The sequence below is a fragment of the Marmota monax genome, unplaced genomic scaffold (assembly GCF_021218885.2).
Source record: "Marmota monax isolate L192 unplaced genomic scaffold, Marmota_monax_Labrador192_F-V1.1 WCK01_AAM20220418_F8-fsc00013, whole genome shotgun sequence".
NCBI lineage: Eukaryota > Metazoa > Chordata > Mammalia > Rodentia > Sciuridae > Marmota > Marmota monax.
In genome coordinates, this window is record NW_026692202.1 from 2,388,364 (window position 1) to 2,510,259 (window position 121,896).

General features: G+C 43.1%; 1 protein-coding gene across 8 annotated transcripts; it reads left to right on the top strand.

Annotated features, from left to right (window-relative positions):
- The first annotated feature begins 16,581 nt into the window (after positions 1-16,581).
- On the top strand, positions 16,582-119,775 carry Scml4 (Scm polycomb group protein like 4). 8 transcript variants are annotated; one of them, XM_058575242.1, is made up of 11 exons: positions 16,590-16,967; positions 35,170-35,239; positions 59,112-59,179; positions 63,050-63,264; positions 77,415-77,544; positions 80,335-80,535; positions 84,982-85,176; positions 90,050-90,085; positions 103,119-103,409; positions 113,460-113,605; positions 115,975-119,775. In XM_058575242.1, the coding sequence occupies exons 4-11, from the start codon at positions 63,109-63,111 to the stop codon at positions 116,098-116,100; spliced, it is 1,281 nt and encodes a 426-aa protein (XP_058431225.1). In that variant the 5' UTR covers positions 16,590-16,967; positions 35,170-35,239; positions 59,112-59,179; positions 63,050-63,108; the 3' UTR covers positions 116,101-119,775. The 8 variants fall into 8 exon arrangements, with proteins under 8 accessions (XP_046286415.1, XP_046286411.1, XP_058431225.1 ...); XM_058575238.1 differs by lacking the exon at positions 35,170-35,239 and having other exon boundaries at positions 16,590-17,122; XM_046430452.2 differs by lacking the exon at positions 35,170-35,239.
- Positions 119,776-121,896: the final 2,121 nt, after the last annotated feature.

Genomic DNA, 121,896 nt, shown 5'->3' on the forward strand with positions numbered 1-121,896 from the left:
GAAATCAGAATTTGACTGGATGTCTTTTTTCTTTCTTTTTCTTTCTTTCTTTTTTTTTTTCTGGAAGCTTAGCCAGCAATGAATTTAGGTGGAGGGAGGAGGGGAAGGTTGTGGGGACAAAAAGAGAATGTATGAAGATCTCCTACAGTTTTTTGTTTTGTTTCAGGCAAATTCAAGTACAACCTTGTCTGTCACACTTTTCTCCCAAATCATCAACTTCCTTAACAGGTTCAAAAAATTTTTTTTTTAAATTTGTTTTAATTAGTTATACATGACAGTAGAATGCATTTTGATACATCATATATAATACAGTATAATTTCTCATTCTTCTGATTGTACATGATGAAGACCTTAACAGGTTTTTAAAAGAAGCAAGCTGAATGCCTTTTATGTCTGTGAAGCCTTTCCTTTTGAGGAGCTTAATATTCTTATATTAATTTTTATGGGTAAACTTGTATTTTGCTATTTGAGAGGAGATTAACTTTCTGACTGGATCCAAGCTGAATAGGGAAAATATGGGATTTTTTTTTAACCACCCTGAATGAAGAAACTTCTAGGGACCTCATGACTGGGTATTTCATGTACAGTGGGTTTCTGTGCATGTGGGTTCTATTTCCATTATAATTGGAATTTGGGCCAAAGATTCACTTCTTATATGGACCAAGTCTCTTCTAATATTCCGAATAACACTGGCCTTTGTGGAGCTCATTTCCCTCACCTTATTTTGGAATAGGACACGCTTGGAAGTGGACATGTTCCTCCTTGGTCCTGACCTGCCTGGGTTTTAGAGAAGAGGAGGCCAAGAGTATGAGTACGCCAGAACTGCTATAACAAAGATCACAAACTGTGGTCTTTGTTATAGCAGTTCTGGCATATTCAAAATAAAGTGAGGGAAATGAGCAGGAATTATTGTCTCAGTTCTGGAAGTCCAAAATCAAGGTGCTGTTAGGGTTGGTTCCTTTTGAGGGCCACGAAGGAAGAATCTGTTCCAGGCCACCTTCCTCGTGTCTCTTTGCATTGTCTTCTGTGTGTTGTGTCCAAATTTCTTTCCATAAGGACACCAGTCACATGGAATTAGAGTCCAATCTAATGATTGCACTTTAACTTGCTTAGCTCAGTAAAGACCCTATCTCCAAACAGGTCACATTCTGAAGTACTGGGGGTTAGAATTCCAACATGAGGAGACCTCATGAATGAAAAGAGCAATTCATTGATGCCTGAGATATGACTTTTGTGGAGTTCCCTCAGCCCCTCAATAGACAGGGCTTTGGCTGCCAGGCTGGGGCTTTGGTCAGGAAGCTCCTAGAACCTTTTAAGTTAAGTTCATGGGAGAGCTGAGTGTCCCTGTAGGACACTTGAGCTGGGTCTGAAGCCTGCAGTTGAGGTCCACTGAGCTCCTGGCAGCAGAGGGGTTTTCTCCTCCACAGTGGGCCTTTCTGTGAGGTGCTGGTCTTCGGGGTTCCTCCTGCTCAGAGCAGAAGCTCTCTTGTCTCCTCTCACTGCTGGTGTGTATAAGACCTTATGTAGAATTTTCTCCGCAGGTTTGCCCAATATCTGCAGCACTTGAGTTCAATGGGGAGCTAGGCTTTGGTCCAGAAAAGAAAAACAGGGGCCAGGCGTTTGGAGGATCTGAGATAAAAATTTAATGGCACACGTAGTAAATGTTCATAGTAATTTGGGTCTCACAAAACCCTGCCTCCCCACACTGTATCCCTTACTCAGACAATAAAGCTAATGCAATTTCGTGTTCTGTCACACACAGTTGAAAGCTGAGAACTCAAAAGAATACCCTTGCCTATTTCTTTCTAAGGGAGCATAGTCCCTGAAGAGTTTCAAATGCAACTTATCATCCGCATAAGATTTTAATATTCTAATTAGTAACAGGAAATTATGCAAGTAAGTGAGAAAATTCCCTGTTCCTCTATTGGTTCACAGAGAAAAAAGAATCCTGTCAATTATTCTGCAGTTTCCAGAGAACCATCACTTTTCCAGTAGCAGCCAAGGCCAGGGTGCCACATTACAAAGACAACAGCACTTACCGTCTTCTTGCATTTCTGATGCTTGGGAGTGTCTGCAGGCTCCAGTGATGCTAATTTGGTAGTCAGGGCCACCATCTTCTGCTACATTACTACATATATTTTTACCCTTAAAGCTAATTTGAGATGGTCCCTTTGACTTAATGTGAGATCCCTATGTCATTCTGTGAGAATATGATTTTCTTAGCATCCCTAAAATATATAGAGAGTGTTAGAGATGCATAATTTGGCATATGAACCAGTGAGATGGAGAATTGATGGTAGTGAAGAACTTCCTCCTACCACCACACACACTGTGACTGTCAGTGCAATTTGGGGCTCCAGAGATGGATGCTTGGGAAAAAATGGATACTGTCTTTCAAAATAAAGTCATTTGACAACATAAGGAAGCCTTGATCTAGCTGGAGCCACTGGAGCAGCTGGGGCTTATCACCTATCTGTGTGGCATACCTTTTAGTGTGTCCAAGGCTGATGGCTGCTCAAGGGTACCTATAACTCATTCCTCCTCTTCCTTCTCTTCTTTTTCCTTCCTTCCTTTCTTTCTTTCTTTCTTTCTTTCTTTCTTTCTTTCTTTCTTTCTTTCTTTCTTTCTTTCTTTCTTTCTTTCTTTCTTTCTTTCTTATTCTGGTGCTGGGGATGGAACCCAAGGGCACTCTATACTGAGTAATATCTCCAGCCCTACTAATTTTAAATTTTGAGACAGAGTCTTGCTAATTTGCTGGGGCTACCCTTGAACTTGAAATCTTCCTGGCTCAGCCTCCCAAGTCATTGGGATTACAGGTATGCACCACCAATAGCTTCTTGATATATTGAGAGTACATAATTTTTTCTCAATATGTTGAAGGTAAAAAGATTTCACATAGAAGATTATTTAATGTAATGGCCTCTGTCCATGGCCAGCGACATTCTTTCTCCTATCTCTCTTCCTATTGATGCCTTTCTACCACATAGGCCCATCTATCCATTGTGCTTTCTATGTTGGTCTCTTCATTTTCTTTACTCCTCCTTTCACACATTTGTGTCTGTTTCCCAACACCTAATTGCTTTGCATCACGGTTAACATTATATTTTTAAATTCTTTTCTGTCTTCCATCTTCCATCTAGCTCTTCTTTAGCAAATACATACTCACAGCTATTTCCCCTATTCCATGTACCATCATTACATTTTTCTTTGACTTTAAAAAATTTTTCTTGTTGTTTTATTTTCTTTCACTTCAAAGGGAGAAGAAATGGAGGGTACAGATGTCGAGGCTAGCCCACAGGACATTTCCAGCAGCCCTGATCCTGAATCTTTCACTTTCTTGATTGGTGATTGCCCTAACTCTTGTGAACCCTGTTGTGTGCAAAGCTCCTTTCCCATCCCCTCTGGTCAGCATTTGGGAGTTTGGGCAGATTATTCCCACCTGGAAACATGTTTGTTCTCGTGTCCCAGTGCCAAATGTGCTTCTGGGATACTGCTCTTCTTCAGTCCTCCTCTGTAGGTGACCACATCACAGAAGTCACCAGCAGGTCAGTGGCACAGCAGGCAGTGGATAAAGGTGTTGGCAAGTGACAGCGTGTATGGGGGAGTTGTTTTCCTGGGTTATTTTGAACAAGGCACTTGGGAAATGCACTTCTCTGTACTTTGGAATATCTGGTGGTCAAGGGCACTTTACAGAGAGTTTTAAGATGGCAAAAGAGTTTTAGAGCAAAATAGGTCTCTCTAAGTTTGACGAAGCCAATTCTAGATTTGTTTTAAATTTTGGAGTGAAGACCTTCTAAAGGGGCATTGGGATGCTTTTTCTGACCACTCCCAGGAGGGTCCTTAATCTCTGAATAAATCATCAGATACAAGTGGGGATGTGTGGAGCAGGAACTCTTCTCCAATTGCACAGGTCAGGTTTGTGGGTGTGAGCTCTCTCCATCCAGGATCTCTGTGAAAACTAAGTGTAATAAATGTTTTTAAAATTTTATATACTATTTATATCATTTTTCAAGCTGACATTTATGGAGTGCCTTTGACATGCCAGGTCTTGTCTCAGCATTTTGAATGTATTCATTCGTGTATTACGTACAGCTGATCTATTCGTAGTTTTCTTTTGCAGATGTGGAACCTGAAGCCTACACAGGCTGGGTACTCTGCCAAACGCTATTCACCCAACACATGTCAGAGTCAGAATTTGAATCCAGGCAGCTCAGATGGGAAGCAGTGTTTTTGCTGCTGTCTGCGACCATGAGCTCTACGGTACCAAAGGCTGCTCTGGTTTCCCCTGTGCCAGCAAAGTGTCTGGCATGCAATAGCTCTGGGCAGGTGTTTGCCTGCTGATTTATAACAGGAGACCATTTTAGAATAAAAAGAGAAAGAATCTTTACCTATTAGAAAGGTGATAACTGTAACTCTACCTTTTTAACTATTTGTCAATTAGTGCTGTGGCTCAGTGCTGAGGAGCCTTCACTTCACACCCTATGATGCAATCTAATGGGCGGCAGGAGGGAGATGGTGTTTGGGGATTGAGCAGATATGTGAGCTGTGATGCTTCTCTGATGACATCGCAAAAGTCATTGAGGAAAGTAAAGAATTTAGTCTCTCAAATCTTCATATCTTTTATGAGTTAATATCACTCTCACTCTGAAGGGCCCAGGAAGAGGTCAGGAAACCTGCCCAAGGTCACCAGGCCAAAATGTGGTGTGGCGGGTGAGGGGTCCACGTGAGCAGGCTGGCACCATGCAGCTGAGCAGCTGGGGCTTGGAGAGCTCCCTCCCACCTCACCACCTCTAATTCCAAACTCCTTTACTTCCCCATCCCCAAGGCTTTCTGGAAAACCCGAATATTAATTACAACCTTCTCACCTTCATAGCATTATTGACCCTCCCTATCCCCCTTCCCCTCTTACTTTTCCTTCTTAATACTCATCACCAGTTAACACATCCACATTTTACTTATTTATCTTTCTTATTATCTGTCTCCCTGCGGTGGAAAGTAAGCTCCTGCGAGGGTAGAGATTTTGGTCTATTTGATAAACTAAGCCTGAAACAGTGCCTGGCACTCAGAGGGCATTCGTTACCTGTTAGTTGAATAAACAAACTCAGATTCCCTGTAGTTTCTGCCAGCGTCAGTTAGAAGGATACGTGGTGCTCAGGGATCTGAGCACAATGCTAGATAGGGCAAAAGTGCCTAGTGACCAGAGAATCCCAACCATGACAGGTGGGCCCTGGTCACATTTATCCCAGACCAGGGCCTGATAGTAAAGAAGGCACAGGCTGGAATTTCAAGGAACTCTTCCCTGGATTCAGAGTTCTCTGAACCTAGATGCTCAGAAGTGTTTAATGAATTGCTATATCTTATTCATTCACTTATCATTTCACAAACACTTGTCGAGTGCCTAAGATGTGGCAGGCACTGTTCTGGGCTCTACACAGTTCCCTGGACCTCTATTTATAGTAGAAATGCTTCAAGAAAAGAAAAATTCCGGGCTGGGGATGTGGCTCAAGCGGTAGCGTGCTCGCCTGGCATGCGTGCGGCCCAGGTTCGATCCTCAGCACCACATACAAACAAAGATGTTGTGTCCGCCGAAAACTAAAATATAAATATTGAAATATTCTCTCTCTCTAAAAAAAAAAATGAAAAACTCCAATGTCCATCTGAAGAACAAAGACTAAGTATTTTCATAAGGAATGTTTAATAACATGAAAAATGGTTTATTTTAACAAAAAAAAAGTCATATTAGTTTTAAATTTTTAGATTAGATTTATAATTTTTACTTCATTTTTAATTGAATTTTATCTTTTTTTAAATTATAGCTTTTCTTAAGTTAAAGCAAAGTCATGTTCATATTGTTTGTGAGCTCCTCCACCCTCAGAGGTGGAAGATCAATGGCTTACTTTGTCTCAAAGTAAGATCAATGGCTTACTTTGTGTCTTCTGAAGTTTTAAAGAACATGCTTAACATTTTAATTTAATACTTTAAAAATAGGCATACAGTATACATTATGTGACATCTATCAAGAAGGATATTAAGAGGGCAAATAATTCTATAAGATTGATATAAAAATAGCATTTCTCTGTTTCCCCATTCCTTCTTTTTAATGGCAGTTACCTTTTTTAGCAGGTTCTTGTGGTATTTACTGCTCAATTTTTAATTAATCTCCATATGCTGACATTTCCTGATTCTTTGCTGTTTTAGACATAGTCTATTAACTGCCTACTTTGCAAGATGAGAGGTTTAGCTCCTGAATTCCTCATTTCACCTCTCTTTCCCCACTTTCCCAATAAAGTTATATCATAATTTTTAGTAAAAGCAATACTTAGTGATTATATTGTTTTGTGTATATATTATTTGGAACTGAGTCATGTAGTGTTTTATGGCTATATTTAACTTCACTTTCTTTTTCTTTCTCCCTCACTTCCTTCCTTCATTCTTTCCTTCCTTCCCTTCATGAGTTAATAATTATTTCTCTGTGTCTCTCTCTTTTGCTTGTTTGCTTGGTTTTCCAAGTATCCATCTCAAACGTTTGCCCAAACTACCCACCGCGTTCTCTCACCCCTTCTCGCCACCTTACTTCCCAGTTTTACATTTTCCTTTAGGGACCTGGCCCCAGGATGGGCATCTGTCTAGGTCTATTTGGCACCTATCATTCTAGAATGTCCTTCCCTGTTATTCTGGAATAAATCACTCCTACTTGCTGCCCTGTGATAGTGAGTATGAAGTTGTTCATCTTCAGACATTTGAACTAGAGGACATGGGGCGAGATTGATGCAGTCACTGGGGTGGACAATGCACCGGCAGAGCTGGCTGCAGCTGCTGTTGTGTTCCAAAGCACACTCTGATAATCCACGAGGAGTGACAGCGTGCTCCCAATTCCACTTACTGGATGTGTGTATCATCCCTAAAGAAAACGGCAACGGTGAAACACCATGTCTCTGAGTGCCCCCTTTGTGTTCCCCAAAACCCAGCCAAGTTAAGGCAATAATCAGATGCTCGTCAAACAAGCAGAGTCAGCAAGCTAATGCCGATGATGTCATCACTTCTGCAGCTGATCATACAAAACTCCTCTTTCAGTGGTGACTGTCACAGAACTGAAGGTGCCATGGAAAGGGCACATGCTTCTTGTCCAACAAATTGCCACTGGACCAAACACTGTGAGGGAGAGAAAGTGCCACTTGGCAAAATATCTTGAGAGATGGAGGTGCTCTCTGTTCAGCCTGTCACCACTGAACTCTTCTTGGAGGAGTTACTGATCTCTTGTAAGCTTGCCACCAATAAATCATATGTCTCCCAAGCGGTCTCTGGGCACTTTCTTTGGCCTTTCTGAAACCTACCCCACTGCCTGGCTCAACTGGGCTGTAGATATGATAATCTGTGAGTCATGATGGATATCTGAGAGATAGGGCCTTGAGGGTGGAGTTAAGACTGGGAGTCAAAAACTCCCAGAATAAGAACAGCATGCATATAATTTCCAATGTATGAAAGGGTAAATGTCACACGAGAGATTGGAAATACATCACTGAAAGAATAACGGCTTTGAGAAATGTAGTAATCCAAAACTTCACCGCCTTAGGCCATGTCCCAGCTGAACAAGGACATTATTAGGGACATGTGGCATTTCTAGCCTGGACAAACTCCCAATTACACAGGGTTTAACAAGACACATCCATGGGAAATAGCTAAATTTAGACAGATTCTAAGTGAGCTCTGGAGCATGTTGTCCTGATTCTCCTAATTTCTTTTGAGAAAATGGGAAATTATATTAATAAAATATGTATTTGTTTTGTTTTGCATGAATTGAAATGTTGATTAATAGATGTCATCATCTGTTTGAGGAGTCACCACACCTGTCTGGGAAGTCAGTTTTCAGAGGGTGAGCTACTCCCATCCCAAAGAAGGAGGCAGATAATTTCTTATGCAGAGGCCAAGGTACTTCTTGGGGAGTCTAGGGAGGGTACTCCCTCATTGTGGGTAGCCCTGAGTTGGAAAGTCTTGTCATGTAGTGAGAGATTCAGTTCTGGAAATTGGACGCCGAGCCTGGATGATATGGTACCTACAGTGCAGTTTTGTTAGTTAACATGTTCCTGACGTGGCCTCTGGGGGTCAAGGGATAAAGGTTCTACAGTAAAGAGACTTAGTGCCTCTCTGACCTTCAGGACACATCCTGTGCTGGCACCTATGTCCATTGGTATGTCTTCAGAGTGCTTTCCTGCCCAAGTATTTTCAAAGGAGAGAGCAACAGAATCCCAATTAACATAGTTTTGCAAAGAAGCATGGTTTCTTAACGCTGCAACTGAAATTCACTTTAGATTATTCATGTCAGCAAAATGCCATACTAGAGTGTCCAAGCCCATTGTTCCTCCAAGGAGATATTAAAATGCAACCAAAAAACTGGCTAACATAAACTTGTGGGAGGGGGAATTAGAGGCTCACTTATGTGAACCCCTTCCCCGGCCCTGGTCCACCATCTCTCTCCTGTACCCATCTCTCTGTATCTTCTATTTTACCTCTTTAGCTTTTTTCTCTGCTACCCTGAAAGTTTCTGATCCTTCTAGTAAATTTTCCATTTCTGCTCTCATATTTTTAATTCTCTTACCTTTTAATGTCTTTATGAAATATAGCAACCCATTCTCGGGTTATGGATGTAATATACTTTGTCTTCCAGGGTGTTATTGATATAATATGCTATATTTTTGTCTTCCAGGATATTAGGTTATAATTTAATTTTTTCCCCCTTCTTGAATTTTGTCTGTTTTCTCCAGATTCTTTTTCTGCCTGTTTTTGGTTTTGGTCTTTTTCATGTCAGAGGCTCACACTGAAGTGCAGCCTTTAAACTGTGATCAGAATCTCTTTGCATGTTGTCACCAGTGGGCTTCACTGGAGGAGCATCTGCTAGGTTGGAGTCTTGCATAGGAATCCCAACTGTCAGTGTAGGGCTTCTCTTGTGGCTGGTCAGTTTCTCTCAAGGAAGCCTCGGATGTCAATATCGCTCCAGGTATTAGCCTCCCTGTGCACAGTCTAGCCAGTGAGAAGGTGGGGGCTGTGGGTCTCACTTCTCAGAATGGGAACTTTTCTCAGTTTTGTTTTTGGTGCAGCACCTCTCCCTGGGACTATCCTGGCCCTAGAGATCAGAGTAAACCTGCATTCTGTCAGGGTTGGGGGACAGCCACCAGCAGTACAGGACTGTGGAGAAGATCCTGCCTTGTTCTTAGTTCCCTCCCTTCAGCATTTGGAGATCTCTGGGGCTTCCGGTTTCAGAGACTTTCTGGGCCCCATGATGTAAACAGTACACTTATCTGGTTGCCCCACTTTAGAATAAATGGTCATATTTCTCAGGTCTCTCAGGCCAGTTCCGTTGCCAATCTGCCTCCCAGCTTCTACAATTCTGTTGCTTTTACCCGATTCCCTTCTGCTCACCGCAGCGTATTTGTGCTGCTTAAATTCCCCTTTCCTTTTTACAGCATCTAATGTGTATGTGCCAATTATTTATACAATCTCTGTCCCAACTTTGAATCCCTCTTGAGTGCCTGAGAAGCTAAATCACACAGGATAGGGCTTGAGCTTCTTGGCCAGGGTCATAGACATGGTCAAGCCAGAATCCCTGCACTCAGCCACTCGAGCTTCCCATAAAACTGGGACATCCCTGTTAAACTTGCTTTTTATCTTCAGGTTTGGTTGTTCGCATCTCTTTCAGGGTTCACAGGGAGGTAACTGCCCTGCACTCTTCTTTCAAAAAAGGGAGGAAGCCTGGCATCCCTCCCTAGAGTCCTCCTAATTTTGTGGGTTTCCTACTTGGTCCAAAGAGGCCATGGCTGGTCACTGGATGGTCAGTCAGAGGACACAGTCCCAGATGTGGCCATGTCCTGTCACTGCCCTCAGCAGGCAGTTCACGCCCTTCATGGCATCCCGTCAGCCCCCAAGCTGGAGGGAGTTTGCTAACCAGCTCCTGGGCTCCCGCTGTGGGCTTCCAAGGCATGTAGGGGTTTCCACCAGGTTCAAGTGGACAGAACCCGGCTTCAGCAAGTCCCTTCAGGTCGCGCCTGCTCTGAGCTGCACTGAGAAACACACTGGCCAGGCATCCCGCAGCCACGTCAGCCCTCCTCTCCCAAAGGCCAGGCCCTGTCGGTTAAAAGACTGTTTCAGGCCCTGCATGGCGGCACTAGCCTGTAATCCCAGCTCAGGAGGATGAGGCAGGAAGATCGGGAGTTCAAAGCCAGCCTCAGCGATTTAGCAAAGCCCTAAGCAACTCAGTGAGACCCTGTCTCTAAATAAAATACAAAATAGGGCTGGGGATGTGGCTCAGGGGTTGAGTGCCCCTGAATACCGACCCCCATCCCCTCTCCACCCCCCCAAAAAAGACTAGTTCAGGGCTGGGAATGTGGTGCAGTGGTATTAATCAGCTGAAATTGCATGCGATCTTACTTTATTTGAACTCTTTTCTTTCTGGCTCTTTGGTGTACACATAGAGATTTGTCTGAGGCTTTCATTTTCCCATTCCAGCATGTTCAGACTGGGTTCAATTCCCAGCACCGGAAAAAACAAAACTGCAGTTCAACTAAATGAACACCCACAATTTGAGGGCTGTGGTTTCTTTGGCAGTGGCTGCCCCTCTGCCCCATAAATTCTGGGTTTTCACATCCAGGAAAGTCAGGGTCCTCCCTGCAGGGCAACCTGCTTCCCCAGGCTGACACTGTCACAATCCCAGGCTGGCCCCGGATTCTCAGTTATCTTGGTTTCGCCTGCGGTAACCCAGGATGCAAAACTCAGAGTCTTCATCAGTTTCTACCAGGAAATTCAACCACATCAAGCATTTCATAATTTCTGTGGTCTTTCCTGAAGATCGGTGTCTAAGAGGGCGGCAGAACTTGGGTTCACGGGTGCAGCGCAGGACACCGGGAACATTGTCCCCCGCGGGTGCTCCTCTCCTCCCAGGTGGCTCCCACTCCACCTTCTTGCTGATTTTGGCCCCTGATTGCTCTTCCCTTTTGTTCAGAAGAGCAACACAGTTCTCATTCACGTTCCCACCCCTCCCCAGGAAGCTTCAGTGGGGGTGGGCGGGAAACAGAGCACCCCATCCCCCACTCTCGGCTTTAAAGGTAGTTTGGAGCCAATCAGCATATTCTGGGGGCAGTCTTTAGTTCAGGGATGGGGCGGGAACCAAATCCAGACAATGAAATGAGACGGGTGTCACCAGTAGGTTCTTGGAAAGAAGGTTGTTTGCTCATGTGTGGAAACTACCTGGAGAGGCTTTTTGTGCCAGACCGGAGGGAATGGGGAAGTATGGGGCCTGGAAACTTCTGGCAACCCTTTTGTGACCATGAGGGTAACCAGACATAAGATAATTTGGACCAGATCTTTGCGACATCATTGAGAGCTTTTCTTTTTTAAAAATTATTTTTTTTTTAAATTTTGGTACCAGGGATTGAACCCCTGGGTGCCTAACCACTGAGCAACATCCCAGCCCTTTTTATTTTGAGACAAGGTCTCCCTAAGTTGCTGAGGCTGGCCTTGAACTTGTGATCCTCCTGCCTTAGCCTCCCAATCACTGAGCTCTTGAATCAGCTTCACCCCAAACTCTCTGGACCCCCTGCTGGTTAGTGCATTATGTTTTTAAAGCCAGTTTGAGTTGTTTTTGTTATTTACTTGCATCCTTATTTCCCTCTTAGATGTTTCTTTTCTCTGGACCTCATCTCTGCAGTCACATTATACCTCATGTGGGTTTATTAGAGACATGGTCCACTCTGAAGCTGGTTGTCTGTAAGGGATTTATTAATCAGCTGCTTTTCATTCAGCAACCAGCTGCTTTTTATTAGAGAATAAAATTTTCAGACTGCTAGTCTGCATTCAAGTTCAAACTTTGTTCCAAGGACAAGGGTGTGTTTGGTAACAGAGGGGCCCATCTTGGAGATGTTCCTCAAATAGAGAGGGAGCCTCAGGTGATCCATGACTTTATTTTAGAAACTACAGGAAACCCGAAAAGGCTGTTTTCTAAAAGAAAAATCTAAAAATGTAGAGTCTTGCTGTGTCTCTCCCTCCCTCCCTACACACACACACACACACACACACACACACACACACACACACGCTCAGCCGTCACCTTTCTTAGAAACTGAGCTCCGAAGCAGTAATTTTTATCAGCTGAGATTACATGCGCCTTTGCTTTATTTGAAATCCTTCTTTCTGAGTCTACACATAGAGATTCGTCTAAGGCTTTCCTTCTCCTGTTCCAGAAGTTTCTCAGCACTCTACAGTTTGTGCTGTCTAACATGGGGGGAAATATCTTGGGAGGAAAATGAAAATCGAGCTAATAGTCAAAAAGTGCTTAGAGGAGTGGGGATGCAGCTCAGCAGTAGAGCTTTGCCTGGTAGGCACAGGCCCTGGATGGCACTGAGCATGTTCACCGGCGAGCACGTGCTTGTAAATAACCTGTATGCCTCTTGAAGAGAAGCTCGTTTGTTTCAAAGAAACACAACTCAAAGCAGAAGGTATCACAAGGAGATTAAATTTTAATAGCTAATGGGGGGGGGAGAGAGAGAGAGAGAGAGAGAGAGAAAGAAATTCTTCCTATCAGGCAAGCACTGTACCACTGAGCCACATTCCCAGTCCAGAAGCCTTTCTTCCTTTCTCTCTCTTTCTTTTCTTTTTTCTTTCTTTCTTTTATTTGTTGTTGTAGATGGATACAGTACCTTTATTTTATTTATTTATTTTTATGTGCTGTTGAGGATGGAACCCAGTGCCTTACATGTGCTAGGCAAGTGCTCTACCACTGAGCTACAACCCCAGCTCAGAAGCCTTTCTTTCAATCGTAACAAATGACAATTTTTTTTTTTTTGATGACTGACATCCAAAATCAATTACTGTGTGTGTGTGTGTGTGTGTGTGTGTGTTGGGGGGAAGAATTTGGCCTGAAAACCTGGATAACATTGATTAAGATTATCACCACTTTAACTCTTAGTTTCTTTCATTCATTCAGTAATAATTACTTGTTGATTTTCTAACACAGAACAGGCACTGCCTTGCATGCTGGGGATACAGTGGAGAACAAGATCCATTCCCTGCCATCTTGGAATTTAGAGCCTTGCAAGGGAGGAAAAGTGATGATGTTGGTATGCCCTCTCCATACTAGTCCAGTTACCAGACAGTGGCCTGGAATGAGGATCTTTGGGCTATGCTCCCACCAAACCACCAGACCTTGAGACAAAAATTTCCATATTTTGCAAATCATTGTTTTTTTCAAAGTAAGATTCCATTCTGCATATTATTTTGTAAACTACAATTGTTTTTTAGCCATCATATACTGAAAACATTGTTTTTCACATCATTCCATGTTCTTCTGTGACCTCCTTTCTAGAGCTTACATCGTGTACTCTGTAGTGTGGACATATGATATATTTACTTAGGTAACCCACTTTTTATCAAACGCTCAGTTGCTGCTTACTACAAAGACCAGTTTTGCCTTTAATTTTGAAATGTCTCTGCTTGAGTAGTTCAAACCCCACGGATGTCAGGGCTTTATGTGACAGTCTGAGGAACCAAGAAATCTGAAGGCCACTCTTACCTGGACTAACCAAGTTAACATTTGCTCCTTCTGTTTCCCCTTTGGCAAAGTAATAATCATAAGCCTCACACTTTCCATAGCCCTAAGGGGGGGTTCCTAAGTTTTCAGGGACTCTTAAGGCAAAGTGTGTTGAATAATGTAGAAGTGAAGATGTGGGGCTCCTTACCTGGGAGGCTGGGTCTCCCTTTCCTGCTTCAGGAACAGAATCTTGGCTTTTCTTCCTTCTTTCTCTACGTTCTCTCCTCTTTACTCCTGCCCCAAATTGACAGTCCAAAGCACTAGTTGCCCAAGTCTTATCCTATTGAGAAAGTGTTCTTGGCTTCTTAGTAATTGTGGCTGTAGCCTCAGCCACAAGGAAGCACTCCTCCAACCCAAAATGTGGGTCTGTTCCAGCCTTCCACCCTGGCAAAGAAAGCCAAAGGGCTGGAGAATATCAGACCCTGAGGGACCACAGAGATGCTCTGGTCTCCTATTACCTTTCCCCCTCCATTTTAAAGAAAGACAGTGATTCACCTGACATCATTGGGCTAATGGCAGAGATGGAATAAGAGGCTGTGCCAGGAGGCCAGGTGGTAGGATGATTAAGCACATGACTTTGGGGACAGATTGCCTGAGGAAATCCTATCTCTACCATTTCTGAGCAATGTGACCTTCTGTAATTTTTTTTAACATGCTCAGGTCTCAGTTTCTTTATCCGTAATATTGAAATGATATATAACACCAACAGCTGTAAATGGGATACTGTATAAAACTGTAATTCTTCAGTAAATCTTAGCCATTATCATGGTAACCAAGGTTTTTCTGCAACAGAATTGACCCTAGTTCAAGGCAGAGTCCTGTCAACCTGATGCTCCAGTTGGAAAACACACCTTTTGAGAACAAAGGATGGTTTTGATGTGAATGGTGGCTTTGCCAGCAACCCACAGAAAGATTAGTCTTCCACTGTGGACAACTGTTAAGTAGATTTGCATTGGAGACACCTCGCAAATTAATCTGCTTTCTGGTCACCTCTTGCTAAGCACCACTCAGGTGACATTTGTGGGGGAAGAGTGGAGCAAGCTTCATTGGTCTGAGGGAGAATTGTAACCACAGTGCCAAAGAAAATTAACATGGCACGACCTAAGCAACCTGATTGTCATCAGAATGTAGACGATTTAGAGATTTTAGGTCTGAGGAGTCCCCTTTTCTTAGTTTATCCCTGACATCCTATCAATTTTTTTTCTCTTACATGTTCAACTTAAAATTTTCTTGGAATTAAGAATATTTAGGATTGTTTTTAAAACATAGGTTTAATTTTTTAATTAAACCTATGTCTTAAAAACAAACATGTCCTGGTTGCAGAAAGGAAGAAATCCCAATGAGATGGATTGATCTATCAATTAGTCAATCTATCATCTCTCTCTCTCTCTCTCTCTCTCTCTCTCACACACACACACACACACACACACACACACATTTTTAAAGGTAACCAGCTTAATTTAGCTTCAGTTGTAGGCATCACTGCCAAGTTGCCAAGTTGACCTATCAGATGGCAAAACTACATCCCAGGCACAGCTCACTTAAGGACAAGCATGATGACAGGACATCTGGGAGGGGACAAGGAAGTCTGGACTCCAAAGATGGAGACCAGAAACTCCCTCAAAGCTGGGCAGGAAAATGAGAAACTCCTTTTTGGGGGACAGATTCGTCAAGCCCCCACCCCCTGCTTTTTAAATAAGAATGGGGAATAGTTTGGGTTCTTTCAGAAAGATTTGTTTTATTTATCAGAAGAAAATTTTTAAAATGAAGCCTGGCCTAGTGTCTCAGCTCACTGAAGGGGCTTCACAGCTGGTGTGGTGTAGGATTGTGTATGAGTCACAGGCAGAACCACAACAGGGTTCACAAATGCAGGCCAAAGTTAAATCATCCAGCGGGTTCTACTTTCTTTTCTCCTCTTCCTTCCCACCCTTTCCTCTTCCTTTTTTTCATGAAATCAACTTATATGAAGTGACTCAAATGAAAAACTACCAGACCTGCCTTTTCCCACATAAAACAAAATTGGATGATTGGTTGATTGCTTTTTAACAAGTGCAATGCTTTGACTTCAAAAAAATTAATTTCCCCTATCTTCGTAATTAGAGGAGAGAAATGTATTTTTTTTCTAGCGTGACTTTGCATGTGTATTCAGGAAAACCTCAAGTTGTATTGCATTTTTTAATATTCTCAGTAGCTAACCAAGTTGTGGCCTAAGCCCAAGCCTTAATTAGTGCTGGTTGATATTTAGTCCTGGCTGAACGTGCTCGCAGCTCATCCTCAGGAATAAGCCTGTGTGGGTTGCTTTTCATCTTGTAGGAAATACTTGTGAATACCCCAGTACCCTGAGAGAATGAAATGAGCAATGGGGGAGCCTTGCTATATTCTGCAAAAGGAAACAAGAACAAGTCCCTTCACCAGTATAAACTGATTTGTCCCAGAGAAGGCAGCAAGGCTATCTTCTAAGCCCTTTTTGTTGTAGAAGGGGCATCCACCCTACACAGGCTGCAAACATATTTGGGAGTGTAGAAACACTTATGCACTTACACACACAGTTCTGGAGCCAAAGTCAAGGCTCAGTATTAATGACCTGTACACAGGTGTTATGGGCAGCTGCAGAGTTAATATGTACAGCCATGGTGTGTTCACCTGCACAGGCTCACTTCTGTGGTGAACACACAGGCTCCCCTGAAAGATGATGTCGTTGGAACATTTCCCTTTTTATTTTATTTTTTTGTCTGAAGTCAAATATTCACTCTGTCAGATCACCACTATCTTATAAGCCCAGTGTTGGCCCTCACTGCTGCAGGACTGGGACAAAGAGATGATGTTACAGTCTGGTTTCTATGGCAACAGAGGAGGGGTAATGAAAACTGAAATGTTGGAAACACCCATTCTGACAATTGTGACATAATTCAGGTTATTACAAGGACGTAACTACCAAAGAAGCAGAAGTGTCATTACCTTGCAGCTCGTGTCGACAAAAAGCTACATTGCACATTTCTCTTAGTTGGGCTGCTAAGAGGAAGGAAACATGAAACACACACACGCACACACACAGGCCTCATTTTCTGCATGTAAAATGTGTGTGTTCTTTAAAAGCCAGTGGTTGGCTGGTTTTCCGGACATGATGTGGTTGAAGCTGTCATCGTAATGGAAATTCATTGCTGTAGCTATGGTAAATCGAGTGTTCTGCCTGTGCTGAATGCATTAGTCTAATGAGATGTTTGCAGCCGGAGAGCAGGGCTGCTGGAGACTTACTGTGAGCTACTAGCACACGGGTGGAAGACAGCTTTTGCAATACTCGGTTCCCATGTGCCGAAAGTCATCTGTCTTCTGAGTCAACACTCCCGGCCTGGTCAACACCCTGATCAGGGCTCTGGTGAACAAGCTGTAGGTAAGGGAGATGCACAATTGGAGGGTGTGTCGTTGACACGGGATCCTTCTCTTCTAGCTGTCAGCACGACAGAAGACCTATTCTAGTTTTTCTGGGTTGCAAGCCTGCCTATGGCAATGCACGGTGTCCTGCACTAAAACCACTGAGTCCAGCAGGTAAACTTCAGTTCCTCCTATTCAAAATACAATGTTTGCTTTCTTAACCAGGACCCAGGAAGAAAGATGTGGCATAGAACTATACAGTTTATAAATTTTGGATATATACACATTCACTACGTTTTAACTCTGCATTTAAATACATAGAAAGTTATTTTTATTCCAAATGTGAACTCAAATTAACTGGCTAGCTTTTTTGTCCGCAATAATTTTTCTTTGCTCTGCTTTTTTAATTAAAAAAAATTATAGTGTGTCCTGAGATTAAAATATCTACCTAAAATTTGATTATTAAAATTGGTGTACTACGAACAGTCAAAGTGTTGTTTTTAAATTGATTTTTATCTTGAACATCCCGGATGGAATATTCCGCGTTGTCTTTGTGTTGGTTTTTCCTAATCTACCAGTCACAGATGAGAATAGTGTTTATTGCTGGTTGCTGGTTTTAATCCAGATGACCGTGGAGTGTTAGAGATAGTTTCCCAAGTTCAAGTACAAAGTCATCTCCTTCCCAGGTGGAGCACTATGTGATCTGAACTGGTCTCCATATGTTCCCTCTGGAGCCTGAGATGTCCTCTCTGTGTCTCTTGCTGGCAGGACAGGACCTGCCGGGGAGTGTAAGGTGCGGCTGCAGAGTAAATCATTTTACCAGAAACTGATGTGTTTGATCAAAGTTTTCTCCACTATCTGTGACAGTAAATGAGAGTGGTTGGTCGTGTTACTTCTGGATTCTATGACAGTTCTCAAAAGGATTAGAAAATCAGCTTTCTGAGAAAGAGGCTTTTTAGTTGTCTCAGGCACTGTGGTTCTTGAGAAAGTCATCCAAGCGCTTCAGAATTGAGGTGTTTGTTGTGCACTGTTTTTTCTTCCTTTCCTACCACAGAAACAATTTTTGAAGAGTTAGGGACATAAGTTGCTTTCTTTTCTTGAGACTGTTTTTTGAAGATAGAATATATGGAATAAAATCATAAAAGTATAAAAAATATAAAGGCACTCAGAGCAGTATTTGCGTGGGACTCATTTTGTGTTGCTTGATAGAACTATCTTGAAAACAGGGATTGTTTGAATAGTACCGAGTGATTGTCAAAACTCAAAATGTTAATATAGAACCCCTGTTTTAGAGAAGTTGTTTGGTGGCTTCAAAATCTACCTTTTAAACACATTTGTGACATATTTTTAAAAAATATAAATGCATTTTCTTTAACTCTTTAAATTGTGTATGTGGAGGAACTCTGTGTTCGGTTTGATAAATTGATCAGTCTGTTTGATTTATGGGATTATTTTAAAAAGTGCAGATCCCACAAAAACTCCGTTCTTTTATGTGTGACATGTTTAAATTTCTCTCCTGTGGCACCCAGATTACTTTTTATTTTGTTGCAAAAGAGAGAAAGCCAAAGAACAGTAATAACAAGACAAAAAAAAACAATAAAAGAAACAAAAGTGCATTGCTTCTGTAGGGTGTTTGCTTTTGGTGGTGTGTTTTCGCCCAGCGAAACCAGCTAAGCAGTTTCACTTTCTGGTGCTGGGTCCCCGGGTGGGGGTCGCTGCTCGCCTCTAGCAGCAGGTAAGCTGAGCTGATCAGCTGCTGGGAAATGAGCCAGATACAGTGACCCTGCCCTCAGAACTTATGGCATGAAAATTCAAAAAAGTGATGACTATTAAAATGTTCAATAAGATTTGCTAATGACCAAAAAAAAAAAAAATCAGGCAATACTCCGAAAGGATAAGGACAGAAATTTTAAATTTTTAAAAACTCTTAAGAATGGGAAAAATCACAAACAGATTGCTTCAAACCTCTTCTAATGTGGTGGCTTTTATTTAGTCTCATTTCTAGATCTCAATTACTTCAGTAAGTTTAAGGAAACATAACTGAAGTTCTCTGAAATCATAATAAGAAATGCTCAGACAGGAATAACCTTTACATTGTAAATCTGGGGAGTTAAAGTTTAGAACATTTCATAGGTCTGTTGACAATTTTGCAAGACTCCAGGGCACATGACACACACCTAGGTGCATCCCTTGTGACTTTTGGACGGAGGTGGTGGGTAAAGCTCAGAGCTTCAGAATTCCAAGTACCTCCAGTTTACTTCTCCCACTGATCCCTGAGATTTTATTTGGGGATGGAGGGAGAAAGGAAATGAAGAAGGACCCTCTTGCAATCTGATCATCAAGAAACGTAAATTCTAGCCTAATGTTTTTGGGGATGGTGTTTGTGAAAGCAGTCTCCTTGGTTGTGAGCACACAAGCTTCTTTCTATTGGTGGGCAAATTTGACATTTCTAAGAAGGAGCTTTTAAAAAATGCATCCTCAGACATCTTATTTCTTAACTCTGCCATCTCCTGAAAGGCTAGTTTGAGATTTACACGTTTTTTATTTTTTTTTCCTTCTAAGACAGATGACAGGTAAGGAGGGGCCAGGGGGATTTGAAACACTCTTGGGAGAAAAATCAAATACTTTGGTACAAATATAATGTAACAGAAGCCACCAGGGTGTCTAGTAAATTACCCTAAATTTTAATTAATGAGTCACAAAAGCTACACCACAAGCTTTAAAAATTACCCCTTTATCAATAAGGTGATAATTAACTTTCTCTGGAATTAGCAATTCTCTGAGCCTCGGGCAGTATGCAGCCTGGCAAGTTTTCTGGAATGCTGCCAATTTTTAACAATTGGTCCTTTGGCAAACCCACTGGATTTTAATTCAAACATCTATTCTGACATTTCCCAATGTGGTTCAAAGACCATTGAAATCACCCAAATCACGGTAAAATTTCTGAGCTCAAAAGAGTAGCTCAGAATATTTGATTTGCATTTGAATCTGTCACTTTCTTTCTTCATTTTTCCTCTTCTACCTTTTCTCTGAAAACCTCTGCATCTGCAGGAGCGCAGCACTCTGGTCCCTGCTATAAATCTCAGCTGTAAATCGCTGTGGTGAATCCTGTGTTTGTTGGTGCGCCCACACCAGGTCCGGTGCCCTGGCTGCCAGCCCACGGGGTGCTAAGTGTTTTCCATTGTTGCTGCATTCATCTCATTTTCAGCTCTGGCAAGGACTTGTTCCCTCATATTTCTGCAAACGCTCACTCGTGGTTTGTCAGATGCCGAGATTTAGATTGAGAGTTGGAGAAGAGGAGCTGTGGGCGGGAGGGCCATTTTAGATGTGTCCAGTCGGTTTGGAATTGAGTTTACCCTGATTTACACCAAGTAATGTCTGAAGAGGCATTTCAGAGCAGTCTGTGCCATACGGACCTTTTAGACAGACAGACAGATACACACACACAGCTTTCCAGTGCTGCTGGTCACTGGTGGGCAGCCCTGAGGGGCAGCCCCATGGCCCCAGTGGCTGGCAGACAAGTGGTAAGGGATGCAAATCACCCTTCCAGAAGTCACTGGATTCTTCAAGCGTTAGTCTTGCGGGGCTCCCGCTTCTCTCAGCCAAGACAGGACGGGATACTAGTGACAAGGCTTCCTGCTGGGTTAGGCGGGCAGTTCTGACATAGGTATGAACCAAGAATGTTCCTGCCTTCAGGCCGGTGGGGTAGAGACCAGCAGCAAGCAGCACTCCTGCATTCTGGAATAAATCAGTGCTTGCAATCAGGAGGGTCCCTTTGCCATCACTGAGGAGATAAAACACCTCTATTGCTTCTTGGGATGATTGCTTCTTGGGCTACTGTTTGAAAGCAGAAAGGAATCTATCACCCTGTGGCAGTCCTCACTTTATATTAAGCTGAAAAGTCATTCCACTGAGTCTGTGTGACACCCTGGAGTCATGGGAGTATATTCTCAGATCCACATGGCAGACTGCCCTGAGATTACTATGGTTTGTACCAGTTACATCAATTAAGTTTTATGTAGAATCCAGGGATGTGAAACTATATATACTCCTCTTTCCTCCCCCAGCTCAGGCACACTCTACCTAAATTTTTGTTTGTGGAGGGGCAGGTGTGCTTTTTTTTCTTTCTGGCAGCTGCAGTTATTGATCAGAACTTGGTCCCACCCTTATTGATTTCCGAGAATGATTGCACCTTCCTGCAGCCAGGTGCCATCTGCCTTTGAGGAAGGCTGAGGAGTGAGCGGTCTTGCTTTTTCCAGAATGCACACAACACAGAAGCAGAGGAATGGAGTTGGCTGTCATGAGAACATTAATGTGCCAGGGAAAAATAGTGTCAGTGCTGTATTTTGAAAGACGGTGATGTTGTCTGCTTGGCTCTGTGATGGTGACTCAACTTTTGAGAGCTGAATATTTGGTAACAAAAACCTTTGCCCCTTTTCTCTTCCTGTGCTGATTATTATAGACCCCAAAGCCCTCATTCTTCCCAGTCAGAAACAGATGGCTTGGAAGTAATATTAAAGAAATGGGCAGCCTTTTGTTAAGGTAGGTAGTAAACTTGGGGACAAATGCTGAGCTGGGCAAAGCAAAGAATTGGACTTAGACCCTCCAATTGAGTCTAAGTCCAGGAGGGAAAATGGCACCAAACAAAGAGGTACTGTAATAAAACCCAGCAGAGGGACCTAGTCCTTCTCCTTTTCAATGAGGATTTGACAGTTCCTCTCCTTCGCATATCTGCAGGTGCGCTTTAGAAAAGATTCAATAATAGCTAACAAGAGCACATGGCTCTCAGCTTCTAGATCTATGGATCCTTTTCTTTGGGCATTGAAGGAAATATTTCCTCCTTTTCCTTCATCTTTTATCCATAGGTTATTCTGGGACATTATTGCTATGATGAGAAAACCAGGGTTGAATACCAGGAGTGTGTTTTTCCTTGGTGGCCAGAGCCAGGCCCTGAGCCCTCTCACCAGCCCAGTGTGTTCTCTGAGGGCTATGTCTGAGGTTCTGCCTTGGATACAGCTTCCAAGCCAGCCTGGGGCTGGCCTCAGGATCTGCATCCTGTTTTGACAGGCAGCCCTTGTCTTGGCGAATGAGGAAAGGAAGAACTGAAGAGAAAAACACAAGGTGTAAGCCAGTTCTGGGGCATTCATACTTCTGGTTTAGGAGCCAGAATTTGGAGGTCATGTGACTCAAACAATTTCTTTGGGTCAAACCATTTCTGAGCTTCTATAAGATTCTAAGCATCCTTCTCTTTCCTCGTGGCCTTTCAAAAAAGAGGCTGACCTCTTTTCCCCACAATTCTTTAGGCTCTAGTATCCTCATTATTGGGAAATGATGATGATATGAAAATTTTTATCAATCAGCTATTGATACATGCTATTTATTCCAAAGAGACTGTTGGATGAGGTGCTGGCTATATTGATCAGAGCTGTGGGAACAGATGTCTGTCATGTTTTAATTGTGAGCAGTCTGTGGTCACTGGTTATAATTGAGCAAGTTTGGTTCATGCTATTGCCACTGTTGCATGTACCAGGGGAGTTTGCCTTGAGATTCAGGGGTCAGTCCAACAGTCTTTTGTGTGTTGCCCCTTGTGCTGGGAGTTCTCCCTTTCAGATGCCAAAATGTGCTTGAGCATATTTGAATGTATCACTTTTTTTTTTAATTTTTTATTGTTGGCTGTTCAAAACATTACATAGTTCTTGATATATCATATTTCACACTTTGATTCAAGTGGGTTATGAGCTCCCATTTTTACCCCATATAGAGATTGCAGAATCACATCAGTTACACATCCATTGATTTACATATTGCCATACTAGTGTCTATTGTGTTTTGCTGCCTTTCCTATCCTCTACTATCCCCCCTCCCCTCCCCTCCCCTCCCCTCTTCTCTCTCTGCCCCCTCTACTGACATTCATTTGTCCCCCTTGTATTATTTTTCCCTTTCCCCTCACTTCCTCTTGTATGTACTTTTGTATAACTCTGAGGGTCTCCTTCCATTTCCATGCAATTTCCCTTCTCTCTCCCTTTCCCTCCCACCTCTCATCCCTGTTTAATGTTAATCTTCTTCTCATGCTCTTCGACCCTACTCTGTTCTTAGTTACTCTCCTTATATCAAAGAAGACATTTGGCATTTGTTTTTTAGGGATTGGCTAGCTTCACTTAGCATAATCTGCTCTAATGCCATCCATTTCCCTGTAAATTCTATGATTTTGTCATTTTTTAATGCAGAGTAATACTCCATTGTGTATAAATTGAATGTATCACTTTTTTAAAAAAATATATATTTTGCTGGGATTGTGGCTCAGCGGTAGAGCGCTCGCCTAGCGCAGGCGGGACCCGTGTTTAATCCTCAGCACCACATAAAAATAAAGGCATTGTGTTGTGTCTATTTATACTTAAAAAACAAATAAGAAATATATATATTAGTTATAGATAGACACAAAATCTTGGTTTTATTTCTTTATTTCTTTATGTAGTGCTGAGAGTTAAACCCAGTGCCTCACATGTGCCAGGCAAGCGCTCTACCACTGAGTCACAACCCCAGCCCTGAATGTATCACTTTTAAGACATCATTTTCATAAAAGCTTCAAGTGGATATATATTCATATATATGTATGTGTATGTATGTATACACATATGTATGTATGCATGTGTATGTGGGTGTGTGTATATATACACACACACACACACATAACTTTGGTGTGCACATTACAAACAAAGCTTAGAAATAGTGGGGGGAAACTGGTTCTAATGCCTCAAATCACCACCCACAGTGTGAAAATATAGCCCTTGTTAAAAGTATTTGTAACATAATGAATATTAAATATTATAAATAAAGAAGGCAAATGGTATAGTGGGGGCTATGTTAGCATCTGATGTAGAAATGGTTAATTGGTCCCAGAGTGAAAGGCTGTATGAGTGTGTGTTGCTTTAAATGAGACCAGGTGAGTATAAACTCTCCCCAGGGATGTGAAGTCAGAAACTCAATTTGGGGTGTGATGTGTGTAGGAATGTGTGGGGGCCAATGACATGTGATAGCATAGAGGACTGTTGCCCTCCCTTTTAGTCATTTGGCATGAACTCAGTGAAGAATAAGCAACTTCAAGTGTCCTGATAGCAGACTGAGGATAAAGTACCTTAAAAAGGTTTGTTTGACATACACTTCTATGGAAACAGCCCAAATCTTTTTTTAGATCAAGTGCTAAGTTGAGTTTTTACTATATATATATATATATATATATATATATATATATATATATATATATATATATATATATATATTTCTGAAATTGGTCAGGTTACTTCTTAAGACTATATTTGACATTTTCATGCCTGAAGAGAAAAAAATTTTAGTAGGACCAAGGACCTCATAGATTTTTATCAGAGGACATTGTGAGGTTTTGTGGCTTCGTGGACAAAGCTAAGGAAATCCCTTTGGTGCAGATTTCCTGTATTCTGCTCATGTGTTTTGTGTACTGACTACCAGTTTCCAGAGGTTCTCTTTCTCATCCCCGAGAACACAGATTTAGGGCAGGGTAAGGAGAATTTATATGGGGCCCATGGATCCACATAAGCCCCAGACAGATTACCTCTCTGTAGAAGTTGAAAGGTTAAAATAATGACCTAAATGATGACCTTGAGGGTAAAGTATCTGATAACTGAATAAAGACATGAAAGCAAAAGCCTACACTCTGAGCAGGGTCTACAAGTGATTCCCAGATTCCCAGGTGAGATGGGTTTGAAGGCATCCCTCCCAGGACAAGGTCAGGCCCCCACCTTTCCATTGTTAGGATGCTCCAGTTGTCAGCAAGAGTAGCTTTTCACTTCTGTACTTCCCCCAACGTCCTTCTCTGGCAACTACATCTTCTAAGGACCCACTTTATCCTCAGAACTGCACAGAATACATCTCCATTTGGAGCCACATAGATTCCAATTCCAAAAGCCAGCTAATTGGCTACCAGTGTGGTCAGAGCCAGTACTGGAACATCCCCGAAATTCCTGGAACCTCTCTTCCTTCCTGGGGATGGATCTCCATGGCAGCCCCCATTGCCCAGGTTCTAAAAAGAAACAATATTGAGAAAGGCTTAGTAAACCTGAAGTGCTATACAAGTGGTAATAAATCCATGCTTGCATTTATTGAGTGCCATATACTCAAGGAGGCTGGGGGAAGCTAAATATACCTGTTTGATGGACACAGGAAGTCAACATAGGAAGGCTTGTTTTTATCTCCATCACATAGATGGGGAAACTGAGGCTTCTGCTACATAGCTTGTTGAGAACCACATGACCATATAAAGTTTGCCAAGTCTTTTCTAGTTTGGGAAATGGACTGGGGATTTCACCTGCAAGGGCTGAGGAGAAAGAGCTCATTCATACCTCAGAGCCAGCTGCTCCTGCTCAGCCAGACTGGGCAGTTCCAAGACCAGGAGGTTCCAGAAAGGAAATGATTCCCTGGTGTTTCCACTTGAAAAGGCATTTTTGGGTTTACAGCAAACTTTTCTTTTTTAAAGCAGTGGGCTCTCCATCCTGTCAGACTCAACCTCCCTTTTTTATTACTAACATTTTTAACACCCTGTTTACAACCCTGAGGTGAAATTCCCAGATAACATAACCTGCCCCTACCTGTCATTTAAGAAAACATTAGGGCTGCAGGTGTAGCTCAGTAGTGAAATGCTTGCCTAGCTTACAAGAAGCTCTTGGTTCTATGCCCAGTATAAAAAGAAAAGAAAAATTAATATGATGTCTAATTGAAATATAAATGGGAATGAAAGCAAAGTAATTCCTAAACTCCTTCTGGTGCAGGTGACCCACTCCCTACTCCACATAATGTCCAGAGTAACCTACTCCCCACCCCCACGCTGAAGGATATACAGTTGTTACCATCAGAAAGTATGCATTTTCAGGGAGAACTATTATTTTAATAAATATGAGTTTAATTTTATGCGATCAGGTGCTGATAGTTGCTCCCAAGAATGGAGCTGTACCTTCTAGTGCAGTCTAAAACAGGTAGCAGGAGCTACCTGTGACACGGTTTTCCAAAATGATAACTCTTGGAATTCTGCACAAAATAAAGAAGAGTGTTCTCTCATTGTATACACTAATTGCATTTCTGAAAACACAAAGTCTATTGTTGAGTAGAAATACATTGCTATGGTTTAACTATGGTTCCAGTGTGTCCCCTAAGTTTCATGTACTGGGAGCTTGTCCTGCGCAGGGGGGGGGGGGTGTTGTGGTACTGGGACCTTTAAGAAGTGGGCCTCGGGCAAGACAATTAGGTCATTGGGATGCTGCCCTTGGAAGGGATTAGAGTAGTTCTTTTGGGACCCTAGTAAATTGCCAGTAGAGAAAGTTCTTATAAAAATGGTGAACCTGGTAAAAAGAGGAAGCCTGGTACAAATATGTAACAATGAATCCCACCATTATGCACAATTATAATGCACCAGTAAAAAAAATATGGGGAAAAAAAACAAAAGCAAAGAGCAAGTATGGATCCCTGAATCTCTCAGACTTCCTGTCTTGCCATGTGATCAGTCCCTCTCACACATGGTCCTGCCATGATGCAACTGTCACAATGTGTTGTAGCCAAGGAGCCCCTCACTAGAGGGCCTGCCTGCACAGATGGGGCTACCCAATCTTGGACTTTTGGGCCTCAAAATTATAAGCTAATTAAACTTCTTTAGAAATTATTCAGCTTCAAGTGTTTTGTTATAGTAATAGAAAACAGATGAAGACATATACTATGTTCATACACAAAATAAAGTTATTCCTAGGGTTAGGAAAATGAAGTCTTTCTATATGGCCAGATGATGGTTTATCATGCCATACTGCTCCATAGTGGAAAAGTGTGGAGAAGGAAAGTGACTCAGAACATAGCAACCAGGGAACAGAGAGAGTGTTCAGTTCACTGAGGACTAAACATATACCCCAAAGTACACCCTCAGTTCCCTATCTTCACCAACTATACCTACCTGCCTACGGTTACCGTCTAGTTAATCCATTCAAGTGGATTAATGCACTGATTAGGTCAAGGTTCTCATAATGCAATCATTTCACCTCTGAACTTTCTTACATTTTCTCACACATGAGCTTTTGCCCCCAAAAGCTCATCTCATATCTAAACCATAACAACTATCAATGGTAAATCTGTCTCATAGTGGTCTCTTATCTCTTATCAAATTACCAACAATTCTTAGAATTTTAGGCCAGTCACACTCCTGTACCTTCACTCTAGACAGCCAAGAGATTCACAAAGCTTCCAACTGTCCCCCAGAGCAGAGAAGTAGTCTTGATGTCCCCAAATCCCTTTTAAAAGGCAGCTGGAATTTCTCTATATCCCCCTCTCCACTTCTGCCCCTCCCCTCCCTGCACAGTACAGGTTCACAAAGCCCTAAAATTGATGAACCCCAACAAAAGGGGTTGTACTGATGGTGTTAGTCTGGCACCTCAGATCTTCCGATAGCTGAGTCAGGTCTCTTTGTGTGTCTTACCTCGCTCAGGGGTCAGGATACAGCCTAAGATACTTGGTGCACCAACTGGAAGGGGGATTCTTGATGATATGGGTTCTTTAAGTGAAAATTATTAATCCAACTTTGATTAGGTTTTCTTTTTCCTCCAGTTCTTAAGAGATTAACTTGCTGAAATGGGCAATAATTATTAGGGCCCAAATTTTAAATCTCTAATGTTTTAAAATTGGATTACCTCCCCATAAGCTGGTTAACAAGCTTCATTTCCTGGAGCCTGAGATACCCTGAGTTAAATATCTCGCTGCGTCAGTGACAGTGCAAGGGTTAGGACAAAAGTCCTGCATTCCTGAATCCCATTGTCAATAAGAACCTGAGTATGTGAAGACACCTTAACTTGAGGAGAGGACAAGATGTGCTGATTGAGCATGGAGAGGTGTGAAAATGTGTTTCTTATATGACTCAAACCCACACACTTGTTGGTGTGAATTGAATTTGACCCTGGCCTATCACTATTATGGGTGACATCTCACACACTGGCAGAAGCCTTGGGAGAGCCACCTTACCTCTAGACCAGTGATCCTGGGGGTTTAGAAGGTGAATTTCTTATCCACATGTCACTCAGTGATACCCACAACTGAGGATTTCCAGTAGATTCTTGGCCCCACCTGGTGGGGCAGGCCGTATGCAGTGGTCCACGGTGAGAAGAGTGAGAATAAGCACCCTGGGCTTTGGGTTCTTACCAATAGTGACAGCCTCACACCTCCCAGCTGGGAAGTATCAAGACTGAGCTTCTAGGACTGAGCTAGTGCCAACAGTGGCTAGCACCAGGGCTCTGCCCTATTAGCCCAGGAACAGCCTCTGCTTGTTAACTACCCCTTTGCCACTGACCATGTTCAGGGTGCCTGGTGTACAGAGGTGCTCCCATGATTTCTGGGTGCATCAATGGAGGTATGGACAGGAGGGGAGATGGATTATGAACCTGAGGGCTTTCTTGGCTAGCCCTATTGAGCTCCAGTTTGGAATTTCAACTGTTTTAATGGTCATCCCTGCTTACATCTTCCACAGGCACCCTAAACTCAACAGATCCCAAACCAGACTCATCATTTACCCCCTTCTCATTGGAATATTCTGTCTTTTTAAAATGTATCACTGTTCTTCAGTTATCCAAGATATGTTTTAGAATCCCATACTCTTCCATGCCTTCAAGTTGGAAAACAAGTCTAATAGATGCTACTTTCAGGAGAGTTTCCTGTATCCCCTTTCTCCCCATTTCCTCTGTTGCCCTTGCTCAGATCCTCATAGCACCCTTCACGGGGACCACAGCCATGCCACTTTTGCTCTGCCTCTTTGCTTCTAATTTCTCCTCCCTGCCACCCACCTTATTATTGCTCCAAGGATATCTGTGAGACACAGATCTGATTACTTTGGTCTGTTTGTGCTGCTCTGACAAAACTCCTTAGACTGGGTAATTTTTAAACATGAAAAAATTAATGTCTTATGGTTCTGGAGACTGGGAAGTCCAAGATCAAGATGCTGGCAGACTGGTACCTGGTGAGGTCTGTTCTCAGCTTCTCAGATAGTGCTTTGATGGTGCATCCTCCAGGGGAGATAAATGCAGTGGCCTCACATGGCAGAGGGGATAGAAGAGCAAGAGAGCGCTCCCTTCAACCCGAGTCCTTTTATAAGGAAGCAAATTCGTGTGGACAGGACTGCCATAACTTAATCACTTCCTGAAGGTCACTCTTCTTAAAACTGTTGCATCAGGGGTTAAGTTTCAACATGAAGTTTGGAGGGGATACCATCATGCAAACCAGAGCCCTGATTTGGTCATTCAGTTGCTTACCTGAGAGTCCATTGCTTACATTGGTGGTTGTCAATTTTTTTGCCCATGTTCTCCATTAAATCATCACAATATTTGTATTACTATAATATGCATTCTTGAGTATGCATCTCCGTTCCATGTATATTCAGATTGCATACATACATGTTAATATTTTACACATATTCTAAAACATACTCGAAAATAGAAAAGAAAAGGCCACCTGAGCCTTCTGCCTTCTCCACACATTCTCAAGCCTCTGTATTTTTTCATCTTTTCTTTCTGTGTCCTGGAATTCTCTCTGTGTCCTGGAATTCTCTTCTCTCTCGCTTCTTCATGTGATGAAATTTGATGTGTCCTTCAAGACCATATACGGTAGCCAGACTCTTTAAAAAAAAAAAAAAAAAAATATATATATATATATATATATATATATATATATATATATTAGTTATAGTTGGACACAATACATTTATTTATTTTTATGGGTGCTGAGGATCGACCCAGGACCTCACATGTACCCACTAAGCCACAATCCCAGCCCCAGTAGCCAGACTCTTAATCTTCTCTTGCTGCAGGATCTGAGAGTGTGTTTCTGGTGGCAGGGAGGAATGTGTTGGGGTGTACGTCCCTTTGCCAAGAACAAATTGTAATAGTAACGTATCTTTCCTTCCTTGTCAAACATTCCAAGGAGGATTTCCTCCTCTGTTTTCCTGTTCCTCTGGGTAACATATGCCTCCTCCAGACCAGCGAGGAAGCAGGCATTCAGACCTGAGGAGGGTGGGAGTAATTTAGCAAGAGGTGCAAAAGTAAACTTAATTCTGAACATCACGCAATTAGGCTAATGTGATTTAGATCAATGTGATCAGTGAGGTTTGTTTATTTTCCCCTCAGACTATAATTAATTCAAGGAAGTGCTGTAGATTGTAAATTTTAGTAAACGAATAATAGAACTGTTCTTTGAAATAAAAGCAGTGGCAGCAACCTAGTCATTTTACAGTAGCATGAATGGAAGATAATTACAGTTGGAAAGAGCTAGTCCCCAACCAGTGCAAGAAGCCGAGCGGTGTCTCCAGCCTGCAGTCTCTGTGAACACAAATTGCAAACCAAGTTTCTGTGGGCCGCAGGGAGGTGGTGAAGCACTTTCCCCATATAGCCGAGGAGAATGCTTAACTCACTTTTCAGATCTTCCTACCAGTGACCTACAGGGAATCACGCTAATAAATATGACAATAACATTGTAATGGGGCAAGAAAGGCTGATGCAGCGTTTTGTTAATTTGAGTTCAGCATTAGCGGGAGCCTTGTAACCCCTGAGCAATGAAATGGGAGCGCAGAGGTTCGGCTGCAGGCATTTTAATTAGAGGTCCTGGGAATATCTCTAGGCCATGGCAGCTGAGTGAGACCTGTCCCCACCAAATGTACCCAAGGCAGGCCTTCCTCCTGGCCCTCAGCAGTCATTAAGAGGCCTTGCCAAAGGCAGGGTCCTGGGGGAGGGGAGCAGAGTTTCCAGGAGGGGAGGAGGCTGGTGGGCCAGAGTCCAACAGTAATTAGCTGCCCAGCTGTCAGCACCCCGAGCCCTTGTTTTAACGAAGTGGAGGCAGAGATTGACAGAAATGGCTTGACCCATGATGGATTCCCAAAGCATTTTTTTTTTTTAAAGGCTTCTTTTACTCTTGCTACCTTTCATAAATTGACTTAAATTCGATGTGAAAATAAAGACATCATAAATCAAAAGCTGTTAGCATACCTGGTCCCTGAAATTTATGGGTATTAAGCAGAAAAGGCTTAGGAACATTTCACCAAATATTCTCCAGTCCCTGAAGACTCATTTCGTTTTCCTTCCTCTCCCTCCCCCAGGGCTGATGTGGGCTCTCTGGCTGCCAGCTAGCACCTGAGCCCAGGGGGAGGGAGCCAGTGCTCCCATCAGGCAGGCTGCTTGGTTCTCACAGGTAGGGCTGGAAGGTGTAGACACCACATGGGGAAAGAGCAGAGAACTGAGAGAAACAACTGTCTGTTGCCCTTGGATTCTGGCAGTGTGTAGCCTCAAAAAAGGTCAGATTCATCAGACCTAGTGGTCTCTGTCCCCATCTCTTTCACTTTTAGTTCTGGGGCTGGGAGATGGGATTAAATGGAGGTAAGAGGTCCTCAGACCAGGATGGGAGACTTAATATTCAAAGCCATCTATTTCTGTGATGGTTCAGGAACATGAATGCTGGCTTTGGAGGCCCACTCAATAGTAAGTACTAGAAGACTTCCAGTAAAGAGTACTGGGTCCCTCCAGAGACTAGTATGAAGGAACCGAGCCACTGTTATGCTCTGTCTGATGGTCACTGCATCTCAGGAAGTCAGAGGAGAAGTAGAAAGAGTTGGTGGTGTTCCTAATATCTGTTAGTGCATCAGTGGACTCAATGAATAATTATGGAGCACCTGTGGTAGGTGAGGCACATGGAATAACTTACATGGCCCCTGCAGAGGGCTGAGGGCAGGTGAGGGTCCACTAGAGCAATAAAGGGTCTCTAGTCCTTCAATGGGGAAAGAGAAGAAAAGAAGGGTTCTCTGCTTAGACATTCTTCTGAGGTTGATAGGAATATTCAGGCCCAAAACTCAGCCATGGCCTCATGCTCTCTGATTTCCACTTGTCCTGGTTTTCCCCAGAGATAATGTCTGTCGCATTCCAAAGCCATTGTCCTTATGGTCATCAGGAGTATGATATTTCAGAGCCAGGCTGACTTTTCATCAGGTCTCCCTGCCAATGTTATGACAGCTGTGTGTTCTCAGATCCGAGGGCCCATAAAAGAGCTCACCATATATGTGAAATTTGACATCGATCTTTGCTGAGCTAATGTTAACATTTTATGTCTCAGAAAGAACATAGAATCAGGTTGAAAATGTGGCTTTGGCTGGGTCTGAGCATAATCAGGGTTTTCAGGTGTAGGTGGACAGCTTTCATCTAACAGAAGCATCAGGGCCTGTAAAATCAGCCCGGTTTTAGAGTTTCAGGATGTTGTACTAAGTGGTCCTGCAGTGGCTGCCATCCCTCACCTTTATTTAATCAGGGATATTAAAATGGCAGAACATTGTGGGAGACCAACGTCGCCCTTGATTGAGTTAACTCCCCTGCTGGGTGATGTGGTGTCAGGCACCCATGCTGCTAGACTGCCCCGCTCTTCTAGGGTTCCATTGACTGTGTCTTCTTGCCTGGGCGTGGCTTCCTACAGCCCCATAAGTGAAGCTAAGCTCACCTGATCCTTTGTAATATAACCCCTTGCCCTGTTTAGGACAGATCTTCCATGGAAGTGCCTGTGTGTGTCCCCTTCTCCTACTGTGTCCTTGGGTGTGGCCTACCTAGATGTCAGTCAACCTGCTGACAGTGGACATCAGGAAGATAGACTCAGCCCCGTGAAACCTGACCCCTTGCCTCACATGAATAGCTTCTCTTCAATCAAAGGGGTCAACGCGTACTCTCTCTCTCTCTCTCTCTTCCTGCGGACCCTTAAGGTCCGAGGAGCCGTCACAGCGACCCCAAATAAAAAGGTATTTGTGTCTCTTGTGTGGTTATTTTGTGCAGCCCAGTCAGCCCAGTTTACCTGGAGTGACCCCTGAGCCTTTTAGTTGCGAACAGGACATGCTACCTTAAAAGACAGGATCTCAATCCTCCTCACAATTAGTGAGAATGAGCATGCTGTTGAAAAGCTTTTCTCATTTATTCATATTTCCTTTATGTCTATTGACATGTATTTTAGGTGCTGTCCTAGAATAAAGGCGAAGAAGGATGTAATACTTGCCTTCATGGAGCTGATGGTCCATGTTTTAGTCAGTTTTTTTTTTTTTTTTTCCTGCTGTGACTAAAGGATCTGACTAGAAAAGAGGAAAAGTTTATTTGAGGGCTCACGATTTCAGAGGTCTTAGTCCATAAACAGCTGGCTGCTCCATTCCTCGGGGCTTGAGGTGAGGCTGAACATCATGGCGGAAGAGTACTGCAGAGGGAAGCAGCTCACATCATGGTGATCAGAAAGCAGAAACAGAGACTCTACTGGCCAGACACAAATATATACCCCAAAGCCGCTCCCCAATTTCCATCTTCTCCAGCCACACCCTAGCACTTCAGTTAACCCCATCAGGGATTAATTCACTGATTAGGCTATAACACAAGCATTTCTCCTCCAAACCTTCTTGCGTTGTCTCCCACATGACCTTTTGGGGGACACCTCACATCCAAACCATAACATTTCAGTGGAGAGGTTGGCAAAGATTTTGACTACACCAGATGGTTTTGGCTACATCACCCTTGATTCTGATTCCATGTCTCCTGCCCCTGCTTCAATTCCCCAGAATTCTCCAGTCCTCCCCTCGTCCTCAGACTCTTGCTCTCACTTTTCTCTCCCTGTAACATGGCAGCAGTGCCTACAGCACAGCTGATGGTGAGGAGTCGTTGAGCTGATATATAAGCCCCAACTCAGACTCCAGGTGCCATTTAATAAATCTGAGGCTGCCTCCCTCTTTTCCTTTCCAGAAAAAGTAAAACCTTTCCCCTCTTTCTGGCTACCCTGTCTGCCTCTGAGATTCATTCCAACTCAAACACCTTCCCCAAGACATTCTTTCAATCTGCTCTTTCTCTTGAACATGTTTTTAGTTTTTTTTTTTTTTTTTTTGGTACTGGGGTTTGAACCCAGAGGTGGTCAACCACTGAGCCACATCCTCAAACCATTTTTCTTTTCTTTAAAAATATTTTTTAAGTTGTTGATGGACCTTTATCTTATTTATTTATTTATATGCCATGCTGAGAATCCAACCCAGTATCTCACAGATACTAGGCAAGCACTCTACCACTGAACTATAATTCAAACTCTCTTTTAGATGCCCTGCATCTGAAAGGCTGAAATTAAAATGCATTGGCAGAGCCCTGGAGCTTAGTTTGCCTTGGGGTCTGACCTTAGGCAACTGTTGGCATTCTGCCAGGTCTTAACTTTGTAGCAGACTTTTTAATTTTTTAATTATAGTTTTGAGTTATACGAGTTGAGCACACATACACATTCGGATTTAAAATGAAATTAATAAGTTAGTACAGAACCCTTACAATTTTTGACTTTGTTGATACTTCTCTATTGTGTTTTTTAGTCCATTGTTTTTTGTTCCTAATTTAATTTGCTTCCTTCCTTATAGTTACTATGACTTTAATTTTCTCTTCTTTTTCTATTTTATTAAGGTAGAAACCTAAATAATTTATTTTAGATCTTTCTTCTTTTCTCATATGCATATTTAAAACCCTAAATTCTACTATGTTGGGTTTTTCTTTCCATTTTCCATCAGTTTCAAAATATGTTCTGATTTCTCTGATGATTTCTTCCTTAACCTAAAGCTTATTTGGTAGAATATTTTAAAATTCCCATATTTGGTGTCTTCCTGATTTGTTTTTGTTATTAACTTCTAAGAGCCCTTTCTGATCTGTACTGAGAAATTTATTGAGACTCATTTCATGGCCCAGATTTTGGTTGATCTTGGTTAATTTTCTGTGTGTATTTGAAAAGAAAGAATATTCTGTAGTTGAAGGTTTAGTGTTCTATAAATATTACTTAATTTGGTTGATAGTGCTGATCATCTGTATCTTCATAAACTGTTGTCTACTTGTTCTATCAATTACTGAAAGCACAGGGTTAAAATTTGTAACTGTAATTGCAAAGTTGTCTGTCCCCTTAATTGGGTAAGCTTTTGCTACAAGTATTTTGAAACTCAGTTATTGTGATGCACATTTAAGATTTTTATGTCTTTTGATGATTTGACTCTCTTTATTATCTCTATTTCTGAAAAAAATTTCTTTCTTGTGATTAGTGTTTGTACAGTGTCTTTTATTGGTCTTTTACTTGCAACCTATGTGCAATTTTATTTTATTTTTTAAAGAGAGAGTGAGAGAGAATCTTTTTTTATATTTATTTTTTAGTTTTCGGTGGACACAACATCTTTGTTTGTATGTGGTGCTGAGGATCGAACCCGGGCCGCATGCATGCCAGGTGAGCACGCTACCGCTTGAGCCACATCCCCAGCCCAACGTGCAATTTTAAATAAGTGTGTCTTGTAGCTATTTGGGTCTTCTTTTTGTTATTCTGTGTAAAAGAAACAATTGGAAAATAAAATAAAAGTGCCATCCACAATAACATCAAAACCCCCCAAATATTTCATAATATATTTAACAAAATATGTGTAAGATATCTACACCAAAGACTACTAAAACACTTCTGAGACAAACTCAAGGTATCTGAAGTAAATGGAGAGAAATACCACAGTATGGATTACAAGGCTCAATATGGTTCAATGTCAATTCTCCCCAAATTAATTTATAGATTCAATTCATTTACAATTAGAATGCCAACAAGTTTTTTTCACTATATAAAAATTAAAATACAAAATAATCTTGGAAAAGGAAAGTAAAGTTGAAGAACTCATATGTAATTTCAAGACTTCCTCTTGAGAGGCTGAGGTTGGAGGATTGTGATCTCAAAGCCAGCCTCAGCAACTTAGCGGGGCCCTAAGCAACAAAGGACTGGGGATGTGACTCAGTGGTAAAGCATCCCTGGGTTCAATTTCTAGTACCGAATAAAAAGAAGACTTTCTAAAATGGTATAGCAACCAAGGGAATTTGGTATTGGCATGAGGATGGGCAGACACATCAATGAAGTAGAATAAAGAGTCCAGAAATAGACTTGATTCTATGTGGTTAATTGATTTTGATAAAGGGGCTAAAGTAACTCAATGGAGACAGAAACATCTTTGGAAAACTGGTGTTGGAATGATTGCACATCTGTACAGGGGAAGAATGAACCCTGAACCTTATCTCACACCACACAATAGTTAATTTAAGATGAATCACAGACCTCAAACTGTAATAGGTAAAACAGCAAAGCTTGTAACTTAGAAGAAAATATAGGAGAACATCTTCATGATCTTGGGTTGTGAAAAATTTCTTGGAGATGGTGCAGAAGCCACTAATGATAAAATAAAAGGTTGCTATATTGTATTTCAGCAAAACTTAAAAATATCTGCTCATTAAAAGACACTATTTAGAAAATGAATAGGCAATCCTCAGAAGGAGAGAGATGTTTTGCATTATATATTTTAAACAAAGGACCTGTCTCCAGAATTTATAAAGAACTCCTATAGCTTGATAATAATAATGAAAAAGAGCAAACAACTGAATAAAAATTTGGGCAAAAGACTAAAACAAAAACTTAAACAGAAGAAATTAAAATGCCCAATATACACATAAACTGTTCTCAACATCTCTACACATCAAGGAGATGCAAAATAAATTCCACCTACCAGAGATCTAACATGGAAGACTGACAGTGCCAACACTGGTCACAGTATGGAGCAACTGGCTTCCTTACAAAGCCAGTGGGGGTGAAGATGGTACCATTACTGGAAAATTGCATGGTAGTTCTTGATAAAGTTAAACATAAACTTAATCTATGACCCACTCCTAAGTATTTATCCAAGAAAATAAAAACATTTATCCACAGATGCTTTGAGTGGTAATGTTGCTGGTAGAGTTTTAAAAAATAGCTTACAACTGGAAAAAATCCAAATGTCCATCAACAGATGAGTGCATGAGCAGACTGTGGCTTGCTCATACAGTGAGCTGCTACTCAGCCACAAAAAGAGTGAGGCTACTGTATACTCAAAAATGTGATTATGAACCAATGAAGCCAGATGCAAGAGAGTATGCATAGTATGACTCCATTTATGTGAAGCTTAAGAATGGATGAGATTAATCTATGGTGATAAAAAAATAGAATAGCAGTCGCCTTTGGAGGAGCAGGGTTGACTGGAAAGAAGCATAAATGAACTTTCTAAGGTGATGGAAATGTTCAGTATTTTGATTGGGGTATGAATTACATTTTGTGAATATGTTTGTTAACACTCAAATTGTACTGTTAAGACCTGTGAGTTTCATTGTATGTAAATGATACCACAATTAAGACAATTTTTTTTTGCCTGTAATCCCAGCAACTCCACTCAGGAGGCTGAGGAAAGGGGATTACAAGCTCAAGACCAGCCTTAACAATTCAGGCCCTAATCAACTTAGTGAGATCCTGCCTTAAAAAAAAAAAAAAAAAAAAAAGGACCAGGGATGTAGTTTGGTGGTGAAGTACCTCTGGGTTCAATCTGGAGGAGGGGGGGTGGGGGATGAAAATCTTAACTCAAAAGGAAAACTTTTGTTGCACAAATTAGCTGGAAGCTTAAAAAAAAATCATGCCAACATTACAAGAAATCCTCTCAGATTTTCTTATCTTCTCAAAGATAGAGCCATAAAAGGCTTCTAAACGGTGGCAAAGGACTTCTACAGAAATTTATATGTGAGTTCATTAACATACCACCATCCCTGTTAAAAGGTGGTATTTCTCCCAATGAGAAGGTTGATTGATGTTTACTATTTGTACTGGGTTGAATACAGTGCCTTCTTCGTGTCTACCTAGAACCTCAGAATATGAACTTATTTAGAAATAGATCTCTGCAGATGTAATTAGTTAAGACAATTTCACACTGGATTGGGGTGGGGCATAAATCCAATGACTAGTGTCATTATATTCAGTCCACGTGGAGACAACAGAGGCAGGAAGGGGGAAGCAGTCCATGTACAAAGGTGGAAGAGATGGATGTGATGTGGCCAAATAATGCCAAGGATCCCTGGCAACCACCAGAGGCCAGGAAAGTGGCATGGACTAGAGCCTCAGATTCTCCCTCAGGTTCCAAGAAGGAACAATGCTGCAAATTTCTGGCCTTCTGGGAGAGAATGAGGCCACCAAATTTAGGGTAATGAATTATGACAGCATTAGAAAACGAATACTCTAGTTGCTGGGTTATCAAAGAATTAAGTTAGGAATTCAAGCATCTTTCTTTCTGGTGTACTCAGGTAGATCTGAATCAATAAGCTAAAAATGTGCTCTAAAGTATACATATTTATTTTAGATATGCACATATCATCTTGTACACAATTTTGATAACATACAAATGAGGTAGTTGTATATACTCAGTGGCCACTTCTTATGGTTGTTTTCTAATGGAATAATAAATTCTGGAGACAGTTCTTTGTTGGCACACAGAATAGCCTGAATGTGCCCCTCTGGGCTGCTTTGGGACAAGGGAATGATCATTTTCTAAAGGAGGTACTGTGTCCCAGGATACAGATTTACCATGATTTATTTTGCCCGTTCAGCTCAATTAGATGAAGCTTTATTAAATGCCTCAGTCTGAGCATTTCAATTTAAATCTGTCCAATTCAATCCAATCCAGTACAAAACAATTCAATAAGCATCTATTGAGTACCTTCTTCCTAACCGTCACTCTGCTGTGATCACATCTTTTGGTTTCATCTTCATTGACTACCTCTGCCCCTCGGGTCTCATAGCAAAGATACTTTCTGAAAACCTATTATGAAATATAACCAGAGACTGATAACAAGGCCACAATAAAAGAGATTGATGGTTGGGATAGAGACAATATTTTTCTTTTCCCATGCTGAACTTCTTATTTTAATAGATTCTAATGTCCTTACCAAATTGAGCTTCTTAGAGGTTGGGATTTGCCCCTAGATAAAGAGGTGCCTATAAAAAAAGTGACAGAAAGGATGAAAGCAGAGAGAATTGGATTTCAACTAGATCACGATGAGAAACACACACTCCTAAATGATGGGGAAGAATGAGCTTGACCTGTCGGGAACTTTTCAGCTTGTGTATAGTATTTCTTTGCCTTGCACATTTCCTTGTTATGGGTCCTGGGTCTCACCTGCATGCAGGGGTTTCCTGTCCTGTAGTATAAATACCCACTGGCTATAATGCATGGTATCTCATGTACTTCTTCTTGCTGAGATAAGGAAGTACATTAACTACTGTTTACTCCCTTTTGAATAAAATTGGGTCTTAGACAATGAGAATTCTGAGTAATCATCCTTTTAATTAATCATTTAAATTCTTGATACGGGGGATCACTGGAGGCTGTGTTGGAGGCTGCATTCCATATTGGGGTTCTATCTCGTGGTGGGAAATGGGACAATCTGTTTCTTTTCAAGCTAGATGCCCTTGGTTATTTCAACTCTTCCACAAAGGAAAGTTCCACATGCCTTTCCTTTTGGAGTCAATACTTCTTTAAATTCTTGCCTCCAGAAACAAACGTGAAACTCCAGATGTTCTGTGGATGATGGGATTATCACTTCTTTTAATCTGGATGCTATATAACCGACTTTCCCATGAACTCTTTTGATAAAATGACCCATATCATAGTCTAAATGAGGTGTCTACTTCATTAAAATTTCTAAATCTTTTTCACGCAGGAAGCCTTGTCCATCAAGTTTCTCCTGTACATTTGTGAATGATATTTTGGCTTTTAAAAGTTTCATTTGATTGATTTGGTCCTCATAAGTAAACACTTTTGAATGTCAGTTCTGTAATCTGTGGCATTGCTGTCCCTCCTAGCCTTGGTTCATCTGGTTATCTGACAGACCTGCTTTCTAAATTGTCCCCCATGCCATTGTGGGGAATGTAACTGAACTCTCTAGACACCTGTGGCACACCACTAGAAACAATTCGTAGCTTGGTGCTGCCATCAACCACGTAACTTGGAACCTGAGTAGTGTGTCATGAGCTAATTTTATCCAACTGTGTTAACCTTTTGTTCACATGTTACCATCTGACCATGAAACAATCTTGGGAAAATTTGTCAAATATTTTGTAATAATTCAAACAGTGCATGGCTATAGCATTTCTCCTTTATTTCCAACCTGATTGCCTTGCCCCTGTCTCTCAGTAAATCTAGTTAGGTTAACCCTCAAACCTAATTTAAGGAGCCAATGTCACATTATGAACGATGAGCATGTTCTTTTATAAGCACTTACAAGTTTGTTTAAAAATCAGCAGTGACTAATTATTACAGCTATTCATATCCAGAATCCAACTTGTTTTGAATTTTGGGATAAAATATGCCCTCTTCTGCTTTTCTACTATTTCTCTTGTTCCCTTGATTCCTCAGGAACTTTTAAAACGCAGCTCTATGACCTCGCATAGAACCAGGTCTGCTGTGTCCTGCCTGCACAGATATGAACTCATTTGGCTTAAGAGCTGGGATTTCATCTCATTCCAGTCAGAATGGCAATTATCAAGGATATAAGTAATAGGCTGGGATGTGGTTCAGTGGCAGTGCCCTTGCCTCGCAAGTATGAGGCCCTGGGTTCGATCCTCAGTACCACATCAAAATAAATAAAGTAATTAAATAAAGGTATTATGTCCATCTACAACTAAAAAAAAAGACTATAAATAACAATAAATGTTGGCAAGGATGTAGGGAAAAGGTACACTTATGCATTGCTGGTGGGACTGCAAATTAGTTCAACCACTATGGAAAGAAGGATGGAAATTCCTCAGAAAACTTGGAATGGAACCACCATTGGACCCAGTTATCTCACTTCTCAGCATAGACCCAAAGGAGTTAAAATAAGCATACTATGGTGATATGACCACATCAATGTTTATAGAACTTCAATTCACAATAGCTAAACTCTGGGGCCTAGGTGTCCTTCAACAGATGAATGGATAAAAAAAATATGGTACATATACACAATGGAATATTACTCAGCCTTAAAGAAGAATGAAATTATGGCACTTGTTGATAAATAGATGGAACTGGAGACTATTATGCCAAGTGAAATAAGCCAGTCCCCCCAAAACCAAAGGCTAATTGTTCTCTCTGATATGAGGATGCTAATTCAAAATAAGGATTGGGGAGTGTAGAATATAAGTTCATTGGATTAGACAAAGGGGAATGAAGGGAAGTGGGAAAGGAGGAGAATGAGAAAGACAGTAGAATGACTCTGACATAACTTCCCTATATTCTTGTATAAATACATGACCAGTATAACCCCACATCATGCACAGCCACAAAAATAGGAAGTTATACTCCATGTACTTATGATATGTCCAAATATATTCTACTGTCATGTATAATTAAAAAGAAAAGAAAAAGAAAGTTTCACTGAGAAAGAAAAAAGAGCTGGGTTCATTATCTCTGTCCCACCTCTTGGCACGTGATCTGCCACCACATCTCTGAGATCCTCCCCTATGTGTACTAAGCAGAAACACAATAGTCCAGAGTGGGTCTGGCTTTCGTCTGTCATCCGCTAACCCCTCAGTTACTTTAAGCAGTGAGTTAGTTAAGTCCTTGTTCTTCTTACCCTTGGAAAATGAGGAATTTACCCAAGGATAGATCTCTGTGTTCTTTGCCTTTGTGCTTTGGCCCCGGCAGAGGCCCAGGGCCTGTCCTGGCCAGGGCATTCCTGCGGGTGTGCAAGCTTGTCCTGCTGTCCCTTTGTGTCCCCAGGGTCTGACACAAATGCCTAAATGTTCAGGAAATATTCATACAGATATGGATTTTTTTTTCAGCTGGTGAACACTGAAAGTGAATGCAGAATTGATTCAGCTGCTGTTGCAGCCCAGAGAGGTCTTTGAGATAGGGGCTAACCCTGGAAAAAATGGTCCTGTGAACCTTTGGTGCCCTGTGCGGACTCCTAGGCCACAGGAGACGGAGCAGAGCTCAAGGCTGTTATTGTTTTCCTTTTTGACCTTTCCTTGAGCAACCAAGAAGTCAAGTCCACAATCGGGTCATTGTGTTGCTCTCATCCTCCCTTTCATTTTATGAGTCAATCAAATCATATTGACTGAGTATCCATCCTAAGCCAGGCCCAGAGAGCTCAGGTAAGCTTTCACCCAGCCCAGACATGGAGTAATAAAATCATCCTCTTGTTTGGGTGAGTGAGAGATTTCCAGACTTTTTGGTCTCATGGAGTCAGATTTTATTTTTATTTTTTATTGTTATATTTTGGTGCATTCTAATCATACATTGATCGTTACAAATTTGTACATGCACACTCTATAACAATATAATTTGGCCAATTTCATTTCCCAGTACCTTCCCTTTCTCTTCCCTCTTCCTTCATTAGGGAATAGACAGATGAGGGTGGTGGGAACATGAGGTAAGAGAAGAATTCTATAAAGTGACCCACTATGTTGACCTGCATATGCGCTTTTCCAAGAAGAAATTACCTGCAGCCCCGCCTGGCCTAAGTGGACAAGATATGTCACATTCCTCAGCAAAGTACTTGTTAATTGCTCCAGAAATGTAGGCTCAGATAATATTGATAAGAAGAACCCAAGTTACCCTAAAGGGGGAGGTCTGGAAGATAAGGAGAGTTCCTCTTAACCATAAAAATCTGTAAGAACTGGTCAGCATGGGCCAAGGTGACTTAGAGTTGCCATGACAGTGGGTACTTGAAAGTCTAATGTCATCCTTCTGTCAGCCAAAAGTCAAGAGGTGGACCTGGTAAGGACTCTCTGTAAACTTGTTTGGGATCCCCCAATAAAACTGGAGTGTAGCGGAGGCACATTGTCCCTCTCCTCTCTGAAGGGATCCCCCCACCCCCCGCCTCTCTCTTTCTCGAGTCTCCTTTACCTCTTCTTATTCCTTCAGTAAGCTCATTCCTGTTACTCTGAAAACATGTCTGAAATCTTTCTGACTTGATTGCAAGAATCAGGGTTTGAAGGGGGGTCTTCGTGCTGCCTCAGTTTCTTGGAAGGCCTCAGCTCTGTAACACCTTCCCCTGGTCTCCTTCCTACACTGGTTGCCCCTCTGTTTGATGACCCCCCTCCATACACACACACACTTTTGCTCCCCCTCCTTTCCTTTCTCATTTCTGGCTTCTATATATTAGAGAAAACATACCACTCTTGACTTTCTGAGTTGAGCTTATTTTTTTTTTAACATAATGCTCTTAAATCCATCCATTTTTCTACAAATGACATAATTTCATTCTTTATGGCTAAAAAACCCTCCATTGTGTGTGTTTGTATGTATGCATGTATGTATATTCATATACAAAGATTTGATGGACTCATAAAACATATGTTTATATATGGGAAAGAAAATGTGAGAAAAATATGGCTAGAATAAATAAAATATGGCCAGAATATATAAAGATTTGATTGACTTATAAAATGTATGTTTATATATGGGTAAAGAAAAAATATTTTTTTCTGAATCTCACCAGTGAACATGGGATAATGCTCACAGTCTCTCTCCACTGACACCTGCTAAGCAAGATATGAGCTGCTAAGATCCAGGAGTGTCACCTTCCAGGGCCCTTGTTTCCAACTGAGGTGGGAGATGCTGCAAGAGAAATATATATTTTTCTCACATTTTCTTTACCAATTCATCCACTGATGCACACCTAGGTTTGTTCCATAGTTTGGCTATAGCAAGTTATGCTATCATAAACATGGATATGCATGTACTGCTATGGTATGATGACTTTAATATTTTAGGGTAAAAAAATGTTGAGTTCTGTGGTGGCTCCATTCCTGTTCTTTTGAGGAATCCCCATACTGATTTCCATGGTGGTTGTATTAATTTACAATCCCACCAACAGTGTAAAAGTTTTCCTTTTCCTCTCACATCTTCTCTAGCATGTGTGTGTGTGTGTTTTAGTTGTTGATGGACCTTTATTTTTATTTATTTTTTTGTGGTGCTGAGAATCAAACCCAGTGCATCACCTGTGCTAGACAAGTGCTCTACCCCTGAGCCACAACCCCTAGCATTTATTGATATTCTCAGTGTCTGCCATTCTAACTGGAGTGAGATGAAATCTCAGTGTAGTTTTGATTTTCATTTCCCTAATTGCTAAATATATAGAATATTTTTTTTCATATGTTTGTTGTCCCTTTGTATTTCTTCTTTTGAGAAGTGTCTGTTTAGCTCATTTGCTCATTTACTGATTGGTATTTGAAAGAACGATCAAGGCTCTCGTTGGAGAAAATGCCCATATTTATAGAGCCGGGGGTGGTTTGACAGTTATGACAGTTTAATGGTTGAACTGTCTGACAGTTGGCATGGGGTGGTTTCTGATTGGTGGGTAAGGATCATGTGAGCCAGCAGGGCTCACCATTGGATGGCTCTTCTTGGGGGATGGGGAAGTTAATCTTTGGAGCTGGGGTGACTCCCAACAGTATTTGTGGGTTTTTTGTTTTGTTTTGTTTTGTTTTGTTTTTTGAGTTCTTTATATATGCTACATATTAGTTCTCTGTCAGAAGAGTAGCTAACAAAGCTTTTCTCCCACTCTACAGGTTCTCCTTCATACTTCTGTTTCCTTTGTTGTGCAGAAGACTTTTAGTTTGATGTTCTCCCATTTATTAATTTTTGGTATTATTTCCTGAGCTTTAGGAGTTCTATTTAGGAAGTCATTCCTGCTCCTATCAGTTGAAGTGTTGACCCTATGCCATTTTCTAGCAGTTGCAAAATTTCTGGACTAATCTCTAGATCTTTGATCCATTTTGAGTTGACCTGTGCAGGGTGCATGTTAGGGATCTAGTCCCATTCTTTTGCATATGGATAACCAATTTTTCCAGCACCATTTGTTTTAAAGGGTGTCTTCTCCCATGTGTGCTTTTGGAGCCTTTGTGAAGGGTCAGATGACTGTATCTGTGTGGGTTTGTCTCTGTGTCCTGTATTTGGTTCTATTGGTTTATGTGTCTGTTTTTATCACTATAATATAATTTGAGGTCAGATATTGTGATGCCTCCAGCATTGCTTTTGTTGTTGTTTAGAATTGCTTTAGATATTCTGGGTTTTTTTCATTCTTGCAAATGAATTTTATTCCTTTTTTTTCTAGTTCTGTGAAGAAAGTCATTGATGTTTTTATGGGGATTGCTTTGGGTCTATGTATGTCTTTTGACAATATGGCAACTTTAATCTGATTCTGCCTATCCATGAACATGGGAGTCTTTCCATCTTCTAGTGTCTTCTTTGGTTTCTTTATTCAGTGTTCTGTAATTATCTTTGCCAATGTCTTTCACTTCCTTGGTTAGTATTTTGGTTTTGAGGGTTTTTTTTTAAGCTATTGTGTATGGAATTGTTTTTCTAATTTTTTTTCGGTGACATTATCAGTGTAGGAAAGCTATTGATTGTTGCATATTGGTTTTGTAGGAATTGGCCTTAACATGCAACATCTCCCACCTCAGCTGAAAACAAGGGCTCTGGAAGATGACACTCCTGGATCTTAGCAGCTCATATCTTATTAACCAGGGAGAGAAACTGGGTGGGCATGATTGCTGGTGAGATTCAGGCCCTTCTGAGCTATCATTCACACAGATTTGACAGAATTCTTCATCTGTATGGTGGGGACACATAATAATACTTGTTTTAAAAGCTTGTATGAGAATTTAGCAAAATAATATATGCATGTATCTGTTTCATTAATTCACTTATTTATTCATCTTCTATTTGTTGCCTTGTTGGTACTGTGAGGTGGGTCCTGGGTGTGTATACCAGGGACAGTACCCATAGCACTGGGGACACAGATTTGAGGGAATTAACTGACTGGAGAACTGGAACTACTGCCTTCCAGAGGTGGGGTGCTTCATATAAGGCGTTGTTCCAGGAAGGCCCCAGGAGGCTTTGTGACAGCCTGGTCTACAGAGGCTCTGTCTTTGTGGCTGCTTCTCCAGGCAAACTGTAAGTGTGTACCAGGCTCAGAGCCATTCTGAGACTGAGATGGTGGGGGCGGTGGGGAAGCTGTGTGTTGATGATGTGGGACATGGAGACTCCAGCTGGACTAGGTCTGCACACAACGGCCAATAGGACTTAACCACCATGCCACGGACCTGGGGGTGGGGAGATGAGAGCAAGTAGAGCTGGGCTGCGACTGGAGGAGGGGAGACGTGATGACAGCAGGTGCTCTGTAGTCATCCTCCTGAGAGTCCCCCTCCTGAGAGTGCCTGGGGAAGGCACTGTTCTGGGTTCCTCTTCACAGTCCAGTGCTCTGCACGGTGCCCCCACATAGCAGGTACTCAGAAATGCTGCTGAATGGTTGCAGGGAGGAGTAAGGGGAGAGTCTGTTTCTGGCCAGCATTTCCCTTTTGGGAGCCAAGAATTTGCTTTTGGACCTTTGTCTTTCAGTACTTGTGAAGCCTGAGGGGCCAACAGGCTGTGTGAGAGTGGCCACATGGGGACAGCAGCCAGAGGGGTAGTGACCTGCACACCATACCTGGTGGTATGATGCTGTAACCACCCTCACCAGGACAATTGAGGAGTCTTAATGACCCTTACTCATCAGAAGAAACCAATTCAGCAGCATTTTGCTTTCCTTCCTGTAAGGTGGAGAAACTACACCCAGGGAGAACTTTCCTGGGCTCCTGTTCCACCACCTCCCCTTTACCCATTTTATTCTCAGACCTGGTGACAGCCCCAACATTCCTAGTATTTAAAGACCCTTGCATTTTCCTTGATGAAGATCAAGGGGAGAGCGAAATAGTCAGCAGTGACTTCATGTCCGGTGATGGCTGGTGCCAATGGTTGGCATCCAGCATCTGCTTTTCCTATCAGCCTTCTTGTTTTATAGAGGGCTCTGAGCTTCTTCTGATGCCAAGGTGTCACCAGCAGCTTCACTCCCATGCAGTGGGCACTGTTTAGATGAGCAACAGGACTAACGTGACACTCTGCAGGAAGAGACGAGCATGGCTTTGTCTGGACTCATTGGGTATATTTCTTTTGCTTGGCAAATAATAATAAATTGCCTTGTTGTGTGCTGTCTTTAGGGACACTACAAACAAGGTGGTCAGGAAATAGTGTTCCTGTGGACTCTGTTCTCTGCAAAAAGAACAAAAGAAAAGAATTATTTTTCTGGGAACAGCAGTAATGTCTATCCCACGGGGGTCTGCAGATGACAGTGTGCTCTCATGGCCATTTTCTCACTGGATCCTCATGGCAACCTGGTGGACGTGGCAAGTACTGGAATTCCTGTTTGATAGATGGGGACCCTGAAGCCCGAGGTCATCTGCCAGTCTAATTACTGCCCACTTTGACTCAAGGATCAGCTTTCCTGATCCTTGCAGAAACATGGTCCTAGTCTATTGGGGAAGGAAGCAAAGCTTTCAGTTATCAAACAGAGGAACAAAATCGGTTTCAAGATAGCTATACTTGCTCTTGCTTTTCACCTCTAACATACATCTTTCCTCAACCTGCAGAAGAGGTGGGGCCGTTGGTTCCAGTGCCATTCTCATATTTCTTTTATGCTGTTTCTTGCTCCCATGGGCCCAAGATGTTGTATCTTTCTTAGTCTTCCAGGGCAGACATGGAGTTGCTACATCTCATTATATAGTTTCCACAAAGTACTTCAGCTACTTTGGTGTTTTCCAGAGAATATCACATTGTAGCGATCCTAGTCACACATTGCTGTACTTCAGAATGAACAACTTCAGAATGCCTGAACATCTGTATGAAATATTTGTGTCGGGAAGACTGCTGTCTAAAGAAGCCCCGTCCTGGAGGAATTCATCAGCCTTCGAAGCTGGTGAAAGGATTCCTACTGAGTAAGGTGCTGACAGGCAGAGTTGTGATTAGTGTTATTTGAACCTTGTTGCTTCATTGTTGAAGTTTTAAGGATTTTTCTTAGCATAATATTTGAAAGGAATCTAGGTATACAGTTGGTTTATACCCCACTAGACCATCTGGAAAAGAGAGTTTGCTTTAGATAAAAGTAGATAAAAGTTTGAACTAGAAACAACCCAAACACCAACCACTAGTGTTTTCTCAAAACTAAATGTAAATTATAAATAGAGAACAAAACAGGAAACAGTGGTTTGCTGAAAAAGAAAGTAGTACTTGTAGCTTGTAGCTGCCCTACAAAGTGCTTTCCCTTACACCACGTTCAGAGACAGAGTGAGAGAAAGTCTCTGGCCGCGGCCTCCTTAGCAGAGACCAGCACCTTCAATGAGTGCTGTCTTGCTACTGCTGCTCTATTTTTTTCCAACCTTTAACAAACATCTGGGTGCCTCCATGTGCTGTAGGCACTGATAAATAACTGCACTGTTCCCTGCACCCAGTTGTCTGGGGGCCAGCGAGTTGTTGGGTTATCTTACAACCCCTCGGCTTTCACTTAGTGTCAGTGCCATCTCTTTTAGCCTACAGACATGTGAAGATGTGGCTTTAGGGGGGGTTTCCCTCCTGTCCCCCTAACTAGCTCCAGGGTGGACCCTGGGAGACAGCTGTAGGGGTTTGTGCAAAGAGCCCTGGGGTGGACTTTGAGTTCTGTCCACGGATGGGCAGTCCTCACGTAACCCTTCCAGGCCACGCTCCTCCTCTCTAAATCCAAGGACAGTCATGCATATCTCAGAACCATGGTGAAAATTAAGACATGGGTAAGTGTAGATGTGTTTTGGCAGCATGTGACAAGCTGGGTCTTGCTGGGTGACCTTTTTCTTGGAAAGTGGCTATTGGGTCTTCCATGGGTTGAGCTCTGGCCACTACTAACAAATAGAAGCAAATGCCCTGAACTGGGCTGGGGAGTGGGAAGATTCCTGGAAGAGGGGCAGTCCTGACCATCCTTCATTCATTCAATGACCATTAGTTAAGACCCTAAGATGTGCAGACTGTGAACTAGGTGGGGATGTGTGGATCACAATGTAGTGCTTCCTTCAAGGGGCCCAGGTATATTGGGAGGAATAGACATAGATTTGAATAAATGGAATAACGTGTTGTAGGTGTTGAGGTGGAACTGTCTCAACCTTAACCCAGGGAAGGAGGTGGAATAGAATAATTCTGCCCGGGTAGCAACTTCCAAGCAGAGCTCTAGGGAAGGAGCTCTGGAAAGCTACCTCTCTGAGGAACACAAGTCTTTGAAGGTGGCTCCTTTTCATCTATTCAAGGGGAAAGGATTCACATGTCAGGCAGAAACTGATACCTGAAGGAGAGAGGAGACAGTCCTGTCTCTTGAAAAGTAACATCCTTAGACAAAACCGTAAGTAGGGCTCCAAAGAGAGGCTTCAGAGACCTGTTGTGATTCAGCTCCTACCTTGAGTTCTTGTTCTTCTTTAGGTTCTAACTCAGAGGAGGCCGCTTTCATTGTTATTTCCAAGCCCACAAAAACTTCTGGGAGAAGCTAGAGCAGGCAAGTGGGACCCAGGGGCTGTACACAGGGAGCCTTTGGCTTAGGGGTCCTCTAAGGTCATCAGCAAAGGCAACTCCAGCATGCAGGGGCCTAGTGAGGTCAGGTAGACAGGAACTGTCAGGCTAACCCATGACACAGGCTCTGACTGTCCCTGTTTTGGGGACCCTGAAAAACCTCAGTCCCTCAGAACCACTTTGCTTTGCGTACCCTGGGCTCTTTGGTTCTCATCCTCACATGAGTTGCTTCACAGCTGTCCTTATACCATGTCTGTGTGAGTGTCTCTTCTTCACTGCCCAGTGGTTAGCTTCTAAAGGCAGGTGGGGGGGGGGAGCCTAGGGAACTGGCTAAACCATAGAACCCCAATGACCTGGCAGGTTTTCATACAGGCCACGCAGGAAAGGCTTGACCACAGCTCAGCTGAGTCTGGCAGAAGGCCCGTGATGTCCAGAGCATGAGACTGTGGGAGGCTCATGAGCAGCTGCTCCCAGGCCTTTTACCACTTGTCTCCCAACCTGTCCAGGCAGCCATCATTAAACAGGTTTTCTTGGTCTCCTGGTGCTGGTGGAAAGTGAGGTTTTCTGCCTCGCCCTGCTTAGGGTATAGCTATAAAACTGCTTAGCTTCATCTTGAAAACAATTCTGCAGCAACAGCGCGCCATATTGCTTGTGAGGCAAGCATCTTGGCCCTTTTGTGTCTGTGTTGTCCAGGGACAGTGACATGGAGGGAGTCTGTGCTCTTCTGGCATTTCCTGTCAGTTCAGTGAGAAGCTGTTCCAGTCTAAATAAGGTTGGTTGTTTCTTTTACCAGTTGAATCTATCAGTTTTGCTCAATGGGAGTTTGGAGATCTAAGCCTACACAGATGAGGGGGCTGAGGCCCACTATGGTGAAATGACTTGTGCACCTCTCTAGGTAAGAGTAGGGCCAGCCCCGGAACCCAGTCCTGGGGTCATTTCCATTAGCACCTAATACTGAGCCTCCTGTGCCATAAATGTCCACTGAGATGGTTGCTGGTTTGGTCAGCTGAATCATTGGGTTATGATTGATGCAAATGCACATACCATGGGACATGATAAGTGTAGCACCCACATATTGACTTATGATCTGTGATCTTTTCAGGCTTCAGAGCACCTGACCCCACCCACCTCCTACACACCAATGCAGCTGAGCCTGGAGAATCAACAATAGCAGATCAGAGCCTCTCACTCATTTAGATTGAGTGTGTTTGTTTTGCTTTTGGAACACATACAGAATGCAAAAGTTAGAAAACAGCTTACAGAGAAAAACCCCTTTCTGTCTCCAGTCTCTGGGCCCCTAGTTTTCCTCCTTATGCCAGCAAGACACAATTGCTACTATCTCAAAAACACTCGCACGGACACTTTATGCATCTATAAACATAGACAATGGCCTCCCCTTGTCAACAGGGGACACATTCTAAGACCCCCAGTGGACGCCTAAAACTATGGAGAGTACTGAACCCTATGTATACTATTTTCCCTACAGTGATGATGTTTGATTTATACATTGGCCTCAGTAAGATATTAACAATAATACATAATAATAAAATAAAACAATTATGACAATATAAAAGTTGTGGGAATATGGTTTCTCTTTCTTTTGAAATATCTTAATTCCTCATTGCACTATAGTAGTATTTTCAGACCGTGGTTGAGCAAGGGTAACTGAAACCACAGAAAGTGAAACTGCAGGTGGAGGGGAACCGCTATGTGCATGTATGGATGTGTATGTATCTGTGTGTGTGTCTTCCTCCCCTGCTATTTGCTGGCATGCTATACATGCCACTATATAAGTTTAAACAGTTATCTTAAAGGTCATTCTCTCTCCTTTTTCTTATCCATGAGTCTGCTGGCCACATCAATGGCAGAAAGCGTCACATGTTCTTCTCTAGGTCCCTTCTTACAACCATGGGTTTGCCTGTAGGCATATCTCAACTGTGGCCACAGAGAAGCAGACTCCATCCTTTGAAAAAGCAGGGAAAGTTCGGTGCAGTGGCTCACATCTGTAATCCCAGCACTTGGACTGAAGCAGGAGGATCAAAGCTAGCCTCGGCAACTTAGTGAGGCCATGAGCAACTTTGCAACACCCTGTCTCAAAATAAAATATAAAAAACTGGCTGAGGATGTGGCTCAGTGGTTAAGCCCCTCTGGGTTCAATCCCTGGTATTGCCCCCACACCCCTGCAAAAAGAAGAAAAAAAGGCAGAAAAGACAGGCAATGCCCTACAGAGCCTTTCTTATAAGGTTCCCATTCTATCTGGTCTTTAATGACCTGTCTAAAGGGCAGGAAAATGCCTCCTTTGCACATATGTCTGTCAGGGATTAAGCAGGAAATGTCTTTAGTATTTAAGACATTTAGTATTGACTGCACAGAAATGGCCACACAGTCATGGAGGCTGGGCACTCGGTTGTAACCACTCCAAGGTTCAAGGGGTCAAGGGAAAGGTGGCATGGCAAAAGCTAGGGCCAGGTCATCCACCAAAGGTCGGGACTTTGGGGGCCTGTCCTGTACAGCCTGGAGCCAGAGGAGAGGCTGCTCCTGATAGAGACCTAGAGAAGCAAAGAGAAGGGTGCCAGTTCCCCGGCTTCACCCATCCCCATTCCCCCCCACCCAAGGTCAGGCCACCTCCTCCCACTGGGCAGACCAGCCAGCAGCCTGCTGTCACAGGAACCAGGGGAACCAGCTTGAGGGAACAGCCCCCTTTGTGAGGAATGTAAGGAGGCAAACAGGCTCAGGATCAACACACAGAATCTCCATAGTGCTGTCTCCTAAAAGGGTGTCAACTGAAGCACAGGGCCGGCCAGTGTGGGGACTTGATTTAGAAAGAAGGATGGACACCTGAAGCTAGGAGGTGGCATGGTCAGTTCTTCCTGAGCCTGACACCTGCTTTTCCTGGCCTTCTGAGGAGCAGCTCCAGGCCAGTGGGCCCAACGGCAGTGCTGGGGGCTGTAGGCAGTCTTCTCTCCTCTTCCTGGGCTGGCTAAGGGAATGGGGGCCCTAGAAAATAAGGAGGCTTCTACTACAGCTGAGCAGCTGTCCAGCCACTGAATTCTTCACACCTTTGTGGTACGCAGTGTGTGTGTGTGTGTGTGTGTGTGTGTGTGTGTGTGTGTGTGTGTGTATCTTTCCTCTTTCCCCTTAAATAGATGGCTTTCTATTGCCCTGGCTGCTGTACTAGTACTGGGGGCAGGGAAGTTTCCAGCAATCAGGGGTGGAGGCTGTGCTAGGGTCAGCCTAGGGTGAGTGGAGTTGGCAGGCATTTCAAGTCTTCCCTCACAGCACATGGCCCAGTACAAGGACCCAGGGAGCTCCTGGCACCCCACCATCCACAGAGTGAGATTTCTGGTTTTACCTGTGGAGAAGGCACTGGGGTACTGATGAGGCACATCTAGAAGCTTTGACTCTGGGTTGAAGGTACATGTCTGCAAATTATGATGCCTCTAAAGATGTCCTGCAGATTCGTCATATTTGCTTGTTCTGCTAAACTCTCTTTCTACCTGGTTATTATGTGGGAAAATGGGTCAATCAGTTTCTTTTATTCCCAGGGCAATTCCTATTTTTCAAGAACAAGTTGACTTATTTACAATTTTTTTGTATTTATTCATCTCTATTTAGATATATAGAGACAAATGCATATCAGTAATTAATGGAATGACATAACTATACATAAGTTTGCCGTATTTACCAAAATCAACTAAGATAAATTATATTTTATTTTGTTCATTCTTCAATTGTATTAAAATAATTATAGTCTGGTATACTTTATCTAAGACTTTTGAGTATAAAAAAGAACTTATTGCCTTTCACAATTTATTTAAATTTGCTACATTACAATTATGTACAAATTATTACAACTTGTCTATCCTCTTAGCACCACCCCTGATATCCTTAAAATTATCCTTGTTCTGATAGTAATTTGCTGTTCAAAGCTAATCCTGACCCTTCTCTGTCCTCCAGACCTGGTTTTATTTATGGAATAAATAAAAAATGGAAATAGTATCAGAGAACAAAATTTAAGTGCTAGGAATGCGTAGTACATTTGAGTATTGGATTTGGCTCCTGTCAGTCAAATTTAACATCAGAATTAGGAAAAAATATGTATTAAAAATGTATTTTCTCAATTTAACAAATGATATTGCTGTTCTGATTCTTATGAAGATTTTGTTGACCTTTAAAGTATTCTATTATATTGGACATATTTATATCCAAATGTATTAGATATATTTCTAGATATTCCCCAGCTCCATCCATTTTACCAAATTTTAAAATATGAAGGAACACTTCTGATTGTAGCCATCTCACCATTAGCTTAAGTGAGATGGCTGGAATCCATGGTTCACTCTGCAGGTGTGATTCTGTACCAGGTACCATGACGATCAGACTAGCATATGAAACATGGTCCCTGGCCTCCGTGAATAGACAGAAATCATTTTGTGTATAAAATAATGAAAAAGCTATATTAGTCATAATTTTAGAAGTGCTTGCTAAAACTTGTAGTCAGACAATAGGTGGTGAAGGAGTTGAGAGACCAGTGTGTGGAGGAGGAATGGTCTCTGCACAAAAGAGCTTGGGCCACCTTGGAGAACAGCAGAATTTAGACAGAAGCCAAGGTGCATCTTTATCATTGGAAACCACCCCAAGTACAGCATTCACATGCATGTGAGGCTACTGGTAGAGAATCACACCAGAGATGTCAGCTCATGGTGAATTCAACATGGAGCCTCAGAACGAGAGAAAATAGGATTGAGGTTGTGTTTTTTAAAAAATTTGTTCTAATTAGTTATACATGACAGTAGAAATGGAGTATAATTTCTCATTCTTCAGGTTGTACGTGATGTAGGACCACACAGGTCATGTAGTCATACATGCACAAAGTAAAATAATGTCTGATACATTCTACAATCCTTCTTACCCTCATACCCCCTCCCCTCCCTTCACTCCCCTTTACCTCATTCAAAGTAACTCTATTCTTCCCTAGCGCCTCCCCTCACTTATTGTGAATTAGCATCTGCATATTAGCAAAACCATTTGGCCTTTGGTTTTTTGGGATTGGTCATTTCGCTTAGCATGATATTCCCCAGCTCCATCCATTTTACCAGCAAATGCATCATTTCATTCTTCTTTTTTATTAAGGCTGAGTAATATTCCATTGTGTATATTTACTACATTTTCTTTATCCATTTATCTTTTGAAGGACACCTAGGTTGGTTCCATAGTTTAGCTATTGTGAATTGAGCTGCCATAAACATTGATGTGGCTGTGTCTCTGTAGTATGCTGATTTTTAAATCCTTTAGGTATAAACTGAGGAGTGAGATAGCTGGGCCAAATGGTGGTTCCATTCCAAGTTTTCTGAGGAATCTCCATAATGTTTTCCATAGTGGTTGCACCAATTTGCATCCCCATCAGCAATGTGTGAGTGTGCTTTTTCCCCCGACATCCTCAATAACATTTATTGTTGCTTGTATTCTTAGTAATTGCCATTCTCACTGGAGTAAGATGAAGTCTTAGAGTAGTTTTGATTGGCATTTCTAGAGATGATGAACTTTTTTTATGTTTATTGATCAATTGTATTTCTTCTTCTGTGAAGTGTCTGTTCAATTCCTTACCCCATTTATTGATTGGGTTATTTGGGGTTTTTTTGGTGTGAAGTTTCTTGAGTTTTTTATATATACTGGAGATTAATGCTGTATCTGAGGTGCATGTGATAAAAATTTTCTCCCATTCTGTAGGGTCACTCTTCACATTCTTGATTGTTTCCTTTGCTGAGAAGAAGCTTTTTAGTTTGAATCCGTCCCATCATTGATCCTTGATTTTACTTCTTGCCCTTTAGCTGTCTTGTTAATGAATTCAGATTCTAGGCTGACTTGGTGAAGATTTTGGCCTACTTTTTCTTCTATTAGGCACAGGATCTCTGGTCTAGTACTTAAGTCTTTGATCCACTTTGAGTTGAGTTCCTTCAGGGTGACATATAGGGGTTTAATTTCATTTTGTTACACGTGGATTTTCAATTTTCCCAGCACCATTTGTTGAATACACTACCTTTTTCCAGTGAATGTTTTTGGCACCTTTGTCTAGTATGAGATAACTGTAATTATGTGGGGTTGTCTCTGTCTTTTGTTCTGTACCATTGGTCTCCACGACTGTTTTGGAGCCAATACCATGTCATTATTGTTACTACAGCTCTGTAGTATATTTTAAGTTCTTGTATTGGGTGATTCCTGCTTCACTCTTCTTGCTAGGGATTGCTTTGGCTATTCTGGATCTCTTATTTTTGCAAATGAATTTCATGATTGCTTTTTCTATGAAGAATATCATTTGATAGGAATTGCATTAAATCTGTATAACACTTTTGGTAGCCTCGTCATTTTGACAGTGTTAATTCTGCCTGTCCAAGAGCATGGGGGTCTTTCCATCTTCTAAGGTCTTCTTCAATTTGAGGTTGTGTTTTTGAAACAACAGTGAGAAAGACCATTACACTGGTGCCAGGATCCCGTTCCATGAAAATAATAGGAGGGAATGATTTAGAGATCAGTGAAGACTAGGGATTCTGTAACTATCTCCCCTCATGCTTTTAGGACCAAAAGAAAATCACTGATCTTGTTTCCAGTTGGGGTGGCCCACCCTGAAACATACCTGCATGTATCTGCTCTATCTCCAGCTCCGTGCATTTAGCCTGCTCTGCTCTGCCTGGGAAAATCCTAGCTGTGATGTCACCTTCTTGTGCTCTTTCTGCCCCTGTCCCTCACAAACCTGCTAAGAACTGCTTTCTTTCTATGAAGCTCTCGTAACAGTTAATAAGCCCCATGTTGTCCCACCTACTTGCACGTTCATATTGCCTTTCTCCATCTCCTCCTCCTCCTCCTATATCTCCTTTTTCTTCTTCTCTTTCTTCCTTCTGCTTTCCTACAGATGGTGACTGTCAGGGCCATGTGTCTTATTTACTCTCATCTGTGAGCCCAGTGCCTAAGCACAGTGGTTGACACTCAGGGCCTATTCAACAGATGTTTGTGGGCGAAATTAGTAAACTAATGAATGACAGAATGAGTGGATAAATGAATAAATGCCTCAGGATAACTCCAGAATGACTCAGGGGCCCTATGGGATTGAAGTATACTTGGATTTGGTCTTTTGTTGATCTTTATCTTAATGAAGCACCATTAGCCAGGACCTTGGTTTCTATGTAATAGAAAGATTGAGGGGTAATATGTGATCCCAAATTCAGAGACCAGACCTTAGTTTCTCTTGGTTTCACTTGTGATATTTTTACTCAGGCCTTGCTTTGATAAGAAGAGGGAGACTTAGGAAACAAGCAGTAAATCACTAGGTTTAATATGCCCAGTCAGGCTTTGACAACCTCTCACAGTTTGTAACTTGGAGACGTAGTGATTTGATGATTAGGCTGTTCTCGGGACAGAATCTTTTCAGGTTTGCTAGAGCTTCTTGTGCCACAGTGACTTCCAAATCCAACCCCAATGGAGGCAGTCTGTCCTGAAGTCCACAAATGAAAGCAGAGCAATTCAGAAGTATAAAGGCCTTGAGAATTTTGCAACTTTGCAAGTTGTTTATATATTTGGTTGTATCAAATTATGTATCTGTAGATAGGATGTCCTTGGATTACATTTGAGGTCTTTGAAAATCTTTGGAGATGGAAGAAATCGTTGGTGGAAGGGAAATCACCCAGTTGTCACCTGGTCCCTCATTGGAAGGTCCTGGAGGCAGGCTGTGTCAAGAAGGACAAGAGTACCAAGCTGGTTCTCTCGAGGTCCAGAAAAGCAGCCTGTCTACTGTCGGTTATGGATCATCTTCTCAGCTCAGAGACAACCTTCTCTGATATTTTTGGCAAAATAGCCCTTTTGGCCTTTTTATTATTTTTCTTTGGCATGTTAAAGCGGGGTCCTTGGAGTCCTGTGGCTAGGGAACCAAAACCATAAGAAAATAGGAAAACAAAAGGCCATTTAGAGGAGCATAAAAATCCAATAGAAACTTCCAGAGAATAAGAATTCACTCCTTGTTCATTTGTTTTCTTTATATAATTTTCCTACTTCTGATTTTAAAAATTCAAATGGTGCAAAATGATACAAAGAAAGAGAAAAACATCTTTTATTAACTTTCTGCCTGGAGACAATTGCCATCAGCCTTTTGATGGTCCTCATTGTTAGACCTCTTTCTATGCCTAATCCCACCAATTTGACTATGTCTCTATCCATAAAAAACATATGGAGAGAATCATACTAGGCACGTCATCTGCAATTTTCATGTATGCATGTGTGTATGTACAGACTTATACACAAACACATATTTAAAATTACAAAGCATTCCACATTATGAAGGTGAAATAATATACCAAATCATGGTTGTTTTGAGGGACATTTTGATTGCTTTCAATATCTCACAATTGTAAGTAATGCTGTGATGAGTACCCTTGGCCATATATCTTTATTCTGTTTTTTTTTTTTTTTAAACAATACATCTTTAGGAGTAATAAGGTTAGATCAGGATGTTTGCACATATAAAGTTTATATTTTTTGGCGGGGAGGTTTCTGGGGATTGAACTCAGGGGTACTCTACCACTGAGCCACAACCCCAGACCTATTTTGTATTTTATTTAGAGACAGGGTCTCACTGAGTTGCTTAGGGCCTCGAGTTTTCTGAGACTGGCTTTGAACTCACAATCCTCCTGTCTCAGACATTACATGCCTGAGCCACCGCACACATATAAAAATTTTTAAGTGGCATTCAATTGTCCTGCAGAAAGGCTAGCCAATTTCCACACCTGCCAACAATAAGTGGGAGTGCCTTTCCTGTCACCCCTTGACCAACTTGGAGTGTTGTCAAGGGTTTCTACATTTATCAATCTGATAACAGACAAATGACACCTCTGAGGAGTTACCAGTCAAATTTCCAATCTTCTAGTGATAATTGGCTATTTGTTTTCTCTCTCTCTTGCTGAAATATCTGTGTCCTTTGCCCATTGTTCTATTGAGGGGTTCACTTTAATTCAATTATTTGAGTTTTTTGTATTAACCTTTTGTTGGTGCCATATGTAACAAATATTTTCTTTAGCTTGTCATTTATTTTCGATCTTTTTCGTGATTTTGCTATTGCGTGTCATGTAGTCATTTCTATGGGTCTTCCTGGATCTGCTTCCTGGGTTTTCTACACACTTAGCTCATCTTTATCCTAAAAGTATAAAAATACAAAAATGTTGACTCATTATCTTTAGTACTTGCTATTTCTTTTTATATGTATATATTTAAGTTGTGAGTATCACTAGTATTTTTTTGCTGAAATATAGCTGAAGTTTGATTTATTTCTAAATGCCAATTGTCCATAAATTATTTATCGAAATTTCCTGTGTTGATATGGAATGTTACCAATTTTTTTTTTAGAAATCAATTTTTTTTTGTTTTTGTTTTCAGAAACGGAAATTTAAAGTGTGTAATTACTGAACTACCTACTTCACTTGGTCCAATTGCTACTCCTGTACTGTACTGCTGCCAAAGCAGTGGGTTTTAAAAAAAATATTTATTTTTAAGTTGTAGTTGGACACAACGCCTTTATTTTATTTATTTTTATGTGTGCTGAGGATCGAACCCAGGGCCTCACACGTGCTAGGTGAGCACTCTACTGCTGAGTCACAATCCCAGCCCCATGCAGTGGTTTTATAATACATTTTAGTAAACATCAGGTTGAATCTCCTTCACTGGCCTTTCTTTTACGAGTCCTTTTCTAAAATCATTTGGATTTTAATGTCATAGTTTAGGTGAAGTGTGTGTGTGTGTGTGTGTGTGTGTGAGAGAGAGAGAGTTGGTGCTAGGGATTAAACCTAGGGGTGCTCTACCACTGAACTACATCCCTTGCCCTTTCTATTCTTTATTTTGAAACAGGAGTTGCTGAGGCCGCTCTTGAACTTGCCATCCTCCTACCTCAGCCTCCCCAGTCATTGGGATTACAGGTATGTAGCACCACACCTGAGTAGGTGGAAATTCTATTTAAAAAATATTCATCTGTTCGATAATAGAATGATCATTTTTTTTCTTTCAAGTCTTATTGAAGAACATAAGTAGAATTTTTTTAAAAAATATTGTTTTCTTCATCTGAGTTCTTCTGCTTCTTATTAAATCTGTATGGAGAACTGAGAAAGGTCTGGGATTTTTGCTCTTTCTGCAAATAAGTTAGCTGCCACAGTGTCATGGGTGCTGACTGAAGACAGATGACTTCTATGTGAGGGACACAGCAGGTCGCGAAAGCTCCATGTTCCCATCTACCTCCCTGTCCAAGTGGCATGGCATGTGCTGCATAAGCAACCTGCATCACAGCTGAGAAACTCTAAGTTTAGGAAACCCTAATGAGAGGTCAGGGCAAGCTACCACAAGCTGATCTAGAAAGGGAAGAGTAAACCAGAGGGGAACAAAGAGCATTCCAGGCAAAGGCCCTGTGGTGAGAAGTGGGCAAATATAAATCCTGGGGTTGGGGGAAAGCCAGCATGGCAACTCCATTATCTTCTAGCTAATGATGCTGAAGGGAATGAGCCTGTTTATTTCTTCCACTATAAATGACCTGTTGGTTCTCCCTACCCATGCACAAATTTTTTTATCCTTTGTATCATTTTCACTAAAACTTGTGTTGTTCATTCTTAAATTTTCTTTAAAAAAAATTTTTTTTAAGCTGGTGATGGACCTTTATTTTATTTATTTATATGCGGTGCTGAGAATCGAGCCCAGTGCCTCACACATGCTAGGCAAGCGCTCTACCACTGAGCCACAACCCCAGCCGTCATTCTTAAATTTTCTTAAGACACAGAAGGTCTCTTCATTCTGGAAGACAGCCTCTTTAATATATATTTGTGTATTTTCCTTTCTTATTAGGTTTGAACTTTTCTTTAGACCTCTGATAAATCTTCATTGTCTATCATCCACAGTTATGTTCTCCCTAGAAAACAAAATAAGACAAAATCTATCTATCTTGTTTCCAACTGTGTTCATAAGTTGGGGCCCTTTCTTATTTTCAGTATTTGGCTTAGTTAGTTTTACTTCTTCTGTTCATGCATCAGTTTTGGAAAGGGAGATTTTGCCACTCTCTTTTTCAAAGTGGCTGGGCCTGTTATTGAAAGGACCACATTAGAAGTCCTTTCTCCAAGCTCTATAAAATTATCCCAAGGAGATATTTAGAGAATCCCCCAAATAAATTCACTTATTTGCTCACTTAAGCAACCTCATTACTTAAAATTATTTTTATTTATGACAAGGAATTGGGGATCGTCTTCCTGCTTAATAGATGAAATACGTCATCATCCCAGTGTGATGAATTGAGGAGCCTGAGAGGTGGCATCTAGTATTCCACCAATCATGGTTCCTGGTTGTTCCATTAGCATGAAATTTGTTGATTAGATTTAAAAGGTCCAGAAAGGCCATCACATTCTCTTAGATCCATGTCCTCCTATGGAAGGCAGGAAGTAGAAAGCAGCACAAGCCCTGAATTTTCCTCCTTATAGGGCAAGGGACGTGGATCCTCAAAAAAATCCAGTGAAAAGATTATTTTAATTTTTATTTTTAGGAAAAATTTCTGACACTTTGAAAATTTTTTGGAACATTAAATTTCATTTTTAATGATAAAAAATCTTATTATATTTACTTGTATTTGATGTTTTATTGTCATTTAAATTCAATTTTCTGTTGTTAGTGATGCTTACAAATACAATTGGTTTTTGTAAGAAAACATTCTTAGGATACTGTGCTCATTGACTTGTTACCCTTCCTTTACCCTTCAAACCTATCAAGAAGAGGGTTTTTTTATATAATTTTTTTATTAGTTGCTCAAAACATTGCATCAAGAAGAGTTTTTTGAGGAGGGGTCTCAGCAGAGCAGGACAGCTCACCCTCTGAGGGGACTCTTCTCAAAAGAGAGGAGAACCTCACACCTTCTCCATGGTGGGTTTTCTCTTGTTGACTTTTGATCCTGATGTTAATGGATAGTTGCTACCTCCTCAATGAAGGCAAAGTAAAAGGTAAGGAAGCACTTCCCCCTCTAGGAATACTTTCTGTTTCCTAAATCTGCACAGATTAACTAATAATGAAGCAGAAACTTGAGGATGAGAGGTCAAAATGGAACTCAGACCAAGTTTCACATAACAGAAATCTTATTAAATACATTTTGTTGGTTTTCAGTATCTTTGGTAGCCCCTTTACCAAAAAGAAAAAATAAAAAAGGGAATTTGAGGGGCATTTGTTGGCATTGTGGAATCCAGACACTAAGTCTAGAACCAGAATGATTTGGTTTTGCTTACATATTAGTAACTTTATGTTCACTGATCATAATTAAGATGCTTTTAATTATATCACATGTCTCTATTTTGTGTACTACCAGGAAAGAAAAAATGCTTCTGATGGAATTCTGACATACTTAAAGTACTACAGTGTACCTTGATTTCAGAGATGTTAAATGTGTGTATAAAATATGTATTTTAGAATCAATGAGATAGGGTATTTTTCTTCAGTTTACCAAAACAGAAAAAATTGATATCCTAAACAACTTGTTCCTCTATCAAAAATTCTCAACTGTGCATTCCATAAAATATTAATAGTTTAAAATTCTATGTATTAAATATAATATGGTATTTCTAAGAACAATCAAGATTATTGATAGAATACTGTTAATCTCCAGAGAATTAACAAAGTGACCTGACCTTTGTAAATGATGCCTCAAATTTCCCCTGTCAGGTTTTTAAGAATTTCCTCTATTTCATATTTTGCTTCCTGGGTAAAGCAGTCTAGTTCCCCACTGCTGCCCTGGTCAGGATGTAAGGACTGTTCCCATCATCTTCCCCAACTTCTTCTGCAGCCTTGGATACTTCCACTAATCCTCAGAGATGAATTTTATGACTAAACATCAGCCCAAGGTAAAGTCTGATGTTCTGCCCACTTGGTACATTCCTAAACGTTCTAGCAAATCTGATCCCAGGGTCCATCAGCTGCTCCTTGCTTCTGGGTTTAGGCAATTCTACCTGAGAAACTTGTGATTCGTATTTTTAATGCTACGCTAGGATTATTAGAGCACAGGGATCTGCACAAAGCATTACACAGGTGACACTTACCCACAGTCCCAATATCTTTCCCGTGGTGGCGTTTTGGCATGTCTTCCACTTTTTGCCATAACAGTCTGCATAATTTGTGTGACACTTCTTTCTCTCAGCATCATGTTATGCAAAGAGTGATGCTAAAGGCTCTTAACAAGTTGATTGTTTTATTCTGTAGATATGTTAACTATTCCCCTGTTGCTCATTATTTGAGTTGTATTCATTTCATTTTTGCAATTCTAAATTACATTAAAATGAACATCTCTGTATGCAAATCTCTGTCCATGTTTTGATGGAGGGAATCATGCACTTCAATACAATTGTACTGTTAAATTTTTTTGAGGGAAAAAACAGATCATGACATTTTATAACCCAATCGAAGGAGTAGGAATAAATATGAGATAATGGCCGCATTTATTTCATACTACTATTATAATGGTCCAAAGCTGAACTGAGAAACTGAGACACAAGTCATCTTGTCATTGATGACATCACCAGTTTCATTGGTTGTCAGTGACTTCCCTGCCTCGTTATAGGCCCCTGGAGAGTTGCTGTCCTTGGGATTATACCAAGTGGCCAGTCACCTCCCTGATTCCAGGGGCACTGTGAACACTCCTGGGGTGCCTGACCTTCACCTCGTTGGTTGTCCCCTCCAATAAGTATCACCCAAAGTCACCAAACTGGATTTGTTTACCTTGCAAACCAAACACTTCTGTTTTTGTTTTGCTTCATGTCTGGACCAATTCTTAGCACCTCTTCTGCCTGTGAGCGATTTGTCACCTCATTCTGTAAGACTGGCACCAGCAGAGATGCAGTCACAGAGGATCCCCGGGAGAAAGAGAGGCCGACCCCCCCTCCACTCCACACCTGTAAAGACGGCCGTCCACAACCTTTATTCTACTTCCGCTGGCTCCTTACCAGCTGTGAAGATGCCGAAGAAAAGGGGGCGGAAGCCTGGGTACAAGGTATGGCTTTCAATGAACTAGTGTTGGGCTGGGGCCCCCTGGGACGTGGGCCGAACCCCACTGCAAGACGCAGGGAAAGATGGAGAGCTTGGTAAACACAGGCTGAGAAACAAGCCTCTCTCCAGGCAGCACGCGAGGGACAAGGCCTCATTGTTACAATGTGGCACAGAATGCCTGCTGTCACATGCATTTTTACGAGTGGAGAAAGCAAATTACACCAGATGGGGAAGCTGTAAGGCGAGCAGATTTTAGGGTCATAGCTGAACACACGTTACTAAACCCTGCGTCTGAATTAGTGTCTGTGACACTGAGCTTTCCTTGACTGTTCTTACTGGGGTGGCTCTTGAAGCCATTTCCCAGAATTCGTTCGTCATTCCTTTGAGTAGAAGCAGATGATGTTCCTGAGCCATTTAAATGAATAACACAAGCAGGCCAGTATCAAAGGACGTAGAATAGTCCTCTCAAAATGGGCAACCATAAGGAAAATTCAGGGTGTTAATTGAGTTTCCTGCTTATATAGAAGGTGCTGATGTCAAGTTTGGCTACAAGAGGGTAAAGCAGGCAAAATTTTAAATCCTGTGACCCTTTTAAGAATTAACAATGATTTGAAGAGACTGGAAGGACAATAGATCTTCAGATGTAACCACAATCCCAGAAACCAACCCAAACCCGAGGGGCAGCTCCTTCTGTAAGACATGTTGGAAGAAGAAAGAATATTCTGCTTGTTCTCTACAAGTCTTTTGGGCATCAGGAAATGAGTTTCAGAAGTTTTCCTCCATTTGTTTTTCTTGAAATTAAGGTTTGTGTTTCCATCTTGAGACCTGAATACTGAAACCCAAATGCAAATTGGCAATTAACTCTCATATATTAGGAAAATGTATGGAAATGATTTCAGGTCAGCAGAAAGAGCTTCTGAAACAGTTGGTAATGAATTCAACCTTTATCCCGTTGCTTCTCCCAGTTCTTCCAAATGCTGGAAAATAAAAACAGTAGGTGTGGGGACTTGGTTACTCCATGTTATTTTAAGGTCATTTTTCTTTTAGTAGAAAAAAAAAAAAAAGCTTTTACTAAGTCATCTCATAAGGTAAAGTCTTCTGTCATTGTTGCATTTTCTGACACAGGGAACCTTCTTCACTCACAGTGTGTACAGTTGTGTCTCTGGGGCTGGCCCAGGGCAGGTGTCACTCACTCAGGTCCCTGTGCCATTGCTGACATCTGGGAATTGTATCTGGAGGGCTAGGGCTGGGAAGCTCTTCTATTTATAGAGCCAAGAAGCAAGTCCAGGCTCTGAAGAAACAGACTGAAAACTTCTCTCTTCTCTTTGGCCTTCTTCTTGCTCCCCTGGGGGCTGTGACCCAAGAATGAAAATTACCAACAGACACAGCATTTTTGGAGCCAGGAAGAATGGAAATTCAATCCATGGAATGGACCTGATTTTGCACTTTTCCTGTCTCCTAAAAAGGACAGTTTTCAATGCTCCTGATGCTCAGAGACACCTCAGGTCAGGATGAGAGTTTTTTGGTTGGTTGGCTGGTGGTACAGGTTGTGCACAAAGCCAGCAGCAGGTCATTTTCATGACTCTGTAGGATCTTTTTTCTGGGGAAAAAAGCCACAACTCTTTTTTTTTAAATATCTACTTCTTAGTTTTTTAAGTGGACACAATATCTTTATTTTATTTTTATGGGGTGTTGAGGATCGAACCCAGTGCCTCACGCATGCTAGGTGAGCATGCTACCACTTGAGCCACATCCCCAAACCACCACAACTCTTTTTTTGAGTCTGCTTCCCTTATATTTAGGAAAACGTATGAGAAGTATTTCAGGCCAAGAGATCATGGACAGCTTCTCAAGTCATAAGTTTAATGTTCTAGAAGAATAACTCCAAACAAGGTGCCAGACTGAATGATGTTTTCACTCATCAATGATGACATGAGAAAGATAACCATTTGAAGTCTTCATAAAGCTAAAATGATTCTGCTTAAAGGATCACCCTTTTTTTTTTTTTTTTGGAAACATATCTGCTTGCTATTGTTTTGTGGTAAACTAATTTTTTGATTCATTAAATGTTAAATGCTGATAGGATTTGGTAATTAAAAAATATTCTTAGCTGGCAAAATAAAGTTGGCAACCTATTAGCTCTCCCTGGTTTTATTTGGACAATTCCTTGGATTCTGACACCCTCATTTTACCATTAATGAAAGGACTTTAATTGTGGAGAAACCAGCAAGGAAATTGGACAGTCTCACTCCATTTACCAAATGGCCACTAATTTGGCAATTTTAGCTAACTGGGTCACAGTTAGGAGACAGAAGTTATTAAAAAGAATTCCTGACCAAGCGAAATAAGATCTTACCTGGTCTGACCTTAAAGATTTTGTATTTTATTACTAAGAAAATGCTTCCAAGGCCTTCATCAGAGTCCACTTACCTTTACTGTAAACATTTCTTACAAACTCAATTCTAGCAGTTTATGGCCTTCTATTTGAAGGGGCAGGTGTTCTTGGAGAGAAGACCAAACAGACACCTGGACCCTAAAAGCATAGTATGAATTATTGTTATAACATGGTACTAGTATACAAACATATAAAACCACAAAATAATACAGCATAACATCAGTATTATAAAATAACAAAATATAATTTATCATGTCAAAATAGTATAGTGATGTGTTGATGATAATAATATTATCATAATTAAATAATACTATTTGGAGCCTTTGGCAGGCTTTTCTGGAGATTCTCAGGAGGCCTCATTGTGCTGACTGCATCTCAGGTCTGTGCCGGTGGACGTTTGTCCCTTCTTGGCTGGAGGTGTTCCAAGCTATTCTGTCAATCACCTCTGTGCTCTTGCACATATGGGAGGTCTCTCTGGTCCAAGAACTGACACAAGCTTCCCCCTTCAAGACCCAAGAACAGTTAACAGTAGTGAGCTCGAACTGCTTCTGAGTCTTGAGGATAACTTGAGTGAATTGCAGGCCGAAAAGGAAGCGTTAAACTGGCGGTCATGTTCCCTGGAGTTCATAGGTCAGGCCCCCTCCCAGGGCCCATCTGGTCATCTCTCTCTTGACCTCAGGCCAGCAGCCACATTGCTGGGGCATGCTTGCCACTGTGTGAACATCATATTTTATGGCCTTACTGCCCCCTGTCATCTCTGACAAAGGAAGCAAAAGCCTCTTAACATCATATCTTCTGTGAAGAGCCATGCTCTGCTATGAAGATAGCTGCCTTCATTCTCAAACAGAACACTTACTTCTTAGCTCAAAGCATCTGTTTTGGCTTTGGACCTTCGTTCAGAGACTCCCCAAATCAATAGGTAAATTTTCTTAAATTTCCTGACTACAAACACTACTGAAATCTTTTTAAAGAGACAGGAAGGGTTGGCTCCAAGGATGAATGCTAGCTTCTATTCGGTAGGTACAGCTATTCTGATGTAGGATTTCCATCTGGCTGATCAAAACTGTGAATTGGATAATAGTTGTTGAAAACAAAAAAAGAATTTTAGTTTTTTTGTGCCACTCCCAATGTAACGGCCACAGAGGACACTTTTTAAGACTTAAACACTTTTAAGTTTAGTCAGCATTTTTAACATTTGTACCCATCATTTTCTCAAGTCTGTCATTGAACACAATAATAAATTCAGCCCTAATCTACAGCATTTGCCAATTTCCAAGGTGAAGATATTCCCCGTGTAGCTAATTTTGAGCCATATTATGGTGAACCTGGACATGGGCTGGGAAAGGATGTTCAGAAGCACAGCTTTGGTGATACAGGTGCAAAGTAAAATGATTAGAAAGTGATGAATTTTGAGTATTTATTGCTTCTGTTTTTAATAAGCTTTATTTAATTGTGCATATATACACTTGGATTTTAATAATGACTATTTAGCAATAAACATGCAATATTCTTGAAACTTTAAGTCATCTCTTATGGATAAATATAAGCTGGCTCCAGCACCCCCTGCTCTGAGTTCTGCTGTGAGCAGGATACATAGAAACACATTTCCAACGTCCCTTTTCTCATCAACAGGGCTGATTGATTTGACCCCACAGCTGCTGATGTAGAAACTTGGCCCCCTCCCCAGTTTCTGTAAGAAACCCAATTATACCAAGCATTTCTCAAAATGTGTTGCTTCTGAACAAGATTGTTGGGGTCACAGGGCACGGTGGACAGGGTGACATTAAATGATTTTCAGTGATACAACTGTTTTTCTGTATTCCACTTTCTGCACTGGTGGTTTTCCTTCTTCCTTCTTGCTCCTGGTACCCCGGGGTACAGTTTCATTTGTCTCTCTTGCCTTTCCTCTCGGCAGCAAGATTAAATAATTCCTCCCCACCCTAGGCAGAGCAGCAGCCCACTCCCTGCTCCTCTCTAGATCCAGATGGAGAATCTCAACCCAACGCAGAGCAGCTGGGAGAATCTCCAGCACCGTCATCCTTCCCCCACATCATTTGCATCTCTGAAAGACACATTCCCCTCCCACCTCCAAGCATCTTCTGATGTCATTGCAATGCCCACAGTATATTGTATTTGGACAATTTTATTTTCCTAGGAAACTTTTAGTGCAAAGAATATTTAGTTAGGATCCCAAATTTGCCCAAAGCAGGCCTCAAGGCCAAAGGATACTGATGCTTTCATTTCTTGGGTATTTAATCTTTCCCCCATGTGCAGGGCGAAAAGGTATCGGTGGATCCAGTTGAGGATCCTGTGGATCCAATCGACTCCTAGGAATGGAATTAGGTCATTGGCCACAAACTTTCTGTCATTGAAAATAATTTGCATTTCTATCAGGCAAGTAGACTAAAGTCTGAGGTCTTAAGCAGACTAAATTATTATTCAATTTGGTATGCTACATTTCTTCTAATGAGCATTTGATTTATGGCATGGACTCAGATTCATTGCTTCCAAAATTCGTCTACTGCATGGTATATACACAGCATTAAGGGTTGGGAGAGAGCTTAACAACCAACAACTCTAGCCCATTAATGGATTGGAAGATGAAATTCAGAGGCATTGAGTGAGTTTCTCATAGTCTAATGTGAGTTGGCAGCAGAACTAGAACTAAAATAATGGTCATACAGGATGGCAAAATACGAGTAAAATGATAATAAAATTTTGGTGTCTTAAATGTAAAAAAGGAAAAGAAACAACAACAAAAACCAGATACTATCTCTGTTTTAGCCAGTTTTTCTGCTGCTGTGACTAAAAGATCTGACCAGAACAACTGTAGAGGAGGAAAAGTTTATCTTGAGACTCACAGTTTCAGAGGTCTCAGTCCATAGACAGCTGGCTCCATTCCTTGGGGCTTGAGGTGAAGCAGGACATCATGGCAGAAGAGTGGTGGAAGGAAGCAGCTCACACGATGATCAGAAAGCAGAAAGAGAGACCCCACTCTCCAGATACAAAATCTATGCCCCAAAGTCATGCCCCCAATAACCTCCTCCAATTATACCCTACCCACCTTCAGTTACCACTCAAGTTAATCCCATCAGGGAATTAATTCGTAGGCTCTCATAACCCTACCATTTCTTCTCTGAACCTGAGCTTTTGGGTGACACCTCATGTATCCAAACCATAACGATCTCTAAATCCCATCTTCTTGCCACTCCCCTGCAATGCAGTGGTGGTGGAGTTGATAACTGCCCATTTCCCACGTGTTGGAATATGAATGACCTCCTCTTTATGTTCTCTCCCAGAAGTTTCACACTGAAGGTTTACTTCTTGAGTAGAAATATTTTGAAACATAGGGACAAAAGCAGTGTAATTGTTCCCCCAGAGTTAGCTAAAGCAGCAATAAGTAAACATGCTAATAAGTAAATATGCTAATGTTTAAAACTAACATAAAATATACTATCAAAGCAAAGATCATGTGAATGAACTAAAAATTATCCTGGATTTTGCAGTCATAACCTCACTTCTATTTTCAAAGCACTTCCCAAATCCAACTAGTTTCTACTTCCCTGCCTCCACCCTAATTCAGCCACCAGGGTCTCTTGCCTGGACCATGCAGTGACCTCCTTACTATTGTTCTCTTTCATGTTGCCTTCCCTCTTCCCAACCACTCTCTTTGCAACACTACATTTACCTTTATAAACAAAATCTGGGTTGTGTCTTCCTGCACAAAATTTTCTAATTATTTCTGTAACTCTAAATGATAAAAAGATCCAAACTCTTTTTTTTCCTGACTGTATGTGTTTACTAGGATTGCATAACAAAGTACCACAAACTGGGTGATTTGAAACAACAGCTCTGGGTGGAGGTAGAAGTCTGAAATCAAGGTGTCAGCAGGCTGTGCTCTCTCTGAAGGATCCTGAGGACAATCCTTCCTTTCCTCTTCCTGGTTCCTGCTGTGTGCCAACAATCCTTCGTGCTCCTTAGCTCTGTGCATCACTGATCTCTGTCTCCGTTACCATGTGGCATTCTTCCTATATGTCTGTGTCGATTTCTCTCTCTTTCTATAAGGACACCACCAGTCATTGGATTAAAGCCCACCATCATCCAACATGTTTAATTTCAATGTGATTACATCTATAACCCTATTTGCAAAGAAAGTCAACATTTATGAGTACTGGAAGTTAAGATTTGAGCACATCTTTTTAGGGGAGCCCAACTCATCCCACGGTACTGACTTAGAAAGTCCTGATCACATAATCCTGACCACCTAACCATTTTCCACCCTTCTGCCTCTTGTCCACAATTCCTTGAAGTAACCCAGGCACCCTGGTCCCTTGAAGAAGCCAAGCTTTAGGAGGCTGGTATGAATTAGATCATCTGCCTGGAAAGTTCTTTCTTTAGTCACAAAGGGCCACCCTTTCACATTCAAATGCTGACTTAAATGTCACCCACTTATATACCTACCCTGGTCACAGGGTCCCTTTTGATCACATCATCTATTTCACTTCTCAGAATAGTACTTCTCACAATCTGAGTATTATTATGTGTTGGTTGTTTACCTCTTGCAACAATTTTAGTGCCTCCACTCACAGTGGAATCCTCAGCACCTTGAACAGCTTCAGGCACACAGTAGGTACCCGATAAACATTTGTTGAATACATGACTGCCTCATTGATTGAATGAATGATTTTTTTTTCTCTTGCGTAACATAGCTTAAGTCACACAAGTGGAAAGGACAGCTCTTGTATAAGCAGTACTTAGGAACCATTTGATGTATTGGGAATAGCTTGCTCAGAAAGTATCATCTGCCAGGTGCAAGGTAGGAGGGTGGGTGCAAAGATTCATGAAGATGTGATCTTAGGTGATACACATTGAAAATGTAAATGGGTCCCAATTTCTCCCTTCTGCCATGGCTATATGAACAAGAAACTGGGGTTTCATTTACATTTCTGGAATTTCTAATAGTTGCAATATTAATAATAACAGCTATAATGCCAGTTAACTTATCAAATCCCCACTTTGCACCATGTTAGACATTGGGTTAAGTTCTTGCCTCACCTCTTCGATAGTATCATCATCCTTACTTTACAGATGAGGAAAAGCAGGCTCTGAGAGCCACAGTAGCAAGCCTCAGGACACAGCTGGGAGTGTGCTAGCTGGACTGTGAATTCACATCCAAAAGCCAGATCTCATTGCCATTGTATGTGCCCTCTGCCACCCAATCTCATTTAGAAAATGTGCTCTGTTGGTTTATCCTCTGCTGATGCGCAGGTGCCTCCACACCTCTTCACGCTTCCCTAACTATTTCCCCCGTGTCCACATTACCCTCCTCTTGCTTCTCACCACTCTTTAGTAAATGCTTCTGTTATTACAAGAAAAATACTTGAATTTTACATCAACTGACCCTTTCTCCTTTAGTGCCCTCTGACCACACTCTCAGTTTGCAAACAAATCCCTCCCAGTTCTCTCCAGTGATTCTCCAGCAGATGATTCTCCTTCAGAAGGTCCTCCCCTGAAAGACAGCTAAAGTAAGAAAATTTTGAGGCCCAAATTTTGGTTCTATAAGTGGAAAAGAAAGATGAGCTCTCTGAGTGAGGTGGCACAGGCCTGTAATCCCAGCAAGTTGGGAGGCTGAGGAAGGAGGATTACAGGATTGAGGCCAGCTTCAGTAACTTAGCAAGGTCCTAAGCAACTTTGGAAGACCCTGTATCAAAATAAAAAATAAAAAGATCTGGGGATGTGGCTCACTGGTTAAGTACCCCTGGGTCCAATTTACAACACTAAAAGAAGAAAAAAAGAAGAAGAAGAAGGAGGAAGAGGAGGAGGAGGAGGAGGAGGAGGAGGAGGAGGAGGAGGAGGAGGAGGAGGAGGAGAAGAAGAAGAAGAAGAAGAAGAAGAAGAAGAAGAAGAAGAAGAAGAAGGAGAAGAAGAAAGAAAGAAAGAAAGAAAGAAAGAAAGAAAGAAAGAAAGAAAGAAAGAAAGAAAGAAAGAAAGAAAGAGCTGATCCCAGATTCCCAGCCCTGTTGGTGATGGCTCCAATTGGCAGGGACCAACACTTTGCCCAGCCACATTATCCATGATGGTAATTTAAGGCAAAGGAAAGCCCCTGCAGCAGCCATTGGTAGCCATGCCCTGGCTGAGGACTCCATTGTGGCTTTGAATGAGGTTCTGAACTTCAGGTGAAGATGACATGGTACTAGCTTCTGTCCACTGTTGTTGGCTTTGAAGGTCAAGGATTATTAGTGAGTCCTCTTCCAATCGTTTGCTGCTAGGAAGAGACCTTTCTTCTCTCCTCCTCTCCACTTACCCATTTTTTTCCTGCCAGATTCTGTCTTTAATATTTTAAAAAATAAACTCTATTTTAGATGTTTTTAAAATATTTTTTTAGTTGTAGATGGACACAATACCTTTATTTTTAAATTTTTGTATGGTGCTGAGGATTGAACTCAGTGCCTTACCCATGTGAGGCAAGTGCTCTACCACTGAGCCACAGCCACAGCCCCCAAATACCTTTATTTTATTTATTTAGTTTTCTGTGGTGTTGAGGATCAAACCCAGAGACTAGTCATGCCAGGCAAGCACTCTCCCATTGAGCCGCAATCCCAGCCCTTTATCTTAGATTTATAGAAAAAGACAGAACAGAACTTGGGGAAGTACTCTGCCCCTAGTTCCTCCTATTGATACCATCTTATGCTACGATGGCACATTTGTCACAACCAGTGAATCAATAATAATAAATTGGTATTAAGCAAAGTCTGTACTGCATTCAGGTTTCATTAGCTGTCCTCTATTCTGTTCCAGGATCCCACATTATATTTTGTCGTCACGTTTCCTTAAGCTCCTGAGATGTAATTGTTACTCAGCTTTTCCTTATTTTTGTTGACCTGGGCAATTTTGAAGAGTAGTGGTCAGGTATTTTGTGGAATGTTCTGACATTGGGGTTTGACTACGGTTTTTCTCAATACTAGACTGGGGTTATTGATCTTTGGGAAGATCTCAGAGTGACATTTCATGGCGTCATACGAAGTACATACTATCAAGATCCCACTGCTGATATTGACCTTTGATTAGGATTAAGGTGATATTTGTCAACTTTCCTCACTGTTAAAGTTACTTTCCCCCCTATTTCCATATTGTACTGTGTGGAAGGAGGTCAATGTGTGCAGCCCACACTTAAAGACAAGTTATGTTTGTCTACTCGGGAAATAATTTTCTATGTAAGTTTTTTGGAATTTTTGTGTATGAGATATTTGTCATTTACAACTCTCCCTAGCATTACACGTTAGGGTTGTTGTGAACAATAAACAGTCTAGATGTTTAAATTTCCACCATCACCACCACCACCATCATCATCATCAATCTTTCTAGGGAAGGATCACAAGGATCTCTGTGTGATTTTCTTGAAGTTCACAGGGAGGGGAGAAATGACAGCTTGCCAATTCTGTTTTTCCTAATGAACATCATTATCTTTAGATTGGGGTTAAAGGCTGTAAACTGCAAGGTGGATTAAGCTGAGGTTCTCCCAGAGCCCTGCCCAGAGTCCTCTTGTACTCATAGCCAGCCTTTCCATCACAAGCCATGCAGAGTGGGATAGCATTCCCAGAAGGGTCCGTTAGGGACCCTTGGTGCATGATCTCCAAAGACTGGCAGCCCCTTGGCCAATGAAGAAGCCACACCAAAGCCATGGTGACTGAGTCACAGCAGGCATCTGATGTCTCATTCCCACCACTGAAGTTTCTTTTAAATTATTTTTATAATATTTGGCAATGTATTGCTACATGATGGGCCCTTAATTTTTTAAATGCTGTGCTCAGAATAAAATGAAATCTGTTGTTAATCTTAGCTTCTGATCAATACAGAGGCTTCCTCAAGAGCTCCAAGCTCTGTACCCATACAGCACTCTGCAGTCGATGGGCTTGCTGATGGCTGATCTCATTTTAAATGCATTTCCACACATTCCAGTGTCCCCTTGGTGCTGTTCAGCAGCTGCACTCCCTTCCCAGTTCTCCCACCCTCCTGATTAATAAGCATGCTCACCTCCCCTGTCTTCCTGATCAGATTCCTGTATCCCAAGGAAATTAGAAGCCATCAGAAAAAGACCTGCAAGCTCCCACCTCCCGATCCACCTACCCAGAAGCCAGACCTTTATTTTTTTTTCAATGAAGTTTATTTATTTATTTATTTAATTTTATTTGGTAACTACATGACAGCGGAATGCATTACAATTCTTATTACACATGTAGAGCCCAATTTTTCATATCTCTGTATATAAAATATGTTCACACCAATTCATGTCTTCATACATGTACTTTGGATAATGATGTCCATCACATTCCACCATCATTGCTAATCCCCTGCCACCCCTCCCACCCCTCTGCTCTATCTAGAGTTCGTCTATTCCTCCCATGCTCCCCCTCCCTACCCGACTATGAGTCAGTCACCTTATATCAGAGAAAACATTCGGCATTTGTTTTTTTGAGATTGGCTAACTTTACTTAGCATTATCTTCTCCAACGCCATCCATTTACCTGCAAATGCCATGGTTTTATTCTTTTATTACTGAGTAATATTCCATTGTGCATATATGCCACATTTTTAATCCATTCATCTACTGAAGATTGGTTCCACAGTTTAGCTATTGTGAATTGTGCTGCTACAAACATTGATGTAGAAGCCAGACCTTTATATTTGGCTTTTCTTCTCTTTGAAGCAGATGAAAGGTGCAAGTTCACCTCCTCTGCACGCAGTGAATCTCTTCCTCCTCAACTTCTCAAAGTCCCACACCCCAGGTCTCCACACACTCCCTTATATCATCAGTTTTTCCTTCTCTATTAGATTATTGGCATCAGCATTAAAGCACTGTTATTTCTCCCATCTTGAAAACAAAACAGCACAGAATCTTTTAAAATATCTTTTAAAAGTTTAATTATGATTACCATTGTAATTATTTCTAATTATGCAGTTCAGTAGTAGCATGTATATTCACATTATTGCACAACCAATCTCCGGAAATTTTTCATTTTTCAAAACTAAAGCTCTAAATTCATTCAATAGCAATTCATTCCCTCCTTCCCCCAGGCCCTGGCAACTGCCACTCCACTTTCTCTTTGAATTTGACTTTTGGCGGTTGTCAATGGTGCTCTATGTATATGAGTATACAAATATCTCTTTGAGATCCTACTTTCAGTTCTTTTGGTATGTGCTCAGAAGTGGCTTGCTGGGCCTGTCATATGGCAGTTGTATTTTTTTTTTTTTTTGAGGAAATGTCTTTCACTTTTCATAGAAATGTTACATTTTACATCTCTACCAACAGTGCACAGGAGTTCCAGTTTCTCTACCACCTCACCAATATTTGCTATTTCATGGGGGTTTTGTTTGTTTGTTTACTAGTAGCTATCTTAACGGGTGCAAAATCTTTTTTGTACCTAAGGGGCAAAAATCCTTTTTTTAAAAACATTTATTTTTTAGTTGTAGGTGAACACAATACTTTTATTTTATTTTTATGTGGTGCTGAGAACCCAGTGCCTCACGCATGCTAGGTGAGAGCTCTTCCTCTGAGCCACAACACCAGCCCCAGGGGGCAAAAATGTTTTAATCCTACTATACTATTCCCTCTTTGTTTTTTAATTTCTCTATTTATCAAGATATTTATTACTTCATTATTATAATTTTATCAATGAAGGTTTTTACACAATATTTATGAGATTTCCAGACATTGTACAGTTTTTGATTTTGTGAATGGAAGTTTTGTCATTGTTTTCTAATGATTTATTACTTATTTGCAGAAATTGATTGATTTTTGACAGTTTCTTTCACATATTATACAATTTACACATTTAAAGTGTATAAAGCAGGAGTTATTTGTTTAAAATACTCAGAAATATGAGCAACCATCTTCACAGTGCCTTTGCTTTTTATTTATGTATTTATTTTGGTGCTGATGATTGAAGTCAGGGTCTTACACAAGTGAAGCATGCATTCTACCGCTGAGCCACCCCCCAATCCCACACAGTGAGTTTTAGGATAAGTTCATTACCTCAAGAAAAAAATCAATATCCTTTTCCCTCTTTTTATGTCTAGTCTCTTCTCCCCTTTATGACAAAATTCCTTGAATGAGTTGATTACTTCTGATCCCAGTGCCTCTCTCCCATTATTTCCTAATCTTATTCCAATCAGGAACCACCTCATTTTAAAATTTCACCCCAAAATACAACTTCTCAATTGCCCTTCCCATGCCCTTTCCCTGTTTATTTTCCCATCAGTTCTTATCACCATATAATAGTCAATATATGTATTTAAGTATTCCATTTGTTGTCTGTCTCCCACAATAGAATGTAAATTCTATAAGGGTAAAGATACAATTTTATTTCATTTGCTTTTTTCTCTGTTGTATCCCCAGCAATTAGAAGAGTGTCTTGCATAAAACAGGCCCAAGATGCATGTTTGTTGAATAAATGTAGAATGACTGGGTAACTAGCAGTCAATACTTTTTACCAACCACTAATAATATTATTTTATCCTAAAAGTACAGGCTATGGATGGGGACTGTTCATATGTTAACAACCGAATAGACAACCTTGCTACTCAAAGTGTGGTCCAAAGTCAGTACCACCTATGATCTCATTAGGATGCAGAATCTCAGGTCTGACCCCAAACTCCTGAGTCAAAGTCTGCCCTCTAAGGAAACTCATCAGGAGGTTTCTTGGCAAAAGTTGAAAAGCTCAGGGATTGAGGGACAGCCTTCAACTTAACTATGTAATAGAATCTGAGTACCTTTTGAAACTCCTGACACCTGGGTCCCACTTCCAGAAACTGACCTTCTTCCCCTGGAATGAGGTGCAGACAGGTCAGTGGTGAAGAAGGTTAGTAACTAATGGCTTCGCTATTTGGGGGTAGAGAGCTAAAATTAAAAGCTTGTCTCTGTCCCAAGCTTGGTACAGAGAGTGATTTGTTGATATTGATCTTATCAATATCATCTCCACCAAATTCCTTAAGAGCAGATTTTAGCTCTTCATTTGTGGTTTCAAATGAGATCTTCAAGGTGGCTGCTGCTCAGTACCAGGAAAAGCACTCCTATCCACATCCAGGCCAGCTGCCGAGAGTCTGCTGCAGGAAATAAGCACAGAGCAGTGTCAATCCATGGAGGGATGGCTCCTGCTTGCTTTCTTTTCCAGAAGGATCCAGTGATCTTTGCAAGTAGAGAGTTCAGCAGAGAGTGAGGAGTGCTTCAGGGTCAGTCTCCTGGATGTGGGCAAAACCCTGTCTACAGGATTCTAGAGAGCACAGGGACACAGGCGGGGGACTGTCCCTCCCATCCTGTGTCCTGCATTCATAGGGCTTATTAGTGACACTTTTGTTGTTGTTATTGTAGATGAACACAATACCTATATTTTATTTATTTATTTTTATGTGGTGCTGAGGATCGAACCCAGTTCCCCTCACACGTGCTTGGCAAGCACTCTATCACTGAGCTACAACCCCAGCCCCACAACCAGTGACACTTCTATACCTACTGCTTGGCACTATCATTTCCTGGGTGGCTCCACTATAAGGGTGTGGTGCAGAGCTGACCTCTGAGTGTAAACCCCCAATATGAATCTTGATGATGAACTTGAATCTGAACCTCATCCCTCCAAGCAGCACAATAGGAAAGTTAAGATGCATGATAGAGAACAGCAGTTAACTGATCTCCAGGAAATATTCTGGAAGGGCACGGAGAACATTTCTAGTTTTCCACTGACCACTTGGGCTCTCTCTTGCAGCTCAAGTCTCGGGTGCTCATGACTCCTTTAGCCCTCTCACCTCCGAGGAGTACTCCAGAGCCCGACCTCAGCTCGATCCCTCAGGACGCAGCCACCATACCCAGCTTGGCAGCCCCACAGGCTCTCACAGGTAGGTCAGCAGGATGGACTCCAAGGCTGTGATGGTCTGTAGGTAACGGCGTGGCCCACCATCTAACAGTTCCTTTTTGTACTAAAATGGTGTCACTGAGACAGATGGACAGATAGGGCAACCGGATTCTCTGAAAATATGAGTTTACTTGCCTTGCAGTTTAGATCATTTGAATCTTGGTTTTCTATGCAATTTGAGATCAACTGGTTGCTTGGGGGTGGGACAAGAAAGTGTGGCGAGGTGCTTCATTTCAGAGCCAAGTTTCTGGTGTACCAATGGGAGCCTGCTGACCTCAAGAATGTTTCCATGTGTGTTTGCACTTCAGATCCCCTAAGAATAATCTCCTTTAGCCCCACATAGTGCGGGCAGGTTGTGTGCATCCTAGTCTCTCCAAAAGAACACCCACAACAGTTTCATTCTAATAGTGACAGTAATCTGATGTGCCCATCTGCCCGTGCGCACACACACACACACACACACACACAGAGTGATCCCCATCACAGTCCCACTGGCTGCTCCCATCCCACTTAAGTCCCTCAGTCCCCTCCTATGGCTCTTGGGTAAAGACCAAACCTGTTAATATAGCTGAAGAGGCCTTACTGGCTCCACCCCCTGGGGTCCTGCCTACTGCCCTTCAGTCAGTCGCCAGGGCTGGCCATAGGGTCTCAGCACATCCTCCTCCATCTGGAATGAGCTTCTCTTCAGGTGGGTCCTCCTTCCTGCCTCGGCTCAGGCACACCTTCCTCTAGAAACCCTCCTTGCCTTTCCTGCCACCAGCTCTGCTGGTGACCTGGGCTAGCTCCTCCCTGTTGTCCCTCACAGACTCCTGGCCTCACCCCAGCTCCTGTGTAAAGAGGTCCACCTCCCTCCAGGACCATGGGCTCTGTGAAGGCCTGGGCTGGGTCACGTTGCTCAGTGCCTGGCACAAAGACCCCTTGTTAAATTTGACTTTCTTTACCATCTGGGAGGAGTAGAAAGGAGATGGCCCCAGAGCGTGAAAGAGCCCTTGTCTTCAGAAGGACTTGAGTCCAAATCCCCGTCACACCATGGACTTCAGGCTTCAAGCTGTCTTCTCAGTACTTTCAGCCTAGTTTCTTCCTTGGTTGAGCAGAACTGATAATACCCAACTCTCAGGCTTGTCTTGAGAACATAAGAGGTGCTCAATAAAAGCAAGCTTTCTCCATCTTTCCAGTTACTGCTTAACCTTTCCAAAGTACATTTGGTCTCCTCTTAAGGAGATCTTAAGTTCCTCTTCAGGCTGGGGATATAGCTCAGCTGGTAGAGTGCTTGCCTCTCACACACAAGGCCTTGGGTTCAATCCCCAGCACCACGCACGCATGCAAAAAGTCCCTCTTCAACACTCCCTTGCACAGTGGCCACTCAGGTAAGATGCTTATATCCTGGGAGGGTGGGGTGTGTCATGATGGGAAGGGCAGACACTTAAACTGGGGGTGTTAAGTATGGAAGAAAATTCTACACCTGCTCTTAACATACATTTTTATCTCATCCTGGTAAACTTCTATTTTTTAGATATGTTTTAGAATATAAATAAATACCTGTGAGACCAGCCTTTACTATGTCACTGAAAGGGAGAGAACAAATTTTTCCACCTTATTTGGGTTTGTTTCTCTCCAGGAGTGGGCTAGAGAACTCTTTGCTTGCAGAATGTGGCTTGATTTCAAGGACAGTGAGAAACTTTGGGTTTTTCTAAGCAAGGTGATAACAGCGTAACTGTTATTTTAAAATCTGAAAACAAATGTTCTGGTAGTAGGGGACAGGAAATAGGCTGACCCATGAGGAAACTATTGTCAAATTATAGGTAAAATAGATGTTTGGGGGTAGGAGTTTATGTCATTGTCCTAGAACAGAATTAAGTGGAACTTGTGTAAACTAAGTGGGAGTCCCTCAACCAACTGCCTAAGTCACTTATATTGATGATAATCAGCTCTGTGGGTGGTCTTCTCTGTAGGAACGTTTTCTCCTTAAGAAGGATTTAGGAGACATTGCCTTTTCTTTTAAACTTCGAAATTCATAAAGATTCCCCTGTAATTTACTGAAATCTATTGTATATGGAAAATCAGTATTGTAGACATTCTAACATTTTCTATAGCTTTATATTACATAAATTTGATACTTTCCTGTAAAAAATGTATACAATACATTAATAGAGTTAAGAATGTAAATAACCTCTACATAGATAAACACAATTTGAGATATATTTTCAAAATTTTTGTACTGATATCTTATTACCTTTGGGGAATCATTGATTGAGCTCCCCTAAATGGGTTGTCAAACATTTGTTTGAGATTATGAATAGCACTCTCTTTAGAACTTCATTGAATATGTAGTCTCTGGAGTAATTGGCATCATGTTAGTTTTTTATTCATGGAGAGTTCACAAAGAAATGGCCAACTTTATGTTTAGACTGACAGCTTCCTTGGATGAGGAATATTTTGTATGTGTGCTTGCCCAGAGAGGAAATACATTTATACTCACGGTCCTCCTGGGTCACCTTATCAGTGACCTGAGTGCCTCAGAAGGGATCCCCCTGTACATGTGCTTCTTGACAGGAGATTCCTTTGAGAGCAAGCCCTGGAAGGTGGGGTGTCTGGCGATTTTTTTTTCCTCTTTTGCTTTTTAAGTTGGGAAGAATCTGTGCTGCTTCTGAGATTTTCAGTTTTCCCAAGGTCAAGGCCAAAGGCACAGGTCTGTAGAGTCCCCCCGGCATAGGGAGCAGCCAGCTGACCTGCTGCACATCTGATGCAAGGGCACTGTGGTCTCTGTTCCCAGTCTGCCTCTACATCAACAAGCAAGCCAATGCAGGGCCCTACCTGGAGAGGAGGAAGGTGCAGCAACTTCCTGAGCGCTTCGGCCCCGAGAAGCCATCCGCGGTCCTGCAGCAGGCCATCCAGGCGTGCATCGACTGCGCCCACCAGCAGAAACTGGTCTTCTCCCTGGTCAAGCAGGGCTACGGTGGAGAGCTGGTATCAGGTGAGCCCTGGGGTAGGTCGTGCGAGGAGGGCTGTGGGGGTCTCAATGATGAGAAAGCAGCCATCCTCAGGTGGTGTGGCAGGGCCTGAACTCCTCCTGCTGGGCTCCAAGGACCAGGCTTCTGTCAGGGCTCAAGAAGTTGTTTCCAGAAAGAGACAAGAAGAATGGACATCTGAATCCTTTCTAGACTCTTCTGTCTCCCAATCCCTACTTCCAACCCTTCAGCAAGTCCGATTGCTCTACCTCCAAAATACATCTGGGATCCAATCTCCTTTCATCACCCATAGCAACCACTGTGATTCTTAAAAAAAAAAAATCTAAGTTAGATTATGTCCCTTCCTGTACCCTAATCCCTCCAATGACTCCCATGTCATTTCAAGTAAAATGCCAAGTCCTAACAGGGGCCCACGGGCTTATATCCTGGCTATCTCCTCCATCTCCAGGTCACTTCTCTCATCCCCTAGTCTGTGCTGGCCATGGTGACTCCCTGCTGTTCTACCTGCATCCTTCAACTGTGCTTCTGCCTCGGGGCCTTTGCACCATTTTTCTCTTTCTGGAATGTTCTTCCCCACATGTCCATGTGACTTGTTCTTGGATGTTCTCTAGGTTCCTACTCAGATGCCTTCCTTATCAAAGAGTCCTTTTCTGGCACCTGTCTAAAGCATCAGCCCTTGTCACTCTAGTCTTCCTCACTCCCTTCCTTACTCTCAGCACCCACCACCATGAAAGGTTCATGTTTTCAACCCCAATTCATTAAAAAAAAAAAAGATCTCTCAATGTCAGAGAAATCCCTTTGCTGGCTGTCACAGCCCTCCTCCAGCTACAGCCCACATAGCAGCAGCTTCCAGAGGGAGCCCTGTTGCTCCCACCGCGTGAGAGGGGCAAGATGGAGAGCTCTTGTCCCCTTCAAATGTTTTTCTGCAAAGGCTCCTTCTGGTCTACCCCAGGCTCTACACAGTGGTTGCTCCTGCCTGCCCTTAGTCCCTGGAGCACCAAGCCCTTACAAGGGGTCTTGTCACCAAGGGGACAGCCTGGTGTCTCCTTTGGCTCAGCACTAGGGAGATGTCCTTCCAAAGCGTCAGGGATTCTCTGATTTTCTGGCAGTAGGGCCGTTCAGGGAACCTGGCTGACTAGCTAGGGGAGGCTGCAGTCAGAGTAACCCAAGTTGCGTACTTCCTTTATCTCCAGCCGCCATGGCTGGGGGTGGGCAGGTTGTCCAGCTCTGCTTCCCTGACTCCATGGAGCAGGCTGACCTTTTGGAGTTCCCTCTCAGCGGGAAGCTGGGTCTCACTTGCTGGTGATTGATTTTGTCAAGATTGTGACTGCCCCAGAGTGATTTTTAACCCTTTCGTTCCTTCGTTCCTTCGTTCCTTCCCTCCCTCCCTCCCTCCCTTCTTCCTTCCTTCCCTCTCTCTGACTCTCCCTCCCTCCCTCCTTCCTTCCTCCTTCCTTCCTCCCTTCCTTCCTTCCCTCCCTCCCTCCCCTCCCTCCTTCCCTCCCTCCCTCCTTCCTTCTTTCCTTCCCTCTCTCTGTCTCTCCCTCCCTCCTTCCCTTCCTTCCTTCCTTCCTTCCTTCCTTCCTTCCCTCCCTCCCTCCCTCCCTCCCTCCCTCCTTCCTTCTTTCCTTCCCTCCCTCCCTCCTTCCTTCCTTCCTTCCCTCTCTCTGTCTCTCCCTCCCTCCTTCCCTCCTTCCTTCCTTCCTTCCTTCCTTCCTTCCTTCCTTCCTTCCTTCCTTCCTTCCTTCCTTTCTTGTAGGGAGGGCTCTGGGGATTGGACTCAGGGCCTCACACATGTTAGGCTCTACCACTGAGCCACACCCACCCCCTGACCCATGGTAATTTCAAGACCCTTTAGCAGAGAGGAGAAGAAGCACAGCATGGAGGGGGCAGGAGAGCTGTCAGGTTCTCTGAGAGCCCTTGGCCATTCCTATCCTGACTTCTGTCGGGAGCCGGGTTCTGGGTCCTGGGCTGCCCTTGAGGTTGAAGGCCTGTCCTTTTCCTTGCTGCATTGCATGGCTAAGGCACAGACCTGGGCTAGGAGCAGGCTCCTCCTCACACTGAGTCCACCTCCTGAGTGCCTCCTGTCTAAGTGCTTTGTGGTCCCTGTGCCTAAACTGCAGAGCTGACCCTGTGCCCTGCTTTCCTGCTCAGGCCTCTCTGTGGCCTCAGGGCCTTGGCACTGGGGAGGAGCAATGCCAGAGTGGACAGGACCTCACCAAGATTCCTTGGCTGAGGGAATTCCCAGGCAGACCAGGCCGAGCACTTTCTCCTGGAGTCTTGGAGAAGGCCACAGCACAGAGCCGACTCCTCACACTGCCACCTTCGGGTCACTAAGCACGAGGTGGTTTTTTTGTGTTATACATAAAGATGGAGGCTTGGCAAGGCTCCGTGACAGCACCAAGGTGGCTTAGGGAGGGAAGTGACTCCAGGACTCCTACACTCCACTTAGAAGCCGCTCTGTGTGACACTGCTCTCTAAATGTCCCTACATCACGGCAAAGGATCACATGGGGGCTGGCACAACGGGCAAAGGAAACAAAGAGCTTGTGGCTACAGGAGGCTGCAGGGACCTTGGACCACACCCAGGGGTTAAGGGGACAGCATCACAGAGCCCTGTAACCCACTCCTGGAACACCTTTTGGGATGTTCTGTCTTAGCCATGCTGTCTCAGAGGAGTCAATTTTATGATCCCAGGAATTCCATGCCCTCCTATGAGAAGTGGGATTCCCCACTTTGGGGATTTCCCAAGCACTTCCGAGAATACATGCACATGGATTGATGGGACAGGACTAAGCTCCTTGGAACCTCCTGCTGTGGGTTCCATTCCGTATCACCCAGGCTTTCAAGCTATCAGAGGCAAGAGGCTGTCTCACACTAAGAGGGAATTTCTAGAACAGCTGGGACAACAATGCCCTTCATAAGCATCATAGCAGCCCTTTGCCTGGACCTGGCAATTAGAGCCACCTGGAGTATTAAAATGAAAGGCAAGGTCACACAGAGGCCAGGTGAGCTGGGAAGTCACTCTGGCCTACTTTCTTCCTCATCTGCAGCCTGGGTCCACTGTCCTCGGGAGAATGGTCACAGGGCCTATGTGAGGTGGTAAATACCAAAGGTCTTGTCAAACTGGAAAGGGCTACATGAAAGAAATGGATTCTTTTGATTTATTATTACAATAGTGTAATCCTGGGGTGAGAAAGGACTGTGAGAGAGATTCAGGAAGGTGCATGCTCAGGGCTTGAGGAAACAGATATTGCTTCTGCATTCTAGCAACTGTTTAGAAATTGAGTTTCTTTTTACTACAGAGAGATTATTTTCCTTTTATAAAGACTCTCCCCAAATGCTTCTCCAGAAGTAGCCCCTGAACTCTGGTTCAGGATTAGAATTGAACACCTCAATGTGAACTCGTGTTTATTTGGATGTATCAGTGTATCTGCATCTATCTCCTTCTATAGATATGGACATAGAGACAGATACAGATATAGATACCTAGGTAGACCTGTAGATAGTGAGTAATTATAGCAGGCTAGCATACATACATACATTCTTATCTTTGTCCACTCAGAGGGCTTAGAATCACTGACACCTCAGTAGCAATGGGCACACCAGATGCCCCAATATAAATTTCTAAATATCATTCTTCAATGAAAGGAGTCAGGACTGTTGAAGGAATAGCCGGTGCAAGGAAAATACAAGATTCACTTGGAGCATATGGAAACGCTCAAAACCAAAGTGGTGCTAAATAAAAGAGAGGGCATGTCACAGGAGTTGACCTGTGAGAGCTCCCAAAGATAAAAGTCAGGGCAATTTGAGCAACAAAATAAATAAGGTAGTTTTGGACAACCCACGGTGTAACATAAGACTGTGCTGAGATTAAGACATGACTGAATAAATCACTAAACAGGGGACAACTCTTCCCCACAGAAGAATTTCAGACGACATGTAGAATTCCCCTGCCCTCCTTGAGTGTGGACAGGCTGAGTGACTTGCTCCCCAGGAACAGGATATGGAGAACACAGCAGAGGAATGTGGGGCATGCTGTCTTGGTCAGGTGAGGAGATCGGGTCCCCCCTGATCTGAGGTCTGAAGGGCACTCCATCTCTGTGGTCTTCCTTTCCCCAAACCCATAACCTCATCTAACCATGAGAAAAACATCAGGCAAAACCAAACTGAGGGGCCTTTCACACAATACCTGCCCAGAACTTTTCAAAGCTGTCAAGATCAACAAGGAAAAGCTGAGAAACTGTCAGGACCCAGGAGACCAGGGAACTTGACAGCTAAATGCAATATGTCATCCTGGATGAGACCCAGGAACAGAAACATAGCGAGACAACAGGTGAAATCCAAACATGACTGACTTCAAACTGAACCCACACGGCCCTTCTCAGGGCTGGCTCATGGGCAGTTTTATCCTGTGTCCAGCTCTGAGTCACTGTCTCTGTGCTTTTCCAGTCTCGGCTTCCTTTGATGGGAAGCAGCACCTGCGGAGTCTGCCTGTGGTGAACAGCGTGGGCTATGTCCTGCGCTTCCTGGCCAAGCTGTGCCGCAGCCTCCTGTGTGACGACCTCTTCAGCCACCAGCCCTTCCCTGGGACCCCCAGTGCCTCTGAGAAGGCCCAGGAGCGAGAGGAAGGGCGGATGGAGTCAGGTAGGCCATACCTCAGGTGGGCCGGAGAGGTGACTGGGAGCTGGCAGAGCTGGCTGAGACTGAGGGGTCCCTGGACTGTACCCACCCCAGGCAGCAGCAAGAAGTGGTCACTTCAACTATTAAGCACTAACATTCAGGCTTTGAGGCTTGTGGTGATAGAATTCAGACTCCATCACATCTAAGGAGTGATTTTCCTCACTTGAGTATAATCTAGACGCTGGGTATCTGCTCATCATTATAGAGTAGTTGAAGGACTGGGAGACTATGGAATTAAGAGATCCCAAAGGATCCAGAGCTAAGAACAGGTGAAGGTGGTGCTGCCCGTGAGTCTCAGATGCCTGCCTGTGTGGAGAAACAGTGCTACGAGGTGTCTCTTACTGTAGGAATTTGACTGTATTTAAAAAATGTCTTAATGAGAGCTGGTATTTATTTTGCCCATCAGAAGATGCAAAAGTAACCCAAGGGTTGAGCTTCTTTAGTACCAGCAGCCACAGAATAGCTCAGGACAGACAAGGCCACAGGGGCCACACTTGCCACAGTGTGGTATTGTCTGTCAGAGGGGCTGGATGCCCATGGGAGGGGCCCCTTCCCCACTTAGCAGCTCTGAATTATGGATTTGCAAAGAGTTGAATGTGTATCCCAAGGTAAGACAGAAATTTTTTTGCCTTTTGTCTTTTTCTGAAGGCAGCATTGTTGATCTATGAAAAGCACTCAGGTAGTAGAACTGGAACTGTCATGGGGTTATTCTGTAAGCAGAATCCTCTTCTGTTCCAGGCACTGTGTGAAACGGTCTTAGATAAGACAAATGCATCAACTAAGAAAAGTTTTTGAGGAACAGATGACATTAAAAATAGTCACAGGCCTGGGGTTGTGGCTCAGTGGCAGACTGCTCGCCTAGCATGCATGAGGCACTGATTTGATCCTCAGCACCACATAAAAATTTAAAAAATAAGGATAATGTGTCCACCTAAAACTAAAAAATAAATATTAAAAAAAAACAGGCATGGACAGATTTAGAGCATTCAACAAAAGGGTACTTAAAAAGAAGAGTGGCTAGGGCTGAGGTTGTGGCTCAGTGGTAGAGCGGTTGCCTAGCATGCATGAGGCTCTGGATTTGATTCCCAGCACCACATACAAATAAACAAATAAAATAAAGGTATTGTGTCCATCTACAAATAATTTTTTTTTAAAGTGGCTATACCTCAAGCCCAGGAGGATGGCAGGGGAAGGATCAATTTAGATCCTTAGCATAGATTTTCTTGGAGACTATCAAGAACCTTGCTTATGGTTTTGCTTTTATCCCTCTGGGATATGGAAGCAGGAAGAAACTTGACTTTCACAAGTTTCCAATTGGTAGTAATTGAACGTGGTTGATGTAAGCAGATAACGTATTTGTCTGTGTTTTCCTTCATGTCTCCATGTGTGAGCTTGAAAAAGGCTTCTCGTCTCTCTGCACCCGTGTTCCCTATGTTCAATGAGAGGCTGGAGGTGCTTTATAGAATGTTCCTTTGGGTTTTGATGGTTTATCAATCTGGCCTTTCTTATGAGCGTTAGCTGACTTGGAAACATTCTCAAGTAAATTTATTTTCTACTGAATCTTGCAACGAGATAGCAGAATGGTGTGATTTCTCAAACCCACGCCTCACTGCTCCATTGATCAAACAGTGGCCCATGGGACATGACATAAAGCCACATAATTCAAGTCTTCTACTATCCTCTACATTTATCTGTGGAATCAGTTTCTCCCTGTCTATGGATGGAAATTTAAGACAAATCTTATGATCTTTCTGGCTCCTTTTGTGTTACAAAATGTTCTCTAGTCAAGAATGAATGTGCCCAGGTCAGAGAGATGCTTGAACTTTCAATTTCATTCAAAGATACTGTACTGTTCTGCACAATCCTGGCTCAGGTTTGCCTCAGGCCAGCCACCTGCAGCACTAACAGAGGGCATGGTTGGCTTCCCTAACTATCCCCAGCGGGTGTTTCTGGCACCTCCCGTACCTACATCATCTTGACTTCAGGGCCCTTCACAGTAGTGTGAGGAAGGAGGGGAGAGGCGAGAGGCAGGAGAGCTTGCCAGGATCTGCTGTGAGCTGGCATCATGTTCCCTGACCCTGGCAAATGTTTTAAGCGCATTCTTCATCCTGTGGGGTCTCACATGGATTCTTTGGTGACCCTATCATCTCTTGCCTGCACTTTCCTTGACATGTACAAATGCAGCTCTACTCAGGATGGTCACTTACAATTCCTTCCACAGTCCAAGACCTCTGGGGGTCACCTCCAGCTTCTTTCTGCTGAAGTGCCCTGTGCCTCCAGATTGTCCTGTGGAAGGATTCTAAGACAAACCCTCTTCAGATCTCTCTTCCCATGGCCTACACCCTGGTCCTTGAGAAGCATACACTCTGCCCCCCAAAAATCTGGATGTGCAGGCTGGTTCCTAAGGGCACCTCTCCTTTGTTCTGCCAGCCAGCTGCAGTCTCTTAGATCTCCTGTGGGCACTGAACAATCAGCCATTGTATCTCCCAAGCTCCAAGGTATTGGAGTAACAGACCCTCACAGTGTGTTCCCTTATGGCTGAAAAATACAGACTATTCACATGGCCACGCTGAAGCCATTGGGAATAGACTGAATGGTTCTCGCCACAATTTTTTTTTTCTGGCCAATTGTTTTTCAGCTGCTGTGATATGGCTTCCAGGCTAGATGTGGGTGGCATCTCTTGGTGTAAAACTGGCTCTCCACCACCTCTTTTTTTGCAAGGGCTGCCTGGTGACCTCACACTTTATTCTATGTGGTATCTGTTGTCTTGTGGCCTCGACCAAAACTAAAACTAAAATAGGTACATTTTGACATGGTATTCCAGGAGGGTGACAGCCTTCCTCAAAGCTGGCATGTCCAGCTGAGACTTGGTTTCCTTTCTAGTCATTCCTGGAGGAATGACCCCAGTGGCCCCTGACCCAAGGCTCCTTTGAAAAACTAACAACAACTCTGTTTTAGTCAGCTTTTTCGCTGCTGTGATTAAGGATCTGACCAGAACAACTGTAGGTGAAGAAAAGTTTATTTGAGGGCTCACACTTTCAGAGGTCTTAGTCCAATAAGGCCGACTCCATTCCTTGGGGCTCGAGGTAATGCTGACCATTGTGGCGGAATAGTGTGGCAGAGGGAAGCAGCTCACATCATGGTGATCAGAAAGCAGAAAAAGAGAGTCCATTCACCAGATACAAATATACCCAAAGCCACATCCCAATTTTCACCTCCTCCAGTCATATCCTACCACTTCAGTTAATCCCATCAGTGATTAATTCACTGATTAGGCTAAGGCTATAACCCAGTCATTTCTCCTTCAAACCTTCTTGCATTATCTTCTACGTGAGCTTTTGGGGGACAGCACATCTAAACCATAAGAAGCTCCAAATCAAATACCCTTGTGGCAATAGCTCCTCATGCCCTGGGTGCTACAGAATCAAGTGCTGAGTCTTTACTCTTCAGGGAGCTTCAGGGAGAGGGCAGGGAGCAGTGGCCTGGTTGGCTCTGAGAAATCCCCTTGCCCATGTCTTTCCTACCAGTGTGCCATGAGCCCTCAGATGACACCACTCAGGAGTTGGCCTTTAGCATAAGACACTGCCTCGTTAGAATTGCCTGTCACAGTTCCCTTGCAGTCTAACATATCAAGTTATTATTACGTTAGAGGAGGAATTCATTTATACCCACTTTGTCTTCATTGTGACAGGAAGGGCCTTCTGCAGGAAGGGGTGGGAGCCTTTTGATATTAGACTCCATAGATATCCGTAGGACCATATTGTTCCTAAACAAGATTGTAAGGTCTTGAGCTCATTTGAACCAGAACAATGCCTGCTCCCATTCTGCCCCAAGATGTTCAGTCCAGGCCGGAGTGTCTCAGTGTCACATACTTAGAGGGTTTGTCACTGGAATGTGTCAAAAGGCAGCAATCCCTTGATATGAAAATGCAAAGCTATGACAACTTAGGAGCCATCCAGGGAAGTGGGATGCTATGGGAAGGAACCGGGAAGATATTGGGAGGACACGATTCCAGTGCAGGATAGCAGGTCATGTGCACTTTGTTCTTTGTGGCTGAAAAGCAGAAGTGAGGTCTTGCCACTCAAACTCTGGTCCCCTGAGGATGGCAGAGCTCAGCAGCCCTCCAGGACTTTGACAGCAGACCCCCAGCTGTTTTGAAGACACACTGAAATTCCAGAGGTGTGGATTTAAGCAACACTCCCCAGGTACAGAACTTGACAGTTAAATAACCAGGAAGAGCTCTGTGAAATCAATCCCCTCAAAGAGTCAGGTGGGGTTGACATCATAAAAGAGTTCTGAAAAGTCAAAGCCACTCAGAAGTAGAAGGGGCATCTTGGGTGGAAGGTCCTCATTACTGGTGACAAATATATGCACATATTCACCTATGAAGGCCACTAGAGGCACTTTGACAACCCAGAGAAGTAGGAACACGATGTCTCCTCTGGTCATTTCCAGGCTGAGAGTCATGGGCTGGAGTCATGGCAGAGGACAGCCCTAGGCAGCAGGAAGAACAGGGACCCCAGGAGTCCCAGCAAGGGGCCTTACAGAGGTAAAGGGAAGGACACCAGTTTTCTCCCTTGAAAAAAACTTCCTGGGAGCAGAGGCAGGGCTTCTTACAAATATCTTCCTCAGACTTTTGAAATATATCTTCTCTCTCCAAAAATCTTTTTCCTGGGCTGGGGTTGTGGCTCATCAGTAGAGCGCTCACCTAGCATGTGTGGGGCCCTGGGTTCAATCCTCAGCATCACATAAAAATAAATAAATAAATAAAGGCATTGTGTCCAACTACAACTAAAAAATAAATATTTTTTTAAAAGAACCTTTTTTCTATTTCCAGGGAAATCCAGGTTTCAAGACCACCCAGCTGCAAGAGGTTAGTGTTCTTGGCTTGAATCAGGAATTGCGGGCCTATCCCTCCAATTCCATTAACTGTCTAAACATGGCTAGTGCTTTAGGAAGTAGAGCAGCCTCTGGATACATCAGGAGATGGAGGCAGAAAGATGATCCGGTAACATTGGTCAGAAGTCATGAAATGATCCTGGGGAAAATGTTCTTTTATGTTTGGGTATTGAAAAAAAAAAGTTGCAGGAATAAATATCCTTTAGTTGCTTTGCAAACTTGAATGTGCATGGGAACCACCTGGACTTCTTAAGAAAATGCCGAGATTCTGGCTAGCAGACTGGGGTGGGGCCTGAGCACCTGCTTCTAACAGGTTCTGCTGGTTGGGGCCACACTCTGAGTGATCAAGTGTGGGCTGGCAGAGCCCAGCTCACATAGGGAATTTTCTTTCAGTCTATCCACATTAAGATGCTTCCTTTTTGGTACAAATGTTGCTGCTGAAGATGATTCTGATGTCCAGTGGAGACATTCCATGGTCTAGAGAAGAAGAGAGAGGCGCGAGGGACAGAGTGGTTGGGTGGAGGTGGCACAGCTACAAATCCAGGTGAGAAAGAGATGCGTAGATCCAGGAAGGAAGGTGAAACTAAGAAAGAATGACAGACAAATTTCTCAGTGTGGCCTGGCAAACTGCAACAGGGGGTCTGGTACCCTTAAGTCTCTTCCAGCCCTGAGAAGATGCCCATCTAATCTCCCAGGCCCTTCTTTCCACATCCATGACGGTATTTGACTTTAGCTTATATTGTAGGACCCTAGGTCCAGAGCTCACCTCCCCTGCAAGATAGAACTGGGGGCAGGGCCACCCGTCCACAGCAGAGCCTGTAACAGAACAAATACATACGAATATTTACTAGCTTGCATTCTATGCAATATAGCAGAACAAACTTCTATAGAAACCACAACTGTGAGAGCTGAACCCTTCTGCAAGATCTAATTGAGTAGCGGGTTTCCTGTCTTTTGAAGGCTTAGCATGATATAAACAAATTGTTTACTTCTTGTTGAGTGGCTTCTTTGATGCACAGATGGTAGGAGGTTGATGAGGAGGGTCATTTACTCCCCAGACTTGCTCTTTTCTTCCTTGGCTGTGGTCTTTGATCCTGGCACCAGGAAGTACTAGAGTAACAGACCCTCACGGTATGTTCCGTTATGGCTGAACCTGTACACACGACATTTAGAAAGCAAATCCGCTTCCCTGCTCAGTGACAGATTTGTCTAATATAATAGCTCTACAGAGAGTGACCACATGGAGGACATCTATCTTTCTAAAAGATTGCTTATTTCTAAAAGGGGATAGAGTATGTCAAGTGGCGTGAGTGCCATTACAGATCCATCCATCTAGCCAGTTGTGGACATTTATTTAATGCAATGAGATGCACAGAGACCAGGCCACTTGCTCAGAGCCACATGGGAGGGCAGCCTCGGGAGGAGACTGCATGCAGGTCTTCTCTCCTGGTCCTTTGCTTGTCCTCCCAATGCTACCTGTAAGCATTGCCCAACACTGGTTGGGAGGGGTGCACCCTGTTTCCCATCTCAGAAGGCTGACTGCACCAAGTGGATTTCACCTGGGTCACCTCTAGCAAAGAGGTCAGGGAACAAACCAAATCCCAGTCCCCTTCAGTGAAGCTGCAGTGGAAACCTCACTCCAGAGAGGTGCATTCTCTCTCCTCCTTCTGGGTTCACCTTTGTGCCACGGCAACACTGGTCACAGGCAGGCAGAGACAGCATCCAACCACCTGGAGAACTTTATCATCTTTAAAACCCCACCCCACCAGGCATGAGGCCCTGTTGAACCTGGTATTTTAAATATTATAAGAAATGGCAGAGCAGGAAGAAAGAAGTGAAGGGGAAGTTGTTGACTCATGGGCACAGAGTTTCTGTTTTACAAGATGAAAAGAGTTCTGGGCATAGACAGAGGTGATGAGTGCATAACGTTAGGAATGTCATTAATACCACTGAACAGCACTTTTAAAAATAATCAACACAGGCCAGGCATAGTGGCATATGCCTGTAGTCCCAGCAGCTTGAGGGGAGGCTGAGGCAGGAAGATTGAAAGTTCAAAGCCAGCCTCAGTGACTTATGAGACCCCTGAGCAACTTAGTGAGACTCTGTCTCAAATTTTTAAAAAATCAAAAAAATAAACAGGCTGGGGATATGGCTCAGTGGCTAAGCGCCTCTGGGTTCAATCCTTGGTACCAAAACAGCAGTAACAAAAAAGTCAACATGGGCTTTTGGGTGAAGTGGCAGAGGTTATGTTGTTTTGCTCCCATTAGTGGTATGATTGGTAAAATAAATAAAATTGGTTAAGGTGGTAAATTTGATGTTTCATATATTTTGCCACCATAAATATTTGGGGTAGGGGAGGAACTGAAACAGGCTCTCCTGGAAGAAGAAAGAATAGAAGTGATGGAAGGCATTTTAGTCCAGGTCCCCTTGCAGCTGCTGGTCTTGCAGTGTGAGCCACAGGACTGGGACATTGGGGCGGAGCTTTGTTCTTTCTGTCACAGCCAGGGGCCACACAGACAAAATGAGCTCTCTGGATCTCCAGCTGAGCAGTGGAAAGGGGGTCATTTGCAAAGGAGAATAAATTGTCAGTGGCAAGTTCAGGTCTTAAGAATCCTTGCAGAAGGTTTTGATGGAAAGGTTAAAGAAGAGTGCACAAGTCCTGCAGCAAATACCAAAGCCTTCATTTATTTTCTGACACCCAGGACCAGCAGAAGCCCAGGGTCCTCAGAATGTGGAATAGAGGGGTGGAATCGGGGTGTGCTCGCATGGAGGGTCAAGTCCTAGTGCTCCCACATGCACTGGGGAAAGCCATCAGTTGTGTGTTCAACCATATCTTTCAATAAATTATGATGTCTGTACGTATGTCAAAACATTGAGCTAAAAGGGAAAAACACAATCTCTCTCTCTCTCTCTCTCTCTCTCTCTCTCTCTCTCTCTCTGTCTCTCTCTCCCTCTCTCTCACTCACTACTGAGCCAGCCCTTTATTTTATTCTGAGACAGGGCCTTGTTAAGTTGCTTAGAGTCTCAGTAAGTTGCTGCAGCTGGCTTTGAACTTTTTTTTTTTTTTTTTTTTTCATTTTGGTACCAGGGATTGAACCCAGGGATGCTTAACCACTGAGCCACATCCCCTGTCCTATTTTGAATTTATTTAGAGACAGGGTCTCATTGAGTTACTTAGTGCCTCGCTTTTGCTGAGGCTGGCTTTGAACTCATAATACTCCTGCCTCAGACTCCGAGCCACTGAAATTACAGATGTGAGTCACTGTACCTGTCAACAATCCCTCTCTTTTTTTAAGGACCTCCAGAGGAAAGCCTGAGCTTTGTAGAATTTGAAACATATTTTTACTATATCCAATAATTTATTGGATCCCACTTCATTGTAAAAGGCTAAGGTTACAATCTTAGAGATCAAGGAAGTTATTTACTCAGTACTCATAGTTTAATGAATGAATGACAGTTCCAATTAAGATATTTTAATTGCTCAAGGCTCCTAAATATGAGATAGAGCATATGATATTGAATCATGTTGACTACCTTGATAACATAGAAAGTATCAAGAGTCAAATAGAACAAAAAGACAAAATATTCTTCTTTTCCAACATATCATGTAAAATAATTTTGTATATTTTTTAAAAATATTTTTTTTGTTGTAAATGGATCTTTTTTATTATTTATTTATATGTGGTGCTGAGGATTCAACCCAGGGCCTCACACATGCCAAGCAAATGCTCTACCACTGAGCCACAACTCCAGCCCTCATTTTGTATATTAAAGATGCAAACACCCAAGACTCCAGGAGCAGAATGAGGATGTTAGTGAACGTCCAGTGTGCTTTCTACTTGTGAGAGCTCCTTGTATGAAGGAGTGTGGAGGAGGAAAAAGAGCCTGTAAAAGAGGCCAAGTCGTAAATTGTGCAACAATCTGAGTAGAATGATGAAATGTCACACTGTCCCACTCTGTCCCACCTGGGAGGTAAATCATCTCTGTCTAGCGTATCCACACTGTATATGCTACCTGCCCATTAGGCACTTAGTAGCCATCTGAGTTTTCAGAACAGTAGTATAGTATTGTGGTGCTGGGTTCAAACCATTAAGTAGTAGCCTTATGGTATACCACAATGCCAGTGTCATTCACCTCACTTCATCTCGTCATGTATGATTTTATCCTGTCACATCAGCACAAGAAGGGTGAGTACAGTACAATACAATTTTGAGAGGGAGATGAGAAAGAGGAAAACCACATTCCAATAGCCTTCATTCCAATATGTTATTATATTAGCTTATTATTCTATCTTTATTATTGCTGTTAATCTCTTTTTTATTAATTTCTTTTAGATATTGGTAGACTTTTATTTATTTATATGTGGTGCTGGGAATCGAACCCAGTGCCTCACACATGCCAGGCAAGTGCTCTACCACTGAGCCCCAGCCCCAGCCCTGTTGTTAATCTCTTACTGTGCCTAACTTATAAATTAAAATTTATCATGGGTATGTACTTATCAGGAAAACAGTATGTACGGCACATGGCACTGTCTGTGGTTTCAGGATCCATATGGATCTTGGAATGGATGTCTCCCAGATAAGGGGGACTACTGTACAGAAGTACTGTGAGGTTTCCTCAAAGTCAGGATGTCCATTTAGAGCTGAAACTTGTAAGGTGTCTTCTATTTCAGGGACTCGAACAGTTTCCTAAGGACCACTTTCAATTTTCCCAAAGTTTATAAAAGACTCCAAAGCATGGGGGCTGTTTAGGAAACAGAGCCAACTGTGTGTGGGGGGGTCCCACCCACGTTTGCCTTCCCCTGCTTCTTTGGAGTTCCTGTGAGCCTTGGGGTAGAGGCTTGGCAAAGCTGCAAGATGACAGGGAAGGTGGCCGTGGACCCTGCTCTCCTCTTGACACTGAAAGTGCATTTGTTATTCCAAACAGCCAACTCAAAATTGCCTTTGTTTCACATTTTCAAAGGGGGAAAAAATCAATCTACAGCTTAGAATAAAGTCTTATGTAAACCAGAAACATCCGGGAGGATGAAAGAAGTTCAGGTGTCAGGAGTGAAAATTATGATTGGTTTCTGTGCATCTCATTAGGGAAGAAAAGGTACAAATGTACTTAAGTGGACCAGAGGGGGTCAAGGCTGATCCTAAGGCTGAGCCATCTGAGCTAGAGACAAGCTCTAAGAGAAAATCTATACTGGCCAGAGACCAAGTTAATGGAAAATTTAATTGAGGCGAATGAAATGCTCAGCCTCTTGGTTGTGTGGCTGGGTGCCCTTTGAACCAGGAAGGCTGGGCCAAGAGGCCACAGAGGGCCCTAAGGGGGAAAAAAAAAAGAGGCGCTTATCTGCACAAACAAGGGGCGGGACTGAGCCCGGGAAAAGAAAATCAGAGCCTCCAACAGAGCCTCAGCCAGAGGCTGCACCAGGAAGGAGGAAATCTGGCTTCTGCCACCAAGAAGTCCCCTCGAGGTCCATAGCAGAAGGCCCCGCAGCTCCAAGCGGGTGCTGGGAACCAGCAGTCGCCAGAGGAGTGTGGCTGAGGCTGCCTGGTGGCAGGGACAGGAGCGCCCAGGTAGGAATGGAGGCACCTGCTTGTGGGCTGAGTGGAAGAGGTGTGGCTCCAGGACACCTGCTTCCTCCTGCCCTTGCCTCTGTTTGCTTCTCTCCTTGCAGGTCCCCTGTCCTGTGCCCAGGAACCTCCGGGGCTGTGCTCTCTAGGTGGTGGCACCTGGCTAGCATCTGGTGATAGTTACTCACAGCTCTTGGAATCTGCCAACCGTTTTGCTGCCTTTTCTAAGGTGGGCTTCAGGGCTGGGGGTCTGTGCTGTCACTGCCACCACCCCTGGTTCACACGAGGAGCCCTCTGGAAACAGACCAGAGAGTCTGGGCGGGCCGTGGGCTGGCTGGGTTGAGCAGCCCTGCTAAGGGTCAGGCCATCGATCCTGGGAAGGGCAGGGCTCCTGGCCTGGGGGAAGTGGCAGTGATGGCCACAGGAGGAGGGGTTGCTCTGCGCAGCTTCCCCCTCGACTGGGGAATTATGACTGAAGGGGGAGGTCAGTGGGGGAGGGGGAGGAGTGTGTGAGTGAGAGAAAGAGGGAACTCGTTAGAAATGGGGAAGAATAGTGTTGAAGACTCTGGAATGTTTTGGTGATGACTGGCTAAAATAGTATGATGGGAGAATAATTTTGCAATTGGTGATATTATTCCATTTTAGGGCTTCACTTGATTAGAGAATAAAAGCAAAGTGCCAGTTTAATTTTTTAAATGACGGCTCCCTTCCGTGTGAGTGGTCAAGTCTGCATGCTGACTGCTACCTTTATTTATTTTGTTGATTTAGTTTCTCTTTTCTTTTTTAATGTGGTGCTGGGGATCAGACCCAGTGCCTCACATGTGCTAGGCAAGCGCTCTGCCACTGAGCCCCAACTGCAGGCCCTCTGGGTGCCAATTGTGAAGAGGAGTTGAGCTTGGTCTGGAGGGCTGGAGGTTTATATGCTGGGGACATTCTCTCCCAGCTTGGGGACTTCCACTCTCTCTGCCCTTGGTTTTCTCCTTCCTGCCCTTTAACCCTTTGGAAGTTCCCTGCATCCATGTGGGCCACCCCCACTCTCCAGCCAGCAAAACAGACCTCCATTCCTGGGAGGTCCATCCCCACTTTCTACCCGGGACATTGCAGGGGGAGGGAGGCAGGGGGGACACCCCACTACAGAAACCCTGGAACCCTGTTCCCCAAACAGGGAGGTTGTGACTTTTGAGCACACGGGTGTCCCAGGAGGCTCCGGTGGGTTTGAAGTGCCGTGAGTGCTCTTTGGCCTCGCGGATAGGCACACTTTACACAGAGCAGTCCACCGGTGAGCAATGATGACAAAGAAAGGCCAGGCTCTCCCAAAGGTTCTCAAGACACTGCGCCCTGAAATGTGGCGGATTTCTGTGCACGGGGACACTTGTGTGATGTATATTTAAGCATGCTCTCTCTTGTGATCATGCAAAAGGCAGATTCTTCCTTGCTTCTTTTATTCCTGGAGGAAAGATGGGATGCTTTGTAGGCGGCATTCTTAGTCTTCTGGATGATGCAGGGATTGCAAGAGAAAGGCTCCCGCTGACCCTGCCTTGCTCAGCCAGCATTTTCCTTCCAGGGGAAGAGGTGCCAGGGACATAGCACAGCTTATTTCAGATGAGAGGGTCTTGTAAGGATCTGGGAGGAAATGACCATGAACATCCTGACCTGTCAGCCCTGTGGTTTTTGTGGAGCCTGTGTGTGGAATTTGGATTCTCCACGGGTGCTGGTGCTGGATGATTCCAGGTCTGTTGGCCCCATCTGGTGTTCAGTCTCCAGTCAACCACAGAACTGCTTGAAAAGTGTGGTTCTTTCCAAATACAGATTTGCTCCTTTCAAACAAAAAACAAAACCAACTTTTAATAGTGAATTTAGATTATAAATATGTCCCAGTTCAATTAAATTCTTAAGCTACTAGAGGTTCTGCATACCTATAATTCATCTACCTGTATGTTAAGTGACAGTGAGTTTTGTACAACATAGAGGGTATGTATACAGCACTCATCTTTTAAATTGAATCAAGAGGGATTGGAGTTAGATATAAAGAAGAACTTTTCCACCGTGCTGTAAGATTTGTAGCCCAATGGCTTGAGTGGGAGATAACATCTCTTTTGGGGAGCTTTTAACTAAGGGGCTCAGTTGTTGTCCTTGTTTTACTCTGTAGACAACACCCTTGCCTGAAAAGAAAGACTGGATTCAGCTCAGTGTGTTTCAAATGTTAACAAGCCACCTTCACAATTTTTACTAGCTTTGAGTGACACCTTTAGCAATGTTAAGACATTTCTTTCAATTGATTTATTCTTTTAATTTAAGCCTTTATTCGGCTCAAGCAATGAAACATATTGTATCAGTGAAATTGGTTTGATGGGGCTGGGGGAGTGGGCTCAGTGGTAGGCCCATGTGAGGCCCTGGGTTCAATCCTCAAGCACCACATAAAAAAATGAATAAATAAATAAAATAAAGGTATTATGTCCATCTACAACTATAAAAATAAACAAATATTTTTTTTTAAAAAAAGACATTGGTCTGATGTGCTCTTTACATTTTATTGATAGACATTAAAATACACAACTATCAAAAATAACATTTACCTGTTGTGAAAGTTCAAATTTTATTCTACAAAAGGATGGATGTTTAAATCTTAACCCCCAGTTTAAATCTTAATCCCTGCATATGGGGACTTACATGGAAATACGGTCTTTGCAGATGTCACCAAGTTGAGGTCATGCTGGATTAGGGTGGGCTTTACTCCAAAGACTGGGGTCTTTAAAAGAGGAAAATTTGGAGACAGACATAAAGCCCGGGGAGAACACAGGAGGGAGGCAGAGACTGGTATGCAGATAGACCCTGAGGACTGGGGGAGATCTCCAGAGGCCAGATGGAGGCAAGGAGGATCCTAGAACCTCTAGAGGTCGCTGCCCTTTTGATTTCAGACGTGTGGCCTCCAGAACTGTGAGAGCAAACCTCTGTTGTTTAAAGCCACCCGCTTGGTCGCGATTTCTGCAGCCCTAGGAAATGCCGACCCGCTGTTCTACCTAAGGTCCGTACACTGACCCACCAGTGGGAGGCGCTAACACTTGGGGGAGCGCCGGGCTGGGTGCTCCGTGACCCCGCCCCAGATCAGTCACGTTCACACTCAGTTATGACGTAATTAGAGGTTATGACATTAAAAGAGGTTAGTGCTCCTCTTTATCAGTGTGAGAAGGTGCTGTGTGAGCCAGGTTTGAAGGGATCCATTCTGAAAGCCATCATGTCTGTGCATCTGAGCTGGCTGTTCATACCTGTCTATCCCGGAGCCAGAGTCTGGGGCGTGGTGATTGGTCTCCTAGTTGTACACCTGGGCATACTTTGCCCGGTGGAGGGCTATTGCTGGATGCTCTCTGGGGTTGGTTTTATCTTGTGATGAGTCCTTTCGGATTGTAGCCCAAATTGACTGGCTTTTATTACCTTTGGCTCAGCAGTTTTTAAACCAATAAGTGCATGTTCCTACGCTCCCCATTCCCACATTTTGTCATAGGAGAATGCCCTTCCATCTGCATCTGTATTTTCCAACCATAGTGCTGAATTATCCGCAATCTCTAACTTGAATTCTCAGAATTATGTAGGCATATTTAATACAGACTTAAAATGTTAAATAAACTGAAAGTGTTTTTGGTAAATCTTTTTTCATTGTTTATCACAAGTCTACATGAAGAATTTGTAGGTAAGCCCCTTACAATACAAATTTCAATGCGTCTTCTGTGTAAGGGTAGGCTGACTGTTAACACGGACCCAAATGTTTACTCAGTAAATATTTCTCAAGCCCCCCTCTAGGCCAAGTACCATGCCAGACATTGCTGTGCTTCCTCACTTGTACCAAACCATCTGCCATATGGAACCTGGGAAGGATTGGTGTCCCAGATTATGAGAACTTCATAAGGAAGGAAACTTAAGGACAGCCTCACTGCTTGCTAGCTTTAGAATGGTGCTGGCCTATAGTATGTGCTCAATAACATCAGTTTCCCTTCCTGTCAATTCATTCCAGAAGCAGCTTGGTATATGGCTCCATAGCCAGTTCTTTTTTAGGATACTGATGGCTTAGGACCCATTCATTCTGATGGCTTAGGACCCAAAGAGAGGAGATTCAGGAGAGGCCATCAAGACAGAAGTGCAGAGTTCCAGGTCTCCAAAGATATCCTGCAGCACTTTACTAGATGCACCACTAGCATACACCCTTAAGCTTTCACCTCACTGGGTCCTAGTGCCCCCAAAATGCTGTCCCATTCTCTTGGGATAGTATTCAGAGCCTGCAGTCCATGAAGCACTGGGCTCCTGACAACATCTTTTTTTTTTTTTAATAGCTTTTTGAAATGTAATTCACACAACTTTCCCACTTAAGAATACAATTCAGGGGGCTGGGGTTGTAGCTCAGCAGTAGAGCTCTTGCCTAGCATGTGTGAGGCCCTGGGTTCGATAAATAAATAAATAAATAAAAATAAGTCATTCTGTTCAACTACAATTAAAAAAAATTTTAAAAATACAATTGAATGGCTTTTGCCATATTCATAGAGATAGGTAGTCATCAGCCAAGTCAACTAGAGAGCATTTTTATTACCTTAAAAAGAAGCCATATACTCTTTAGCTATGCGCCCTACACCCTAACCTCAATCCCTAAGCAACACTAATCTCCTTTTTGTCTCTATAGATTGCCTATCCTGGACATTCCATATAAATCGAATCATGAGGTAGAATCACCATATGATCAAGCAATTGCATTCCTAGGTATACACTCTAAAGAAATGCAAAGAAGTGTCTATACAAAAACCAGTATATGAATATTTATGACAGTATTATTCATATTAGCCAAAAAGTGGAAACAACTCAAATGGCTATCAACTAATGAATGGGGGGGGGGGGAAATGTGACATTCTATACAAAGGAATATTACTTGGGCACTAACAGGAATTAGTTACTGACACCTGCTACAGTGTGAATGAACCTGGAACACTATGCTAAGTGAAAGAAGCCAGCCATGAAAGAACACATATTAAATGATTTCATTTTCATATTGTTCGATGAAAGTGTATAGAAATACAATTGATTTTGTTTTCTGCGATCTTGTTGAACTGATGTGTTAGTTCCAATAATTTTTAATTAGATTCCTTAGCATTTGGTACATATAAGAGATACTTTTACTTTTTCATAGCGATCAGGAAGCCTTTATTTTCTCTTTCTTACCCAATTTTCCTGGCTGGAACCTCCAGAATGATATTAATAAAAGTGGCAAGAATGGTCATCCTTGGCTTGTTCCCACTCTTAGGGGGACAGCATTCATTCTTTCACCATTAACTATGATGTCAGCTACAGGGTTTTGCAGATACCCTTTGTTAGGTTGAGGAAGTTCCCTGGTTTGTTGAGTGATTTTTATCATGAAAGCATTTTGGATTTTGTCAAATATTTTTCTGTATCTCTTGGGATGATCGAGTAGTCTTTGGGTTGTTTCGGTTCTTCTGTTGAAATGGCTTGTAACATTACTTGGGGATGTTAATCAACATTGCATTCCTAGGACAAATCCTTCTTGGTCAAGGTATATAAATAAATCTTTTTATATGTGGCTGGGTTCCATTTTGCTAATATTTTCTTTTGAGGATTTCCTTATCCACATAAATAAAATGTTGGTCTATAGTTTTCTTAGGATGTCCATCTGGTTTTGGCATCCGGGTAACACTGGCTTCATAGAATTGGTTAGAAAGTTATTCTTTCCTCTTTCACTTTTTGGAAGAATTTGTGAAGAATTGGCATTATTGTTTTTTTCCTTTCCATGTTGATAGAATTCACCTATAAAGTCATTTGGGCTTGGACATTCTTTGTGGAAAGTTTTCATTTTATTACTAATCCAATCTCTTTATTTGCAGTATGTCTTCTCAGATTGTGTCTTTATTTTTGAGTCAGTTCCAATAGTTAATCCCTTCCACCTAAGTTACATAATTTACTGACACATGGTTATTCATGTATCCCTTAATAATTTTTATTTGTCTAAAATTGGTAGTAATATTTCCTTTTTCATTTCTGATTCTAGTGATTTGAGTTGCTGTCTTCTCCCCTTTTTTGGGTCAGTTTAGCTAGAGATTTGTTAATCCTAATGATCTTTTTGAGGAATTGCTTTTGGCTTCATTATTTTATTGAATGGCTTTTGGCTCAAATCTTTGTTATTTCCTTTTTTACTGCTTGCTTTAATTTTAATTTGCTCTTTTTTCCTAGGGTCTTAAGACATTATTCATTTGAGATCTGTCTTGCTTTGAAATGTATTTATAGCAATGATTTTTATCTCTAAGCACTGCTTTAGCTCACGCCCCCTGTACTGGGTTTTATTTCCTGTCCAGTTCCATGTGTCTCCTCAACTGTGAGAAATTCTGCTAGTTCTCCCAGTTCTAATTTTTTCGATACCTTCATTGTGGGAGGAATCCAAACACGGAGAAGACGTTTGGATCTTGTGGCCCCAATGTGTGTCTCCGTTGCTGATCTTGGAGTGTTGTCTTTTTGTTTCTGATTGCATTTTTTGGGGGGGATATTAAGATCTATTTTGATGATGTTTAATATACAGATAATTATTGATGAAGCTGTACAGATGTGATTTTGTCTGGGGTGGGAGAAACTAGAATAATTTCTTCCTCTTTCTATTTCCATTATTTCTCAAGACTTTGTTAAAAAACAAAAACAAAAACAAAGAAATCATCACTTGGGCCACAGATATAGATCACAGACAGTTTAGCAGACTTCAAGATTGAGCTTTAAAGGATTGGAAAGTCCTGATGGACTTGGGGAACGGATGTTGGGGTCCGCAGACTCTTCAGGTCCTCCACCCCACTGCACATTAGACTGGCTCTTTGGCTCTCATGAGCAGAGTCTGAAGAAGACCCTGGGTTGTCCAATCAGCATTTGTGTCCTTGATGTATTAGATCTGAGCATTGGGGAGGAAGCACTATTAACCCATGTCACAACCCCAGCCAAAGCTGATTCTCCCAACTGTGAGACCCAGTGACTCCTGTTTGATCTATCCTGGGAATCTTGACCCCAGGAGTGGGGCAGTGGTGATGGACAAGGGGGAGTGAGCAGGGAGAGGTGACCAGCCAGCAGAGACTACCAGATGGGAGGAAACGGGGACAGAGGGTAACGCCAAGAGGCTTTGGTTTGGATTTTATTTCCAAGTCATCAGTAGCCAAGATAATAACTTTTTCCCTGTAACCACGAAGGACACATCTCCCACTTGCTACTAAAATACGCTTTAAATGGCGAAGCCTCTGTCTCCATCTGCTGACAGTGTGCCATTTGGAATGAATCAGTGGAGTTCATTTCTCCTCTCCCACCCTCGCACATAGAGGTGACCCTGCTGCCAGGGCAGGCAGGGCTTGCCAGGAGCGAGGCTCAGGTGGCTTCCTGAACTGCTCTGATGTCTCTTCTCTGTGCTGCTTTCCCACTCAGCCAAGACGGTCACCACCGAAGAGTGCCTGGTGAGCCCCGTGGCCATGAACCGCTACAGTATGGACCCCTCCACCTCTTCCTTTGGCCACAGGGGCTCCTTGCCCACCCCCTCCTCACTCTACTGTAAGAGGCTGAACTCTGGAGATGGCCATTTTGGGGGAGGCCCTGCCACCACCACCAGTGGTCCCCATACCAGTCCTGTGTCCTCTGGAGGCCCCGCAGCACCTGGACTGAGGCCCCCAGCCTCCAGCCCCAAGAGAAACGGGACCTCTCTTGAAGGAAACAGATGTGGTAATGTAATGCATGCGCTGGCTTTCCTTTGGCTTTGCCTCCTCTGCTGTTAACCTGGGGACACATTCTGGCGGGGGAGGGAGGAGGACATGGCTGTTGGTACATGGGACCACTGAGAGATTAGAAGTTTCCAGAAGCCCCTTGGTGGATTTTTATTGTTCTCAAAGGTGACCAGTCTCAACTTTTGACTATCAGCAAAGACAATGGTGTTTTAGGACAGACTTGTCTGTGGCAATAGATCGACTCCAAAATATACGCTGGCTCAAAGGCCATCAAGGTTTTTGTTCAAGAGTCCAAGATGGCTGTTCTTAGTTGCTGTGTCCTTCTCAAGACAGGGACCCAGGCTCTGTCCATTAGGTGTCTCTTCCATTCCCTCCACCTGCAGGCCACAGGCATCTAGTGGATGAACAGGGACAAAGGGAGTGGAGAGGGCAGAGCCGGGGGAGGAGCCTGGAAGGGAGGCACATCACTTCTGCTCACTTCCATTGACAAGAGCCGGTCATTTTGTCACGATGAACTGTGACGGAGTCTGGGAGCTGTAGCTCTGTGCCCAGGAAAAAGAAGAATCAGACTTTGGTAAAGAATTGTCTCTTTCATGGTAGGTGACACTTGCATACGTGGGCAGAAACAGACTTAAGCAAAATTCCTACAATTCTAGTTATTTTGCTACCTCTGTCGTGCCTTCTGAAGAAAGCTTGTTAAGATACAATATGCTAAAAAAATGTAATATGCTGGGCTGGGGCTGTAGCTCAGTGGTAGAGCACTCACCTAGCACATGTGAGGCACTGGGTTCAATCCTCAGCACCACATAAAAATAAGTAAAGTCACTGTGTCCATCTACAACTAAAGAAAAATATTAAAAAATAAAGATGCAATATGCCAAAGTGCTTGGAGGGATAGAGGATTATAGGGACAGCTCGGAGGCCCTTCTGATGGATGCTTCACAAGATCATTTTCAGCCTTCAGTATTTCATGAACGAATAGCGGCCATAGAGCAGGTGGATAATCTCAAGGACACAAGTCAGAGAGGCTGGGCTGGAATCCTGGGTCTGCTGCTTCCTGTCTTCTCTGTGCCTCAGTTTCCTTATTTATAAAATTGGAATAATAATAATAGCAGCACCTACCTCTTAGAATTATTGGGAGGATTCATTAAATTCATACGTGTATTTAGTACAAGTCCTAGGCTCAGTAAGAGGCCAATAAATTTAGTGGCCATAGATCCCTTGAACAAATCTCTCAAGAGACCACAGCCATCAACTCTACAGCTGAGAACTGCAGAAGAAAGAAGGCCCCAGGCCAAGGAGGCGGGGAGTCTTCCTCTTGCCCCTCTGCGGCTGCCCATAGGTGTGGTTTGTGGCTGTCATTTGTGGCCAGCCACATTTCTCCTCTGGCCATGCATCACTCCACCAATGGCTGCCATGAGCCACACACATGAGCCACTTTGCATGATTCAAAATCCTCCACGCCCTCCCCTCAAGGAACCTCTCCCACCCCGGACTAGCACAGCCCAGCACAGGACTGCCCTGGCAGAAACAGAGGTGAGCAGTGCCCTGGGGGCAGGAGTGGTTCTGAGAGGCAGAGCACAGACCCTCTACCACGGGGGCTCTTGACATAGAGGACCCCTGCAGACCACTCCCTGATAGTGTCACCCAGAGCCATGGGCCAGGCAGAAGATTTAAGTGGGCAGAGCCCCATTTTCCAAAGGAGAGAGACAATGTTCCATTTCTAAAATTTGTAAGAACAAGAGAAGGGAACAAGATCTGGGGAACACCATCTTAAAATGAATGAGGAGCAGCCATAGGTTTGTCCCTAGAGATGACATAATGCTTGGCACATAGGAGACGTTCAATAAACGTTCATAGTCTCTGCCCTCATGGTACCCCTGATTGTCAAAACCCTCATTCTGGTGTCCCTCTGCCCTTTAAATGTTTCCTTCTCTCCTCCTTTTCTCCTCAACTCCATTCCCACTTTCTTGAGATGGTGATCACAGGACACCCTGCTGATTGGATTGATCCTAATCCTTGGAGTATTGCTACTTCTTGAAAAAGGAGATAGGTACTCTCTCTGCCACTCACATTGATGAAATATCAGGCCTTGTCATAAATGCAGAGTTCCAAGCAATGACAGGGAGGCACAGTTTGGTTAGAGAAAACTTCTGTCACTCCCTCAAGAATTGTGGGCTCCATCTCAGTCCACCAGGTAACGCTGGATTCAGAGAATTCAGGTTCCTTCAAAAGTCTCAGAGTAGCTCCCCTTCCCCCAGCCCCTCAGTGCCTCCTTCTAGTTGGGCCCGGGATGACCTCCTTCTTCATCTCACCCCCCATCTCCCAGCTATTTGTTCTCCTGGAATTAGACCCTGATTGAGTAATCTCAACAGGCAGCTACTGGAGGAGAAGCCCTACCCTCCCTCTGGACCTGGCTCTTGGAATGCCCTCTCTCCACGGGATCCCCATCTGTATCCAGGAGAGCCCCACAAGCTCAGGACTTCTCTCTCTCAAGGTCTTAGTGAGATTGGAGAGAGAGAGCCCACCAGTTCCTGCCGCCTTCCACCCTGCAAACCCATAATTGCATCCTGAATACAGGTGTGTCCTTTTTGCAACTTAGAAATATTACCGAGATCCTTTCTTGAGACCCTGGACATCAGAGTTGTTCACCATCAGTGGGAGCTCCTGGGGCTGTGGGATGTTTAAAATCACAAATCCACCCAGCCTCCTGGGAATAAAGCTGCCCCTGGATGGAACAGTGGAAGGGACACTTTGTGAGGCACTGGTTCATATCCCTTCCACGCTCAAAGATTCCATTGAACCACGCACGGCCTTCTGCAGGGAGCTAATGAAACTACCAGAAAAAAACCACTCAGCCACACAGTCCCAGCAATGAGATGGAGAAAGTGGGCCAGGGCGAGGGAGGCAGAGGGCAATGCCAAGAGTCTCCAAATTCACTTTGCACTCTGTTCACATTTCATTGGCCAGAACTTACAGAGCCACTAGCTGCAAGGGATGCTAGGAGGTGTGGTTTCTATTCTAGGCAACCATGATTCAGATGGAAATCGAAGATTCTATTACAAAGGAAGACATGGGGAAAAGATATTGGGTAGGCAACTGGCAGTGTCAGCAACACCTGATTAGAAATGTTCATTTCCTCCATTTTTCCTCCCGTGGCACTTTGTTTTATCACGTGTAGTTCATATTCTATCCTGCCCATGGTAGGGACCAGACCCTCAGCTTCACAAAGTCTCTCATTCATTTTTTAATTCCTATGAACCTCAGCAAAGCGTGGCTTGTTAGAGGCTATTTATTGGGCACCTACTATAAGCCATTTTCCACACACTATTTAAGATTTATTGACAATTATGTTTATATTTTCTTATTAAGCAATTAATTTTATGATATCCAACTTAGTGGGGATGAAGAGGTCAATCAAGTGTTGGGCCACTGACTTCAACAGATTTCAAATTTTGTGTCTTTTAAAACTGCCCCAGGAATCTTTGAACTGGCCTGATGGTTTCAAGGATTCCTTCTGAAATTCTAGAAGATGGAGAAGAAGGGACAAGAGCATTCAGGTCTCCAGGCCCCCTACCCCTCTCTTTAACCAGGGCCTCTTCACATTTGCAGAGCAGGTTTCTATGGGTGCTTTGCTTGAACAAAATTTGCATAACTAAAAATGTTCAGAAATCAAGAAATTCCACCATGTTGAATCAAGTGGCAGTTTAATGAAACTACCAGAAAACTACCACCCGTCTTCTCACACATACCCCACCTACTCTTCAGCCTGGACCCCTAAGGGGTGTCCTCCAGAGGCTATTAAGGTTTTCTTTCGCTCCAAGTACTGTTCAACATCGCTCTGAAATTGCATCCCAAGTGAACTCAGTAGGCATCAGGAAACCATATCTCTTTCAGAAGGTTTAACCCAAGTCCTTTAACCCTGGAAGAAACCTAGAAATGGATTTTCTCCCTATGGTGCTAATCAAAATGGTTTAAAACCACAGAAGCCAGAAAACTGCATGAGGCTGCAGGCAGGAGGGTGGGTATCGATGACATGACAAATTTCTCAGCCTCCTTCCCTCTCTCGTGAATACTTACCCCGGCCTCCCGCTGCCTTGATGTATCTGCCTACCTCTGCTGCCAGCGGGCTCCGAAGGTGCATGTGCATGGGGCATGTTTCCCTGGTACATGCTGAGGCTCGGGTGAATCTTTGGGAGCTCTTCCCTGTCTCTTAGCCAAGATCCCATCACTAAGAGCTCTAAAGAGGTTTCAGATAGCAAAAGCTGTCTGACTTTTTTATTTAACAGAACATGCTATAGAATTCCCAGCCCCAACTTGGTCCAAGATTCAGAATCAAGAAACAAAATAAATCTGACATTGTTATCACAGCCCAAATGCTTCCTGTGGGTTGGGTTTTGCTTCCATGGCATTGGGTGAATATGTTTGTCAGCTCTTCATCGCTGTGACAAATACCTGAGGAAATCAACTTATTGGAAGAAAGATTTATTCTGGCTCATGGCTTCAGAGATTTCAGTCTGTAGTCAGTGGGCTCCATCGCTCGGGCCTGAGGTGAGGGAGAACAGCAAGGCAGAGAATGTAGCCAATTAGAGCTGCTCAGCTCATGGCAGCCCAGAAGCAGAGAGCAAGAGGAAGCAGTCAAGGATAAGGTCTGCCCTTCCAGGGCACAGCCCAGTGACCTGCTTCCTCCAGCTAGGCCCTCCCTCCTACAATTTCCACCATCTCCTAATAATGTCATCCAATTATTAATCCACCAGTGGATGAATACCTCGATGAGGTCAGAGCCCTCAGAGGACAATCATTTCCCAGATTCCCCACTTCTCAACACTGCTGCTACTGAGGACCAAGCCTTTGACACATGAGACTTTAGAGAACATTCCAGAGCCAAACCACAACAGTTAGCAACAGAAACAATTCAGCTTGAAAGAGAAGAATGAGGGTGCTTGATGTGAGGGGGTGGTGGACAAAAGGGTGGGAAGGGCTCATTCATTCTGGAGAAAGAAAAGAATTTGTGCAGGGACTGTGAGGGAAATCATGCTGGAAGATTTGGGGAGTCCATGTGAAACAGATGGGGCTTTACTCTGTAATAGTAGACCAGATATTTCTGGAATGGAGGTATGACCTGATGGCCATGGAATTAGAAAGACAAATTTACTAGTTGTCATCATCGTCTTCTTTTTGAGTGACATATGAGAAAAAGAATGCCAATGAGCTTTTTCTCAATTCTGTCTAGTCCATATTTTACAAAATTATTCCAATTAATCCTCACAAGTGCCCAAGATGGCAGGTGCTTCTACAGTTGAGGCAATAAGACTCGGAGAGCTTTGGGTCATCCTAGCAACAAATACTTATTGAGCACCATAGGCCAGGGACTCTTCTAAGGTCTGAAGTTAGAGCCGTGAACAAGGCAGACTGGGCCCTGTTCAGAGTATGCAATGCCAGACAGATGATAACAAAATTACTGCACAAATTTCATCACTACTGGGATTACTGCTGTAAAGGAAATGTGTGAGTATCAGATGGAAAGGGGGTGACGGAGCCTTGTCTTGGGAGTCAGGAAGGGCTCCTCAGAGAAGTGACAGTGGCATCCGTCAGAATGGGCAGCAGCTGCAAGCTGAGGGGGCAGTGGGAAGGATGGGTGGCTGGAGGCTCCCCCAGATGTCATGTTGCTTGCTAGTGGGTTGCAGTGTTGCTGGTGGCTAAGAAAGAGTCCCACCCTGCTCAACTAACATCAGAGAGCTGTGGTCTCTCCTCTCTAGAGGCAGCCTCAGTCCTCACCACTGGTTGAGTGGCTGGTTTTGAAGGATTAAAAGAAAGACCTGCTTAAAATCTAAGGAGTGGCCAATCTCTTTCCTATGTCTCTTACCTCAGTGTCTTGTAAATAAGAGAACAGAAATAGTGAAAAACAACACTGTTTCAAGCCACCTGATTTTGCCTAGATTATGGGCTAGCCTGGGCACCTCATAGACTTTACACAGCCTTGGTTCCAGGAAGGCTGCCCTGTACAGAAACCAGGTCACTAAGAGATGCTGGGAACAGATCCACCCTCTCCTTCCCTTCCACCACCCTGGCCCCTTCCCACCAGCTCCAGCTGCAGAGACCAAGGAGCGACTAGGGCTTGTAACAGCCGAGAAAGGGCAGCTGAGGAAGGGTCCTATGGAAGACCATGGACCTCCCTTCAAGATGCTTCTTGTCAGGTTCCAGCGCTGTGCCTCATAGTCACTCGAGTCATAAAACACTCTTGAGAAGCCACAAATGATATTCACAACTTACAGATGAAGAAACTGAGGCCCATAGAGAATGATCTGAGCCAGAAAGGGGCTAGAAACTTCCTCAGTGTCACCAGCTGGTAGTGCGAAGGATCACCCAGCACCATGGGTGGGAGAGACCATAGAGATCCTGCCAAGCACCCTTCTTACAAGCGGAGAAGCCCAGGGATGGTCACGTGGCGCTGGGTGGCAGAGATTTCTGACTCTGGGCTCATTGTTCATTCCACTCTCCCGCAGGACTCCATTGTTAGCTAAATTTTCCTCTGAATTATGAATGAGCAAAAGGCAATTATGTGTGTGCTGTGGGAATGTGCGAGACGAGAGAGATTCACACACATGGTGCAAGTACCTGTGCTGGGGAGGGGGCTGGGACTGCTTTTAAATCCTGACTCACGGCTGTTCCATTTCTGCTAACTGTGGGTTCAGCTTTAGAAACAAGAAGATTTAATTATGCATCCATTCACCACTGGGTTTCACTTTTCATGCCTCCGCAGCCCACCCCCCCAGCGACACGCGCAAGCCCGCAGTTCTCTGCGCTGGAGGACGCTGCCGTCCCATAAGGCGCGCAGCGAGCGCGCACTTTGCTCGCCTCCGTCCGCGGAGGAGCAAGATTTGTTCAGTCCATCGCGGCTTACCACCGCGCTTACCGTTCACCCAGCACATCTGCCTGCCCTGGTTGTGTCGGACTGGACCCATCTGTCTTCCTGACACCTTGGCAGCAGCTGGAAGGGGGGGAGGGGAGGCGGTGTATTTATTTTCTTTCTGAGCACAGAGCGCTGGGTAAAGGCTTTGCAAACCTGCTGCTGGAAAGTTCCATTTTTCTTCCTTCTAGAGCGAGTTTATGTGCTTTGGATCAGGAGCAACTCCCAAGGTGTGACTTAGGCTTCTTGCTGCTCTCTGCCTTGTATGACTAACAGGCTCCCCTAGAAACACTCCCGCCAGCCTGGCTGCCGTGGCTCCATCCTGGAAAAGTGAAAAAAATGCCCGCACCAGGCACCAGATACCACTAACACAGCCAGTCACCCCGAGAACCTCCTCCTTGAGGCCAAACCAGCCCCTCTCCCTGGCCTGCCGACTATGGCTGATGGGAAACATCTCCCTGACCTCGCTCAAAGGACCCTAGGATCCTGGGGATGATGCTATTAATTGGTCTGGTTTCTCCCCCTTCCTGTCAAACACAGGAAATTAGATTTGACCTTTGCTCTGATCACTCTAGAATCATTCTTGGACTAAAGACTTCCCGCCTTTGTAGTCAGAGCATCTATTACCGCCCTGATTAACGCCCGTGCTCTGATGGGCGGGCTCCAAAGGCAAATGCGATTTCCGTGATTTCTGGTCCCCATGTTGAGTGCAGATGTCTTTAAATGGAGTGAAATCATCTTTAATAAGCATGCATCAGCATTCAGATGGCTCTGGGGTACATTAACAGTTTCCCAGCAATATGCCCCATGCCAAACCACCTTATGGGACCCTTCCAGATCCAACAAGGAAAAAGCAGGAAAAATCTCAAAGTAAATCCAATTCTCAACCAAACCATTATGTATTTAGGATAGACTCAGAAATGTGATGCTGTTTTTTTTTCTCAGCACTAATGGAGCACCCGGCACTTCTCAGGCGTAGTAAGAGGAGAAGGGAAAAAGAGAAGAAAACCACTTTACCCTGAGATTAAAGAAACAAGCAAATGCTTCTCAACTTCTAACTTAGAGTTATTCTGTAGGGAAGCTGCTTCATTGTTCAGAGCCTCAACCTTTTCCTAGCCTTAAAATAGGATTAAGGATCACCACTACAAGGCTTTGGTATACAAATTACCTGTTTTTGCAAAGTGTGTTGATTCATTTCACATTTATCAAACCCACATTTCAAATATACTTACTCTACTTAGATCCACAGTAGAGTCAAAGTAATGTCTAACACCTGTAATAAGAAGGTCTCTGCCAGGTACAGTGAGCATGTCTGCAACTCCAGCGACTTGGGAGGCTGAGGCAGGAGGATCACAAGTTTGAAGCCAGCCTCAATAACTTAGGCACTGTCTCAAAATTTTAAAAAATAATAATAAATAAATAAAAGGGGTTAGGAGTGTAGGTCAGTGGCAATGTACTCCTGGGTTCAATACTAGTACTGTAAGAAAAAAAAAAGATCACATTTGTGTTTTTCACTAAACATTTCACCGAGGACCAGGGACATAAATGTCTGTGGAATAAATGGAAGGAATCCTCAGGAAAGTAACATTTAACTGGAGGTTCTAGAAAAGCCCATAAATAATTGTACTACATAGCAGAATGTGGAAAGCATTCTAAGGTAAGAACAAGTCAAGGTTCAGGATGAAGTGTCAGGGGGCAGGTGACATTCAGACAGCAGGAAGAGAGTGACATTGTTCACCAGACAGCAGGTGTTACCTGGGCTTCAAGGGCTGTAGGACATCAGTGGGAAGGAGAGATGGCAAATGCCTCTTAGAGACAAGTCAAAGCACCAGCTGAGAGTGCAGAAGGGAGGCTAGGGGACATTGGGCATAACAGGTGTGCCCAGATGAGGTGCTCAGGAAAGCAGGGGAGTAGGCTGGGCACCTCTTCCCTCCCTGGAGCACCTGCTGGCCCTGTCCCTTTTCAGCCCCCACTCTTGTTCCTCCAGCTGGAGAGTGCTGCTATTTTACATCTGATTATTGAATCATGGCCAAAAAATTAGTATCAGGGAGTAGCTCCAGGATCTAACCCTATGTTTCTGCCACCAAAGCTCTTCTCCCCCTCCATCTAGCAAGAAACTGTATTACTGTAACTGGAGATAGCCTTGACCTTGAGGAAAGTGGAGACCCATTGGGAAATCACTGCAGGGGTTGCTAAGAGGTTCTTACCCAAGGTTTGGCAGAGAATGGAAGAGACTAGCATAGAAGGTATCCTCCCAAGAGTTTGTAATAATTAAGTGTGGGAGGGGGCAAAGAAGCAGGAGGCGGTTTCAGAAATGGGGGAGATAAGAAGGTGGCTCTAGGGAAAGAGGATGAGTTGATTTGGGACATAAACCCCCAAAGCCAACCCTTAAATATTGCCAGGCATCGAAATCATTCCCGTCTTCCTCCCTTCTTCACCTGTGTCATTACTATTTCTCAAGGATAAGCTATGGACCAGGCAAAGGGTTAGGCCAAGGAATTCACAGTGTAGTGGAGATTTTCAAGGTGCTCTGACAGCCTTGCAGAATAGTGGGGGCAATGGGTGTTTCCCTGGGACAGTGAATGAAGTGACATTGTCTTTCTGCATATGCTCACAAGGCTAGACCACTCACAGTCAAGACTTCCAAGACTTTCAGATTTGACCCACAGAGATGAAGAACCAGGCCCCAAAGGTCCCTCAGTTCTGCCCTGTTTTGATCATCTCAGTGTGAAGCCAAAGGTGGCTGAGAGGGCCCCAAGCCCTTTTACCTCACAGACCTACAGAGGCCACTTTGGACATTCATCTTGACTCATTTCCCCTGATCACCAGTCATAGGGGCCCACGGAGAGAACTGAGCAGAAAGGGTCTTGGAAACTCTAACTTGAGTCAGAATGTCAGCCTGTTTGTTGAAGGAAAGCCGTTTTCTGGTGCTTCCTCCCCAGGCCACACAGAGGGCTTTCGCATAGATGGGCAGTGCTGGCTTCCTGTGCCCCGCTGCTCCTGGCAGAGCAGCTACTCGAGACTGGAGGGCACTGAGGACCCCCTCCCAGGCCAGGTGGGGTCAGGCAGCCCCAGGTAGGGGCTGAATCCTCAGTCCTACTGGCTCACGGTCTCCCCGTCTCTGCTCATCCCACTCAGCCTCGAGCCCTTCTCCTGATGCCCAGGATGCCAGACGGCCAAGGAGCAGAAACCCCTCCACCTGGACCGTGGAGGATGTGGTCTGGTTTGTGAGAGACGCCGACCCGCAGGCTCTAGGGCCTCACGTGGAGCTCTTCCGAAAGCACGTACGCAAGGGGTGGCCTGGCCAGGACCGGTGGGGTGTTGGGGACATAGAAAGAGGATGCTGGAGAGTCTGGACTAAGCTGGAGGGGTACCCTCGAGGGAGCCGGAGATGAGAGAGACAGCTGCAAACACAGGCTTCTCAGAGCAGAACAACCACTTGGTTTTGTTTTAAGGGATATTTGTCCCATCTGTTCTCTCATTTGGGGCTTCATCGGGAGTGCCTATTTTCCTGCCTCTCCATCCATCTGTCTGTGCATTCAACAGTCATTTATAGCACACCTACAATACGCCAGGCGAACTGTAATAGTGCCTGTTCCTAAACTGCTTTGAGGATTAAATGAGAAAATGCATATAAAGTGTTTAGCATGATGTACGGCTCATGGGTAGACCGCAGTTAACAAGTATTGTGACAATTATTTCAGCAATTCTGAATTATGTCAAGATGGTAAATGAATAAAAGGTAAGAATTAAAATATTTTATCTGCCACACTTACCATGTTAATTCTGTATTGTTACCATAACTAATTACCACAAATAGAGTGGCTGAAACAATCCAAGTTTCTTATCTCACAGTTCCGTAGGTCAGGAGCCTGGCCTGGGTCTCCCTGGGCTAAGCTGTAGGGTTGGCAGGGCAATGTTCCTTTCTGGATGTTCTAGGGAACATCTATTTACTTGCCTTTTCTGGCATCAAGATCCACTCTCTTTCCTTTGTATCCCCCTAACATTGTCTTTCAAGCCAGTGACATCAAGCTGAATCCTTCTCAGCCTCGAGCAGTCCTTCTGATTTCTTTTTTTTCTTTTTTTTGATCCCAGGGATTGAACCCAGGGGTGCTTAACCACTGAGCCACATCCCCAGCTCTTTTTTATATTTTATTTTGAGACAGAGTCTTGCTGCATTGCTAAGTGTCTTACTAAGTTGCTGAAGCTGGCTCTGAACTTGCGATCCTCCTGCCTCAGCCTCCAAAGCCACTGGGATCACAGGCATGTGATCCACTGCGCCCCACTCTTCCACTTCTAAGGATCCTTGCAATTACATTGCTCCCATCCCAGAATCCAGGCTGAACTCCCTACTTCAAAGTCAGCTGATTGGCAACTTCATCCCACCCGTAACCTTAGTTCCCTTCACCATGTCACCTAACATGTTCACAGATTGAATAAATTAGGATATAGACATCTTAGAGGGAGAGGAGGGCATTATTCTGTTTGTTACAGTAATAATTTTTCCCCTCCTGACCCTTATTTTTACTTAATGATTCTGCCATAAAATCACACTCTCAGATCTGAGAATGGTCCTTAACTTGGTACCCACATTTTATCTGGCATATATTTGACTTACCTGACAACAGTGACCAAAGATCAGAGAGCACAGGGGAGGCTGCACTTAAACGGACTTGGCAGGGGGCATCTGGCTGTCTTCCCAGGGTGATAGAAGAGGGGAGGAGTCTCAGAGTGGGATAAAGAGGGAACATTAGGAAATGGGGCTCCTGGGAGGGGCCCACAGATGAGTTTTGCCCCCCCCCCCCGTCATTGTGTCAGGAACATGGAGAGTGAATGACCAAAAGATGGTGATCCATCAATACTGGCTGCTGGACAGACATATGAGAGGGGCTGGTGACCCTTGTACCTCTGTGTCTCTTCTCCCCACAAGACCACCCAATAGGAGAGCACTACCTTTTGTCTCTAGTGACCTAGTAAACAGCACTCTAGTGAGCAAGGAATCCCAGCCTGGCTAGGTACATAAATGCCATGTGCATTCTGGAGGGTTACCATTTCCAGAGACAAATCGGAGCTACACCAGGACTTTAAAGAATTGGCTCACTCCCATTGTAGTTTTGGGGTGAATCAGGCATATTATTTACTGTATACCATCTTGTATAATTCACAAGGCCAAAAAACACCTGAAATTCCTCATAGAATTGGCAGTTAATCTGTAAATTGGCTAAAAGTATCTGGGCCTCCAAGAAAAAAAGTCAGTGATAAAGTGATGGATGGAAGTCAGGGTCTCATGCCAGCATCTGGAATGGAATGGAGAGGCAACCTCTGGTTTACGGTATAATGGATTTCACTTTTTGCTCTGTTATCCCTTGATTGGATGACAAACACCATCCATGGGATATTGGGAACATAGGTGGGGTTATGTTTGATACCTTCAATCAGGAATATTCAGTTTAGCAGATGATTCCAGGAGGGTAATGGGAAGAGAAGCACAGAGTATTTGTTTGCTTTAATTTTTCTAAGGATCTTGCTCTGTAAATAAACCCATTTGCTCTTGCTACCCTTGAGCATACCTTAACTTAAGCAACCACTTGATTACTCTATCTCCTGGGTTTTCTTTTCTTTTTCTTCTTTATTTTCTGATTCTTTCCACCAGGAGATTGATGGCAATGCCCTATTGTTGCTGAAGAGTGACATGATCATGAAGTACCTAGGCCTGAAGCTGGGACCTGCGCTGAAACTCTGCTACCACATTGACAAGCTGAAACAAGCCAAGTTCTGAAGATCTTTAAAAGATAGAAGCTGAACCCAAGACAAAGAACTCAAGACTATCTTCTGCCTTACCAACATCCAGCCAACATCATGAAATAGGTTCTCTTCTTAAAATTAACAGCCACAATGACTTGGTCTTTTTTTATAGAAAGAGTGTATCTTCGCCTTTTAAAAAAAATTCTACCTGGCTCTTTTTAAAAGGCTCATCTATGTTAATGATTTGCCAAAAAATTACCAAAAGCCTATTATTTTTAACATTCCTTGATTTGTTGGTCACTCTTAGAGTGGGTGCTATCTGTATAATGAGAGAGAGTGGGGAACTGAATGCTGTCACCTAAGGAGAGCCCCGGAGGGTTCCAAGATATGAGAAGGACTTGTCCCTGCAAGGACATCCACCTCAGCACCACCTGCCTCTGTTCTCACCCAGGGACCCATCAGTGTGAGCCTTGCTGGATTCAGCTCTGAGGGTGACTGCCTCGCCTTGCACTATCTGGAAAACTTGAATTCTTTTGCTTTCTGAAAAAGAGGAAGAAAGATCTTTTCTATTCGCACTTATCTGAAGTACTGTGTTGTCCCACTAGAGGGCAGACTGCTAATGAAATTTCAGGACCCTTGACTGCAGCCGGATGCTTATTCAGAACTCAGTGACTGGCCTGGGGTTTCTTTGAATAAAATCTAGCCTATACAGGGAATTTATCCCACACATTGCAACTTGGGAAGAAATTGTCATCTAGAGGGTTCTAATTCACATCCAAGCATTATTGACTGACTGATACACAACAGCAAAGGAAAGAATTGGAAGCGTGCTCTACCCAGATGGGGCTTTAGAGTTCCTTCCTTTCCAGAGTCCTTACTGAGGTGTTGATGTGTTGTCATGTCGAAGAATCTTAGTGACATTTAGCCATGGGTGTTTCTTGAAAAAAGGAAAAGAAAAATGTCTTAACTAAATTTTGAAAATGGAGAGTGTTGATTTCTAGTTGCATTGCTAGATTCTGTAGTCGTATCTGTGGCTAATTTTTCTAATCCTCAACAAATACACAGACACGCTATTATTGGGTTTAATTCAATTTACAAATAGGTTTTCCTTCCTCACCGTGAAGTAATAGAAAAAGAATTGATTTTCTACCCCTATGCAGCTGTGTCCAGAGAAGGACGATGAATTCACAATTTACTAGGCAGAAGGATATCCTCTTCTCTGCTATTTATTTATTTTTTTTTGTATTATTCTCTTTTCTCTCTCTTTTTTCTTCCGTTTCCTCACTGAATAGGAAACATATCCTCAAAATAAATTCACCTTTTTGATGGGCATGTCCTCTTCCTTAAAAGAACATCTACAGTGTTAGAGATGAAGAGGTGAATATTAGACCTTGCAATCCTTGGGAGGATGCAGGTCAAGAAGAACTCAGGGCCTCTCTGGGCCCAAATTTGAATTAGAAAAGGCACAGCTTCCTCCAGGATGCAGCCTAAGAGGGGTCTCAGCTGGCAAGTGCAGCCAGGTAGGATCTCAGCTCCCTTACCCCTCCACCAGCTGCCCTTGTACAGAACATGACCTGTATGGCCTTGAGGGCGACCTTGATTGGATTTGCATATGGAATGTCTATGAATCAGAATTTAGATGAGGACCATAAGAAATATTGCATGCCACCTTATTGGGGCCCACTTTGCTGAGAAACATTTGAGAAAGCACATCATAGAAAAATCTCTTTTAGACACACAAGCAGTGGCTAGATATAGAGTTTGACAGCGGGGAGGGAAAAAAATGTTCCAACCCTACCCATGAAATTGAGCAGACAGTGGAAGAGCTTCATGTATGTTGGTTTCAGCACAAAACAAAACTGCCCCACATGAGGCCTTGGGTTAGATGTTGAAGTGAGTAACAGATTCTGTCCCTTAAAAGTTTGTTAATGCAAAGTGCTCACTCTGAAGTTAGATAACTTCCTTCAAGAAGCTGGACAGTTGATGTATTCAGAACTGCCGGTGTGAAAACTAGGAGATCCAGAAAAATCCCATGACAACCCAGGTTCTTCACTTTTGTGGGTTTTGTCCAGCCCATGGATATTTATGGTGCCTCTTCTATCAACATATGCTTCCTTTAGACTTTCACATTAAGATCTCAAAATATCCTAACCACCCTCACCAGTGCCTCTCTGGCTACAGACACACAAACAATGGTGCCCTCAAGTTCAAATCAGTTCCAAACAATGTCACAGAGATACCTTGGGTAGTTTTCAAGGGGGAGAGATGTTCCTATTTCAAGCCTAGGGGAAAACTGGAACTGGGTTCCCACCCAATTGCTCTCACCCAGGTGCTGTCTCATTTCACATGAAACTTTCAACAGGCCAGATTGCTGAAGCCATGATATTTAAGGTTTGACTTAAAAAAAAAAAAATCTCACTACTCTTAAAATGAATGCTGCCACATCAGAAAAGAACCTGGGGAAGAAATTCTTCTTGCCTGTTTTTGTACCGACATGCAATTAGCTGACCAAATTATTGTGGCAATACTGTAATTATAATTAATTTTCATCCCTCTCAAAAATCTTGTCAAACCAGGCAGCTAAATAGCTTCTCAAATGTAAAACACACCAGGCTATTTTTCTCTAAACAGACTTTAAACGGTCAGGCCATTGGGGTCACACTGGCCCAAATGAAAGCTACTTGGGGGCCTCAACTTGACAGATGCAGTATTTGTTATTCCATGGCGGTAGCTTGCCTTCAGGTTGTAGTGAATAATGATATAGTTTTGCATAATTCCAAATTAAAGTGTGTGTGTGTGTGTTCGTGTTCCAAACATTTCCAATTATACTTGTCTGTTAAACACTTGAAAAAAAGTTGAGACAATTCTGTTGCCTAAGGCATTTTAAATATTTTATGAAGCACATAATTCCCTTTGTGAAGAATTTTAAGTAAAAGATGTGTGTGTATGTGTGTGTGTGTGTGTGTGTGTGTATATATCTCCTGCCATTGTAGTCAGAGAGCCTTAGGAAGTGGGAATGTATCAGTGATTTGCATATGCTTGGGTTAAAATGTCTCCCCAGCCTTTCAACAGAGGCAGAGCCCTTGAAGTCTTCCTATGGTTGTTATTTCTAAGTGTTGTGCCCTCTTATGCCAGCAGGGTGCGCCCTAGAGGCACCTGGGTGACAGGGTTGGTTCTGGGGTTCTGGGCCTATCGTCCTCAGGCAGCTGACTGGACATGCCATGCCTGGGCTTCAGGGTGACCAAGGAGAGGCCTCATGGGGGACCCTCAGGCAAGGGATACTTGTCTGCCTCATTTAGGGTCTACCAGAGAGGACACTGGGTTTCCATGATTTCCCTTGAACAGGCTGCCAGGGATTTTTCCGTTCAACAGAAAAAGAAAAAAAAAAAAAGGGATTGAAGAACCCCTCAGGAGAAGCACATATGATATTAAATACGTCGGAAGGAATACTGTGCTGAGGTTGGTTTGCTTAAGAAGGAAACCAGCAAGAAAGGAAATAAAACCATAAATTCCTTAGGCAAACAATAAAAGAGTAGTTATTCTAATCTATCCCGATCCATGATTTGGCAATAATCTGTTTTCATATTTATGTGATGTATGGGATATTTCTTATTTTTCTAATTAAAATTGTTTTTTAAAGTATTTTCTGAGATTGCTTTAGGAGAATTTTGTCAAATCTCTGAATAAAACTGGAAATGCCCAAAGGTAACCAGGGACTAAAAATTAGTCATTGTCAAATGTCTTGAAAGATGGAAATATCTGCTCTCTTTCTAAAGAAATGGCTAAGGATTTGTATACGTAAAGCAGGAGGTGAGAACCATCTGATGAGTGCTCAAAAGGACACCTTCCCAACTCTTCTCCAGAGTGGGTGGAGGAGGGCCTTTGACTCACATTTGTTACATGAGGCTTATTAGGGCTGGGTGTAGCTCAGTGGTAGAATGCTTGCTGCCTAGCGTGTGTGAGACTCTCCGGGTTCAACCTCCAGCACTGGAGGGGGGAAAAGCAAAGACACAGGACTGTGTAGGAGTAGATAATTTTAAAATGCGACATTTTGTTAAGGAGAAGGATGCAAACTGTCCCCCACTTTTTTTTGTCATAACACTAAGAACTGAGCACTTGCCCAGCTCTCCTGTTGTCTTGCCATGTGGTTACATCCCTGTGGCATGAGAGGACCACACTGAGAACCCCCGAGGGGAATCCAGCAGATGGTCAGACATCCAGAGACCTAGACATTCCTGTTTCCATTTTGAGATGTTAAACTCAGCAGCAGCATCTGCCCACCCCATCCCCCATGGGCCCTGCAGGGGCTCCCAGAGTGTCACTCCCTCAGAGGGCTATCCAAGAGGATCCCTTCACGGACAATTGGAAGCTGGATTTTTGGAAATCTAGCATTTACTTGAAAGAGAATCGCTCTTATTTATTGCCACTAGTTAAAGATTATGGAAACATGTCTGCTAACAATTTGCTTTGTGTAATTTGTTCTAATGCTAATAAGCAACAGCTGGGACACTTCCTGTGGTAAATTCCTTTGTGGTTACAGTGGTATCATCACACACGGACTTCACCAAAATGCTAGACTTGGGAAGAACACTCACTCCTGATCTCCCAGGCTTTAGGAAATTCCCCTCACTCAGAAGCAGCACTGGGCCACAGCGTATTTTTAGAGGATCATTTGCTTTTCTTCACTCTCTGCTTTCCCAAGATGGGCCCCAGACCTGTGCTCTTAAAATCCTACATCACTCCTGGGGGTTCTTGGCACACTTAGCTTGGAGTTTGATTTCCTACAGAGGAAAAGATGGCAGGTACAGTTTAAGAAGGACACCTTCCTCCATTTCATGGTTGGACAAGGGCGCTGGACCATGAATTGATATCTGCAGGAGACACGCCCCAGAGCCCAGAGCTGAGTGCTGATTCAGTAATCAATTGAATAATGATGCCTGATGTATAGGGACAGCAACATCTTTCTGTCCAGAGTCAACATGTACAACTCAGACTTGCTCTCAGCTGTCATCCCACCATGCTCTGATCTTGAGTGCAGCCACATGGCCTGAGCCTCAGAGTCAGTTCCATGTACTCCATGCCTGTCGAAAAGGCCAGCATACACATCTTCCACTGGATCCAACTTTGGAACAAACCTCTGACTTGTTTTCTAAACAACTCACTATGAAATACAATACCCTCAATGAGTGTCATTTTCCAATAATCATGTGCAGCCAAAGGCTACCTTCCTCAAAAGGAAAAGGAGCTTCCTCAAACCTCATCTGCACCCCCAAGCCCTCAGAGCTGGACCACCTCTCCCACAATACTGAGAAATGGCTATGCCTGATCACTTCCCATTTCAAGATGTCTCCTCCCTTAGGAAGTGGCTTATTTCTCTGTTGGACAGCTCTGATTGTGAAAAAGTTACTTCTCGGGGAGACAGATGTCTGAGAATCTAACACAGACGTTTGAGATGATGCCAATTCTGAAATTTTTCTCTTTTTAACAGAACTTGTCCATGCAGTAACCAAGTCTATGAAACAAACTGGCATTAGGAGTGGATCCCAGCAATAGGTTGCACTACATTAGGATCGAGGAATGGACCATTTATATAAATTTTTTAGAACTTAGACAGTTCATGACATCATCTTCATTAGGTTGTCAGGGGGGAAAAATGGTGAAATTTTTGTGACCTTATAAAAAGGGTGGGGGGATACCTGGGAGGATTTTCAGTGTCGTTATAAATCTGTCTATAGTCACATAAGCATATATGGTACATAATGCATAAATCAAGAAGGCCACGTGCCTCATAAACAACTATGAAAAAGGCACTCTGAGATTTGAGGCCCCG

What these genes read in the sequence shown, in the direction of transcription:
- Scml4 (XM_058575238.1), top strand. Translation starts at nt 63,109, where the DNA reads ATGCAGTCACAGAGGATCCCCGGGAGAAAGAGAGGCCGACCCCCCCTC. An exon ending in GGAAGGGCGGATGGAGTCAG is followed by an intron (nt 85,177 to 90,049) that starts GTAGGCCATACC and finishes TTCTATTTCCAG; the next exon opens with GGAAATCCAGGTTTCAAGAC. An exon ending in AGACCACCCAGCTGCAAGAG is followed by an intron (nt 90,086 to 103,118) that starts GTTAGTGTTCTT and finishes TTTCCCACTCAG; the next exon opens with CCAAGACGGTCACCACCGAA.